Below are 116,204 nucleotides of genomic sequence, written 5' to 3'. Positions count from 1 at the left end.
TGTGCATCCAATATTTCTTCCCTTTTTCTGCCTCCTCCTGCATGCTTCCTCTCCTCCAGACCTCATTCCATTCTCCAACCAACATCTCTCTGTCCCTCCATGAGTCCAACTTTTCTTCCTCTCTCCCTGCCACCCGACGCACTCCATTCCCTCCCCCAACTTCTTCTTCCTCTCTCTCTCCCTGCCCCCCTTTTTGCCTTTCTTTCTGTTTCCCTGCCCCCCTTTCTGTCTCCCTGCCCCCCAAGCTACCAATGCCGATTTAAGCCTGCTTCCCCAACGCCACGTGCAAGTGCCGGACCCCCAAGCCTCCCCCCCCAAACATCAATTCTGACATCAGAGAGGAAGTTCTGGGCCAGCCAGGCAGCGATTAGCTGGCCCGGAACTTCCTCTCCAATGTCAGAAATGACGTCCGGGGGGTGGGGGTGTGTGAAGGCTTGTGGGCCTGGGACTTGTGCAATGGCTGCATGCGCCTGGTTAGTGATCTGTAACCTGTCACTAAAATTGTCTGTAGTACCTGAAGATTGGAGGGTTGCCAATGTTACGCCAATTTTTTAAAAGGGTTCCAGGGGAGGTCCAGGAAATTGCAGACTGGTAAGCCTGACTTCAGTACCGGGCAAAATGGTCGAAACAATTATAAAAAATAAAATTGTTAAACACTTAGACAAACATGATTTAACAAGACAGAGTCAAAATGGGTTCAGCTAAGGGAGTTCTTGCCTCACCAATTTGCTTAACTTCTTTGGTGTGAATAAACATGTGGATAAAGGTGAGCCGGTTGATGTAGTATATCTAGATTTTCAGAAAGCTTTTGACAAAGTTCCTCATGAGAGGCTCCTGAGAAAAGTAAAGAGTCATGGGATAGGTGGCAAAACTCAGTTATGGATTAGAAATTGGTTATCAGATAGAAAACAGAGGGCTGTTGTTTTTTTAAATAATTTATATTCCGCATATCCTACAATTCTATGCGGATTACAAATTAACTGTCCCGGCGGGCTCCCACTCTATCTAGTGTACCTGGGGCAATGGGGATTAAGTGACTTGCCCAGGGTCACAAGGAGCAGTGCGGGATTCAAACCCACAACCTCAGGGTGCCAAGGCTGCAGCTCTAACCACTGCTTTACACACTCCCAAGTTTAAATGGTCATTTTTTTTCAATGGAGAGTAAACAGTGAAGTTTCTTCCTCTCACAATTTGTGCATCAATATTTCATCAGTCTATTATACTTACCTATTTCACACAATATGCTCACCTATTTCACATATGTACACTATTTCATCCACCAATTCACTGTATGCTTTTTAGCATCATTACACCATCTGACATCACACTATTATTTCTAGGACCCCTGAGGAAGACATCTTTGTCGAAACACAAACCATGTTGGGCCCCCATGTTTCCAGTGGATTGGGTCCTATATGTCTAGATTTTTCTGTGGATCATCAAGGAACTCTTTTAATAAAGTCCAATTCAGGAACATCAATTCTCCACAGGGTCTTTTGTTTTGGTCATACATTTCTCTATTGTGGAGTTATTGGGTCAACTCTTTTGGTCCATATCACCTAAATAGACGGCATCAGGAGTCAATAAAGTTCTAAGTCATAATAATAATGCAGCAATGTCCCTTTTATTTCTCGGAGTCTGCAAAAGGGGAAGAGCAAGAGAAAGGTGATTTAGATATCTTCTGTGTTTGAAGCTCATTGCTACATTATGAATGTGTATGAGGGACTGAGAAATCAGTTAAGTGGCAGGATCTTGGATGTAGGGGGCTGGGTTGGAGACTGGTTCAGTGGAAGGGCTGGGGGAGTCTGGGAGCCATGTCCACAAATGGCTGGGGAGCTTGGATATCATGTCCATGAAGGGCTGGAAAGCTTAAACATAATGTCGAAAAAGGTTGGGGGAGTTTGGGAGCCGCATCCAGGAAGGGCTGGGGAGCTTGGAAGTCATGTCCGTGAAGGGCTGTGAAGCTTGACAGTCACATCAACAAAGGACTGGGGCGCTTGTAAGAAGTGTCCACAAAAAGCTGGGGAGCTTGCATATAATGTCCATGAAAGGCTGGGAAGCTTGAGAGTCACGTCAACAAAGGGCTGGGGAGCTTAGAAGTCATTTTGATGCATTCACAAGACTTGCTGGCTTGGTGTTCCCTGAAATGCTTTGAATGGACTTTCTCCACAATTAAAAATAAATAAATAAATAAATACAAACCATATGAAATACCTACTCCAGCATCACTTTAATAAAGGATGATTCTTCAATATAACTGTATTATTGGTACAGTTTTCTGTGTAATGAAGGCAAAAATCAGAAAAGAAAGCCAAGACATACTTTGCAAAATCAGCTATGTCTGTCTGAAGTAATAACTTTTGCACTGAATGAAAAGGCGCAACATGCCCAAAGTAGGGGCATCACCAAATATCCTTAGTCAGGGGTCCTCTCTTTGTGTTAACAGTTTGGCTCAGATTCCTTATTTGCCACAAGGCAACAACAACCCATGGCTCAAGTCTCGAAGTGGCAGTGAAAGGAAGGCCTATAGCCAGCCCCTCACTCCTCCAATACTGAGGAAAAAAGGAAAGAAATAACTGACAGTTCTCTGTGACCACTCGTAACCCGCCTGAGATTCCCTTCTTGGGTTGCTAATAAATCTGGAAATGAGCTGAGGTGGTACCATCCCTCCAGAGGCACAACGATTCCACAGCGACGGCACGGCAGAGTGGACAGGTCCTCTCCCTGTCAAACCACAGGCACAAGCACTCTTCACAGAACACATGCTGTGGAGACAAAACCAAGCAGTGATGTCACAGTTAATGAAGCGTTGCCTAAACATTTCAAGAAGCTCATAAACCAGTGGTTCCCAAACTAGAGAGTTGCGCGGGGACAGAAATCCCACCCATCCCCTCCCGTTCCCACCAGGATCCTCTCTGTCCCCGCCAGGATCCTTTCCGTCCCCACCCGTCCCCGCAAGGAATTACCTCCATCCCCGCCCGTCCCCATTAAAAGCAGTAATTACTTCTGACAGGATCATCAATTCCACAATTTCTTTTGTGTTTGCGCTGCTGTTTTCCTTGTGGAACCCTTTTTTTGTTTTCTGTTCAGGTAATTAACTTATAAACCCCCTCTTTTACTAAGGCTGATGTATCCATTATATTATATGGACGAACCCTGTTTCCAAAGCCTTCCATCCCTGTGGGAGTCCCGTTAGCTAGAGGGGGGTCCCCGTGGGAGTCCCATGGGCCAGAGGGGGGTCCCCATGAGTTAGGGGGGATTACCGCGGGACCCCTGCGAGATTCCCGCGATCCCCGTTCCTGTGCAGATCTCTATCCCAAACCTGTCCTGGGGACTCCCCAGCCAGCCAGATTTCCAGGATATCGACAAGCAATATTAATGAGAAGAGATTTGTATGCATGGAAATCTCTCTCATAAATAGTCATCCTTAAAACCTGGTTTGGGATTCATGGCTTGTTGCTACTTCCAGGGATCCTGCGAGGTACTTGGGACCTGGATTGGTCATTCTGGAAACAGAATACCGGACTTGGGAGACCTTTGGTCTGGGCCCAATCTGTCACTTGCTAATTTCCTACATTCCATACTAGAAGCAGAACATGGAAGGAACATTTCAGCTGTATTTTTCCTGAAAAGTAACAGAGTATAAAAAACTACATTTAATTAATAAGCCAATGATACACAGCCAACTAGCACACAACTTTTTCTTTATTTGAAAAAATCCGAGTTTATTTGTGATTTGTTATCCTGCTTATAAAATAACATCTAAGCGGAATTACAATCTTTGCGAAAAAGAGTGAGGGACAGTGGGGAAAGAAAGGGGAAGAGCTACAATAATTCATAGGATAGAGGGGTAGGTTTGAAGAAAAGGTGGAATGTCTACATTCAGTCCGTCCCATCCAAACAGCTGTCCAGGGAGACAGCTGGGGAGAGAGGAGAACTAGATGTATGTATCAGGCCTGGGAGAAGGAGCTAAGTGTACGCATTGCAGAATAGAAAAGTTTTCAGATCCTTTTATCATGTCACAATGGCCAGAACAAAGTAGTCGAAAAAGTGCACCTCCACTGCATCCATCCCAGTCCAGACACAAGAACAGATTCCCAGGGTGTGCATATTTGTCCCCAGGTTGAAATGTTAAGTGACAGGCAACGCTTTGTTATGGATACTGTCACTCCTGGGGCTTGTGGCGAAGGATTAGCGGAGGAATGGCAACTCCAAACAAAACCACTGCTCTTGCTGTGCTGAAATTCATTTGTGAAGCAGCTGCAAGGTAGTGTTTGTGCTACACACTGCTGTCGATCAGGCATGCTCAGCACTCTATTTACAATGTTAGATTTGTTGTGCGATCTCCCCCATTCTGAGGGTGCCAATGTGAGAAGACGCCTTTATTACTAAAGGCCAATCTATGTGGACTCCTAATATGAAATATAAACCATATCATTGAATACGCTCATATAATTAACCCCCTACTCTGCAGCTGAGAATGGTGTGACCAGAAACATGACCGAGCTGGAGTTGAAGGACATGAGATCTTGGAGTGTTTGCAATGTGCCAGGTATAAAAGAAAAAAGGGACAGGGACTTAGATATCACCTTTTTGTAGTTTTACAACCACACTCAAAGTGCTTTACATTTCTGTCCCGGTGGGTTCACAATCTATGTAATGTATCTGGGACAATGGGAGGATTAAGTGACTTGCCCAGGGTTTGAACCCACAACCTCAGGGGGCTGAGGATGTAGCTTTAACCACTATGCCATACTCTCCTCCAAAGAATTTGTGCTGGGGTTTCTCAACATAACACACCACCTGGGAAAGACTTTTGAAGCAGCCTTAACCCACTGAGCCAGGTCAGCTTCTACGAGTTTAACTGCTCAGTTTTCGAATAAGGGATAATCTGAAGATCTATTTTGAGAAAGGAGAGAGTTTTTGTGGCTAATAGATGCAATGTTTCAGACACTCGTCTGGCAGGATCCTTACTTATTCTTTAGCAGGGCTGGAGGTTATTTACATGAATATATTCAATTATGTTTTAGAAAGGTAAAAGAGAGTTCAGCTTTGTCAAGTTGTGTTTCACAAGCAGCGCGCCTGGTTCTAGCTGCCAACTGGAAGAACCCTGAACAGCCTGATTGGCGTTTGATGATGTATAGGCTCATGGCGCTTAGACATGGCACTCTTTCTAAATTTTACTGCATATGGGGGAGATTTACCTCTTGTGGGTTGGGCTTCTGTGCTTGGCAATTACCTTGGGATTGCGTGTATATTTATAACTAGGGTTATATTTGGCAAGTCGGGGGGGGGGGGGGTTACAGTGGTTAACTGTTGACTGTAGTTGAGCTTTTTGTACTCATCTGTATTGGAGTTGGTTCTATTGATGCTTGCTTTTATGTCTTTCTGTGTTTCCATTGGTTTTCTTTTCAATAAAAATAAAAGTTTAAAACAAACAAAAAAAAGACACTATTGTGCCTTTATAAAACAGCCTCCTAGAACCTGTGCCAGTGTGGAAATGTGTGCATGCACCCAATGTACGTGCCCATGTATTTCATAAAATAAGCACACACGTTGCAACTGTCTCCATTCCACCCAAAACTCCACCCTCTCGTGTTCCTATATGCAGCTCCTATGAATGGACTTGGGCGTTATATCAAAATTGACCCTCCGTGGGTCTTTATAAAATAACAGGAGTTAACCAGCAGAAACTTCCTCTTATTTTAAGGGGTCTTGGCCCTTTTCAACTTTTTCGCAAATCTTTAAAAACTATTTTATTTGCCAAACACTTTGGAAACTAGTCATATTAATATTTTCTGATTGTTACTTTTTTAAGTGTTTTTTTAGTTACTGTTAACCGGTATACAAAGCTAAGTTTTAGTTTAGAAACTGCACCGAGACTGAAGCTGTATGCCTATAAACCTCTCCTCTCTCCCTGTAGATGAGGGGGTCCTCAGGACAAACTGGCCATTCATTTTCCAGCCAGTCCTCGAGAGCCGGAGCCAGGTCAGGTTTTCAGGATCTCCACCATAAATATGCATGAGCTAGATTTGCATCTCAAGGAGGCAGTGCAAGCAAATCTATCTCATACATATTCATGGTGGAGATCCTGAAAACCTGACCTGGCTCCGGCTCTCGAGGATCGGAATTGCCTATCCCTGCTCTAGCTGAACGCATCAATCTGATTGCGCTGCTACTCATTAGCCATTGCCCATTGCATTGCTAGCCTTCATTTAGGCTATTCATCTTATACACGACTTCATTATTATTATTATTAAGTTTATTAAGTTTATTAGGATTTTATATACCGCCTATCAAAGTTTTCTAAGCGGTTTTACAATCAGGTACTCAAGCATTTTCCCTATCTGTCCCGGTGGGCTCACAATCTATCTAACGTACCTGGGGCTATGGAGGATTAAGTGACTTGCCCAAGGTCACAAGGAGCAGTGCGGGGTTTGAACCCATAACCCCAGGGTGCTGAGGCTGTAAATCCAACCACTGCACCACACACTCGCTCTTCAATCTTTTCCGTTACTGGCCCTTCATTAAGGAACTCTTTACCTCTTCAATTTAAGTTAGAAACCTCTCTAAAAATGTAAAGCTAATCTAAAAACCTCTCTCTTCAACAACGTTTACAATTCCTGATTTCATTCTGATCATCCCTCATTTATAGAATGAGACTCTGAATGCAGGATACAGATACGCGCTTAACTGTTCATTTTTTTTCTCGTCTACCTTCCTATTAAATGGTGCAGATTCTTATGAAAGTTATAATCTAGGTCAGGGGTGTCCAATGTCGGTCCTCGAGGGCCGCAGTCCAGTCGGATTTTCAGGATTTCCCCAATGAATATACATGAGGTCTATTTGCATGCACTGCTTTCATTGTATGCTAATAGATCTCATGCATATTCATTGGGGAAATCCTGAAAACCCGACTGGATTGCGGCCCTCGAGGACTGACATTGGACACCCCTGATCTAGGTATTCTTATCTATTCTTTTCTTTTCTCTCACATTGATATCTCCCTTGAATTGCGATATATCAAGTAAAAATAAAACTTGTAAACTTGCTACAAATATTAATTTTGACTTAAATGGCAAACATTGCTGCTCTGCATTTACCCCAAGTTGCAAATGCATGGTCGCAAATTCATTGTACCACTTTCCTTCTGTCTGAATGTCATCCTACAACATGGCTCTTACCTGGCACATCAGGGATAAGGGCTCCTTGAACTCTGCCTGGCATATGGCACAGATATCGCCTGCTTCGGCGCACTGCTGGCTGGTAGCACGGATGGCATAGCTCTGTCCGAAAGCACCAAGCACATATGCAATGCACGTGGAGAAGTAGAAAGAGAGAGGAACAAACATTACAAATGAATCGAGAAACAGGGGCTGCATAGACTGAAACAAATCACTAAGACCTTTCCCTTCTTATGGCAAAAATGACCCCCAATGTGTGTGCTTCAGCAAGATAATCTTACACTCCAGAGTCTGAAGTCGCAATAAGGATCTTCAAATACCGTATTTTCACGCATATAATGCGCGCGTTATACACAATTTTACAAACCGTGCATAACCATGCGCGTTATACGCATGAGCGCGTTGTACAAATTTTTTTTAACATAGTTCCCCCCCCCCGACGTCCGATTCATCACCCCGAAGGACCGCTCGTACCCCCAAAGCCTCCCCCCCTCCCCCTCCCGCATGGAGAAGCTTCCTACCGTTGTTTCCGGATGCCAGTGAGCCCAGCTGCTTCCTCTGCCGGCAGTCCTGCCCCTTCTCTGAGCCCTGCGTGCGCTGCTTCCTCTTCCGGCAGTCCCGCCCTTTCTGTGAGCGGTCCTTCGGAAAGGAGAGTCGGGGCAGCGAGAGGAGAGTCGGGGCGGTATACGCGTGTGCGCGCTATAGTAAAATTTTTTTACATAAATTTCTGTTCCCCGCGCACTATACCCGTGTGTGCGTTTTACACAGGTGCATGATATATGGGTGAAAATACGGTAATCCAGAATGCTGCAGCAAGACTGATAACAGGGGTGACTACGTTTGAGCATATCACTGCGTTTTCAAAAACAGATGTCTACAGAATTACAGTAAATTCAACATCTTGATGCTTATTCATCAGACAATTTGTGGAATATCTTCTTTTCATTTCAGGCAGGTGTTGCAACCACCTCAGTTTGTCAGTTTAAATCAACAGACCAGGAGGGCTGCTTTTTCTACTGTTGGCCTATTAATGTGGAATATGTTGTCTGTAAACTTATAATAATAATAATAATAATTTTATTCTTATATACCGCCATACCGAAAAAGTTCTAGGCGGTTCACAACAAGGTGAGCTAATACACTTATGATTGTTTAGTGATATTTCTCAGCTTAGAAAACATCTAAACACACAGCTGTTTCTGCTAGAGTTATGGAACTTGGAGGAAGATATCAATTTAAGTGGATGTGAGGTTTGGACAAATTCCTGGAGGAGAAGTCCATAGTCTGTTATGAAGACATGGGGGAAGCCTCTGCTTGCCCTGGATCAGTAGCATGGAATGTTGCTACACTTTGAGTTTTGGGCCACTGTGAGAATGGGCTACTGGGCTTGATGGACCATTGGGCTGACCCAGTAAGGCTAGTCTTATGTTCTTATGGATGGATTAGTTGGTATTGTGTAATGTTTTTATTGTCATCTGCCTACAATTTACATGGACTATAACACCCCCCCACCCCCCCTGGATTCTACACTTGTTTAATCAGGCCCAAATATCTGTGTCCAGCTTTATGCATGCGTCAGAGATGACTAATGAGCTTAGAAACGTCAATAACTGAGGGCTAACAACCCATCACCATTGATGTTAAATGGCAGCCCTAAAAATTTCTGTGCGCATCTTGCTAGTAACATAGTAACATAGTAGATGACGGCAGATAAAGACCCGAATGGTCCATCCAGTCTGCCCAACCTGATTCAATTTAAATTTTTTAATTTTTTCTTCTTAGCTATTTCTGGGCGAGCATCCAAAGCTTTACCCGGTACTGTGCTTGGGTTCCAACTGCCGAAATCTCTGTTAAGACTTACTCCAGCCCATCTACACCCTCCCAGCCATTGAAGCCCTCCCCTGCCCATCCTCCTCCAAACGGCCATGCACAGACGCAGACCGTACAAGTCTGCCCAGTAACTGGCTTTATGAACCTTTAATATGTTTTAATTTTAAATTTAATTCTAAACTTAACTTAGCTTTTCGCGCAGCACACACCCCTCCCGACACGTTTCAATTACCGTATTTTCTCGCATATAACGCGCGCGTTATACGTGGTTTTTACGTACCGCACATACCCTTGCACGTTATACGCGTGAGCGCGTTGTACAAAATTTTTTTTTACATAGTTCCCCCACCCGACGTCCGATTCACCCCCCCCCCCCCGCAGGACCGCTCGCACCCCCACCCCGAAGGACTGCTCGCACACACCCGCACCCCCACCCTGAAGGACAGCTCGCACCCCCACAGCCTCCCGACCCCCCCCCCCCCATCATGTAGAAGCTCCTACCGGTGTCCTGCTGCTTCCTCTTGGCGGTCCCGACACGATCGGGGCAAGAGGGAGCTCAAGCCCTCTTGCCCCAGCCAACCGCGGCACCCCCGACACGATCGGGGCAAGAGGGAGCTCAAGTCCTCTTGCCCCAGCCAACCGCGGCACCCCCGACACGATCGGGGCAAGAGGGAGCTCAAGCCCTCTTGCCCCGCCGACTCCCCAACTCCCCGACAATATCGGGCCAGGAGGGAGCCCAAGTCCTCCTGGCCCTGGCGACCCCCCCTCCCCTAGTTGTTCGGGCCAGGAGGGAGCCCAAACCCTCCTGGCCACGGCGACCCCCTACCCCCACCCCGCACTACATTACGGGCAGGAGGGATCCCAGGCCCTCCTGCCCTCGACGCAAACCCCCCTCCCCCCAATGACCGCCCCCCCAAGAACCTCCGACCGCCCCCCCAGCCGACCCGCGACCCCCCTGGCCGACCCCCACGACACCCCCACCCCCCTTCCCCGTACCTTTGTGTAGTTGGCCGGACAGACGGGAGTCAAACTCGCCTGTCCGGCAGGCAGCCAACGACGGAATGAGACCGGATTGGCCCATCCGTCCCAAAGCTCCGCCTACTGGTGGGGCCTAAGGTGCCTGGGCCAATCAGAATAGGCCCGGGAGCCTTAGGTCCCACCTGGGGGCGGGGCCTGAGGCACATGGGCCCAACCCGACCATGTGCCCAAGGCCCCGCCCCCAGGAGGGACCTAAGACTCCCGGGCCTATTCTGATGGGCCCAACCCGACCATGTACCCAAGGCCCCGCCCCCAGGAGGGACCTAAGGCTACCGGGCCTATTCTGATTGGCCCAGGCGCCCAGGGGGGTCACGGGTCGGCTGGGGGGGCGGTTGGAGGTTCTTGGGGGGCAGTCATTGGGGGGAGGGGGGTTTGCGTCGAGGGCAGGAGGGCCTGGGATCCCTCCTGCCCGTAATGTAGTGCGGGATGGGGGTCACCGTGGACAGGAGGGTTTGGGCTCCCTCCTGGCCCGAACAACTAGCGGGGGGGTGTCGCAAGGGCCAGGAGGACTTGGGCTCCCTCCTGGCCCGATATTGTCGGGGAGTTGGCGGGGCAAGAGGGCTTGGGCTCCCTTTTGCCCCGATCGTGTCGGGGGTGCCGCGGTTTGCTGGGGCAAGAGGGCTTGAGCTCCCTCTTGCCCCGATCGTGTCGGGGGTGCCGCGGTTGGCTGGGGTAAGAGGGCTTGAGCTCCCTCTTGCCCCGATCATGTCGGGGGTGCCGCGGTTGGCTGGGGCAAGAGGGCTTGAGCTCCCTCTTGCCCCGATTGTGTTGGGGAGTCGGGACCGCCAAGAGGAAGCAGCAGGACATCGGTAGGAGCTTCTACATGATGGGGGGGGGGTCGGGAGGCTGTGGGGGTGCGAGCGGTCCTTCAGGGTTGGGGTGCGGGTGCGGTTGGGAGTGCGTGCGAGTGGTCCTTCGGGGTGGGGGTGTGTGTGAGCGGTCCTTCGGGGTGGGGGTGCGAGCGGTCCTGCGGGGGGGGGGTGAATCGGACGTCGGGGGGGCATCAGGCTTTCAGGGTGGGGACAGGACTTCAAGGGGGGGAGGAGAGTCGGGGCGGGCGAAAGGAGAGTCGGGGTGGCCAGAGGAGAGTCGGGGCGGGCGAAAGGAGAGTTGGGCAGCATGCGCTGTATACGGGTGTGCGCGGTATATAAAAATTTCTGTACATAAATTTGTGTTTTTCACGTGCTATACCCGTGTGCGCGTTTTACACGGGTGCGCGTTATCTACGTGAAAATATGGTACTTCTTCAGGGTCAGGAATATGTTTTCAGTCATCGAGCTAAGCTTACTTAATGTCTGCTTTTTAATGGGAGTGACTGGCAACGGGAGAGGAGGAAATAGTGGATGCTGCGAATGGGTCATTTGGTCTTTCTCTGCCGTCATGTTTCTATGTTACAGCACCCAAAAAGTTAGGTGTGGAATCCATGCTGAACACTATTCCCTTTACAGAACCAGTGCTTAAGTTTTTTTGCATCAAATTTTTGGGTGCCATTTATTGAATTCTCTTCTAAATGTCTAAAATAAATATTAAACTGACACTATGGGCATTGTATGGACATCAAAAATCTCTTGAGCCTAAGAGGAAGTCCGCTTTTCTCACCAGAGTCCCTAGCCATTCACAGGTCCTCTTAATTTACACATTCATTTAAATCATCTATATACCACAAATTGCAATAAGCGGGTCACAGTATCAGCATAATTCAAAGATATTAAAATAATACTTAACTTAAGTAAACACTTAAAATAAATAATAATACTTAAGTAAACACTTAAGTAAATAATAATACTTAAGTAAACACTTAAAATAATACCATAACAAATACTAGAACATAAAATCAAATATCACAGCCTTTAAATCAATCCTTTAGAAGCCTGGGTAAAATAAAATGCTTTAATCTTTTCCCAAAAATCAACTGTGTCGCAAGTTGATTACACATCAACAGGTTACTTGGTTCCAAATCCAGAAACCTGAAAATGAACAAAAGAATTGCCATACTGGGACAGACTGAAGGTCCATCAAGCCCAGTATCTTGTTTCCAACAATGGCCAACCCAGGTCCCAAGTACCAGATAGAAACCCAAAGAGTAGCAACATTCCAGAGCTGAGATTGTGATGTCATAATGCCTCATTCCACCAATGCCTAAGAGCCACCTCATCAGTGATGTCACAATGGTTTGACTGTCCTATAATTGGCTCACACAAGGACATAAGAATAATCATACTATGTCAGACCAGTGCTCCATCAAGTCCAGTATCCTGTTTTTAACAGTGGCCAACCCAGGTCCCAAGTACCTAGCTAGATCCCAAGTAGTAAAAGAGATTTGATATTGCTTACCCAAGGAATAAGCAGTGGATTTCTCCCCAAGTCATCTTAATAAAGACCTATGGACTTCTCTTTTAGGAAATTATCCAAACCTTTTTTTAACCCTGCTAAGCTTTTATTTAAAATCCTTACACCACATACCAATGAAGGGACATAAATTGCATTAAATTACATTCTTTGGATCTTAGCTGTTGTGAAGGATTATAAAAATTAAAAAGGGACAAAAAAAGAAAGCAGTGCCCCCAGTCACACCAACTTAATAATATACTATATATACTCAAATATAAACCAATCCAAATATAAACCAAGGTAACTTTCTCCCAAACAGGGGAAAAAGGTTGACTTGAAAAAAACCCCGAGTTTATATTCAAAGTATAGTTAATTTTCTCTCTCCTTCCTCCCCCTTCCCTGATATCACTGCACAACAATTTTTTGGTTAAGTCTTGATTCCTGAAAAGTTTTTGGTGATTATGACAGGTACCAACTTGGTATGCTCAAATATGGTTTTGGTTTTACTGCATCACGTAAGAACTATGAGAAATAGACATTTTTATGTTTACTGACAATAAAATATATAGTCAAGTTTACGTTTCGCACAAGCGACTAAATGAAACAGAATTAAAAGTGTTTTGCTCCCGAGTTTCTTTTATATTCAGTGTCTGGTGCATCACGTTGTAGCATCCAACAATAGTCGGCAAGCATTGACGGATTCCAATTGCCCTGGTATCGTTTCTCCATCGTAGCTATGTCTTGATGAAACCTTTCACCGTGCTCGTCACTCACAGCACCGAGATTTGCGGGGAAGAAGTCCAAGTGTGAATGGAGGAAATGAATCTTGAGTGACATATTGCACTTCATTCTCTTGTATGCTTTGAGAAGTTTGTCTACCAGCTGAATGTAGTTTGGGGCTCTGTAATTGCCCAGAAAATTGTCAACAACGTCTTTCAAGGCTTTCCAGCCAATTTTTTTCCGGCCCAACTAACAGATCTTCAAATCGCTTGTCACTCATAACATGTCTGATCTGGGGGCCAACAAAAATACCCTCTTTGATCTTGGCATCAGTTATTCTTGGGAACATCTGTCTTAAATAACGAAAACCTTCCCCTTCCTTGTTCATTGCTTTCACAAAATTCTTCATGAGTCCCAGTTTAATGTGAAGAGGAGGCAAAAATATCTTTGTCGGGTCAACAAGCGATTCATGTGCTACATTTTTCTGTCCTGGAACTAACTTTTTACGGAGTGGCCAGTTCTTTCTAGAATAGTGCGACTCTCTGTCTCGGCTGTCCCATTCGCAGATGAAACAGCAGTACTTTGTATAGCCAAGCTGCAGTCCTAGTAACAGAGCAACGACTTTGAGATCTCCACAGATATTCCAGTTATACCTGGTATACTGGACATACTTTAGTAACATTTCCATATTCTCATATGTTTCTTTCATATGTGCTGCATAGCCAACAGGTACTGAAGGATAAACGTTGCCATTGTGCAACAGAACAGCTTTCAGGCTTAACATTGACGAATCAATGAAAAGACGCCACTCTTCCGGGTTGTGATCACAACCAAAGACCGAGAACAATCCTTCAATGTCACAACAGAAACAGAGACTGTCGACTTGTGCAAAAAATTTGGTTATATCATGATGCCGGTCTCGAAACACAGAAATTTTCGTACCTGGTGATAGCAAACACCATTCCTGCAGTCTCGAACCTAGCAGCTCAGCTTTTGCTTTTGACAGACCCAAATCTCTGACCAAATCGTTCAATTCGGACTGTGTTATCAGATGTGGATCGCCTGATGAGGATGGTTCAAAATCCGGGTCAATGTCACTGTTAGAACCCTGCACTGCAGTTTCTTCATCTGGTTCGTCTAAGGTCCAATCCTCTGGTGGTTTCGGAACTGGAAGACTGTCATCATGTGGCATGGGTCTCATTGCTGAAGGCAGATTAGGATATTCAATTGACTTCTTGTTTTTGGCAGAGAAACCAGACACATTAGTCAAACAGAAATAACAGTCCGTCACATGGTCTTTCTGTTCTCGCCATATCATCGGAACAGCAAATGGCATCGTCTTTCGAGTACCTCTGAGCCAGGCTCTCAGACTAACAGCACATGTCGCACAGCAAATGTGAGGCGCCCATTGCTTGTCTTGATCACCTATTTTGCAGCCAAAATACAGATGATAGGCTTTCTTTACAAGGGCAGTCATCGAACGTCTCTGAGGCGTAAGTGTATATTCCCCACAGATATAGCAGAATGTGTCGCGGCTGTTACGACACCGACGAGACATATTGCCCGACACCAAAACGTCTATAGCATCAAGCTTACTTACTGTTATATTGCTACAGCTACTATACTACTATACTTTACTATACTGATACTATATACACACACGGACTATCTATATTAACCAAATGAGCAGGATCGGTGTATGGAAGCCACCATTATAGCATGGTGAGACAGCGCAAGCTCGTTCAGACCTGCCCAGACATGCCCAGGATGTCATCTTCCATAAAACAGCTTCCAACCTGGCTAGATTTTATGCATGGACATACCCAGGCGGCACAAACCGTTGTTGATAAGACACTTATGGGAGAAAAAATTGTTTGCATCCAAATATAAGAAAAAATCACGACAAAATTGAAGATTTCTCTGAAATGGTACGTGATGGGTAATTTTTGATGTAATATTCATGATCAGCACCCAAAATTCTATAAGAAACACCCAGCAGTGTTCAGGAAGCAAAAACTTTGTTGTGCAGTGTATCCATATTCTTGCCTTCCCCAAGCTGTCCTCTCCAGCCCGCCCCATCTTATCCTGTCCTTCCTGTGTCTGCACCCAGCCCCCTCCCCTCCCAATGCCCACAACAGGTCTCTCACTGGGCCTACCCTAAACTTTAAACCTTGGTGGTTTAGTGGTAAACCAGAAAAGGAGCAATTCCTTGTCCTGTCCCGGCCAGCTCTGTGCCCCCTTCCTGAAACCATTGCAGTCCTCTCCCATGGCAACCTTGCAAGACTGCCACAGGAAACTGCAGCAGCCATTTCCGATAGTGGGTCTACATGGGGCAGAAGAAGCATAAGAGGAGTGCTTCTGCCTCAATTCACTACTGGACCACCAGGGTGTCAAAGGTAGGCATTTGTGAGGTCCAGGAGGCGGGATGGTGCACAGCCAGCTGGGACAGGATATGGGAGGGATCTTTCCTGTTCCGGCTCACCACTGGACCACCAGGGTTCAAGGCAGGTCTGGAGGAAGCCTGCAAAAGGTTTGACCAAGGTGCTAGGGAACTGGATTGGCCACCATGAGAACAGGCTGCTGGAATTCATGGACCTTTGGTCTGACACAGTTCTTAGGATGCAGAATGAATGGAACAGTTACTACACATGGTTCATCTACTGTCAGGCTCTATCCTCTGCTTGCTTGATTGCTGCTGCACATTCTGGTTAGCTGAACTTATTTTCCAATGAGGATTCGTGTCCAACTCACCTGAGAACTACAGAGGATCTTCAGAGCTTTCCTCACACCCCCAATGCGACCGCAAATATCAAAGGACTGCAATGAGAAAACAGACGTGTTTCAAACAGCATTAACGGGTTCCCATAATCTACAAGAACTGTCAAGCAATGTTACACATTGGAAGCAATAAGAGGCACAATTTTGAAAATATTTCTAATATTTGTTTAAAAGATTTTGCATCCATAGATCCAACATTATTTTTCAATGGGCTCTCAGTCTAGGAGAATTCAGTGCAATATCTGATGGTTTGATTTTCAGCTTTTATGTAAGAATTCCTGGTAACCTACATTTAAAAAAGTTGTAGAAAGATAAAAAACGGAAGCTCTTCAAACCTCCTGTGTGTGAACCTCAGTCTGAGAATCGTGACCATTGCTTTGTAAAAGAGGCAGTTCTCTTCTTGGTCTCTTTTCAGTTATGGGCCCCCAGAAAATGCACGCAATACACAAGGTTAGTCATAATGAGCCAATTTTATCTTGACTTGCGGCTTAAAAGATATCGAATCCAATATTTGTCCTGTCACGGTAAACTGAGGCCCAGGAAGGCAAAGTGAAATATCACAGAGTTGGAAAGTGTGCCAAAGTTAAAATGCATCCCAGAAATTCTCCTGACTCTGACATCAGCTTAGTCCTAAAGTTCCCCCTCACCAGTCTGGTTTTCAGGATCTCCCCAATGAATATACATGAAGTGAAGCCAGTGCATGCAAGGCTGAAATCCAGACTGGCTAAAGGGAATATCAGAACTGCCTTGGCTCGGCATGGCCCTTGCTACACAAGGTGCATATTGGTATTCAGGGGTCACAGGGCTGAAGCTGGGGGGCTCACCTTACAAAGACTGTAGAGTATGATTAGAATTCCACCCAGAAAGTAACTGCTGGAGGGGTCATTGCCTACAATGTACTTATACCACAGCTGAATTGGGACAAGGGTGCGAAACAGCTGGCTCAGCTCTTCAATTAACAGGTAAAATTTTCCCTGAAAAACACAAAATCACCATCAGAAACATCAGCCAGTACACAGATATTTATTTAAAAAGAGGTAAGATTGTAAGTGCAATCAAATTATCAGGGCTCAAATGCTTCTCTGTTTCAGATACTTTTACCGACAGAAGGGGAGAGTTCAAGTTTCAAGTTTATTAGGATTTTATATACCGCCTATCAAGGTTATCTAAGCGGTTTTTACAATCAGGTACTCAAGCATTTTCCCTCTCTGTCCCGGTGGGCTCACAATCGATCTAACGTAACTGGAGCTATGGAGGATTAAGTGACTTGCCCAGGGTCACAAGGAGCAGCGCAGGGTTTGAACCCACAACCCCAGGGTGCTGAGGCTGTAGATCCAACCACTGTGCCACACACTCCTCCTGAGCATTTGCCCATCAACAGTTCTCTGGAGTAAATTGAATAAAGACACTGGAGTGGCCTGGGGAGGGGAGGGAACGGCCTCGTGGTTAGAGCTGCGGTCTCAGCGCCTTGAGGTTGTGAGTTCAATCCCAGCCCTGCTCCTTGTGACTCTGGGCAAGTCACTTGCCACTGCCTTTTACAAAGCTGCGGAAGAGGTTTCTACCGTGTGCCGGCGAGGTAAATGCTTTGATGCTCACAGAATTCCTATGAGCATTGGAGCATTTCCCTCACCAGCCCATGGTAGAAATCTCCACCTACAGCTTTGTAGAAGGAACTCTTAATCCCTCCATTGCCGCAGGTACCATATTAAGAGAATTATACGGGGACAAATTTTCCCCAGTCCCTGCGGGATCTCCATTTCCTGTCTTGGCCCACAAGTTCTGTCCCTGTCCCATTCCTGCAAGCTCCGTCCTCATCTGCACAAGCCTCAAACACTTTAAAATCATAAAGCACAGTTACTTACCGTAACAGATGTTATCCAGGGACAGCAGGCAGATATTCTTGACTGATGGGTGACGGCACCGACGGAGCCCCGGTACGGACAATTTTAGAGTGATTGCACTCTAAGAACTTGGAAAGTTCTAGTAGGCCGCACCGCGCACGCGCGAGTGCCTTCCCGCCCGACAGAGGCGCGCGGTCCCCAGTTAGGATAAGCCAGCTAAGAAGCCAACCCGGGGAGGTGGGTGGGACGCAAGAATATCTGCCTGCTGTCCCTGGATAACACCTGTTACGGTAAGTAACTGTGCTTTATCCCAGGACAAGCAGGCAGCATATTCTTGACTGATGGGTGACCTCCAAGCTAACAAAAAGAGGGATGGAGGGAAGGTTGGCCATTAGGAAAACAAATTTTGCAAAACAGATTGGCCGAAGTGTCCATCCCGTCTGGAGAATGAATCCAGACAATAGTGAGATGTAAAAGTATGAACTGAGGACCAAGTAGCAGCCTTGCAGATTTCCTCAATAGGAGTGGAACGGAGGAAAGCTACAGATGCTGCCATCGCTAGGACTCTATGGGCCGTGACAGAACCTTCCAGTGTCAGTCCGGTCTGAGCATAACAGAATGAAATGCACGCTGCCAGCCAATTAAACAACTTACGTTTAGAAACAGGACGTCCCAATTTATTCGGATCAAAGGACAGAAAGAGTTGGGAAACTGATCTGTGGGGTTTCGTACGCTCTAGATAGTAAGCTAGAGCCCTCTTACAATCCAAAGTATGCAGAGCCTGTTCCCCAGAATGAGAGTGAGGTTTCGGAAAGAAGACAGGCAGAACAATGGATTGGTTGAGATGGAATTCAGAGACAACCTTAGGGAGAAACTTTGGATGTGTACGCAGAACCACCTTGTCATGATGAAAGACCGTAAAAGGTGGATCTGCAACTAGTGCATGTAGCTCACTGACCCTCCTGGCAGAGGTAAGAGCAATAAGGAAAAGTACTTTCCAAGTGAAAAACTTGAAAGGAGTGGTAGCCAAAGGTTCAAATGGAGGCTTCATTAAGGCGGAAAGAACAACATTGAGATCCCAGATAACAGGAGGGGCTTTAAGAGGTGGTTTCACATTGAAAAGACCCCGCATGAACCTGGACACCAGGGGATGAGCTGAGAGAAGTTTTCCATGAACCGGCTCATGAAAAGCAGCAATGGCACTGAGGTGGACTCTGATGGAAGTAGACTTAAGGCCAGAGTCAGACAAAGAAAGCAGATAATCCAACAATGTCTCCACTGCCAGGGAAGTGGGATCAAGATGATGAAGAAGACACCAGGAAGAAAATCGTGTCCACTTCTGATGGTAACATTGCAGAGTGGCTGGTTTCCTGGAGGCATCTAGAATGGAACGAACGGGCTGAGACAAAAGAGTATCATGAGAAGTCAGCCCGAGAGATACCAAGCTGTCAGGTGCAGAGACTGGAGGTTGGGATGTAGAAGGGTCTCTTGATGCTGTGTAAGCAGAGAAGGAAACAGTGGAAGAAGAAAAGGTTCCCTGGAACTGAGTTGAAGTAGAAGGGAGAACCAATGTTGCCTGGGCCACCTCGGAGCAATCAGAATCATGGTGGCTCGTTCCCTCTTGAGCTTGAACAAGGTTCTCAACATGAGAGGCAGAGGAGGGAAAGCGTACAGGAACAGATTGGACCAGTCGAGGAGAAATGCATCCGCTGCCAGACGGTGAGGAGAGTAAAGTCTGGAGCAAAAAAGGGGCAGCTGGTGATTGTGAGGAGCTGCAAAAAGGTCTATCTGAGGAGTGCCCCATTGAGCGAAGATGGACTGTAGAGTGAAAGGATCGAGTGCCCACTCGTGAGGCTGGAAAATTCTGCTGAGCTTGTCCGCTAAGGAATTCTTTTCTCCCTGAATGTAGATAGCTTTCAGGAATAGATGGTGATTTATGGCCCAAGTCCAGATCTTCTGGGCTTCCTGGCACAAGAGGCGAGAGCCTGTCCCACCCTGTTTGTTGATGTAGTACATCGCAACTTGATTGTCTGTGCACAGCAGGAGGACTGAGGAAAGAGAAGATGTTGGAAGGCCTTGAGGGCATAAAACATCGCTCTGAGTTCCAGGAAATTGATGTGATGCTTCATTTCCTGAGCTGTCCAAAGTCCTTGAGTTTGGAACTCGTTCAAATGAGCTCCCCAGGCGTAAGGGGAGGCATCGGTGGTGATGATAAGTTGATGAGGAGGTAGATGGAAGAGAAGTCCTCTGGAGAGATTTGAGGATATCAACCACCATTGTAGAGACTGACGAAGAGATGATGTCACAGATATGTGACGTGAGCAAGGATCCATCGCTTGGGACCACTGGGTAGCCAGGGTCCATTGAGGAGTGCGCAGGTGAAGACGTGCGAAGGGTGTGACATGAACTGTGGAGGCCATGTGACCCAAGAATATCATCATTTGCTTGGCAGAGATGGAATGTTGTGGAAGCACCTGCTGACATAGAGATTGAAGCGTTTGAAGACGGTTGGATGGCAGGAATGCTCTCATGAGGACTGTGTCCAAGACAGCTCCGATGAATTGAAGTCTCTGAGTGGGGATGAGATGAGATTTGGGTAGATTGATCTCGAACCCCAGAAGTTGAAGAAACAGGATGGTTTGGTTGGTGGCCAGGAGAACAGTCTGAGATGAATTGGCCTTGATTAACCAGTCGTCCAGGTAAGGAAAGACCTGAAGGTGGTGAGAGCGTAGAAAGGCAGCCACCACAATCAGACATTTGGTGAACACTCTTGGAGAGGAGGCAAGACCGAAGGGCAGCACCTTGTATTGGTAATGACAACGATTGATCATGAAGCGTAGGTACTGTCTGGAGGCCAGATTGACCGGTATATGAGTGTATGCTTCTTTGAGATCGAGGGAACATAGCCAGTCGCCTTGATTGAGAAGAGGGTAAAGAGTGGCCAGAGAAAGCATTCTGAATTTCTCTTTGACCAAGCATTTATTTAGATCGCGAAGATCTAGGATGGGTCTGAGATCTCCTGTCTTTTTGGGAACTAGAAAATAACGGGAGTAGAATCCTTGCCCCTTTTGATCTAGAGGAACTTCCTCTATGGCGTTCAGAAGGAGGAGGGATTGAACCTCTTGAAGAAGGAGGGAAGACTGAGGAGTGTTCAAAGCAGACTCTTTTGGTAGACCTTGGGCAGGAAGAGTCTGAAAGTTGAGAGAGTAGCCGTGGTGGATGATGTTGAGGACCCACTGGTCCGAGGTGATGGTTTCCCAACGGCTTATGAAATGAGTAAGGCGTCCTCCTATAGGCAGCGGAAGATGGGCAGATGGAGGGATACTGGCTATGTCCTGGAGAACCAAGTCAAAAGGGTTGTGAAGGTTTTTGTGGAGGAGGAGGCTTCACCTGTTGTTGCTGCTGTGCAGGTCTAGTGTTTTGCCTTTGTTGTTGCCTCTGACGCCTGGGTTGTTGAGCTGCCGGTTGCAAACGACGAGCCACAAATCGACGCTGGTAGGCCGATTGCTGACGAAAAGGCTTGGTAGGTGGGGTCTTCTTTTTTGTTTTGAGGAGAGTATCCCACCTAGTTTCATGAGCCGAAAACTTTTGAGTAGTGGAGTCCATGGATTCTCCAAACAGCTCATCCCCCAGGCAAGGTGCATTAGCCAGTCGATCCTGATGATTGACATCAAGTTCTGACACTCTGAGCCATGCCAGTCGGCGCATGGCCACCAACATAGCTGTGGCCCGAGAGGTCAGCTCAAAGGTGTCATAGATCGACCTGACCATGAACTTTCGAAGTTGTAAGAGCGATGAAGAAGTTTGGCGAAAGGCAGATTTTTTACGGTCAGGGAGGTACTTCTCAAAAGCAGTCAGATTTTGTATGAGATGCTTGAGATAGAATGAGAAGTGGAAAGCGTAATTCCCTGACCTGTTGGCTAACATCGCATTCTGGTACAACCTCTTGCCAAATTTGTCCATGGCTTTACCTTCTCTGCCAGGAGGGACTGAGGCGTATACACTAGCTCCCGTGGATTTCTTTAGAGTGGATTCCACTAATAGAGACTCATGTGGGAGTAGTAGTTTGTCAAACCCAGGAATCGGGATGACTTTATATAAGGAGTCTAACTTGCGGGGGGCTCCAGGTATGGTCAAAGGTGTCTCTAAATTCTTGTAAAACGTCTCTCTCAAGATGTCATGGAGAGGTAATTTGAGATATTCCCTTGGAGGTTGGTCAAAATCCAGTGCATCAAGAAAAGCTTTGGATTTCTTTGACTCAGCCTCCAAGGGAATAGAGAGAGAGTCACACATCTCTTTTAAAAAAGATGAGAAAGAGGTTACATCTGGTCTAGAGGATGGGTCTAAAGCAGAAGGATCCTCATCACCAGATGAACATTCCCCTTCAGAGAGAAGAGGGTCCTCTGAGTCACCCCACAGATCAGGATCCCGAACCTGAAAACTGCGGTCTCGAGATTCCGGTGTGGAGGGTTCCAGGTGTCGGGATTTGCGTGCCGACTTACCTGACCTCATAGACACGGTACCGGGAGACATTAAGGGCTGCATCGGTGCCAAAGTCTGAACAGCCTGGTGTTGAGCTCTCGGTTCCGGTGCGAGGACTGGCATGGAGACCGAGGAAGCAGAATATAGCGGTACCGACTAAGTGGATGCCGAAAGAAGGGGCTGTTCCACTGTCGGTACCGGTGGCTCAGACCGGACCGGGACCGGAAGGCTCGGTGCCAAAAGTGCAGGAAGGAGTTGTTGCAACTGTTCCTTAAGCTGCACCTGCAGGACAGCGGCGATCCGCTCGTCCAGCGAAGGCACCGGTACCGCCTTTTTCTTCTGCGGTACCTGCGGTGCCGCTCTACGCCCCGAGGATGAGGAACCCGAGGTCGAGGGGCTCACCTCTATTGGGGCGGAGCGCTTCCGTGGACGCCTCGAGGTCGGCAGGACTGGGCTCGCTGCTACTGAGACCGGAGGCGCTCCAACGGGGAAGGCTTCTTAGCCGGCTTACCTGAGGGATGCGACGCCGACGCGGTATCGCGCGGTGTCGACGAGGTGGGTGCCGACTGAGACGGGGCCGATGTCGGTGCCGGTGCCGCAGAGTCAGACATCTCGGCACCAAACAATAATTGCTGCTGGATCTGCCGATATTTCAGAGTTCTCTTTTTTAAAGTCGCACAGCGAGTGCAGGTAGACGCTCGATGGTCAGGACCAAGACACTGTAGACACCAGTTGTGTGGGTCAGTGAGTGAAATTGGTCGTGCACACCGCTGGCACTTCTTAAACCCGGGTTGAGGGGGCATGAAGGTAAAAACGGCTTCTGCCAAATCGAAGGCCGAGGCCTCGATGGTGGCAACAGGCCCCGCCGGGGCGAAATTGAAAGAAGTGAAAAAAAAAAACAAAGGTTTTTTTTTTTTTTTTAAAGAAAAGAAAATAAAAGAAAATGAAGGAAACAATATTTCCTTAAGGGTTTACACGAGCGGGAAGGAGATATGAAAAAAGTCTTCAACAGCCGTTGAAGAAAACGCGTCTTCTTAGCTCCGCGGAAACTAAGAAACTGGGGACCGCGCGCCTCTGTCGGGCGGGATGGCACTCGCACGTGCACGGTGCGGCCTACTAGAACTTTCCAAGCTCTTAGAGTGCAATCACTCTAAAATTGTCCGTACCGGGGCTCCGTCGGTGCCGTCACCCATCAGTCAAGAATATGCTGCCTGCTTGTCCTGGGATAAAGACTTTGAGGCTTGTGCGGGTAATAATAATAATAATTTATTCTTATATACCGCCAAACCGTCAGTTCAAGGCGGTTTTACAATAAGAAAAAACTGGACAAACAGTGAATTACAATACAAACATCAAATGCTTCTCAGAGAAATACAAATTGCAATTGGATCAAATAGTTCTCAAACATGGTTTACAGTAAGAAAAGGCTGGACAAACAATAAATAGCAATCACAAGTCTCAGATGTTTCTGAAAAAATACAAGTTGCAATTAAATCAAATATTTTTCAAACAAATAAGTTTTAAGAGTTTTTCGGAATAGATAATAAGACTGAGTTGGGACATGAATTCATTATACTAGCCTGAAATGCTAAGGATTTTCCTAAGAATCTCTTATTACGACACACTTTTACTGATGGAAACAGAAACCAGCAGGTTCTTCGTGTATTCTTGTTTGAATTATAAAACTCAAAGTGGGAAGACAGGTACATAAGAACATAAGAAGTTGCCTCCACTGGTCAGACCAGAGGTCCATCCTGCCCAGCGGTCCGCTCCCGCGGCGGCCCATCAGGTCCGCGACCTGTGAAGTGGTTACTGACCACTTCTATAACCTACCTCAAGTTCTATCTGTACCCCTCTATCCCCTTATCCTCCAGGAACCTATCCAAACCTTCCTTGAACCCCTGTACAGAGTTCTGGCTTATCACCTCCTCCGGAAGCTTGTTCCATGTGTCCACTACCCTCTGGGTAAAAAAGAACTTCCTAGCATTTGTTCTAAACCTGTCCCCTTTCAATTTCTCCGAGTGACCCCTAGTGCTTGTGGCTCCCCACAGTTTGAAGAATCTGTTCTTATTCACTTTCTCTATGCCCTTTAGGATTTTGAAGGTTTCTATCATGTCCCCTCTAAGTCTCCTCTTCTCCAGAGAGAACAGGTAGGTTGGGACCAGTCCAAATTAGAGAGTTGCACGGGGACAGAAATTCCACCCAACCCCGCCCGTATTCTCTCCGTTCCCGCCCATCCCCGTCAGGATCCTCTCCGTACCCACCCCTCCCCACAAGGAATTACCTCCATCCTCGCCCGTCCCCATAAAAAGCAGCAATTACTTCTGACAGGATCATCAATTCCACAGTTTCTTTTGCTGTTTTCCTTGTGGAATCTCTTTGGTGAAACCCTTTTTTTGTTTTCTATTCAGGTAATTAACTTATAAACCCCCTCTTTTACTAAGGCTGACGTGTCCATTATATTCTATGGACGAACCCTGCTTCCAAAGCCTTCCATCCCCGTGGGAGTCCCATGGGCCAGAGGGGGGTCCCCATGGGTTAAGGGGGATTACCGCGGAACCCCCGCGGGATTCCCGCGATCCCCGTTCCTGTGCAGATCTCTATCCCAAACCTGTCCTGGGGACCCCCCGTGGGTTAGGGGGGGATTCCCGCGATCCCCGTTCCCGTGCAGACCTCTAGTCCAAATAGAACTTTAAAACAAACAGAACCAAATTTGAACATAACTGGCCTCGAATGGCAACCAATGGAGCTTTAAATAGTATTTTTTAAGGCAGGAATGGGACAAGGACAGCGACAAAACTTGTGGGGATAAATTTGTCCCCGTCTCATTCTCTATACACAAGAGGCATTAGCGGCTAGCGTGAGCATTAAGGCCCTAACGCACCTTTGTAAAAGGAGCCCTTAGATTGTGAGTCTGCTGGGAGAGACATGGAAAATACTTAACAGTACCTGATTACTAGTCAATGAATTGGAAATCGCTTTGGGTGAATCTCATCTTGAAAAGGCAATTAATAAATCTAAAATAACTGTATATGGTCTGCTTCTTTTATACTTGCCACATTGGATCTAGCAGACCTCTTGATTTCGTACTTTTACGGTTGCCAATTTGTCTTGTGCTGAATTGCAATTTGCATTTTGCAATTCCACTCCCGCCCCCAAACCTGCTGTGACCCCATCTTTCCAAAAACCTAGTAAGGATAGTGAATAAAATCATAGAAGCATACGCTTACAAAAATAATGATGCAATAAAATTTACTTAAACTATCAAAACCCATAAAACAATGTAAAAACCACATTCCTCTCAAATCTCCTCTGATCTTCCATCTTCACTCCTCTCCTGCATCTCCTCCCATCCACCAGAAAAGAAAAAAACAGCCATCTGCCAAAGGCATGCATCCAGAATGATAATACTGCAAATGCGCTAATTTATCAAAGGATAAATACAGAGGGCCGGTAGCGAGGAAAGGAATTGTTCGCTCTCATTTTATTTTGTCTGGGGCAAGGGTAGTTGCTCTCAAGATTAAAACCCTTGACGGAACAGAAAAAAAGAAGGAACAGGAATGCTTCCAAGGAATCCTTTTCTCTGAGACTTTGCAACTTGGGAAGGAGATTAATTCTGCTTGAAGCACCCTTAGCCTGGATAATGACCCTCCTCTGTAAGGTCCATTAAAACTGATTAGCCCTAAGTACATTTCTAATATTCAGACGTGTGTGCCCTAAATAATCTGTGCGAAAACCCTTGATAGTCTGGTAGCACATTGCCATGGTAATGTTCAGTGATGCTATCCTATCCTAGACCTCTGGCCAGGAGTCGGACATGGGCCCTTTGCAGCCACCCAGGACGATTTCTAAGCAGGTGCATTTCTCCTCCTCCCGCCCCCCAACCATTTGAGCCCTGCGGGGATGAGATCATTCTGCAGGCTCTCGTGGCTCTATTCTGCCTGCCTGATAGAGAAAAAAAACTAATCGTTCAGAGCTTTGGCATTTCTTATGATCTCATGTTCCCCTTGGGACAGAGAGTGAGGTCACACTTCTTACTGCTAGAAGGTCTGTTTTTCTTCTTTTTTTTTCTTTTTTATCTCTCTCTCCTCCCATTTAATCCCTTGTGGTAGCACATCACAAAAATTGTAGCAGCAAACAATCTAAAATGCTAAATGCAAGTGATTTCCTAGATCAGCATTTCTGCCTCTCAAGCACTGTTCATTACAGAAAGAACCTGCCTCTGGTACTGTCGCCGTAGGTTTAACGCTTGCTAATAAATGGCCTGTCACTCACTTTCTAACCCCCCCCCCCCCCCCAGTCCCTCACTGCTCTTCATCCTGAAAATGTCTTATATATAAGCAAGAGCTTGACTACAGTTTCTATTAACATCTGTGAACAAAACGTTTCTGTAACAAAGAAGTAAACAGAGAAACAGGACAGACACCTGCAGCGTCTCTGCTCACTGTCATCACTGTCCCTATTTGTCACCCTCCCTCCCCAGCTCATAAATAACAGCTGCTCCCAAAACTGCTGAAAATCTCAAAGAATAGTATACGTGAAACCAACATTACATTACATTTATTGACCGCAAATCCTTCCAGATCGATGCGGTTTACATAAGCAAGAGATTGTAGAAAACAGCAAATTACAGAATTTGTGACTTAATCAATGCGGCAGAGGTACACCCGGGTGTGAGAAAGCCGCGATGGGACCTGTGATGCCAACTCCATCCTTTTTATATCTTTTTGAAGGTGCGGCATCCAAAATTGTTCTAAATGAGTTGTTGCACCTTAGAGATTAGTGAGGCCAGAAGGGATTCGGTGCTGAAGTTGGGTCTGAAGCCAAACTGGTGGGGTAGGAGGATAGAGAATCTTTCTAGGTAGGATGAAAGTTGAGTGGATATGATGGATTCTAATAACTTGGTTAGGAGGGGGATATTTGCTATTGGGCGGTAATTTGATGGTATGGAGGGGTCAAGGTCGGCCTTTTTCAATAGAGGGGCCAAAGAAATATGTCCCATGTCGGAGGAGAAGAGGCCCGATGTTAGGGCTGAGTTTATAAGTTCGGTGAGGGAGGCGATGGCCTGTGTAGAGGTGTTCTCGAATAGGTAGGAGGGGAAAGGGTCCAAGGTGCACGTGCAAGTTTTTAGTTTGAGGCAAAGTTTGGAGACTTGCAATTCGGAAACGAGTTCGAAGACGATCCAGGATCTGTCGGCTGGAATGGGGGTGGAGACAGGTAAGGTAGGGTGTCAGTAGAGACCAGGGAGTTGTAGGAGACTGTGGGTGGGAAGGAGCGTCTTAGGGTGGTAACCTTTTCATTAAAGAAGATTGCAAGGGCATCAGCTGATATGGACGGTGGGAGCAAGGGTGGGTATTTTTTTGTAGTTAGGGAGCGCCAGATGTTAAACAGTGCACTGATCTGGTTGTTGGATTTAGAGATCTTGTCTCCGAAGAAGTTCTTCCTGGCTTTTTTTAGTGTTGAATTGTAAAGCTTAATACTGTCCCTCAAGGTCTGTCTATCAGAGGGGGATTTAGATTTTTTCCATTTGCGCTCCAGAGCGCGACATTTCTGTTTCAAATCTCTGTGAAGAGGTAAGTACCAGGGGGCCTTTCGGGGGTAGGAGATGGTTTTAGTGGATATTGGGGCAAGGGAGTGGTAGGTGGACTCTGAGAGGGCGGTCCAGTTGCGCCAATGGGATTCGGAGTCTGTAGGTCTAGGGATAGAGGAGAGTTGGTTGAGGAATTTGGACCAGAATAGATTGCTCGAGATTTTTTTGCGGTAGGTTATGGAATGAGAGGTGTGGAGTGGTGATTCAAGATGTGACATGAAAATGGGAAGGCAAGTAGTCCCTAGGAAGTGGTCAGACCAAGGGACTTGTTCCCAGCGAGTGTCGTCGATTGAAGTTTTGAAGGCGGTAAGATCGGGGAAAGTGGTGAAATCTAGTGTGTGCCCTTTTTCGTGGGTTGGAGATGGGGTGGGTGAGGGAAAACCTAGTGAAGTAAGGAAGTTGTTGAATTCAGTCGTGTCCTTGTTGTTGGAGTCTTCAAGGTGGAGGTTGATGTCACCAACGATCAGAAGTCGTTGAAATTTAAGGAAGGCGTTTGTTATGGCCTCAAAGACAAGGTTGGAGGAATTGGCCCAAGGGGTAGGTGAGCGGTATAGTAACAGGATGCCCAATGGGTGGGTGCGGAGTTCATCGTTGACTGAGGCCAGCAGATATTCTAGAGAAGCGTGAGTGCCCGTCTTGAGGAGCTGGACGTCAAAGAAAGATTTATAGAGGAATGCCAGACCACCTCCTTTTCGATTGGGTCTGGGGGAGAAAAGGCCTTGGTAACCGTGGGGGAGGAGTTCGTTTTGTGTGAATAGGTCGTCTTTGGCGATCCATGATTCTGTGATGCACAGGAATCCGGGGTCAAGCTCGTCTAGGAGGTCCTTCAAGATTTGGGTCTTATTGCACGCGGATCTGGCATTGCAATAAAGTGTCGGGACTGGGGTGAGAGAGTCCGAGGCAGTGTAGGGAAGATTGGCAAGGGGCAGGGGCTTTAGTGAATCTTGGTTGACTTTTCGTACGGCGACCAATATTGGACGTAGCACTCCAGATGTGGGCGCACCATCGCCCGATACAGCCGACATCTTTCATTCTGGTTGTAATACCCTTCTTGATTATACCTAGCATTCTATTCGCTTTCTTAGCGGCCGCTGCGCACTGCGCAGTACTGTACAACCCCAGATGAAAAGAAACATATGCACTTCTTCCTGAACAGACAGCAGATGTAAATCAGTCACTAAATAAAAAATTAAAGCATTTCCCCTACCGTTGTTGTCTCTCTCCCTCCATGTACCTTGCCTTCTGGCCTGCCACCTGGTATTAGCTTCAGGCCGGTCCACGCTGTGATCAATGCAAGGTCTTCGGGCTGGCTCTCTGAGTGCTGCATTGCACAAAGCTGTGGGAAGCGTGTCCCGCGCCTCATCTGGAAGCCTTCCCTCTAACGCTGCGATGTTAGAGACAAGGCTTCCGGGTCAGGCGCAGGCCGCGGGGTAGGAGCCTTTTCCCATGGCTTTGTGCACTGCAGCACTCAGGGAGCTGGCCTGAAGACGCCGCATTGCTTGTACCGAGGACCAGCGGCTACAGAACAATCTCTTGGGCCCAATGGAGGTGCTGGCCATGTGGAATGGCAGAAAATTTCTACAGACCGGCGGTTGAAGAAGACTGATCTACAGTATCAATACAAGTATCAGACAATGTCTTCCTGTGCTTGAAAAAGTTACATAGTAACATAGTGGATGATACCAGAAAAGGTCCACTTGTCCATTCGTTCTGCCCAGTGATTCCCCCTATTTTATTCTAAGGCCACATCCCAGCAGACATACTGTACATCCACCTAGTTTATTCTGTTTAGTTGTTTTCTCATTGGACCTCTACAAGCCTGGGTAAATGCATATTCAAGTTCCCAAAATTAGACCAATACTCAAGATAACCCTATCCATGTTCATTTACCCAGCCTCTTCCCCCCATTTTTACCACTACCCTTTATGTATACTCCAGGGACTGGTCTCCACTCTGGTAGATTATTCCTACATCATCCCAAGCTGTAGAAACCAGGAAAATACACGGGACAAGGCAGATAGGCAATAGATGGGCTCTGAAATAAAATCTCTCTCCAAGTATATATATATATACAAAATCTTTAAGAACTGCTGCATCTGTTCTTTATATTATAACCAGGCAAGTAAAAACTACATTTAAAAATAAATTGGACCCAAAAGAAGATATTCCCTGAGTCTTAGTGGAGCAGAAGTGGCAACACAAGTATTTTACGGCAGTGCGATTTTGTTTCTCTTGGTAGGAGGACAGGGGTGGCAACAGTCAGATTCTCTCACCCTCTCCTGAGTTACATTTTCTTCCTTCTACTGCACAAACAGAAGAATCCATTTCCATGGAAAGTGAAGCAAGGTAAATTAACACACAGCAGCCATGTGGTGCTTCAGAGACCGTCAGCATTGCAAGTTGGCAGCGTTGGCAAGTTCCTGACTTTCCCCAGGTAACAGCTTGGTAGGTGTGGAATTCAAAAGCAGAAAAATAAATACATACCCACATTAAGAAACTGCGCCTCGGGAGCTCCTGGGGGTAGGCTAGGTCACAGTGGACCTTGCCAGGGAGGGTAAATGAGAAAAACAAAACAAGGAAAGAAAATAAAAAAAAGAGAGTTCTGCCAGAGCCCTGGGGAAGGAGCTAGGGGACCGTGCCAGAGTCGGGAGACCAATGCCAGGCACGAATATTGAAAACAAAAGCTGTGGGGGGAATTCTCTGCTTTGCATGAATGTTACCAGCCTGGAGGTCTTGGCAGAATGAGATCCAAATGTGGCCGAGGTGTAGGAAACAGAGAACTATTAGGGAGGAATTAAACAAGGTACACAAGCAGAGGTAGATACAGAAAATATTTCCTAACTTTCTGAAAGCCAATTATTAAAAACCCTTAAACTGTTTCCCTTCTGATTTATGCATTTATTGACTGTCTTGATGAAGAGAGTCGCTCTTTTATTTCTTTATCACACCACTCTTTTTTTTGCCTGTGACATGAAGAGCCCAATATTCAGCCAATAACAATCAGTATTTTGCTGCTGTTAAACCTAGAAATTCAATGCTGGACCATGTCCGGGCTCCAGCAGTGGCGCAGTAAGGTGGTGGGAGGGGCGGTCAGCCCTGGGTGCCATGTTGGTGGGGGTGCCGTCTCTTCTCATTCCTCCCCTCTACACACGAGCCCCCCTTCCTCCTAGTTGAAGTTGTTGCTTGTGGCGGTCAACACGTGCTCCTCACGATCCCGTCGGCTGTCCCACTGATGTCTCCTAGGAAGTGACGTCAGAGGGAGAGCCAATGGGGTCATGAGGAGCACATGGTTGACCGCCACCAGCAACAACTTCAACTGAAGGTACGGGGACAGGGAAGGAGGGAGCGTGTGCAGCAGGTGGGATCAGGGCAAGGGAAGGATGCCACTGCCCCAGGCGCCTCTTGCTACGCCACTCGGCTCCAGCCTTGAATTTCTGGGTCTAGGAAACTGCCTAGAACAGAGCTGTTAAATGTGAAATTCAGAACTTAACCAGCTATGAAGAAGCGCATAAAGATAAGACTGCGTTTTGTGAGATTCTATTTAGGCGATTCTCTTAACTAGCCAAGTGTCAAATCCACCCCCGCGATGCCCCAAAACAGCCAATTCCAGCTTGAGTGTTACCAGAGCATTTTCAGCCACCACTATCCGGTTAACTGCTGCTAAAAATGCCCCGTTAGCCCCTCGATAAGTAATTTAAAACTGCTCGGAGCCTCTCGTGGCTGTTTAAATCATTCTGGTTATCGGGTCCATAGAGTCTTCTAGCAATTTGCCAATTTCAATGATATCTCTTTGTAACTGTGTGCAGAGTGCAGGTGAATTTTTCCCTATATGGGAATTTCTACGTTCATATGTAGGCATTTTCTGGGCTATTTCATGTACATACGTGATAATTCTAATTTTAAAAGTATGTGGATAAATGCAAACTCCTCCTTAACCCTGTTTCCAGGAAAACTTCTGCTCACTAGTTAAAGGTATGGAAAACTTGAACTACAAAGAACGACTTAAAAAACTGGGACTATTCTCCCTTGAGAAAAGGAGACTGCGAGGGGATCTGATTGAGACTTTTAAGATAATAAAAGGAATCGACAAGATTGAGCAGGATAAAAAGTTATTTACGATGTCAAATGTGACCAAGACAAGAGGTCATGGACTGAAGCTGAGGGGGGACAAGCCCAGGACAAACGCCAAGAAGTTCTGCTTCACGCAGCGAGTGGTGGACACCTGGCACGCTCTCCCAGTAGAGGTTGCTGCAAAACCCACACTTCTTGGTTTTAAAGGCAAGTTAGATGCACATCTCTTCGAAAGATGCATAGAAGGATACGGGTGACTAACCTTTTTTTTTGTTTGTTTGTTTGTTTCACCAGGTTACACCTGGCTGGGCCTCCGCGTGAGCGGGTCACCGGACTTGATGGACCTAAGGTCTGATCCAGAGATAGCAGTTCTTATGTTCTTTTATCAAGCCGCACTAGCGGGGTTAACGCGCGCGACTTTTCATCACGCGCTAATCCCCGCGCTGGTCTAAAAACTACCGCCTGCTCAAGAGGAGGCGGTAGCGGCTAGCGCAGCCAGAGTTTAACGCGCGCTATTACGCGCGGCTTGATAAAAGGAGCCCAAAGTTACAAGCACGTGCCTTATGTGCAGTTTCATAAAGCGCCTATTTCCACAAAAAAACCACTGCTTTTATACACAGGAATGTTGCATGACTCATGGAGATCCACCTTCTAAATTACACCCCCCCTACTTCAGTAGGAAGGGAGGAGGAATTATTGAAGTGTGGCAAAGTCAACTTTTTACCACTGTGCGTGACTCACCAGTTAGTCACTTCTGTGGCATATAAATAATCCCGCTTGCAATGACTTTGTCATGGCGCCAATGCTCTCAGGCACTTCTTAAAGGGGCTAGCAGGTTATTTCCTGAGGTAGCCCCTCCCCCTACCCATGGCGCCCCAGTTCAAGACCACTCTCCCTCTTATAAGCCTTCTCCCAGGCCTAACTGGCATAATCCCTGGTGTCTAGTGGGGTTGATGCAGGAGTAATCCCCAGCTGGTCCTGTCCTATTCTGGCCCTAGGCAACTCTTAACACTAGGCTTATATGGCAACTTGAACCCTGAAGGTAAAGGGTAAGGGTTTACATTTGTTATATACAGATAATTTCTCTGTCCCTAGCGAGCTCAGAATCTAAGTTTTGCACCTGGGGCAATAGAGATTGAGTGACTTGTCCAGAGTTGCTGTTAGGTGCCATCGACTCGTGCTCGAGTCCTAGCGACTTGATGAATTACAGATCTAAAAGGAGATCGGTTTTGTGCTAGTCCAGAAAGGTCCTCCAGCGTCATCCCCATGGTTGTTTTCAACGTGTCCAGCCATCTGATTGCAGACCGTCCTCTTCGCCTGGTTCTTTTGAACTTCCCAAACACGATGCCCTCCTCCAATGATCTTTCTCTTCTGACGGTGTGACCAAAATAAAACAGTCAAAACTTCATCATTTGGGCTTCGGGTGCCATAGCCGGTTTGATCTCTTCCAAAATCAATTTGTTAGTTCGTCTGGCAGTCCATGGCATGCCTAAAATCCTTCTCCAGCACTAAAACTCAAATGAGTCAATCTTCTTTCTGTCTTGTTTAAGGAGTTACATTACATTACATTAGAGATTTCTATTCCGCCTTGCGTTCAAGGCGGATTACAAAAGATTTATGGTTGATCTGTTACAAGAAGAGATCAGTGGTCATGACTAGTAAAGGTAGAGAATAGGGCGGGTATTTTCAGAAGTTAAGAAGATAGGAGGAATGAGGTAATCGTGATGTTAAGACTTAATCAGGGATTTCTTGAAGAGTATGGTCTTTATTTCTTTTCTGAATAACCTGTAGTCCGTTGTTATCAGCAGATTTGGTTACATTGAGAATTGAACCCAGATCTCCAGGTCCTCGGCCCACTGCACTAACCAATGGGCTACTTCTCCATGGGACTACTGCTAGGTGTTGCAGGTGCAATTTCGAGCCCAGCACCATCAAGACAGAGGAGAAATTGAGGATCCCATTAAACACCAAGGATTAGACCAGGCTGGCCAAGAGGTGAGTTTCTAGACATCTGGGGAGAGCGGTGCATAGGGAGAAGTAGCCTTAAATTGGTGGGAGCCTTGAATGAGTGAGATATCAGGAGGGGATATGTGATTGGGGGTCCAATAGGGCAGTTCAGGAAATTGCATGCCAGCCCCTTTAAGAAGTGTCTGGGAGCATCAAAGTTCCCATTGCGCTTCAGATGGAAATATGGCACCAGCTCTTTTGCTGATGGCATTTTCTAGGAATAACACACCTTGTTCAATTTATATACCAATGAGAAATTTTGCATGCTTTGCATCTTATTCCTATATAACGAATTCCTATATATCCTAACATTAATGTGTATTTCGGTAACATAACATGTATTATTGCCCTTTAACACGTTAAGGGGCAAATAATGCGCATTAGGATTGTAATGCACCATAATAACTAGCCTCCTTGCTTAGACAGAGGAAATATGCTTGCTTTTCCCTCCCTCCTATGTGGCACACAGCTGATGGATGCATAGAAGAGAATAGACAGACATGGCGAAAACAGCTTGCTTGGTTAGCAAACGGGCCGAAAAACATAATAGATCATTCAGTAATCAAATACATTTCTATTCTAGCACACAAGAAGCCCTGAAACTCCAGCGTTAGATTAGAAATGCAAACAGGGATTTACAAATTCAATAATTCAATGATTATCAATTCCCAACTTGTACGCTGCTTCGTGGATTCTACATTTAGAGCAATCATTTTTAATTACAGATATGTTTTATCCTATTAAACAAGTGCATTGTAATGCTACTATTAATCAGTGGCTTATGCTGCTTTGCACAAGAGTAAAACAAATTATTACCAAGAAATGCCTCTCAGAACAAATAATCTTATATCTTATCTATTTTTTTATGCTATATTTTCCTGAAGCTGTGATAAAAGATGATTTTGCTATGAAATAGTTTCTTACTACATGAAAAATAGTGACTCACTCAGTGGAAGTGTGTTTATTTAGACCTTGAGGCAGGTCTTTTTGGAAAAGAAATTAAAAAAAATAAAATGTTGTCCATTTGGATGGTTAGCTAGGACAGAAAATGAAAATACAATCAGCATAGTTGAGACAATGGTGCAGGGATAAGGGATTTAGATTTTTTAAGAACTGGGCAATGTTCTTAGAAAGGGTGAGCCTAGTTCAAAAGAGTGGACACCACTTCGTTCAAATAGCCTTTGCGTGCTAGCGCCACATGTTCAAGAGCCATGCCGTAAGAACAAAGCATTCTGCAGGGCAATTGTGCCCTGCGAGAGCAGTTGTGGATGACATGTAAGCCTGAGACCTTGGTCCCTTTGCAGACGGACCAGGTCTGCATACCACAGTCACCTTAGCCAATCTGGTGCTACTAGAATCACCAGACCTTGGTGTGTCATGATCCTGCACAGAAGCCTGCCTATCATGGGCCACGGAGGGAAGACGTCGAGACCAACCTTTGACCATGGTTGCACCAGAGCATCCAGGCCTTTGCTTCCTGGCTCATATCTTCGACTGAAGAAATGAGCTATCTTTTTGTTGACCACCAATGCCATCAGATCAAATGTCAGGCACCCTCACTGACTACCAATACAGGTGAAGGCTTCCTGAGAGAGTAACCACTCCCTGGGATCTAGGGTCTTCTAGTTGAGAAAATCCGTTTGCACATTGGTTCACTCTTGCTACATAAGATGCTGAGAGCACCAAGAGACAGGCCTCCACCCATTGAAACAGCATTTGGGCTTCCAAGTGTAGAGAAGCACTCTTGGTGCCTCCCTGGCGACTGACATAGGCTACCGCTGTTGTGTTGTCAGAGAAAACTCATACTACTTTGTTCTGCAGTGTGTCCCAAAAGCCTGAAGCACCAGGCAGAAGGCTTGAAGTTCCAAGCAGTTGACTGATCACTTCCTCTGAAAAAGGGACAGCATCGCAGCACAATCACCCTTTGCAATGTGCCCCCCAGCCATACAGACTGGCGTCCGTCGTCAGGATCACCCCTGTGGAGATGCGAAGAGGAACTCTTCTGGTTAGAGGATGAGGGACTTATAATCGAGACTAAAACATGTCTAAAAACCTGCCCGTCAGCACTTGGTCAACCTAAAAGACAGGTTGTCTAAGTGCCAATAATCAAACCTATTTTTGGACATATTCAGGGGTTTTTTAGGCCTCTGAATGCCACTGTGTGCTCAGAGCTACAGGGGGCGTATCTGGAGGAGTGGTTAGAGTGGGATGTGGACGGGATGGGGGTCCACCTAGACTTATTTTTCCTGCAGAGAGGTTTTACGAGACTTCCTGAATGGAACTTATACATTGTGACTTGGACAATGTAAAAATAGGTATAAATGCCCAAAAGTACCAAAGAGACCAGATAACCACTGCAGAGACAAAGTAAAGACCCACATACATTCCCCCAGTGTTCACCGACCCCCTCATACCCCCGCAAAGATCGGAATTAAAATGTACATACTTGTCTCCAGAACATCAGCACCTAGTAAAGGAAAGCCTAGTAGAGCTGCACAGAGGTGGCTTAAGTAGTCTGGGGGGGTGGGCTAGTGAACCATAGAGAGGAGGACCCAGGCCCATAAGCCACTCTAACCACTACTAAAACCTATTGTACTGCCATATAGGTGCCACCATAAGGGCTATTAGGGTTGTAGACAGATGCGGTATAAGTGGGTTTTGGGGGGGGGGCTCACCATATCCTATAAGGGAGTTCTGATGAGATGTTTATGTGGCACCCTTTTTGTGAAGTTCACAGCAGTGCCCTGTAAGGTACCCCACTGCTATGTTGCCTTGTCTGAGTGGTCAGACCATCACAATGCTGGCTCCTCCCATGTCCAAATGGTCTTGTTCTGGGCATCTGGGACTTAGACAAATTTTGGTTGAAAATGTGGTATAAAGATAGACGTACTGGCAGTCTGGACAATCAATAGCCTGGACGTCCAGATAGACGATTTAAAAAAAAAAAAAAATATATATATATATATATATATATATATATATATATATATATATATTCTAGGCATATTTTTTGAGAATGGACATTTTACCACTGCCGACTTTGGGCCATACGTCCGAATCAGACTTAGACGTTTCTTTTGATTATGCCCCTCTGAAACTCCAACCACCAGGCTAGATTGCAACATGCTTCTAATGTCCAAGGCAGCTGCAGGCACAAGTGGAGAAGAGCACATTCTGGAGCAGACGCAAGTGCACCCTTGCCCAGGGAACCACATCCACAGTTGTAACCACTGATCTCAGCACCTGCAAATAATGCCAGACCATCAGAACAGTCTCACTCCAAAACTCCCGTATCTGTCACAGAAGCTTCTCTCTGCAGGCTTTCAGGAGGAACACCTTGTTCTCCCTTGTGTTGAATTTGACTCCCAGATACTCCAAGATCGCTGCAGATGGCTTTTCCGAAACCAGCCCCCCAGCTTCTGTAGCAGCTGAATCACTCTTTGAACCACTAGCTTACCTTCAGATTCAGAATGGGATCAGCCAATTGTTCAGATACATTACATTACATTACATTACGGATTTCTATTCCGCCTATACCTTGCAGTTCAAGGCAGATTACAAAAGATTTGACTGGACATTTTCCAGTGAAGATACACTTATTTTTTTTTTTTTAACAACAGAGGAGATCTAGCTGGAAAGATTCCGAGGGGATTTACAAGTTGGTTAGCAAATTGACAGTGCTGAACTGTGTGATATAAACAAATAGATTACATTTGGAGTAGGTAAGATTACAATACATTTCAGGGATCTGTTTACTTGGTAGGTGATTTGGGGAGGATTTTATAGGGGAGAATTATCTGGAGGTAGGTGAAGATATACTGGTATATCCGCTCTGCACAGGTGTGCTGCAACTACAGCCATCAGCTTGTTGAAGGTCTGTGGCGCCATGGCCAGCCCAATTGGTAAGTCTGTGAACTGGAAATGTTTGCTCCAGCACATGGAAATGCAAAAACTTCCGGTGCTGTGGAAAAATAGGAATCTGCATAAGGGCCTCCGTCAAATCCAGAGAGAAATTCCCCAGGCGCCACTGAAGCAACCACTGACTGCACCATCTCCATCCAGAAACAGGGTATCTTGAGGGCCACCATTTACCTCTTTGAGGTTTAGAATCAGCCTCCAGTCTTCTGAGCTTCTCTCTTGGGCACTATGAATTATATCGAGCATCTGCAGGAGTCCGGGTCTTTCTCTGGTACGGATTCTACGGCTTCCAGATCCAGCAACCTTTGCACTGTTGCTTGGACTTTGGCTGATTTTCTAGATTCCTAGCCAGAGAGTTCAGAAAAAGATCCGGGAGGGAACAAAAGAACCCGAGCTTGTACTCCTCCAGTATAATGTCCCACACACAGCAGTCTGTAGTGATCTCCGCCTACGCTCCTCAAGAGATCGATAATCTCCATCTGATGCGTGACTTGATATCATAACTGCTTCTTCGGAGTTCTGGCGAAGTAGGATCCTGATGATTCCCCCAATCAATAGGATCCCACTTCGCCTGGCCCCTTCAACTTTTGTCTGGAGCCTTGAAAAGATCTTTTGCCCGAAGGCCCTCCTGAAAATTGGCAATATTGTCTGAGGGTCTGAAAATTACTGTGATCTGACCACCTAGGGGCTCGAGGTCTGCTGTACGGTAAAGACTTTGGCTTGTGATCCTGCACACTGGCCATAAGATCATCCAGACCTTGGAGGAGGAATCCCTCGCCCACTGTCTGATCCATGGCATCTTGCGGGAGAAAGTGGAATAAGCAGACATTTTGATCATGACTCTGAAAGGATCATACAGAGCATCAGCTACATAATCCACTCCAGACACTAGAAACTGGTTATCTCTCCCAGCAATTGATTCTGGATCATGGCGCAATTTGAAGTGGCAAGCCAGGTGACAAAAGACACTGCTGCAGCTGCTTTTAAACCTGAGGCCGCAGCCTCTTATGAACAAAATCCAGCCTGTGGTCCTGACATCCTTTAATACCGCGCTGCCTTCACTGGGAAGGGAAGTACACTTGGTAACCTGTGCCACCATGAAATCCACTTTCAGAGGAACACAGAGCTGGTTAAATTCAGCATCCATCCAACAGAGCTTTGCCATGGCTTTGGCCACCCGAAGGGTGTGAGCATTTTTGTAATGTCTTGATGAGAGGGAAAACAGATGATCTGTGCTTTTGTGCTGCTCATAAGTGAGTACTGTGTAGAAAAGGACTGCGGAGTCTCTATATTTAATTTCTAGAGTGATTCCATGATCACCTCCAAAAGCACTGAAGGCTTAAACAGCCTGTGCACAGTCGGGTCCTCTCGAAGATCAAGACCCTCCACCAGATCCAGATCTGGCCTCTCTAGAGATGAAGCAGCATCTCCTGCCCTCTTCATCCCAGCCTGGATTTGTGGTCCCTGAAGCAGGTCTCCTGCCATTTGCAAACCCCTTTGAACCACATTAATCACATGACAGAAACTTAAACATACTTCCTTTAGAACAGATCCTTTAGGGACAGGTACTCTGCAAGCAACACGAGTTTCAAAGAGAAGTTTTCAGGTTTCCAAGTTTTATTTAAAATTTGATAAAATGCTTATAAAAATTTCTAAGCAATTTACAATTAAAAGAACCAGGGTAAAAAACCACTTAAATCATACCAAACCAAAGCAAGACAAGCACTAACAGGAAAAAAAAAAAGGAAGGAGGGGAGAACTACAAATATGATAGAAAAGTAACATTAAATAGGTAAACACATAAAGAAGGGTTGCATGGTAGCCTAAAAAAGGCTGGTTATAACTGTGGAATTAATAATTAATTTACGGATCGGATGTTTATCTCTGACTTCTGCTCTCAAATGCATCATTAAAAAGGAAACTTTTGAAGGAACTTTTGAATTTATCTAATTGTATTTCTGCTCTAATAAAGGATGGCAAATAGTTCTTGTATTGATGGTGGGGATATGTTTTCATGTTCTGAACTGGTATAAAGTTCACGAGTAAAAGATATGAACAAACTTTTCCCCTAATACAGACAATTTGAAAATTACAGCTAAAAAGCTTAATTTTGTAACTGTACCCATGCATATAAAGTATGTGCTTAGTCTTATCTATGCTGAATTTTCAAAGCAAAATTATATGTGCATTGAAAATTATGCTAGGAAAACTGCCCTGCACCTTGGACACCCTAACTCTGAGATGAAATACTTTTCCCATCACCCCTTTAATTAGAATCCTGGAAGTTCACCTTGATAAACAGCTATCTATGACCACTCAAGTGGACCAAGTTGTACGCAAAGGCTTCACCACGCTTTGGAAACTAAGATCCATAAGAAAATTCTTTGAACTTGCACCTTTCCGATTACTAGTCCAATCGCTAATGTTAAGCTTCCTGGACTACTGCAACATTTCATACCTAGCAGGCATTTCCGGAAACTGAGTATCATCCAAAACAAGGCAGTGAGACTAATCTTTAACCTGAAAAATTTTGACCAAATAACTCCATTCAACCAAAAATTACATTGGCTTCCTGTCAAGAGAAGAGTTCTCTTCAAATTTGGATGCCTTGTCTACAAACCCTACATGGCCTATTGCCTAACTACCTAACTGCTCAATTCTTGTTCTCGTTGCCAAGCCACTCCACGCGCTCACGATCATTTTTTATCTACCCTTCAGTCAAAGGCTGTACTCAGAAAAGATTCATTAACTGACTCTTATATACCAAGCCACTTCCAGAGATCCTGAACTGGGCCAAATAGTTAGAATATCAACATCATATATGCATTTTAGAAAGCTATTAAAAACCCATCTGTTCTCAAAATTCTTGTAATCCCTTCAAAGCAGCATACTGATGTGAAACTATTGTTAATTCATTGATGCCAATATTCTATCTATTGTAGCTCACTGACAATGGTCAGCCCATCTCTTTTGTACACCGCACAGAACCAAAAGGCTTTTACGGTATATAAATAAAAATTTATGTTATGTTATTAGTAAAAAGATGAATTTTCAAGAAGTACTTGAAACGTGGGCAAGATGGTTAAGATGAAGTTGTTTTGGGAGGGAATTCCAGAGAAAAAGGATGAGATAGAACATTACAGAATGAGTGGACTCAAGATGGGCAGGAGATACAAGAGGCAATATAAGTTTAAATTTATTTGCAAGTTGGGTGGGCGGTTTTATAAAGGCTCTTTTCAGTGGGCTAAGTGATACTTTACCCATTTAAATACTTTTGAAAATTACTCTATAACGGGGCAATTTTACCGAGGTGGAGGTAGGCGTTTACAAAGTCACCTTGACATATACCTGTATTAACATAGGCGCTAGGAAAACACAGCACCCACTTTTATTGTGATGATAAAGAAATAAAAATACATATATTTTGTGGAATTTAATATACCACTATTCATAGTAACATCGAAGAAGTTTATAATATACTGTATACATATATTTAACACATTATCAAAGCTCATGTATTGTAACAACATTACTGAAGCTCATGCAAACCGCTCTGGATTGACTCCCCAGTCATTAGTAGTGGTATAGAAGTTTCCAATAAACAGTATTATTGGGAGTGTGTGGCACATGGGTTAGAGTTACAGCCTCAGCACCCTGAGACTTTGAGTTCAAATCCCTCACTGCTCCTTGTGACCCTGGGCAAGTCACTTAATCCCGCCCCTTGTCCCAGGTACACTAGATAGAGTGTGAGCCCACCAGGACAGATAGGGAAATAAGATAAAGTACCTGAATGTAAATCACTTAGGATATAAGTGGTAAATGTACTGAGCGATCCCGACGCATGCGTAGACCATCTATTTGCCTGTCGATGGTCTGCGCATGCTCTCTCCGTGTAAGGAAGACACTTTCACAGGCCGGGAGGGGGGGGGGGGTCAATCTGCTAGAACACTTGACTCCTACTAGGCCTTAATCCACCCCGACTCTCCTGCTCTCTGCCGCCTTCCCTGCAGTGTGAGCTCACGGGTTTAAAGCAGGGCAGCACTGTGGCGTGTTCTGGAACACGCTGTAGTGCAGCCCCGCTTTAAACCCACGGGATCGCACTGCAGGAAAGGCAACAGAGATCCAGAGTTGGGGCAGCAGAGATCAGTCTGGGTGGCAGAGAGCAGGGGGAAGTGGATATTGTGAACCGAGTTTAGCAACGGTATTTTGGAGCCGAGCAGGGCTGGAAGATCGGGGCAGAGAGCAGGGCAAGATCGGGGCAGAGAGCAGGGCTGGAAGATCAGGGCAGAGTGCAGGCAGCAATGGAGTAGGAGAGTCGGCAGGGATGTGTGTGACTGGTCCCCAGAAGTCGCTTCTTCTGTTGATTGGCCAGTCTAGTCGGTGTTCCAGATTTGTTTAGTGAATCACGTCATTGCCTACTTTGCATTCTGTTTCCCCTCATTTGCATGCACAGATCGGAATTGGAGCGGCACAGAGGTTAGTGAATCGGGTCGGAGGAAAATTGGGTCGCAAACCGATCGGTACACGATCGGTTTGCTTAGTTAATCTACTAGCCCTTAGTATCTTTAGGAGTAATACTCAATACATTTAGCCAAATGTATTCAAAGATTTGTTTTATCAACTCCATTTCACCCCCCTTCCCCCACACTAGTTCATCCCCTGGTGTCCTTAATATAGATTTCATCCATCAAGTCTAGTATATCACACGGAAAAAAGGTAGGATAAAACTGAACCCCCATCCAAAAAGTCAAAAGCAGGGAAAACCCATCAATGTGCACTACTGCAGCTATGACAGGGCCCCATTACCATTCCCCAGACAACTCTCAGCCCTACCGCCTCCCACCATAGCTGGAAATAAAGATGGATTTTGTGTCCCCTCCTCTTCTCTCCTAACCTAGACAAGGATTAATGACCCACTCCACAGAGCTCCCAGACAAGCAGAGAAAGGCTACGCACCTCTTCTACGGCTGCAATTTATCTTGGGAAGATGGTCCCCCCTACCTTGCAGCAGATTGGGTGTGCTCTGCCCCCTGGCAAATTAATCTCCCCAAAGATAAATAAATAAACAAATGAAGTAGATACCAAGGACTTGGAAGCACGCCAGACAGGAATGAATAACTCTTCTGTAATGCTCTCTATCTGCTGAGATCCAAACAAAAAAGGCAAGTCTTGAGTTTAGAGGTATCAGGAGTCTCAGAAATGTTAACTAAGGGAAGAAGTTATCAACGTGAGCTATCATTAAGATGCTTTACTTTAGCACAGGTTAAGAGTAAAATAATACATCTTAGCAATAGCCCATGTTGATAACTTCCCCATTTAATTTTTTTTCTTTAATTAAAGAAGGATGTTATTAGTATGGGCTAGCTTTCTCATGTGTTATGCTACCGTTAACCCCAGTTATTAGTAACTAGTTATTAGCACAAGTCCCATTTTATGCAATGAGACCTAGTTACTAATAACTGGGCTTAACATTACAATAACAACTCTTAATGATAGATAGCTCATATTAACAATGTACCCCTTAAAGAAAAAAGAAATGACTGGAAATGGAAATCCCTGCTCTATGTAATAAAAGTAAGGGACAATGAAGCCATTGTGACATCACTGATGAAGTTGGCTCATTGGAAGAATGAGGCATTTTGACATCACAGTATCAGAATGAGCCAAGTATAGGACAATGAAGCCATTGTGACATCACTGATGAAGTTGGCTCATTGGTGGAATGAGGCATTATGACATCACAATATCAACTCTGGTCACAAGAGGCTGAAACTATTCACGCTAAAGGGGGGGAGTGATCAACATGGACTACTCTGAAGAAGTGCTATTTTACTGTTAATACCAGTTATTAGGAACTAGATCTCATTGTATAAAATGTGGCCTGTGCTAAAAATAGCAGGAGTTACTATGGAATAACCTGTTTTAATGGTAACATCTGTTGATTATTTCACCTCAAAAAAATCCTACCCTCCTAACACATAAAAGCAACTTCCAATTCCAACCATCCAACTGTACCAACCAAATTCAAGAACCAAAAACAATACTAACCTTTAGCACACCTCCAGCAAACATAAGGATGCATTTATCTGTCTGTTGTCTGCATGTGTGGATGCACACATGTATACATGTCTGTTCTACAGTATCTGTTGGTGTTTTGTTGTTGTGTGTGTGTGATCCACCTGGGTGTTGTGTCTGTGTATGTATGGTTGTGTATAGGCCCTCTGTGACTGGAAAAACAGAGGGGAGGAAAGATGTGGTTTCAAAGGAAAAATCTTTATTTTCTGTGTGTTAGTGTATCAGTCTTTCTAGATTAGAGAAGCTGAAACTGCTTCTCCAATAGAAATGAACTGGGGAATTTTTCAGGGGGGGGTATTTCTCTAGAAACCCTGGTTTAATTTGGCCCACTTCAGCCCCCACAACAAACCTCGTACATTTCCATAAAATCTTTGAAGAATTATTTTGCACCCGGACAAAAAAACAGAAAGTTAGAGTGATATTCTTTACCTATTATTTTCCAACATTTGAATGGATTGAAAAAAATTAAAAAACAGTATTCTATAATATATGCATGATTTGGCACACCGTCAAAAGCGCGTCAAACATTGGTGCTTCGACAATCCTGTGGTGACATTTGCATGCAGGACTTGTGCGCACCATCACTTCCGCTACTTTTAAGCCTTTCCATTAGCGCTGTGAGGGGGGTTTGGGGGGATCATTTACAAGTCCTTGCACTCCCATTGGGGGGTTGGGGGGAACCTCCCCCCCCAAGTACACTGAAAACTCCCGTTCTCCTTTCAATTTTCGCTGTTCGAGAGTTTTCAGTGTAGCGGGGGGAGTTCTCTCCCCACACACACCCTCCAAAGGGAGCGTGAGGACTTGTAAATGTAGTGGGGGATTCTCCCCCACACACCCCTCTCACAGGGATAACGGAAAGGCTTAAAAGCGGCAGTGGGCACATGTCCTACACACAAATGTCGCCACAGGATTGTTGGCACAACAAAGTCCAGCATGCTTTTGACGGGTCACCCATGATTTGACCAAACTCTGTCCATTCACTTGCCCACAGGCAAAGTACATGCCATCAAAATAGGGTGTGGACTTTTCCCACTAATCACTATTCTGTAAGACGACACTTATCTTATATACTCAAATATAAATCCTTCCAAACATAAGCTGAGACATTATTTCCTGAAAAAAGGGGAAAAATGTTAACTCAAATATAAGCCAAATATTCCTTCCCCATGATGGCTGGCATTTCTCTCCCTCTTCCCCGTCTTTCCACCTTCTGTGCTGACTAGCATTTATTTCCCTCTTCCTTGTCCCTCCCCCCCCCACGGTGACCAGCATCTCTACCTCGCCTTCCTATACCCCTCCCTCCAATGGTGACCGACACTTTTCTCTTCCCTATCATCCCCTATGGTTACTGGCACATCTCTCCTTTTTTCCCATCTACCTCCTCAAGTGACTGGTATTTGTCCTTACCAGTAAGCAGATGGTGATACAAAAATAGCTGCAAGCAGAGCTGTCCAGGGCCTTGAGTATTTGTGCATGCTCAAGGTTTTCTGGCTCTCACCCTTGGAAGTGGGCAGGCCTTTAGCATGCGCAAATGTTCAAGGCCCTGGACTGGCCCTGCTTGTAGTTCCTTCTGTCTCTGTGTCAGCCTTAGCGTTCGGGCTTACCAGTAAGACAAAATGTTGGTCACTGAGGGAGGGGGGAAGAGTATTCACTCCGCAGTTCCTTAGTATCTCTCCTCTCTCCCCACACTCACCCCAGGCACTCCGCTCATCAGATAAGTCTCTCTTAACTGTACCCTTCGCCTCTACAGTCAACTCCAGACTCCATCCTTTCTACCTTGCTGCAACGTATGCCTGGAACAAACTGCCTGACTCGATGCATCAGGTTCTGTCTCTGGCAGTGCTCAAATCCAGACTCAAGACCCACTTCTTTGAAGATGCTTTCAATTCCAAACTCCAACCCAGCTGCTAAGCACCAATATCTGTCTTATCATTCCCTCTGTAATTCCCCCACCTGAGCACTGTGGATTGATGCACCTTCTTATCCAGTTTGCCTATCTTGACTAGATTGTAAGCTCTTTTGAGCAGGGACTGTCTCTTCAATGTTTTGATGTAAAGTGCTGTGTATGTCAAGTAGAGCTATAGAAATTAGTAGTAGTTAGGCAGAATATTGTGCTGACTTGACTGTAAGCCAAGATCCCAATTTTTTTTTGGGGGGGAGGGGAAGGCATAAATCTCAGCTTATACATGAGTATATATGATATGTGTGTAAATGACTAGGATACTGCTATTATAAAGCCTCCTAGTGGTGAAGAATGGCCAATAATTAAAATCCATTCTTTTGTCTATTCAGCTGAGTGACATCTACTGTGTAGATATACAGTATTATCATAAGAATAGCCTTACTGGGTCAGATCAATGGTCCATCAAGCCCAGTAGCCCACTCTCACAGTGGACAATCCACTAGTACCTGGCTAAAACCCAATGAGAAGCAACATTCCATATAGAACCCCAAAGAGTAACAAGATTCTAGAATCCCCAAAGAGTGACAACATTCCATGCTACTGATCCAGAGTAAGCAGTGGCTTCCCCCATATCTTTCTCAATAACAGACTATGGACCTTTCCTCCAGGAACTTGGCCACACTTTCCTTAAAACCAGCTACGCTATCTGTTCTTACCACACTCTCTGGCAATGCGTTCCAGAACTTAACTATTCTCCGAGTGAAAAAAAATTTCCTCCTATTGGTTTTGAAAGTAGTTCCCTGTAACTTCATCGAAGGGATCGTGGGATACTGAGAGAAGTATCCAGGAAATAAGTATAGAAACCTGACCAGGTCGTGCATGTGCAAAACCGGAGGGTTAGGACTTCGATGGGAAGATAGGACTTCAATGGGAAACCAGGGTGGCAAGGGGGCCCCTTCTGGTGATTCAGACAGGTGACCTGTTTGGGCCGCCGCGGGAGCGGACTGCTGGGCATGATGGACCTATGGTCTGACCCGGCGGAGGCACTGCTTATGTTCTTATGTTATGTTCTTATGTCCCCTAGTGAAAAATCGATCCACTTGCACTCAGGATTTTGTAGACTCCCCTCAGCCGTCTCTTTTCCAAGCTGAGGAGCCCTAACTATTTTAGTTTTTCCTCATACGAGAGGAGTTCCATCCCCTTTACCATCTTGGTCGCTCTTCTTTGAACCTTTTCTAATGCCACTATATCTTTCTTCATTTTTCTGATTTTTTTCTAAGTCAACAGAATATTTGGGTAGCATTCAATCCAAACCACTCCAAGTCAGACACACAGAGACAACACAAATAAACACACATACACAAGCAGAGGTTGGAAAGAAATCCAGGATCCAAGCTTCACATGCTTTATCCACTTGTCTACCATACAGTCTCTTTTTTTCTCCTGTCTTAATACCCTACCTCTTTCCTTTCTCCTTTTGCAGCAAATAAATCTTCATCTTGCTTTATTGTCTTACCTGTCTTTTCTTCCTCACTTTCTTTCACCTAACCTTCCCTGATTCTTTTAGCTCTCACAGATATCCTTTCCTCTGCTTCTCTTTCTAAAATCCTTTTGTACTTTTTGAATGTAACAAATCTGCTTTACATTGGACAAATCCAGGAAATATTTTACCTTTGATTTGACAGCCAGGACAATCCTTGGCAAGGCAAGGATCAGGCATTTTAATGCCACAGTGATGTACTTCAGCACAAAGTCTGCAATGCCCACAATCCACATCAGCTGGAAGAAATCCAGGCTTTTCAGCTTTGGTTTCAGGAATATGAGGCTGGAGACGCATCAGTAGATCAGACAGGAAAGAAAGAAAAACACAGCATGTCAGAGACAATTCCTGAGAGTATAAACAAGTGAAGATTCAGCACATCACAGCAGTCTGTACAACAAGTATCTACAAAGGATATGAATAATGAAAATGATTTTCAGAACTCCAGGAACACTTAGAACTTGGACAGTATTACTTTGTCTTTTGAGGGGTCCTCATTTATAAAAGGTGATGTCAGCTGGAATATTCTGTATGGAAAATACACAGTAATAGTTCCCATCAAGCAAAATTTCAGTTTAAAGAAAACCACGAAAGTTACGTTCTCTTTCGGAGCACTGCAGGAAGCACAACCTTCTGCATCACAGACATTTTATCATTCGCGCAGACTTGAACTCAGCATTGTTTTCAGATTTTAATCCAAATGGAACAAATGTTTAACCTACTTTATGCCAAAGGCACTTTCTTATCAAACTTTCAGGAAGTCAATCAAAACTTATCTCTTTGACAAATTCCTCTGACTCCACTTCTGTCTTGATGCATTCCTAAAACACTCCCAGATAAACTCGATTCATCTTAACATGCTAATGGAAAGTTTCTGTATTATCGCTGTCTTCCTCTGTAAACCACTCTGAACTATTTGTAGTATTGCGGTATATCAAAATAAAGCTATTATTATCCATGTGTTTTTATATCAGGACTTTTAGGGACACCAGAAGAAGACAATATTGTTGAAACACGGACCGTGCTGGGTTCATAGTTCCCAACGGTTTGGATCCTAGATATATTTTATGTGGATTATGAATGTGTATATTTCTTAATAAAGCCTGCATCCCGAACATCACCATCTCCACAGAGATTTTGTTTTTGCTAGATTCGCATTTTCTGTGGGATTAAGAGTCAACCTTTTGCCTGTTATCACACACTGTAATTCACTGATTTATACTGGCTATACTGTCCCAAATTTATTGCGCAAGCCTCTGATACTAAACATGACTGCTCCCAGCTAGAAGAAATGAGAACATGCAGCTTAGTAGTTTGCCGGTCCACAAAATAATTCTTTTATTTCTGCCGGTCCACGGGTGTAAAAAGGTTGAAAAACACTGTTCTAAAGCATTATGTCGCATGTACTGGAAGGAAAAATAATCTGTCATTTTCTTCTGGGCTGCATTTTGATACTACATCACCGGCACGCCACGCACCTTGTAGGCGCCCTGCTCTCTGCCCCGAATCTAAACTCCCCCTCCTCCCTGCCGCCCCAACTCTCCTGCTCTCTGCCTCCTTCCCTGCAGTGCGAGCCAGCGTGTTTAAAGCAAGGCTGCACTACGCAGTGCAGCCCCGCTTTAAACCTGCGGGCTCGCACTTCAGGGAAAGCGGCAGAGAGCAGGAGAGTCAGGGCCAGTGAGTTTTAGCCTTTTAAAGAGGCTGCTGCTGCCGAGGATCACCCTTCAAGACAACTGATAGAAACATAACATAGAAACATAGAAATAGACGGCAGATAAGGGCCACGGCCCATCTAGTCTGCCCACCTTAATGACCCTCCCCTACCTTTCTCTGTGAAGAGAACCCATATGACGATCCCATTTTGTCTTAAAATCGGGCACGCTGCTGGCCTCATGGTAGTTGAAGAGATAGCAGGAGAGTTGGGGCCTTCCCCCCCAAATCAAAATGCAGCAAAAACGAACACGAACACATGCACAGACCATCTACAGGGAAAGCAGATGGCCTGCGCATGCGTCAGGATCCCACACTAGCAATCTGTGTTGGTGGATGGGGGTGTTCCTCCGATCGCCCCCATTAGAATATTATTGGTTGCAGAATCCATCGGACCTGCCTGGATCGGACACAGATTGGTCACGATCGGGCAGGTTAGTGAATCTAGCCCAAAGTTCAGCAAAAGAAACTAAAAGAGTGTAATCATAAAAGTGGCTAAAGAAGCATCGCAGGCACATCATAAACTAAACCTCCCCCCAAAAATACAATATAAATAGTGAGAAATAAATAACAAAACCTTGCGTGCATAAAGGTTTAAAAGTCTCTGCTGCAGAGCGTGAAATAAGAGTAGCTGCCCTGCACTAACAAACGTTGTAGTGTGGCAATAGATTACAGAAAACATACAACAAACAGATCCAACAAAGTCTGCAGTTCAGAAGGCAAGAGCAAAAAACAAGAAAAAACTGCAGATCAAAATGTACAAGATGCAGGCTTTGTGAATTTGTACCAAATATTAATGCAGTTACTGATATCACCTTACTACAAACCAAGGGACCCAACATGGTCCACGTTTCGGAGAACACACAGTGCACTTTCGGCTTGCGTTTCATTCACACAGGCTTTTGTTTTATACCATTCTCATTGCGGTTTATCTTAAACCTTAGCAACCATGGACCCCTGAAGAAGGTGTGTTCTCCGAAACACGGACCGTGTTGGGTCCCTTGGTTTGTAGTAAGGTGATATCAGTAACTGCATTAATATTCGGTATAAATAAACATAGTCTGCATCTTGTACATTTTGATCTGCAGTTTTTTCTTGTTTTTTGCAATAGACTACAGAAAACATAAAAACCATCGGCTAATATTTTATGGGAACTTAAGATAACTTAAAATAAGTTTGTGCACGTTAAAAATAAAAAGGAAGAATGAAATAAAGCCCCGGTGGCTCTTACCTAGTAGAGACAATCTGTAGCGCTCTGACCTGAGCAAACCAAAAGTAAAAACCGGCTCGAAAAAACGCCGGCAAGTTAAAAAGGGGGGACACAGGACAAGTGCCGTAGTCACAACCATAATCATAAACAAAACGTGGCATGAAAAAAGTACACTCAAGAAATCAATGGTCACATGATGAATTAAAACCCGATTAAAAATAATAAATATATAAAAGTGAAACCGGCTCTATTATACTTGAGGGCAGGATGTGGAGGTTCACTGAAATAGGTGGAATCTGTTCTTTGAAATATGTGGGTACTTGTTTCCCATCCTGTGTATATTAAACCTATACCTGATTTTATTTACTGTTTTAATTTTTTAATATTGTATTTTATACTCCCCTCTTCCCTAATGTATTAATGTCTAGTAGTGTTTTATGTGATGTATGTGGGTTTTATTATTTTTATTTGATTTGTTATTTGCTGTAAATCGCATCGAAATATGATTTTGCGATCAAATCAAAGAATTTATTAAACTTGAAACTTAAACTTGACACACATTGTGAAGATAGTATAGCTGTCCTACATTGCCATGCCCAGTGAGCCAACTCTAGTAGTCATTTGGCATTTTCTCACGGGCCAAATATAATTACACTGCGGGCCAGAGACTGACATCCCTGGTTTAAAGGAAGATTTTTTTAAAGATGCATTCTTAATGAGAGGAGTTAAAATAATTCTCCCTAATAAAGATGGAACTTGTCCAGCCCGAAAAAAATGATTTAGAATTGCTGCAAGCCATTCAGTTATCTGAAAGGGCGGATCTGCCATCAGATATGCAGAAGAGCTATTCAATACACAATACGATTCCACTGTACAATATTAAGGTTTTTTGTTTTCCCTGCCTTTTGTTTTTTCCCTGATTGTCTTACTTTCCTTTAATGATTTTGTATTTCATTCTCCTTTATCCTTTTCTTTTTGGTTTGTTAAGTTTGTCTATTAGTCTGCTTGGACGTAATATATTACTAAGTATTGTATTGTTCCCCAAATATTGTAATTTTAAAATGTTCATCGCTTAGAAATATGATTAAGCGATTAATCAAAAATTTTATTAAACTTGAAACTTGATTTAGACAACTTTCTCAATAAAGAGCTGGTCTTACTGGCTGTAATAGATAAAAATGATGACCAGCATTTATCTGCTGCAATTGGTTCAATACTGGAATAAATGCTAAAATTAATAACTATATCCAAAACTGGATGAATAGAGTTTCTAATTTTTTATCTGAAAAGTACTGAACTAAATCCTCATCTGAAGGGGTTATACACTGAGGCCCTGATTCTCCAAAAGTGCGTCCCGATTTTAGGCAGCTGTAGGCGTCCTACAGCTGTCTAATCAGCCAATCGGGATGCATGTTTTTTTAAAAAAATGCTCCCTAGGCAGGCCGCCTATATTGAAGGCGAGGCCCGCAAGACACCTAGGCCCTGATTCTGTATAGGACGCCCGGGAGAGGCGTCCTATTCAGAATCGGCCTAAACTAAACCCCGATTCTGTAAACCGGCGTCCATGTTACAGACACGGGTTAGAGAATCGGGTTAGATTAGACACGGCCCGCTACACTTATCGCGGCAAGGGATCTCTCTGCCGCGATAAGTATAGCGGGCCGCGGCCTGTCCGATCGCTGGCAGGAAGGGTGCCCAATCCCTCCTGCCCGAAGACGCACCCTCCCGACACTACCGACCGCCCCCCCGACACTACCGACCCCCCCCCCCCCCCCCCCCCGACATTACCGATCTACACCCCCCTCCCAACAATATCGATCGCGGGCAGGAGGGTGCCCAATCCCTCCTGCCCGAAGACGCACCCCCCCCCCGGGCGCTAACAACCCCCAAACCTCCACTCCACCAAACCTGTTCTTACGGCGAGATGGGTCTTGTACGTCCAGCCGGCAGGCAAGCCTGGTCGAAATGAGGCGGGCCCGCCCCTTCCCGGCCCATTCCGCCAAAGCCTAAGGCCTGATTGGCCCAGGCTCTAGAAGCCTGGACCAATCAGGCCTTAGGCATAGCGGATCCACCCATCCCCACTAAGTCTAAGGGAGACGCGTAGGGCCGCCTAGGTTCAGCCTAAGGCCCGCCTAAGGCCCTTACGAGCTTAGGCATCTTGCGGGTCTCCCTAGGCTCCCAGAGGCGCCTTCAGGCCTGCCTGGGGAGCATTTTTTTTTTAATGTGCATCCCGATTGGCTGATTAGACAGCTGTAGGACGCCTACAGCTGCCTAAAATCGGGACGGCACTTAGGAGAATCAGGGCCTGAGTATCACTAAGCTCTGAAGAAACAGATGTCAAAGAATAAAAGAGTTTAAACAATCTCCTCTGATCACTTTGATTAGCTTCAATCTGTGAGGAATAAAATGTATTTCTTCAGTGCAATTTTCTGTTGTGTTTTTGCATCATCAGAATGACAACTTCTCCAAGCACGTTTTAGTTTACGACAAGACTTTTTTAAAATCAATCAGTTCATTACTATACCGTGGTGTCAGTGTAAAGAGCCTTAGCTTACAACAATAATGCTCTATAACCTCACAATGCAGGTGTAAAGAGCCTTAGCCTATAGGGAGAGGAGGAGAGAGTGGATGCCTTTATCTGCCATCATGTTTCTATAATGAAAAACAGATATGTTAAAATTACAATAAAAACAAAATAATAAAATAAATCATGAATGAAAAGAAACTGTGACATGAAATACTCACACAATAAACTCAAGGAGACAAATCAAAACCTAAAAACAGAAAAAGGAACTTTTAAGTTCTATTTAACTACCAGAAATAAACTGAAATAAATAAATTACAAAACAAACACAATTAATTAATGCATTTCGGCTAGCCTTGCTTCTTTTTGTTCTGTCAAAGCTTTTAGGTTTTTAGGATTCTTTTCTTTTTCAAAAGATCAAACTCAAACAGTCTTTACAGTGCAAAGCTTTGCTGCTGTAACAAGACATGATGGACGAGAGATAAAGGGTAGTATCCTTATTCAGAAGGTGACTGAAAATCTCTATTAAAAGAGAGCCTGGGGAGCTTCCCAACTCTCTCTGTCTGCACAATAAGCTCATTAGATTTCATTACCATCCCATATCCTTTACAGCAAACACATACAAATGCGAATGAGAAGGCTGTGGCATCACAATATAAATGTACTATGATGTGCAGATTGTGATGTCACAGATGGAGGACTATGACATCACTGCAGGAGACCTGAATAGAAAGGAGCTTGAGATACACAAGTACTGTATACTGGACTCTGACAGAATAGCAAACAATCAGAATTATATTTTAAACTAAGAATGATTCTGTAAAAGGACAGCTCACAAGTAGAGAATGACACGGGGACAAATTTTTCCCCCTCCCCACAGGAACTCATTTTCCCGTCCTGTCCTCGCCCCATTCCTGCAAGCTCCGCCCTCATCTGCACAAGCCTCAAACCCTTTAAAATCCTAAGTAGCAACATTCTAGAGCTGAGATTGTGATGTCATAATGCCTCATTCCACCAATGCCTAAGCTCCATCCTCATCTGCACAAGCCTCAAACACTTTAAATCCTAAGTGGCAACATTCTAGAGCTCAGATTGTGATGTCATAATGCCTCATTCCACCAATGCCTAAGCTCCGCCCTCATCCGCACAAGCCTCAAACCCTTTAAAATCCTAAGTAGCAACATTCTAGAGCTCAGATTGTGATGTCATAATGCCTCATTCCACCAATGCCTAAGCTCCGCCCTCATCCGCACAAGCCTCAAACCCTTTAAAATCCTAAGTAGCAACATTCTAGAGCTCAGATTGTGATGTCATAATGCCTCATTCCACCAATGCCTAAGCTCCGCCCTCATCCGCACAAGCCTCAAACACTTTAAAATCCTAAGTGGCAACATTCTAGAGCTCAGATTGTGATGTCATAATGCCTCATTCCACCAATGCCTAAGCTCCGTCCTCGTCTGCACAAGCCTCAAACACTTTAAATCCTAAGTAGCAACATTCTAGAGTTGAGATTGTGATGTCATAATGCCTCATTCCACCAATGCCTAAGCTCCGCCCTCATCTGCATAAGCCTCAAACACTTTAAAATCCTAAGTGTTCGAGGCTTGTGCAGTTACAGGAATGGGGACAAAACGGGGAAATTGAGTTCTTGCGAGGACGGGGAAAAAATTGTCCCGTGTCATTCTCTATTCACAAGGAAGGGAAGAGGAAAAGGTGAAAGGGGCTGCTCACCTGTTGTACAGCTGTTGGGAACTGAAGGTGTAAAACAAATACAGTGTGTTCCCAGTCAGGAACAGCAAAATCCAGAAGACAACCAGCACAGACCGTTTCTCCTGATAGAGAAAAGAAAAGGAATATGAAGAATGGGAAAATCTGATGTGGCATTGAAGAGATGCCTTGCTAAGGGTTCATCAAGCCCAGCAGTACTCAGGAACTACATGGCAGATCCAAAATAAGGAGATCCATTCTCTACTGAGATTCTTAACTTTACTCTTAATGAGCCTAACCCCAAGAAAGAGGTCCAACACTTTTAAAACTCAAACTTATCTAGGAATAAATTCACCAGTTTAATTGTGCATTGACTAAGGATAAAGAACTGTTCTCTATTTACCCACTCATGATTTCACAGTCCTACTGTATGTCATATCTTCTCCTATTTAGTCTTACAACGCAACACACATGTCTTCTACTAAAACTCATCAACAGGGGTGTAATTGTAAATAATAATATAAAATAATAAACATAACAAATGAGGGACGATGGTTGATTAAAAAATCACAACTATTTTTTTTCTCTCTCAAAAATGTGCTAACACTAGAAATTTAATATACCATATTTTTCGCTTCATAAGACGCACTTTTTTCCCAAAAAGTGGGTGATCTCGGTGCATCTTATGGAGTGAAGATACAAAATTTGCTCCCCCCCCCCCCGTAGCGTTGTAAGACACCCTCCCGCTGCCGCTGAACCTTTTCAAAAATCCCCACCTCTCAACACCGCCAACACACTTTTTCTAAACACACATCCCTCCCCCCGCCTCTCAGCACCACTGCCGCACCTGTTTAAAACAAATACCCACTTGCCTGTCGCCGTCGGTACCTTTATTAAACAGCCTGGTGGTATCCCTCCCCCGCTAGATTGCTCTTGTATTCAGGTCAGGAGCGCGGTTGTAAGGAGCAAGCTTTGCGTGCTCCCGCTTGAGCCCGCCTCTGCTTTCTGAATGGCTGGCATCAGTTCTTGTAGGACTCGCGAGAACTGATGCCAGCCATTCAGAAAATGGCACGGGGCTATGCAGTAACATGGAAAGCTCACACCTGACCTCCGTGCTGCTGACCTGTGTGCCACTGAGTACAAGAGCTGTCTAGCGAGGGATGGAGAGCTTTAAAAGGTATGGGGGTTGGGGTTTTGCTTTGGCTAAGTCTTGGGTTTTGTCAGGTACATTTATCTGCTTTTTTTAGATTAGGGGGGTCAGTATTTTTGACTGTTAGGGGGGTATCCTTTGATCTCCAGGGGCCCCAAAAACACAGGCCCCTGGAATGCTGTGTTCTACTTTTTGCAGTTTCACAGGATGGATGGTGGGGGGAGGGGAATTAGGGTATTTTTCTTTATGTAACAAAGGAAAAAATTAATGATCTGATCTCTGTGATACCTTCTTTGAATTGTTCTATTTGATGTTTATTGTAAAGTTTTGGAAAGGTGGTATGATGTATACTACTGCTGTTGGAATGATCATTCATCAATAAAAATAGTTTTAAACTAAAAGGTACGGGGGGTATGATTTAAAAGGTACGTTGGGTTTAAAAAGGTACTGGGGTGTAAAAAATTGTTAGTCGGCTGGGACGAATTGCTCTTGTCCCAGCCTACCCCTAGACCATCAGAGGGGGGAGGCAGGGTATAGGGCAGGGCGGTGGGACAGGGTACAGAGCCTTGCAGGGAGAGAGGCTGACTGCATAGCCTTGTAGGGCAGAGAGGGAAGGGGGCTTGGTTCAGAGTCTGGCAGGGAGAATTTGGTTCAGAATGTTTTTTTTCTTGTTTTCCTCCTCTAAATCTAGGGTGCGTCTTATGGTCAGGTGCGTCTTATGGAGCAACAAATATGTCTGAAAGTGTGTGACATGTACTTCTTAATGTTGCCACCAAATGAGAGATGATAGGGAAGAAGCACAAAAAAGACATTTGAAATCATCATTTTCCCCCTCTTTTACGAACGCAAAGTGTGGATTATAGCAACGGCAACGGTGGTAACTGCTCCGAAGCTCATAGGAATTCTATGAGCATCAGAGCAGCTACTGCTGCTGCAGGCGCCAAAACCCGCGCTTTGCGTTCATAAAAGACGGGGTTTATTAACAAATAAGTAATAAATGTTAGCTGTTTCGCTAAACCAAGCACACAATCAGTTGAGAGTGACTATTTCAGCTGTTAACATCCTTCCAAGCATCGTCATGTAGGATTATAACGCTGTGTAATAGTTCTGGACATTTTTACGATACTTCAGAAATGACTTGTAATACTGAGCATTCACAGTGTGTCCCTCACAATCTGAGAGACTCCTTTGAAGGATGTTAACAGTTAAACAGTTTGTACTTGTACTTTTTTGATCATGTTGTACACTGTATGCCATAATAAAACAAAATAGTCCACAGAACAGCACTTGGTCACTCTTCAGTGAAGGCTCTCAACAAGGCAAGGAAATAACACTCCAAATGAAGATCAGACTTGTCCATGCACTCATTTTCTCAGTGGCCAATTACAGATGCGAAACCTGGACACTATGGAAATAAGACAGGAAGAAGATTGACTCATTTGAGCTTTGGTGCTGGAGAAGGATTTTATGCGTTCCATGGACCGCCAGTAGAACTAACAAATCGATTCTGGAAGAGATCAAACAAGCTATGTCGCTCGAAGCCCAAATGATGGAGTTACGACTGTCTTATTTTGGTCATTCCATCAGAAGAGAGAGATCACTGGAAAAGGACATCATGTTTTGGGAAAATCGAAGGAACCAGCGAAGAGGGAGACCTGCGTTCAGATAGCTGAACACGTTGAAAACAACCATGGGGACGACGCTGGAGGACCTTTCCGGACTAGCACAAAACCGGTCTCTTTTTAGATCTGTAATTCATCAAGTTGCTAGGACTCGAGCACCAGTCAATGGCAGCTAACTTACTATATGTCCTAACGTGGTAGCACACTTCGTGATCTTTCTACTGAGTTGTGCTAAGCGCTAGCACGCGCTTCCTGTATCTTAAAATGGTTTACCACGGGACGCACTCAAAGACCCTGCAGTAAGTTTGAAATCTAAACGTATAAACCGCATGGTAAAAAATATTTATATATTTTTTCCTATGGAGGCGGTGCGTTGGGAGAACAGAAAGTGGCTATTTCTGTGATCAATTAGCGCAGCTACATTACTGCTGCTAACTGATTAAGTGAGAACTTTACTGCCTACAAAACAGGTGTTGGCTAATTTCTGAAGCACTAAATTTTTTAATGGCCATAGTAATGGTAAGTAACATCATAAACAGGCCCCGATTGTCAGTTATATACATTGCATCATCTTCGTAAGTGCTCAGAAAAAAGGGTTTTAAAGAGACCCCTATTTCTCTTTTTGTAACTTCATATCATAAGCAAAATGTCAGCTATTGAAAAAAACATTTATCTAATCTAATCTAAGGCTTGGCTTTATATACTGAGACATCAGTCCAAGAAAGCTCAACTCGGTTTACAATAGTTAACTTAACAAAAAAAAAAACCACAAGAATAAGACTAAGTTTCGGAAGAGTAATTTTCAAAGTGTTTAGCAAATAAAGTGATTTTTAAAGATTCATGAAAAAATTTAAATGAGCCAGAATTCCTTAAAAGAAATGAAGATCATTCCAAAGTTGAGAGAACTTAAAAATCAGAGATTGACTAACAATCTTTGACTCCTTTAATCCCTTTCTTGGAAGGAAGAGATAATTTAAGTTGTTGATTACCTCTTGCAAAGGAGAATCTGTAAACATTCCAAGATAACGGAAGGAGAGGAGTAAAGATACCATATAGGATTTTAAAAACAACACAAGCACACTTGAATTGAACTCTAAAATAAACCGGGAGCCAATGGATTTGAAGAAAGAAACTGATCTTATGCTGGAGCTGGGCAGCCGTGCGGGTTTTGACACGTTTTGCGAAAGGCTGTTTCAGAAAACCCGACGTAGATTTTACATGTGCTGGTCTCGCTGTAAACTTGTGCTCAAAACCTGCACGGCTGCCCAGCTCCAGCATAAGATCAGTTTCTTTCTTCAAATCTTGATAAATGTTTTTTTCAATAGCTGACGTTTTGCTTATGATATGAAGTTAGAAAAAGTGTTGTGACTGCAAAAAAGAAGAGAAATAGACAGCTGGGGCCTAAAGTCTGGTCTCTTTAAAACCCTTTTTTTCTGAGCACTTACAAAGATGATACAATGCATATAACTCTTTGACAATCGGGGACTGTTTATGATGTTAGTATCAACGTTTCCTTGGTGATGATTATCCAGCAATTCACTTCCCCAGTGAGTGTTGGTTGGTAACAGTGTGGGAAAAACTCACGTAAGTGTAGGTACCACTTTATAGACAAGTCCCCTAAGTTTGTACCTGGGGTAAAGGAGCTACAGAAGGATTTGAACCGTGGCTTTGCTCTGTCTCGGCTCACTGCTCTAACCATTAGGTGACTCCTCCTTATGGAGAGCAGAGTCTGAGGGCAGAAAGTATTTGCCGATTATAAACCCCCTCCTGTCCATTTGTGGATGATTTCTTCTCCTCAGGCCTGATGACACGTTTGGACTCCCCCTTCGGATAAGCTCTTCTTATTTATTTATGTTTCTTATACAGTATACAGCTTCGATTCAAAGCCCTTTTTCACATTCAGGTACTCTTAAGTATTTCTCCCTATCTATCCCAGTGGGCTCACAATCTAACTACAGTACTTGGGGCTTCAGAGGGTGCCGACCGTAGAGAATGACACGGGGACATAATTTGTCCCTGTCCTCGTTGATAACCGCATGAAACCATCCCGTGTCATTCCTAAGTGTCTCTCTCAACCTGAGTCCTTCTACACCAGCACTCTTCAATGCAAGGCTTGAGGGGTCAGTGGCTGGGCCCGTTCATACTCTGATTCCTCCCTTTCCCCTCAAAGAATGACACAGGGATGGTTTCCTGTAGTTAACTGCAGGGACGGGGACAAATTCTGTCCCCATGTCATTCTCTACGAGGCTGGCAGAAACCCAGAGTAGCAACATTCCAGAGCTGAAATTGTGATGTCGTAATGCCTCATTCCACCAATGCCTAAGAGCCAATCTCTTCAGTGATGTCACAATGGCTTGACTGTCCTATGCTTTGCTGCTCACTTAAGAACATAAGAGGTGCCGTATTGGGACAGACTGCAGGTCCATCAAGCCCAGTATCCTGTTTCCAACAGTGGCCAACCCAAGTCCCTTTCTTTAGTGTCTCTCTCAACCCGAGTCCTTCTACACCAGCATTCTTCAATGCAAGGCTTGAGGGTCATTGGCTGGGCCCATTCATATTCCGATTCTTCCTTCTCCCCTCAAAGAATAACACGGAGATGGTTTCTTGTGGTTATGAGGCAAGGGTTCTAACCTCTAGGCCACTCCTTCACATCTTTATCTGATCCTGCTGTCCTTCTTGTACCTGTTCCTCAGCACCAGCTTTTCATTATTTTGTTTATAAACAAATATACAAATTTGGCCTCCTGGAGTGTTTTTGGTTATAGCTGAAAATCTGTTTTTCTGGGGTATAAGAATTCCCTGAGTTTTGCAGGGAATATTTTAGAGGACACTTGCTAAGATGGATTTTGCAATCAATGAAGCATATTGGTTTGTCTTGCTAAGTGACAGTGCTAGCCAGGAAGATGGGCAACAAATAAATGTAAAATTTGTGCTCTATTATGTATTTTATCTGGATGAAACTGCTCTGTATATTTTTGAATATCACAAGTTACTCTAATCACACTGGATAGAAACAAGGAATAAAGAAATGGAGGACCTGAAAAGCAATAATGGAGGTGGCAGGCGGGGGTAAATGGGAAACCTAAAAAAATACTTTACTGGCATCCTTCGTTTCCCCCCTTTTACTAAATCGCGATAGTGGTTATGAGCGCAGGGAGCCGCACTGCTCCCAACGCTCATAGAACTCAAAGGAGCATTCAGCACGGCTCCTTGCGCTCTTAACCGCTAGCGTGGTTTAGTAAAAGGTCAGGGGGTGTTGTTGAAATGAGAAATCCTAAAAGAAGATTTTGTAGGGTGAACTAAAGAAGCAGGAAACGAAAGGGGAAACCCAAGCAGAAGTTATTGCTAAACTTTCACCAAAGCAGGTATCCGATGTGTGCAAGTGGCTTCTCCCACGTGCCTCAAAATCAGCAGCAGATAACTTTATTAACAGGGCACTTGGTTTAAGAAGGCAGCAGGTATCATTTTCTTCAGAGAGGGTGGTTTCTTCTTCATGGAGAGAGTGGTAGATGCCTGGAATACCATCCCGAGAGATGTGATGGAGAGGAAAGCGGTGATGGAATTCAAAAAAGCGTGGGATACAAATAGAGGATCTCTAATTAGAACATGAAGGATGTAAAGTAAAGAACTAAGGCCGGTATTGGAAAGACCTGCACGGTCTGTGTGTCATATATGGTGGTTCGGTGGAGGATGGGCTGGGGTGGGCATCAATGTGAACCCCACTAATATGGAACAGGAGAATGTTACTGGCCAGATTTTACGGTACATGTCCTGCAAACAACGGGATGATTGGATAGACTGGAGTGAGGCTGGATGGCAACTTCAGCATTTGCAACCTAGGACAATACCAGGCTTTACAGTCTATGGCCCAGAAATAGCAAAGAAGTAACATAGTAGATGACGGCAGATAAAAACCTGAATAGTCCATCCAGTCTGCCCAACCTGATTCAATTTAAATTTTTTTATTTTTTCTTCTTAGCTATTTCTGGGCAAGAATCCAAAGCTCTACCCGGTTCTGTGCTTGGGTTCCAACTGCCGAAATCTCCGTTAAAACCTACTCCAGCTCATCTACACCCTCCCAGCCACTGAAGCCCTCCCCAGCCCATCCTCCACCAAACGGCCATATACAGACACAGACCGTGCAAGTCTGCCCAGTACTGGCCTAGTTCAATCTTTAATATTATTTTCTGATTCTAAATCTTCTGTGTTCATCCCATGCTTCTTTGAACTCAGTCACAGTTTTACTCTCCACCACCTCTCTCGGGAGCGCATTCCAGGCATCCACCACCCTCTCCGTAAAGTAGAATTTCCTAACATTGCCCCTGAATCTACCACCCCTCAACCTCAAATTATGTCCTCTGGTTTTACCATTTTCCTTTCTCTGGAAAAGATTTTGTTCTACGTTAATACCCTTCAAGTTCATCTAATCATGGATTCTGTAATGAGTATAACTTATGGGCAGACTGGGTGGACCGTTCAGGTCTTTATCTGCCGTCATTTACTATGTTAAGCATAAGTGTAAGTTAGTGTACTCTATAATCTTCGTGTGCACTTGTGAACTCCACCCCTGTACATGCCTAATAGTAAAATACACCCCATCATCTCACTAAGTTTTAAGCTGGAGGCCACCCTGGATCCAAATTAATTGAAGGAGAGCTGCCAAAATTCTTCCCATGTGTCAGACATCCATCCCTTCCAGTCCGTCTTCAAACTTTTCAAGGATACCCTCAAGGAGGTGGGTGTTTCCCAATGCATTCTCTTCTTTTATCAAAAACGTCTTATCCGTCAAGCATACGGTTCTTTCCCCCTTTCCATCGTTAGCTGAGGTAGAGTAACAGACAGTAGTGAAAATAAAAACCCAGCATGACAACGGGGGCAGATGTCAGAGGTCTTCAGGAGTCACCACTGGACCATGTGCCTTGCATTGAAGAACACTGGTATATACTTTTACAGAAGTCATTGCTCGTAAGACTCCATATACACAGACAAAGCCAATGTCAGGTGTGCCAATACAGAAGTTTTCCTGTTCTCCAGAAGCCATTCTTCAGAATTAATGAAAACCAAAAATATGACACACAACCTCCTGGAAAACCTAGCAGAAGCGCTGCATTAAAAAAAAAAGGAAAAATGTTGGCACGATCTCCAAAGAAAATACAAAAAGAAAAACACACCAGTATCTTGTTATGGGATTAGAAGACTATGCTCATTTGAAGTTCTCAATTTTATATTTCATCCTTTTGCAGTGCAATCTGTTGGGGTTTTTTTGTGGTTTATAGCAGTACCGGACCCCGGAAGAAGGTTGTTTCACGAACGAAACACGGCCTGTGTCGGGTCTATACCACCAATTATTCACTGTGTTTTTTGGGTTATTGTATATTGTAATTTGTTGTTATCTGCACCTTTCTCAAATAAGAGTTTTTATCAAGATCATCAGTTCCACAGTTTTTTTTGCCTTTTGCTCTGCTTCTGTTTTTGTGGACTTTTCTTGGTTTTCCCTGCAGTGGTAAAGGAGTACCATCTACTGCCCCATAACTGAAAGGGAATGAGGTACGAGAGTTTTCTACTGTCACTGAGGACGTAGTAGAACCTTAAATGGGGAGAGGCTTTGCCAAGTCAGTCCTGAATGGCAGACTGGCCCTGTTCTTTCCCACAGCCCTCAGGGGGAGCTGCATAAAAGAATAAGCATAACGGCAAAAGTCTGGTAACTCTGTGCTCACCTTCAGAGAAACCTGCTGCTTCAGAGTTGAATTTGCATAGGCAAATGTGGTGGTCAGGCCCAGACAAACCGCAATACCTGAGGGGACAAAAATCACAAAAACCCCTGAATACAGTAGCTGGATCTTCCTATTCAGAGAATGCACTTCTGCTGATACTGAAATTATTTACTCATACATGCAAATACCCCACTGGGTGCTATATGGTGGATAGTCAAGCAAGCAAAGCAAAAAAAAATCCAACAGGTCTGCAGTAAAAGGCGAACACCAAAAACTGCAGAGTGGAATGTACAAGGTGCAGGAATCTTTATTAAAAGTCTATACAAAATTGTAATCCATAAAAATGGCTCTCATATTCATGGAGTAGGAACCAACACTCCTTCCACAGGGGTCCGGTATGTCCGATGTATCACATAGAGAGAGTCGTAAAGAGAACGCTGTAATATACAGTAATCAAAATTTTAGAATCCGAGGCAAGAAATTCTCCTTCTGAGCTACCGCACAGGGTGAATACTGCTACTGAAAATGAAAGAGGACCTCCAAAAGAATTTTGGCATCCAAACTTAGTAAGAGAGATCCAACACTGGTCATGTTTCGATGGAACGCCTGCATCAGGGTTCTATTAAAAGCAATGGGGTCTTAGTGCGTGCTTAATGCTAATGCATCCATAGGATATAATGGATGCGTTAACCTTTAGTGCGTCTTAGTAAAAGGACCCCAATATAAACACACAGTATATTGCACATACAAACTAACCCCCCTTTTATGAAGCCACGGTAGAGGTTTCTACCGAGGCCCAGAGCGCTAAATACTCTGCCGCTTTTAGAATTCCTTTGAGCGTTAGAGCATTTAGTGCCCTGGACTGCGGTAAAAACCTCTACCGTGGCTTAATAAAAGAGAACCTAATTTAACTAATAAAATTGAAATAAACATAATACACTTAAATTAAAAAATGGCAATAAAACAGCAAAAGTGAACAAACAGCATAAAAATTAAAAACATACAGATGGAAATTGGATGCAGAAATAAACATATGATTGATGAATAACGTGAGCTTATGAATTACATAGAAAAATAATAATGGGTAACATCTTGAAGAATCACTGATACACTAGTAAACAATGGTAAATAGTGTGAACATCATGGAGGGAGAAATGGCCTTGTGGCAAGTCACTTAATCCCCCCATTGCACCAGGTACATTAGATGAATTGTGAGCCCACCAGGACAGACAGTGAAAAATGCTCGAGGACCTGAACACATTCACGTAAACCGTTCTGAGCTCCCCTGGGAGAACAGTATAGAAAATGGAATAAATAAAGAGTGTGATAAGTTTCAGCTTCTGATAACCAGAGCTGGTATTATGACATCATAATGTCTCATTCCACCAATAAGAGACAACCTCATCAGTGATGACACAATGGTTGATTGTCCTATACTTGGCTCATTTTTACTACATTTTGATTTCTAGAGCAGTGCAGCGGTTAAAGCTGTAGCCTCAGCACCCTGAGGTTGTGGGTTCAAGCCCAGCACTGCTCCTTGTGACCCTGGGCAAGTCACTTAATCCCCCCATTGCCCCAGGTACATTAGATAGATTGTGAGCTCAGCAGAACAGACGAGGAAAAATGTAGGAGTGCCTGAATGTAATAACCATTTAGGACATCCTCCACTGATAAGCAGTACGTAAATAACTAATGAATTTGGATTTTGGAATCGTGTCAAAAATAAATTTACCCTCAATTTTCGCAATACAATCTGGATAAAATCCTCTGTTCTTTCAATTTTAGTAGGCAATGCCAACAAGTAAACACAAAGCTGATGAAGACAAGTTTCAACCCTGGCCGACATTTCCGCTGTCTATCTTTCACGTAGACAAGATCCTAAAACTGTCATTGATGCGTAATTGATAGGCGATAGGCAGCTGCCAATAGTGCCAGTTACACAATCTGGTGGTGCATAAATATAAAGCCTCATGCTACATAATTAATTAAAAACTAATTCTTATTTCATGATGAATAACTTTTAGACTGTATCTTAAATAGAAAACTATCTTAGATAGATTTTTTCCTCAAAAAAGCATTTTATTAAAAAAATTAGATTAAAATCAAACAAATCCGATTCTAATCAAAAAAAATCTGATTTTTTAAATAAAAATCATCAATTTTTATCCACCCTGGTTTGTATGTGCAATATATATTTATATTGGCTTTAATAGACCCCTGGTGGATGTGTCCCACTGAAGCATGGCCCATGTCAGGGCTCTCATTAATGTTTAACATAAGAACATAAGCAGTGCCTCCGCTGGGTCAGACCTGAGGTCCATTATGCCCAGCAGTCCGCTCACGCGGTGGCCCAACAGGTCCAGGATCTGTATAGTAATCCTCTATCTATAACCTTCTATTCCCTATTCTATTCTATTTCCTTCAGGAAATCATCTAATCCCTTCTTGAACCCCAAAACCGTACTCTGTCCTATCACACCCTCTGGAAGCGCATTCTAGGTGTCCACCACCTTCTGGGTAAAGAAGAACTTCCTAGCATTGGTTCTGAATCTGTCCCCTCTCAATTTTTCCAAATGCCCTCTCGTTTTTGGAGATCCACTGTGTTTTCTTTACTTGGCCTGGTTCCCTGTGTTTTGGATTCCCTCTCATCTGTTATCATATGGTTCAGCCATCAATGTAAAGGTAATCATTGAATAATTTTGTAATTAAAATGAAAGCATAAACAGAAATTGTAGACCCATGCATTGGTGCTCACTGCTGCCCAAAAGAAGACCTGTATCCAAGCCTCTGTGCAGGAATGCTGAAACAGTATTTACCAGCCCTCGAGTGAGGGCATAGCAAACAGTACTCTTACAGTGACCCCTAGTGACAGGTCTAAGTACAGCAAATGTCAACTGTCTCTTCCCCCTCTAATCCTCACCAATAAGATCACCACAGTGCTTTTCCTATATGGGAGAAAAGGCATGGGATAAAATAAAGATATTATTTCATGCCACACCCGAGATCCCCTAAGGCAGGGGTGTCCAACCTTTTGGCTACCCTGGGCCGCACTGGCCGAAAAAAATGTTTCTGGGGCCGCACAAACGCTGCAACAAGACAGAGGAGGGAGCCAGCAAGACGGTAAACACCCAGGGACAGCAGAGGAAAACACTGTATCACCCTCGACCGGGGCTGCACAAAATACTTCATGGGGCCGCATACGGCCCTTGGGCCGCAAGTTGGACACCCCTGCCCTAAGGAGAAAAAAAAAAGACAGAGAGGGTGTCAGGAAAACCTTGAACAAATGATGCCCATCAGCTTCTTACCCAGCTTATGCTGGAAGCATACTTTTGCCAAAAGGATCAGAATGAATGGCAATCCCTTCTGCAGCCAGGAGATGACTGCCCTGAGCTCTGACAGAGCTGGGGCTGGGGTCCCTGGCTCTTCACTGCTTTCTTCAGTATGACTGTGATGCTCAGAAGCCACATGCAGCAGACTTGAGCGATGATGATTGTGGTGAAAGTGCTGGGGCTGCTGCTGGGGCTGCTGCCGGTGGTTATGGTGATGGTGGTAAGTCCCCCCTTCAGAGCGGTGGGCCCCATCCTCCCTCGGAGCTGACATCTGAATGAACACCTCCCCACCACTAGCTGAAGATCCCAAGACCAAACTTGACTGGAAAGGTATAATGGTGATGGCGCCCGGCTGCAGCCCTGCCAGGCTGGAAAAGATCTGCTGCGGGGAGGGTACGTCAGATTTCAACACATCAAATACAGTTCCTTCATCCACGCTGGTCTCGGAGCTGAGCGTCTGACTTCTGCTTCTAAAGCCAAGAAAAACAAATCCCGAGTAGTTAAACAGGAAAACCAGATTACAACATATGCTTTATTTTCAGCTGCATTACAGACTTGTAAAACGATAAGCAACGTGACTTTGCAGGTTAGTATCATTTAGGGGGGAAGTGAGCAACCTGGGCTACTGTTTAGATGGGTTACATTACATTACATTAGAGATTTCTATTCCGCCATTGCCTTGAGGTTCAAGGCGGATTACAAAAGAATTACAAAAAACGTATTACAAGAAGATATCTGGTAATTTCTAGAGGAAATAAAAAGTAGATGAGGTTGCTTTGGGGAATCGGGAAGGTATTGGGAAGAAAGAAGGAGCTAACGGTATTAAGTCGTTTGCAGGATTTATAGAAATGCTAGGTGGTAGTAGTAGTAGTAATTTTACCACAAACTGTGCTATTTTAGCCCTGGTTCCATTTTATGTAATGAGACCCTTTGCTAAAATAGCACACCTTGTGGTAAAACAACCCATTTTAATGGTAGCCCATGTTTAGAACTTTCCCCTTTATTGTCAATTATCTCAACGTTCTTGAATGGAGATGCCAAGGGTGGTCTACCCCAAAGAACGAGACTGGATGACCCAATTAGTGGGACTAAGTGATATTTCCAGGTGGCATGCTCAGGGTACAAATGTGGCAATATCCAAGTGCTATATGGTTCTGGCATCAAAAAGATTCCTACAATCCAGGACCTACAGAGTAAAGACAAACAACGAAAAATCAGACCCATGGTCCAACCCCTGCGGCGTACCCCAAGGATCACCTTTATCTCCCACACTCTTCAACCTCTACATTGCATCCCTCGGCATCACCTTTCTCCTTCCTTTTGATCAACCAGCGCCCTTCATGACAGACACACTACACAGAACACTAGAAACAGTAGCAACATGGATGAAAAAGCACAAACTGAAACTGAATCCAGACAAAACAAAATTCAACCTCCTCAAAAATAACAAAACCCCAACCATAACAAATCTAGTAATAAACTCTATCACATACCCCATTCAACCACTCTAAAACTTCTGGAAATGCTGATAGACAGAGGCAGTACCATGCAGCCACAAATCAACAATACAGAAATCATTTGCTGTCATGAGAAACCTAAGGCAAGTTACAAAATTATTCGACAGAAAACAATTCCAGCTCATGGTCCAATCCCTAGTCCTAGGTCTTCTAGACCAGTGTTCTTCAACCACCGGTCCATGGACCAGTGCCAGTCCACAGAAATTTTCTGCCGGTCCACAGGGCCAGCACGTGCATCAGGCCCAAAACAGTGTTCTTCAACCGCCGGTTCACGGTGCGATCGATGCGGCGTTATCTTCGAGCCGGCTCCCTCTTCCTAACTGATTCAGTGCACAAAGCCACGGGCAGCGGCTCCTACGGGCATCCTGCGCCTGAACCGGAAGCCTTCTCTCTGACGTTGCAATGTCAGAGGGAAGGCTTCCAGATGAGGCACGGGACGTGCAAGGTGCAATTAATAATATTATGGGGGCGGAGTCTGGGGTGGAGATTGGGTAGAGATGGGTGGGGTCTGGCCCACGACTTAGCCCAGTGTTCTTCAACCGCCGGTCCATGGACCGATGCCGGTCCACAGAATAATTCTTTTATTTCTGCCGGTCCATAGGTGTAAAAAGGTTGAAAAACACTGGTCTAGACTACTGCAACATCCTCTATCTCCCCTGACCCGCAACCATGATAAAACAACTATAAGACAGTACAAAACACAGCTGTGAGCCTTATCTATTCGCTGAGGAAACACGACCACATCACAGCGGCTTACCTCGATTCACACTGGCTCCCAATACAAGCAAGAATACTATTCAAATTCTACTGTCTACTATTTAAAACCATTAATGGCAAAAGCCCAGTCTACTTCAACAACTGCCAAACCCACTCGCCATTCACGCACCCTCCAATCAGAGACATCAAATTAAAAAAACTGCACGATGGCTTTCTAGCCACACAAGCAGCAAAACTAGACTACCAACTCTCCAATCACGACCCCAGACTACAAAACTCTCAGAAAAGAAATAAAAACTCTGCTATTCAAGAAATCCTTAAAGACAAACTAACTCCGCAAGAATCATCTCAAACCCCTGTATCAACCTGTTCCACTCTGTAATACCACTGGAAATGTCCAGATAACTCCTTATGTAACCCGCCTTGAACTGAAAGGTAATGGCGGAATAGAAATCACTAATGTAATGTAATAACAAGATAAGAACAGAAGAATTGTCGCTTCTGGGTCAGACCAGTGGTGCAGTCTGCTCACACGGCGGCCCTCAGGTCAAAGACCAGCCTAGAAGTATTCCAAAAATGCATCGTTTTTAAATAAAAGTAACATACTACAGGTTATTAAATCCCATGGCATGAACCAGTATTTTACCGTAGTTTAGTAAAGAGACATGTTAGAGAATGCCAACAGGTTAAGGCTTTTGTCCAGTTTTATTAATTGAAAAACTAATATTTGTTTTCCTGCTCCCATGAACTTTAGCATACAAGTGCACCACTTTGTCTTAACCTTTCATTGGCATACAGAACCAATGAGATCTGTGGTGCCCTTACCCAATCCACAAGAGACGTACGTACTCAGACAGCGTGCCAGACTTTAAGAAGAAATGGGATGCCCATGTGGGATCCCTACGAGAGTCAAGATAAGGAAATTGGGTCATTAGGGCATAGACAGGGGGTGGGTAAGCAGAGTGGGCAGACTTGAGGGGCTGTAGCCCTTTTCTGCCGTCATCTTCTATGTTTCTACTCATTCACCAAAGAACAGATTGAGCTTTCACAGAGGTTATTTGGTTTCTATGCTTGCTGTCTCAAGGCATCAGTGCAAGATGGTTGGAATAATAAACAAACAGACACACATTGTTGTTCTCTTTCAGGTACACACACTTTTGTTGTTATCCTGCTGCCCCGCTGCCCCCCCCCCCCCTCCCTCCAGCTCTGCAGAACATGAAAGGGCATCCCACATGCAACAGGCCTTTCACACATTTTCCCTTCACCGTTCACACCCCTTCCTAACACCCTGGCTCTCAAAGACATTTATTAGTTCCAGTTAGAACGTAAGAGTTGCCATACTGGGACATATCAAAGGTCCATCAAGCCCAGCATCCCATTTCCAACAGTGGCCATCCCATGTCACATACCTGGCAAGATCCCAAGGAGTAAAAAAGATTTTATGCTGCTTATCCTAGGAATAAGCAGTGCATCCCCCAAGCCATCTCAATAATGGCTTCTGAACTTTTGTTTTAGGAAATTATCCAAACCTATTTTAAACCCTGCTAAGATAATTACTTTCACCACATTCTCTGACAACAAATTCCAGAGTTTAATTAGTTTCTCTGACTATACCCATTTTCCCTGTTTTAATATATGTCTCAATGTAACTGTATAACTTGTTTTCATGTCATATTATTATGTTAACCGCTTAGAAATTAGATTAAGTGGTCAAAAAAATATTTTAATAAACTTGAAACTTGAAACTATAGTCAACCCACTGCCTCTTTAGAACTCAGTTCAGCCATCTCACTGGAACAGCATAGAGATCTCTCCTGGCTCAATGACCAGTGCCTTCCATTACCTGTATCCTATCCATAGTTTCATTGACTTTGGACCCTTCCTGCCTGGACTGGTGCATAGGGAGAGGGATAGCCAGTAGGAAAAAGGAGATACTGATGCCCCTGTATAAGACTCTGGTGAGACCTCATTCAGAATATTATATACAATTCTGGAGACTGCACTTTCAAAAAGATATAAACAGTATGGAGTTGGTCCAGAGGAAGGCTACTAAAATGGTTGATGGTCTACGTCAGTGTCCCTCAACCTTTCTCAAGCTGCTGCACACTAAAGGTCGTGGCCCTGGCTCGAGGCACCTGGAAGGGCGTGGATATCGCAATCCGCGTGTGTGTGAAGGCCCTCCAGGCGGGCCCTGAGACGCTAGGGAGGGGTGCCAGAAGGGAAGACAGCCAGAGAGAAGGATAGGTGCCAGCGGACTGCCTACAGGACGTGCCTCTCACCACGAGAGGCACGTCCTGTAAGCAGTCCGCTGGCACCGGCACCTCTCCTCCTCCCCAGTGTACCGCGGCACACCTGACATCTCAGGAGACAGACAGTTTGAGATACACTGGACTACATCATAAGGTGTTTGGGAACAGCCAAAGAGGAAAGGTGGGAGAAGGAAGAAATGATAGAGACGTTTAAATACCTACATAGTATAAATATACGAGGCGAGTCTCTTTCAAATAAAGCCAACTTTTACAGGGTAAATCATGAAAAATAACTTTAAATTTATGAGGGATGAAATAACGGCAACTGATCACTTAACAACCCTATGGAATCCAAAGGCAGGGCACACCTCTTAAGAAGTTTACCTTTCAGGGGGGAGGCTGTCTGTGTTGCTACTGTGGCGTCTTTGCATTTTCTTCAAAACCTAAAAAATAAAAATTTGTAAAACAGGATTTAATTAGCAAGAATTAAATATCAAAGAACCCGGGAACTCAACTAGTATTACAGTACAGGAGGGTGAGGGAAGCAGAGCCCAGAAAAACCTTTCCCCTTATTTCTATAATCTCATGCATCCATTTTCATGCTTAGGGCATAAAATTGCACAACACTTATGACTTCATATCAATTAGTACCGAATTTAGAAATTAAGACCAATTAAATAATTGGGTTAGCTGACTAATTGACACTAGTTTGAAGTAACAATATAACAGCACTTAGGAGTCCTTTTACTAAGGCGTGCTAGCTGTTTTAGCGCGTGCGAACGCATCCATTATATCCTTTGGACACGTTGTCACGCGTAAGCATTTAGCAAATGCAAAAACAGCTACTGCACCTTAGTACAAGGACTACTTAGTATTCCTTTTTTTAATATATTTTTTATTATTTATTTATCATTTTTCAATAATATATCAAGTATCCACTTGTACAGAAAGATAAAGTTAGACAGGAAATAAATTTACAAATCCGATTATAATCTAATAACCCAAATTATCATAACTTTAACTCAAGTCCTCAAAATGGGTCCAAAATGTAGAATCAGCGAAAATAACAAAGAAGTAAAAATTAAAAATTAAGAACTATATTGGCTGAGACAGGAAGTCAATCAGTCGAGCCGCTGACAAGAAGGTTGTCAGCTGGCTAGGATCAAAGAAAACATATTTTTGCTTTTGATACACGATCACACATTTACATGGGTGACGAAGAAAATAAGTCGCCCCAAGAGCTATAACACCTGGCTTTAACAAGAGAAATTCGCGTCGACGTTTTTGTGTGTCTCGTGACAGGTCTGGATACATTTGTATTTTATACCCTAGAAAGTTTTTTTGTTTATTTTTAAAGAAAAGTCTTAATGGCCAGTTTTTATCCGGTGCTAAGGCAACTGTAAGAAGAAGTGTTGCCGGCTTTGCTAGTTCGACTATTTAGCATTCTATAACCATTGTGCGTTATTTCTTTAGCGTGCAATGGCTAGGGGTGGGGGTGAACAAGGGAGGGGCATGGATAACTCAGGGCTGTGCTTAGCACTGAAATGCTAAGGAGGGCGACGAAAATGATAGGAGGCTTGCGCCAGAAGACGTATGAGGAGAGACTGGAAGCCCTGAATATGTATACCCTAGAGGAAAGGAGAGACAGGGGAGATATGATTCAGACGTTCAAATACTTAAAGGGTATTAATGTAGAACAAAATCTTTTCCAGAGAAAGGAAAATGGTAAAACCAGAGGACATAATTTGAGGTTGAGGGGTGGTAGATTCAGGGGCAATGTTAGGAAATTCTACTTTACGGAGAGGGTGGTGGATGCCTGGAATGCGCTCCCGAGAGAGGTGGTGGAGAGTAAAACTGTGACTGAGTTCAAAGAAGTGTGGGATGAACACAGAAGATTTAGAATCAGAAAATAATATTAAAGATTGAACTAGGCCAGTTACTGGGCAGACTTGCACGGTCTGTGTCTGTGTATGGCCGTTTGGTGGAGGATGGGCAGGGGAGGGCTTCAATGGCTGGGAGGGTGTAGATGGGCTGGAGTAAGTCTTAACAGAGATTTCGGCAGTTGGAACCCAAGCACAGTACCGGGTAAAGCTTTGGATTTTCGCCCAGAAATAGCTAAGAAGAAAAAAAAAAAAAATTTAAATTGAATCAGGTTGGGCAGACTGGATGGACCATTCGGGTCTTTATCTGCCGTCATCTACTATGTTACTATGTTACTATGCTGAGTTCCACGCCTGACAGCAGTTAGGGATGCCCATTTACAACACTCCTGAGCTAGCCAATTTGTGGCTGCATGGTACACCTAAAATTCAGAGCCTAACTGCAGACTTAACGATAGTAACAGAGGCCTACATGCGCAATTGGCACTATAGAATTTGCACTTATAGCAAACACTTCAGATGTCTAACTTTAGGCAACTTTTTGAGAATTACCTCCTTTGAGTGTTAAATCAATGATGTAAGTATTAAAATTAGCCATGAAACTACTTAAATTCAAAAAGCTAAAAGGTTAAATGATAAATATCACAGCCCTGAAGCGCCTGAGTGGTCTTCAGCATTATATGACTTATTGGGAAATGCAGTACAAGGTGTTACTTCGTCTTTATGTATCTCCTAAGAGAGCACATGCCATGAAACTCAGACTAGAATCGATGCTGTATGCCCCAGGTGTGGCTTCTTAGAAGCAACCTGGGTCACATGTTTTGGCCTTGTCCATCTATAGTAGTAGTTTGGGAAAAGATGATTGGTTTTGTACAATCTATCTGGAAAGTCACTATTCGCTTGAACCCTCTGTTTTTGTTTGGTATCTTCACTTCTTCTTTTCCTAGGACGAAGAGGCGTGGTGCCATTCTCCACTGGTCCCTGCTGACCACACTTAAGCGTATCTTGAGGACTTGGCTGGATTCTGTTGTGCCAACCATTCATCAGTAGGGAAGACAGATGCTCACTATCCTTCCTGGGAGCGCAGAGATATCACAGATAAAGACTCTATGCTTGGACTCTGGTTTCAATCCATATAGGAACCCTTTAGGAACACTTTGACCTCGGTGGCAAGGAACCTAATCCAGAATTGTTGATGGACATTTCATTCTTCAACTCTACTGTTATCCTTTGGTGCCACTGGGGATCCTGCGTGTGGGGGTAGAGTTGGGTGGAATGTTTTGTCTGAGATACTTTAATGAGCTGTTTTTGCATGACTCTTTCTATTGTTGTGTTGCTCAATAAAATCTTATTTTCCTTAATGATAAATATTCTCTTCATCCTTTCTTCCCCTCCCTGAAATCTTCCTCCTCAATTCCCAAAGCCGCTGGCAGCAAGTACTGCTCAAATTTCAACTCTTAACCATCTGTCATGTAGCACTGTGCTAGCCAACTGAAGCCACCTAGGCCCTTCAGCCTATATGCTCCATTCCTACCACATAATGTTTGCTCCTCAATAGTGGCCCAGGAGTTTACCTCAAAATGGGTAGCCACAACCCATACCAGAAGGGGAAACCAGAAAGTCTGCCACTGAGTGACATTGTTTTTTTACCAGCCCTAACAGAGTTTGTCAAGTTATCCAGTTCCAGGAGGGAGATTTTAGGCTAGTGCTGGATATTAGACATTCACACTTTTCATAGACCCTTAATGTTACTGCTGCCAATTAGAATTCCTTTTGCTTTCCTACAGAAAAGCAGATTACTTCAGTTGAAATCTCAGGGATGCCATCAAGTATTTTTAAAGTTGCTCTGCCTTTGGTTGGTGTCTGTAGTCACCAGCTGACCCCATTCTTGCCTACTTTCCTATCAGGAAAAATTGTCCCCGTGCAATGAAATATTCAAATCAAAAAGTAAAGGCAAAATACATTTAACGGCTTTAATAGAAGTAACTGTGAGCAACTGAACATATCACTTTTCCACATAGTCCCCATGCAAGATGATGCATCTGTTTAACTAGCTTCTGTATTCCTGCAGAAAAGCCGTTTTGTGGCTGCTCCAGAAGCCAGGTGAGCACCACTTCCTTTACTTCATCATGCTTTGTCTTTTGCTCTCCGGGTTGCAGTGATGCACCAATTGCTCGTCACAGGTGACAATTCTCTCCAGATTACCATCTCAGGAACTAGGTCACAACGCTACTGCTTGTGCAGATGAGTAAGCTATTTGGGAACCCATCGTGCACAGACTTTCCTGTATCCCAAATCATCATGCATTATGGCAAACACACATCCATAGCTGTTATCAAAATCTGCAGCCAATTGAGACACTGTTATCTGTCTTTACTAATCAAAGCATCTACCCTGTCAATGTGCTCTTTGTGCACAATGTTGATGGGTGACGAGAATGACCTTCATCGGTTACACCTGTTCTTCCTGCACTCTCTAAAGTTAAAAGGGGATAGATTCCGTACAAACTAAGGAAGTTCTTTTTCTCCCAGAGCGTAGTGGAAAACTGGAACATACTTCCGGAGGCTATCATAGGGGAAAACACCCTCCAGGGATTCAAGACAAAGTTAGACGAGTTCCTGCTGAACTGGAGCATATGCAGGTAGGGCTGGTCTCGGTTGGGGCCACCGCGGGAGCGGACTGTGGGGACAATGGACCACTGGTCTGACCCAGCAGCGGCAATTCTTCTGTTCTTTAAACCTTTTTACCCACTCATAAACCTTCGATTGATTCATGGTGCAATGTCCATACTGAATCAATATAAGACGGTTTCACTCCCTCTGCCTAAAGAAAGCATACTACTGCATGTTGTCCTTCAATGGGGCAATCTTGCAATGGAGCGACCATATTTCTGACCTCATGGCTGCCACACAATTAAAGGCCGAGCACTGCACTGTGTCCAACAGGCAATATACGAGAACATATGTTGCATTTCGCTAGCTCTGTTCTGGTCATCGCGTAATTTAACAATAGCCTTTAATTTTTGTATTTGCATCGTACATTGGCATTGTTTGAGCTAGTCAGTTTTTGATGTTCAATGATAATGGCAAAGAAGTCTTACCTAAACTGTACTCAAGATTATTTGCATGCTGTGCATTATTATGCTGTTATAAGATAAAAGAGGTTGAAACATGGCAAGTATCCAGAGATCTAAAATTAAATTCCTGAAACTTGTTGCAGGGCTGTAGAAAGAAGCCAATTCTGTAGTTTACAGAAGCTGGGAGCATAAATGTATTTATTGGGATTTCTCAACTGCCTTAGGGCCCCTTTTACAAAGCCGTGGTAGCAATTCTGTTGCAGCAAATGCACCGAAGCCGATAGTAATTGAATGGGCTTCAATGCATTTGCTATGTGAAATCACAACTGCAGTTTTGCAAAAGAAGCACTTTATGAAGAGATTTACATAGAGCAGTATACCAAAATTAAAAACGTGGTAAAAGGCTAAAAGAAGAGAACATGAAGAGAAAGAAAAAGCATGCGAGCTGAGTTTTTGCTTTCCTCTTCACAAGGATAACTAACAAAAACACAAACCCAAGAATAAGTAAAGAAAAAAAATCAAAAGTATAGGAAACATATTTATAAACAAAATCATAAATGGTTTCCCTTGATTTGCACTCAAGTTTTCACATTTTTTTTTCAAACCTGCATCCAATACATAATATACATTATATATATATATATATATATATATACACACACACACATATGTATAAAGGTTAAATTGTACTGCATTATAATATTTTCAATACTAGTCTTTAAGCCCGCTCTCTGTCTCTCTCTCCTTGGCCACTGTCTGTGCGTCTTTCTGTCTCTTTCTCTCTCTCGTTGGCCTCTGTCTCTTTCTGTCTCTCTCTCTCCTTGGCCACTGTCTGTATGTCTTTCTGTCTCTCTCTCTCCTTGGCCGCTGTCTGTGGGTCTTTCTGTCTCTTTCTCTCTCGTTGGCCAGTCTCTCTCTCTCTCCTTGGCCGCTGTCTGTGTGTCTGTCTGTCTTTCTGTCTCTTTCTCTCCTTGGCCACTGCCTGTGTGTCTTTCTGTCTCTCTCTCCTTGGCCGCTGTCTGTGTGTCTTTCTGTCTTTCTCTCTCTCTCTCTCAATAGCCGCTGTCTGTCTGTATTTCTGTGTCTCTCTCTCTCTCCTTGGTCGCTGTCTGTGTGTCTTTCTGTCTCTTTCTCTCTTTCTCATTGGCTGCTGTCTGTCTATATTTCTGTCTCTCTCTCTCTCCTTGGCCGCTGTCTGTGTGTCTTTCTGTCTCTCTCTCTCTCCTTGGCCGCTGTCTGTGCGTCTGTCTCTTTCTCTCTCGTTGGCTACTGTCTGTCTTTCTGTCTCTCTCTCTCCTTGGCCGCTGTCTGTGTGTCTTTCTGTCTCTCTCTCTCTCGTTGGCCATTGTCTGTGTGCCTGTCTTTCTATCTCTTTCCCTCCCTCCCGTTCCCTGCCTGTGCCCGGCTCCCCTTCCTTTGGCCGCCCCCCCCCACCCCTTCTCTGCAGCAGCGCCACCAGTCTCTAGCGCCATGGCAGTGGATTCAGAGGTATTGGGTGTTGGTTCGCTGCAGGTCATTCCCACGCACTAAGGCCTTATTTTAACACCAGGGTTAAATGGCCAATTTTTTTTTTTTCCCCATTAATGACCAAGTGCTAATTTTCATTAGTGTATAAACTCTTGCCGTCACCCATTATGTAGGCGGTAAGGGCTCACATGTTAACCAGCAATGTAGTTAGATGAAATGATTCACGCAGTCCAAGCCCAGGTGAGGGCTGTGTGCACACAAGCAAAGTTCCTGTACGACTCCTGAGTGCACCCCGCAGTAAGCCCCTTTTTTTGTTGCTGCGGTAAGCATGCACTAACTCAGGGGTAGGGAATTCCGGTCCTCGAGAGCCGTATTCCAGTCGGGTTTTCAGGATTTCCCCAATGACTATGCATGAGATCTAAGTGCATGCACTGCTTTCAATGCATAGTCATTGGGAAAATCCTGAAAACCCGACTGGAATACGGCTCTCGAGGACCGGAGTTCCCTACCCCTGCATTAGCTGCTCCACTGCCTTCATGTTTCTCTGTTTCTATATAGGACTACAGCAGGGATCTTAAAGTCCCGGGTTTTCAGGATTTCCCCAATGAATATGCATTGAAAGCAGTGCATGCACATAGATCTCATGAAATCCTGAAAACCCGACTGGATTGCGGCCCTCAAGGAGGGACTTTGAGATCCCTGGACTACAGCGAATGAACATGCTCCAATGCTATAAATTGCAAAGCTAGGCCAACTGCAGACTCCGTCCCCGGCAGCGTTCAAATGCCAGCTAAAGGCCCCCTTTTTGGAAACTGCTTTCAACTCTTAACAAACCCCCCCCCCTCACTGCTGTCAGATACCTAAATTAGAGTGTAAGCTCTTCGGAGCAGGGACCGTCTGTTGTAGGTGAAAATGTACGTCTTTCCGCGCTATAGAAACCTACTCGTGCAGTCTATTGCATGGCAATTTGCGGTGCGCGCCCGAGTGTAGCTGGTCGGGATTGGCAGCCGCGTACCTTCCCCGCCGCTGCAGCCCCTCAAACCCTTCGCCTCCCGGGCGCCGTCCGTTGACGTCATCTCGTCGGAACGCGGCGCACGTAGGCCCGCGTCTTCTCGCGCTACCTTCCCGCCGCCAATCGGGAGGCAGGAGAGGCGCGAGAGCCGCGCTCGCGCCGGGGGTAGCGTCCCGGCGCCCGACTCCTTTCCCGCCCAGCTCGCGTGCGGCTGGCGGGCTTTTCCTCAGCGAGGGGGCGGAGGGCATGGGGCGGGGGCGGCCGCTCGCTATGAGCTTCTCGGCTGCACCCCCTCCTGTCGTTCTGCCCTTCGTCTCCGGGGACGGGACGTCGCTTTGAAGCGGCCTCTGGCGGGGCCCGGGCGGGGGATGCGGAGCCTGGCGCCCATGATATGGCGCAGGATTCTGAGGAAACGCTGGGTCCTGGGGCTTCTCTTCGGACTGTCCCTCATCTACTTTCTGGGCAACACCTTCAAACAGGTAAAGGGAATTAGAAGAAGAAGACTTTTATTTTCTGTACCACCAAACCCAGGAACTCGTAGGCGGTTCACAACCATTAGTAGAAATACAAGCGATGCAAATCATTGAATTCAACAAGTTCAATGCCTACTTGTATCCCCCCCGACCCTATCACGAAACCAACCCTAAACCTCTTCTTCCCTCTATTCAACACCCTTACTCTGCAATTCCCTTGCATCTACTGTGTAAGCGTCCCCTAAATGGCAACTTCTTGGCAATGTCCAGCTATCTTGTACTGTTGCTAGTCTTTAAGCCCGTTACATTAACGGGTGCTAGAATAGATGTGTCTGTCTGTGTTTCTTTATCTCTCTCTTCTTGGCCGCTGTCTGTGTCCTTCTGTCTCCCCCAGCACACACCTTCCCCCAAAGCAGCCCCCTTTCCCTCTCCCTAACTGTCTCTCCATGGCCCCTTCTGTCTTCCCCCCCAGAGCAAAGCTGTTTGCCCCAAGCACACCCCTCCCCTCAAAGCAGCCCCCTTTCCCTCTCCCTGTCTCTCCATGGCCCTTTCTGTCTTCCCCCCCAGAGCAAAGCTGTTTGCCCCAAGCACACCCCTCCCCTCAAAGCAGCCCCCTTTCCCTCTCCCTATCTCTCCATGGCCCCTTCTGTCTTCCCCCCCCCAGAGCAAAGCTGTTTGCCCCAAGCACACCCCTCCCCTCAAAGCAGCCCCCTTTCCCTCTCCCTGTCTCTCCATGGCCCCTTCTGTCTTTCCCCCCCAGAGCAAAGCTGACTGTCCCAAGCACACTTCCCCCCCCCCAAAGCAGCCCCCTTTCCCTCTCCCTGTCTCTCCATGGCCCCTTCTGTCTTCCCCCCCAGAGCAAAGCTGTTTGCCCCAAGCACACCCCTCCCCTCAAAGCAGCCCCCTTTCCCTCTCCCTATCTCTCCATGGCCCCTTCTGTCTTTCCCCCCCAGAGCAAAGCTGACTGTCCCAAGCACACTTCCCCCCCCCAAAGCAGCCCCCTTTCCCTCTCCCTGTCTCTCCATGGCCCCTTCTGTCTTCCCCCCCAGAGCAAAGCTGTTTGCCCCAAGCACACCCCTCCCCTCAAAGCAGCCCCCTTTCCCTCTCCCTGTCTCTCCATGGCCCTCTTCTGTCTTCCTCCCCCAGAGCAAAGCTGTTTGCCCCAAGCACACCCCTCCTTTCAAAGCAACCTCCTTTCCCTCTCCATGGCCCCTTCTGTCTTCCCCCCCACAGAGCAAAGCTGACTGTCCCAAGCACACTTCCCCCCCCAAAGCAGCCCCCTTTCCCTCTCCCTATCTCTCCATGGTTCCTTCTGTCTTCCCCCCACAGCAAAGCTGTGTGTCCCCAGCACATTCCCCCCCCCCAAAAAAAAAGCAGCCCCCTTTCCCTCTCCCTGTCTCTCCATGGCCCCTTCTGTCTTCCCCCTCCCACCCCTCCCGAGCACAGCTATCTGTCCACCCCTCCCCCCCAAAGCAGCCCCCTTTCCCCCTGCCCCCCCCCTGTATTGACCCCATTCTTACCCTCCCTCCATCCCGGCGTCTTCTGGCCTGCTCCTCTTCAAAGCAGCCTACGATCGTGGCTGGCTTTAGCGAACCTCGCAGGCCGCTCTCCAACTCGGTGGCATGTTCCCTCTGACGCGATCCCGTGCTATGATAGCAGGCTGCTTTGGAAGAGGAGGAGCAGCGACGGCGGCGGTTGGTGAGTTGAAGCTCCATTGTGTTCGCAGACGCGGGCAGGGAGAGAGCTTGCCTGCGCTTCAGGCTGCTGAGTGAGGGCGGGAGGAGGGGGAGTGGCCAGAGTGATCCCTGCAGCCGGGTTCTAAAATGGAACACGGCCAGGGATCACACACCACAGCGGCAGGGATCACGCTTTTTTAAAAGCGCAAGCACCGCTTAACCTTTTATTATATAGGATTTGTATCTTCCTGGAAATGTCCAGCTATCTTACACTGTAATCCTCTTAGAACTGCAAGGTACAGGCGGAATAGAAGTCACTAATGTAATATAATGTAAAAATCCATACATGCCATGCAAGGAGGGTACAACAATCTTAAAAGATTATAATAATGTTTAAGAGCTCGGCCTGTTAAATAATAGAGTTTTAATCTGCTTTCTAAAGTCAAGATAAGAAGAGGCATCAAGCACAATTTGGGCGAGCCATGAACTTAGTTTAACTGCCTGGAAAGAAAAGGTTCTTTCAAAGAACCTTTTGCAAGGACATAATTTTAATGAAACAAATTCAAAGCTCAGCGAGCCTGAAGAATGCAGAGGGGGGTAAAAAAAAACCAACTGCCTGAGTAAATGCATGTAAACCATTCTGAGCTCCCCTGGGAGAAAGGTATGGAAAATGGAATAAATAAAAATATTGACGTGGCTGTCGTAAAGAACGCCTCTGCAAAGCATAACAAGGCTAAAGAACCGATTCACTAAACTTGCCGACTGGATCGTTCTTGGACGATTTTTGCCCAGCGACCGATCAGGACGCAAGCCCTATAGCGATCGAAACGCATGCGCAGTGTATTCTTGTTGGTTATTGATGCAATTTACACATGCGCTTCGCACTATGTTGTTCTTGGGCAGAGTTTATTCCTGTACGCCATTGGCGGGAGTCGAATGCGCCGCTCGCAAAGCACAAGAGAGCTCAAAAGAAAGGGGAAGGGGTGGCTGCAGTTTACTTTTGCTGGAACTACGAGTTGGACATTTAAAAAAAAAGAATGATTTGTAGCCAGACGATGGACATTTATCGAACAGAACCTGCTTTAAACCTGTGGCTTAAAACCACGGGCTCACAATGCGTGTTTTACAGAATATATAAAACAGGAATGAATTCTTATTTATTTTTATTTATTTAGTCAATTTTCTAGCCCAACCTCCCAGAAGAACCCAGAACCGGTTACAATTTTACATACATAGTGAAAGGATAGCAACAAATTTACACATAGTAAATATACAGAACAACCGATAAGGCAATATGATATGGGGTTGTAACCTCGATTCTGGGCAGGAGAGTCGGCAAGCGTAGTAAGCAACTGGTCCTCTGCAATCGCTTTTTTTTTGGATCAGCAAACCCAATCGGTGTTTCTTCTTCTGCTTAGTGAATCAATCACTTCCTACTTTTGCACGCCATTTCCCCTCATTTGCATGGGTGGATCAGATCGGATAGAAGATTGATCGGGAAGCTGTTTAGTGAATCGGATAGGGTTCGGGGAACGATTGCAAAAATAGTAAAACTGTTTTTTCGATCATCAGTACACGATCGGTAAGTTTAGTGGATCTAGCCCAGGGGTCTCAAAGTCCCTCCTTGAGGGCCGCAATCCAATCGGGTTTTCAAGATTTCCCCAATGAATATGCATGAGATCTATGTGCATGCACTGCTTTCAATGCATATTCATTGTGGAAATCCTAAAAACCTGACTGGATTGCGGCTCTCAAGGAGGGACTTTGAGATCCCTGATCTAGCCCTAAGTGTCTTTTTGCAAGAAGTGATCAACTCAGTTATGGGGAGACTCATATACAACATTTTGTAAGAATCCACCAGGGTTTTTCCCCACAACAGTTGTGCACCATAGGTTTTACCCCTCATGTCATTAATGTGCACCCTGCAAATATATATCATTTTTACTATCATTATTTTGCAAAACGTTCTAATGTGAAAGGAGACTTCAAGAAATATATATTGTATATATCACTAAAACAACCTTATTTTTCAGTGAGAGCTCTAAAAAAGTGTTTCCCAACTCTGTCCTGGAAAACCACTAGCCAGTTGGGTTTTTGGGATAGCCCTAATGAATATGCATGAGAGAGATTTGCATATAATGGAGGTGGAAGGCATGCAGATCTGCTCCATGCATATTCATTAGGGCCATCCTGAAAACCTGACTAGCTGGTGGTCCTCCAGGTCAGGATTGGGAACCACTGTTCTAAAAGATGAGAGAGAAAAATAAAATGCTTATCTTTGAGAAAATTTGAAGGAGCCGTTAATCCTTCTGTGACAGGGGTAGGGCCTACACAGTTACCCCGTTTCGTGTCCTTATTCAGGGGCAAACTCGGGCGCACAACCCACTTTCACCATTCATCCCGATCTCTCTCTGCTCATGGCATAAATGGGTAATCAGTGTTTCAGTAATGCCAGGAATTAGAAAAGATACAGAGAGAGGCGATGAAGATGACAAAAAGGAGTGCAACAATTTCTCCGCCAGGAAAGGATCAGGGGAGATGCGATAAATGGCACAAAACAATTCAAAGTTGTCAGAATGAGACCTGAAAAACTGCATGCACGCCTGCTTAGGGCGTCCAAATGGCAGATGACATTTAACGTGGACAAATGTAAAGTGAGGAGGCACATTGGGAAAATTATTCCAAATCATAGTTACCTGGTACTAGGGCTTCCGTTTCAATTGAGAGAGTTCAATTTAAATGTGCCTGTATAGTCTTTAAAATTTTACATGGACTATTTGCTCCTTTGATGACTTATCTCTAAACACCATGAGATCTTCGGGCACAAGAACAACTAGAAATTGTATAGTATAAAGTAGAAATTGTATTGTATGGTATAAGCTTTCTTTTCCATCGAGAGTAATCAAGTTAGGGTTACCAGACGTCTGGATTTCCCTGAAGATTTCCTCCCTTTGAGGACATGTCCAGGGGTCCGGACGGCTTTTCAAAACCCAGCACTTTATCACAGTTTTGAAAAGCTTGGAACAAATCACTGTCGGACAGGAGCGTATGCTCAGATGCAATGATGTCACACGCAGCACATAGGTCTAGTGGCACTAGTAAGGCATCGCTGCCTTTGTCAAGTATTGATTAGTTGTCAATTATGTCTAGGAGTACTGACTTTGTGCTTATGGCCTGCACGGAAGCCAGATTGAGAAGGGGAAAGGGCAGCTCATTTTTCTATGAAAGGTTGCAAACGGTGGAGCATTATTCGTTCTAGGAGGTTGGAGACCGGCCGGTAATTGCTTAGGTTGTTAGGGTCGAGGGTGAGCTTCTTGAGGATGGGTTTAATGATTGCCAATTTCCAGCTGAGTGGCATCTCAGTGGAAAGGGAGGAGTTTATGATGGGGAAGATGAATTCAGCCATGGCGTCTTCAGTAGGAGGCTAGATGGGCAAGGGTCAAGGATGGTGCTGGAAGGTCTGAGTTCTTTCAACGTTTCAAGGACGTCTGTGTGTGTATGGCCTTGTGTAGTTGGAATAGTGTGTCCAAACCTGGGGAGTCAGGTTTAGGTTTAGAGGGGAGTTGTTGGTGGCAGTGTCGAGATTGTTGTGGATGTTTTGCACTTTGGACTGGAAGAAGTCAGAGAGCCTCACTGTCAAGGTCAGTTGGGTTACTGTGGTTATTCCCTTGGGTGTTGGAGAAAAATTGGTTTGTCAGGGCAAACAGGTGTCTGGACATGTTAGGGACTTTTTGTGGGATGTTTGAGTAATGGGAGAATGAGAGGGCACTCTCTAAAGTTAAAAGGGGATCGATTCCGTACAAACGCAAGGAAGTTCTTCACCCAGAGAGTGGTGAAAAACTGGAACGCTCTTCTGGGGGCTGTTATAGGGAAAAACATCCTCCAGGGATTCAAGACAAAGTTAGACAAGTTCTTGCTGAACCGGAATGTACGCAGGTAGGGCTGGTCTCAGTTAGGGCACTGGTCTTTTCTAGGGGCCGCCGCAGGAGCGTACTGCTGGGCACGATGGACCACTGGTGTGACCCAGCAGCAGCAATTCTTATGTTCTTATGTTGCCTCCAGGATAGCAAATTTATAGGTGGCTGATAAGCTTTTCCAGTGTGTCTTTGCTTCCTCGTTTGGGTGTTTGACTCATTTCCTCTCTGCTTTCTTGAAAATTCTGTTCAGGGATCGGAGGTCACTGGTGAACCAGGGGGCTGGAGGCTTGTCAGTGATTATGCGCTTAGTTTTTTTCTGGGCAAGGGTGTCATAGAGGGACTGGATCCCGGCGTGCCAGGTAGAGGCTGCTAGGTCGATAGGGTGGAGATGGTGGACGCAGGTTTTGCTGAGGTTTTGGATGCCCACAGCCATATCTGTTGGGTTGACTCAGTTTGAGATTCTATACTAGGTGGTTGGGATGGGGCCTCTCGGTGGGGCTGGAATGGCTTTGTTTGGGAGTTGGAATTTGATGAGATGGTGGTCTGACCATGAAACTGGGTTGGCGGTACAGCTCACTTGTTGGAGCTCTGTAATCATGTCTATATATATGAAGACTAAGTCCAGCGTGTTGCCTACTGAGTGTGTGGGGGTGGTTACGGCTTGGTGGAATCGCAAGGCTGTTAAAGAGGAGAGGAAGTCGGCACTCATTAAAGAGCTGTTGGGGTAGTTTGGGAAGTTGAAATCTCCTAAGATGGTTACATGTTTGTGGCAGATGAATAGTCTAGTGATGAATTTAAGGAGGGTTTCTAGGACTTCTGCTGGGGAGTGGGGGGGCCTTTATAGTAGGATGAGGGCTTCTAGCATGGGGAGGATGATGGAGTCAGTTAGTTTAGGCATGGTGGTGGTTTTGATGATGGCAGCCACTTCGTCTCCCTGGAGGGCACAGTTCACTTAGCGTTACTTTGTTGTTGTCTAGGATCTAGGTTTCCATGATCATAAGGGCATCCCAGGTGTTGTGGACAAGATCAAGGAGGATGGTCTTGTTAGCTGATCTAGCGTCTGTGGCATTGTCCTGTAGCATGGTATAGTTTCCTGTCTTGGTCCACATGAAGGGCTAAAGGCCCGTCGGTAGGAAAGGCCTGCCTACTCGGCAGTCCTTAAAAGGGCTGAAGAGAGGGCTGGAGGATCCTGGATGAAAATTGGGCGGGGCTTCCTGCTGAAAAAGCAAACAGGAAGCAGGTTACGATGCAGTGAGGGGAAACAGCTTGGCCTTCCTTCCCCTTCACTGTGCTAGACTTGTGGAGCGTAGGGTGGTCCTCTAACATAGTAACATAGTAGATGACGGCAGATAAAGACCCAAATGGTCCATCCAGTCTGCCCAACCTGATTCAATTTAAATTTTTTTTCCTTAGCTATTTCTGGGCAAGAATCCAAAGCTCTACCCGGTACTGTGCTTGGGTTCCTACTGCCGAAATCTCTGTTAAAACCTACTCCAGTCCATCTACACCCTTCCAGCCATTGAAGCCCTCCCCAGCCCATACTCCACCAAATGGCCATATACAGACACAGACTGTGCAAGTCTGCCCAGTAATGGCCTTAGTTCAATTTTTAATATTATTTTCTGATTCTAGATCCTCTGTGTTCATCCCACGCTTCTTTGAACTCAATTCCTGATTCATCCCTGTGACCACTTTTATGAATAGGGACCACATCCGCTCTCCTCCAATCCCCAGGATCGCTCCCGTCTCCAGAGATTTGTTGAACAAGTCTTTAATAGGACTCGCCAGAACCTCTCTGAGCTCCCTTAGTATCCTGGGATGGATCCCGTCTGGTCCCATCGCTTTGTCCACCTTCAGTTTTTCAAGTTGCTCATAAACACTCTCCTCCGTGTACAGCACAGAATCTACTCTATTTTCTTGTGTAACTTTGCCAGACAATCTCGGTCCTTCTCCAGGATTTTCTTCTGTGAGCACAGAACGGAAGTATTTGTTTAGCACATTTGCTTTTTCCTCATCACTCTCCACATATCGGTTCCCAGCATCTTTTAGTTTAGCAATTCCATTGTTCATCTTCCTCCTTTCACTAATATATCTGAAAAAAATTTTTTCACCTTTTTTTACATTTTTAGCCATTTGTTCTTCCGCCTGTGCTTTCGCCAGACGTATCTCTCTCTTGGCTTCTTTCATTTTCACTCTGTAGTTCTTTCTGCACTCCTCTTCTTGGTTTTTTTTTATATTTCACGAACACCAACTCTTTCACCTTTATTTTCTCCGCCACTAGTTTGGAGAACCATATTGGCTTCCTTTTTCTCTTTTTTTTATTGATTTTCTTCATATAAAGGTCCATAGCCATTTTTATCTCTCCTTTCAGCTTAGACCACTATCTTTCCTTAAGAGGACTGAAGAGAGGGCTGGAGAACCCTGGACAAAAAAGTGGGCGGGGCTTCCCACTGAAAAAGCAAGCAGGTTCCATCCATTGTTAATGATTCATTACTCTCCTCCTGATGAATCATGTTCCTTATATGTCTGAAACTCAGTTTCCAAAATCCTTTTCTATGGTGAACTTAGTGAAGGGACACATTGGTGAGAAGAACAAAAGCTATGCAATGGAACATGTAAAGTATCTATTCTGTCTTGTTTTTCTGTATGATTGTATCTAGAAATGAACTAGTTATTTATTCTGCCTTTTATTTTCCTTGTAGGAAGAGAGGACTGTGAGAGATCGAACACTTCTTCAAGCCCAGGATCACGTGCAGCCTATCATGTGGAGAGTGCGGTTTAACCTAGGAAACAGCAGTCGGCCCAGTAACCAGTGCCGGAACTCTGTGCAGGGCAAACGCCTGATCACTGATGATCTTGGTAAGGCTGTCAACTGATGTCTCTACTAGTCTTTAAAAGAAAACAAATAATTACATGTCATCCTATCACAGTCCTGATCTTAGGAGAAAGGGGGAAGAACTGTTAATATAGTGGGTTAGGTTCTTAACTTTCTACTTCTAAAAATCGGGAGCAGCCACAGCTTGCCAGGGTACTAAGGGATATGCTCTATTGCCGGAAGATGTGGAGAAATTAGTTAGCTTAGCAAGGTTTAAAAAAGGTTTGGATCATTTCCTAAAAGAGAAGTCCATAGGACATTATTGAGATGGCTTGAGAAAATCCACAGCTTATTCCTATAATAAACAGCATAGAATCTGTTTTGCTACTTGGGATCTAGCTAGGTACTTGGGACCTGGGTTGGCCACTGTTGGAAATAGGATACTGGATTTGATGGACCTTCGGTCTGTCCCAATATGGCAATTCTTATGTTCTTCTAAAATGACCCTTCAGTGGGAAATTCTCCTTTAACAAAATATACTATGGGCTATATGGATGTATTTATCCACAGGGTATGGCAACCATTGTGTCCTTTAATCTGTGACTAGTGGTCTGTAGGTTCAGATGGATATCAGTAGTAGTGGCATAGCCCATTCCCAGTATGGCAGTTCCTTATGTTCTTCTAAAATGACCCTTCAGGGGGAAATCCTCCTTTAACAAGGTTTCAAGGTTTATTAAAAATTTGATTGCTCGCTTATTAATATTTAGGAGATATACAGTACAATTAAATTGAGAGGATCAAAATTAAAATAATTAATGAGAACCAAAACACAGACAAGACCCACAGACAAACGGGAAAACAAGAGGGTAGAGGGTGAAATACAATAATTTTAGAAAAGAAGACAGTTAAGGATAACACAAAGGGGTAGGGGAAAGTTAGTTGAGAGCTTTATCCCAGGACAAGCAGGCAGCTATTCTTGACTGATGGGTGACGGCACCGACGGAGCCCCGGTACGGACAATTTTAGAGTGATTGCACTCTAAGAACTTTTTAGAAAGTTCTAGCTCGGCCGCACCGCACACGCGCGAGTGCCTTCCCGCCCGACAGAGGCGCGCGGTCCCTCAGTTTCTTAGTTTCCGCGGAGCTAAGAAGACGCGTTTTCAACGGCTGTTGAAATTTTTTCCTAACTTGCCTTCCCGCTCGCGTAAACGTTTGGCTTAATTTGCCTTTTTTCTTTCTTTTATTTTGTAAAAAAAAAATAAAAAATCTTTCATTTTTTTCTTCAATTTTCGGTTTTCCCCGGCGGGGCCTTCTGCCACCATCGAAGCCTCGGCCTTCGATTTGGCGGAAGCCGTTTTTCCTTTCATGCCCCCTCAACCGGGTTTTAAAAAGTGCCAGCGGTGTGCTAGGCCTATATCTCTCACGGACCCACACAACTGGTGTTTACAGTGTTTGGGTCCTGAGCATCAGGCCTCTTCTTGCACCCGCTGTGCTACTTTGAAAAAACGAACTTTAAAAAAATCGCTTAATTCAACAGCGATTGTTGTTCGGTGCCGAGATGTCCGACCCCGTTCCTTCGACTCCGGCTTCGGCACCGATTCAGTCGGCACCCTCGTCTTCGACGCCGCGTGATTCCACACCGGCATCCCAACAGTCAGGTAAGCCGGCTAAGAAGCCTTCCCCGCTGGAACGTCTTCCGGCCTCGAGTGCAGTGAGCCCAATCCTGCCGCCGGTTCGACGCCAGCGGAAGCGCTCCGCCCCTATAGAGGTGAGTCCCTCGACATCGGGCTCCTCATCTCCGGGGCGTCGAGCGGCACCGCAGGTACCGCAGAAGAAAAAAGCGGTACCGGTGCCATCCCTCGATGACCGCATTACGGCCATCCTTCAGGTGCAGCTGAAGGAGCAATTAGAACGACTCCTTCCTGCTATCATGACACCGAACCTTCCGGTGCCAGTTCGCACCGAGCCATCGGTACCGGTTGTTGAACAACCTGTATCGGTACCGATTGTGGAACCCGTATTATCCACTTCCACTGTTTCGGTACCGCTTCACCTAACCTCATCGGTATCGATGCCAGTCCTTGCACCGGAGCCGAGAGCTCACCATCAATCGGTGCAGACTTCGGCACCGGTGCGTCCGATAACTTCTCCGGACACGGTATCGATGAGGTCGGGTAAGTCGATGCGCAAAACCCGACACATGCAAACGTCGACACCTGAGTCTCGGGACCATTCTTCCCATGTAAGGGACCCTGATCTGTGGGGAGACTCAGAGGAACCCTTTCTTTCTGAAGGAGAATGTTCCTCAGAGGAGGAGGATTCGGCTGTCCCTGACCCATCCTCCAAACAGGCCACTTCCTCTTTCTCTAGTTTTTTGAAAGAGATGTGTGAGTCCTTGTCCATTCCTTTGGAGGCTGAATCCAAAAAGTCTAAAGCTTTTTTGGATGCCCTTGATTTTGATCAGCCTCCAAAGGAATTTTTGAAACTTCCCCTTCATGACATCCTGAGGGAAACTTTCTATAAGAATTTAGAGACTCCTTTAACTGTCCCAGGGGCCCCACGTAAACTGGATTCTCTATATAAGGTAATTCCCATTCCTGGGTTCGACAAACCTCAACTACCACATGAATCCTTATTTGTCGAATCCACCCTTAAAAAGACTTCAGGAGCCAGTGTATATGCATCTGTCCCTCCTGGCAGAGAAGGAAGGGCCATGGATAAATTTGGTAAGAGGCTCTACCAAAATGCTATGTTAGCTAATAGGGCTAGTAATTATGCTTTTCATTTTTCTTTTTATTTAAAGCATCTCCTTACCACCATGGCTTCTTTCGAGAAATATCTTCCTTCACGAAAGCATTCCGCTTTTCACACATGCTTGTCGTCTCTTCTCCAATTGCGTAAGTTTATGGTGAGATCCATATATGACACTTTTGAACTTACATCCAGAGCGACAGCAATGTCAGTAGCTATGCGTCGTTTGGCCTGGCTTCGGGTATCCGAGCTTGATGTTAACCATCAAGATCGGTTAGCCAATGCCCCATGTCTAGGGGATGAGCTCTTTGGGGATTCCATGGACTCAACCACACAAAAGCTCTCTGCTCATGAGACGCGCTGGGATACCCTGCTCAAGAATAAAAAGAAGCCTCCTCCGCCAAGACCATACAGGCAGCAATCGGCCTATCAACGCCGTTTCACAGCCCGTCCATTGCCTACCACTGCTCAACAACCTAGGCGTCAGAGGCAACAGCAACGTCAGCCTCCCAGACAACAGCAACAGCAACAAGCTGTAAAACAACCTCCTCAGCAAAAGTCACAGCCCTTTTGACTTCATTCTCCGCAGTATAGCCAGTATCCCTATTCCTGCTCTCCTGCCTCAACCAATAGGAGGTCGACTTTCTCTGTTCCTCAGCCGGTGGGAAGTAATCACTTCGGACCAATGGGTCCTCAACATCATCCGCCACGGCTACTCTCTCAACTTTCAGACTCTCCCACCTCAAAGCCTGCCAAAAGAGTCTGCTTTGAACAGTCCTCAATCAGCCCTCCTTATTCAGGAGGTCCAATCCCTCCTCCTTCTGAACGCTATAGAGGAAGTTCCTCTAGATCAAAAGGGGCAGGGATTCTACTCCCGCTACTTTCTACTTCCCAAAAAGACAGGAGATCTCAGACCCATCCTGGATCTTCGCGATCTCAACATTCATCTAGTAAAAGAAAAATTCAAGATGCTTTCTTTAGCCATCCTTTATCCCCTTCTAAATCAAAACGACTGGCTATGCTCCCTCGATCTCAAAGAGGCTTACACTCACATACCGATCAATGTAACCTCAAGACCATATCTCCGATTCATGATCAATCATTGTCATTACCAGTACAAGGTGCTGCCCTTCGGTCTTGCCTCATCTCCAAGGGTATTCACCAAATGTCTCATTGTGGTGGCGGCTTTTCTACGCTCTCACCACCTGCATGTATTTCCTTACCTGGACGATTGGTTGATCAAAGACACTTCTGCCCAAGCGGTCCTTCTGGCCACCAACCAAACCATCCAGTTTCTACAACTTCTGGGATTCGAGATCAATCTACCCAAATCCCATATCATTCCCACTCAGAGACTTCAATTCATTGGAGCGATCCTAGATACACTCCTCATGAGAGCTTTCCTGCCATCCAATCGTCTTCAGACCCTTCAGTCTCTATGTCACCAGGTACTTCCTCTGCCGTCCATCTCAGCAAGGCAAATGATGGTGCTCTTGGGACACATGGCATCCACAGTTCATGTCACACCTCATGCCCGTCTTCACCTGCGCACTCCTCAATGGACCCTTGCGACCCAGTGGTCCCAAGCGTCGGACCCTTGCTCACGACACATATCTGTGACATCATCTCTTCATCAGTCTCTTGAATGGTGGTTGGTATCCTCAAATCTATCCAGAGGTCTTCTGTTCCATCAGCCTCCTCATCAACTAGTCATCACCACCGACGCCTCTCTGTATGCATGGGGAGCTCACTTGAACGAGTTCCAGACTCAAGGTCTTTGGTCAGCCCAGGAGAGGAAACATCAAATCAATTTCCTGGAACTCAGAGCGATGTTTTACGCCCTCAAGGCCTTCCAACACCTTCTCTTTCCTCAGGTCCTTCTGTTGTGCACAGACAATCAGGTTGCGATGTACTACATCAACAAACAGGGTGGGACAGGCTCTCGCCTTTTATGCCAGGAAGCCCAGAAGATCTGGACTTGGGCCATAGATCATCATCTCTTCCTGAAAGCTATATACATTCAAGGGAAACAGAATTCCTTAGCAGACAAACTCAGCAGAATTCTCCAACCTCACGAGTGGACACTCGATCCCGTAACTCTGCACTCTATCTTCAATCAATGGGGCACTCCTCAGATAGACCTCTTTGCAGCTCCTCACAATCATCAGCTGCCCCTATTCTGCTCCAGACTTTACTCTCCACACCGTCTAACAGCAGATGCTTTTCTCCTCGACTGGTCGAATCTGTTCCTGTACGCCTTCCCTCCTCTGCCTCTCATGTTGAGAACCTTGTTCAAGCTCAAGAGGGAACGAGCCACCATGATTCTGATTGCTCCGAGGTGGCCCAGGCAACATTGGTTCTCCCTTCTACTTCAACTCAGTTCCAGGGAACCTTTTCTTCTTCCTCTGTTTCCTTCTCTGCTTACGCAACAGCAGGGAACCCTTCTGCATCCCAACCTCCAGTCTCTACACCTGATGGCTTGGTATCTCTCGGGCTGAACTCGACTGATACTCTTTTATCTCAGCCCGTTCGTTCCATTCTGAATGCCTCCAGGAAACCAGCCACTCTACAATGTTACCATCAAAAGTGGACGAGGTTTTCTTCCTGGTGTCTTCTTCATCATCTTGATCCCACTTCCCTAGCGGTGGAGACGTTGTTGGATTATCTTCTTTCTTTGTCTGATTCTGGCCTGAAGTCCTCTTCCATCAGGGTCCACCTCAGTGCCATTGCAGCTTTTCATGAGCCAGTCCATGGAAAACTTCTTTCAGCTCATCCCCTGGTATCCAGGTTCATGCGTGGGCTTTTCAATGTGAAACCACCTCTTAAAGCCCCTCCGGTTATCTGGGATCTCAATGTGGTTCTTTCAGCTTTAATGAAGCCTCCATTTGAACCTTTAGCTACTTCTCCTTTCAAATTTCTCACTTGGAAGGTACTTTTCCTTATTGCTCTTACCTCTGCCAGGAGAGTCAGTGAGCTTCATGCACTGGTTGCAGATCCACCTTTTACGGTCTTTCATCATGACAAGGTGGTTCTGCGTACACATCCAAAGTTTCTCCCCAAGGTTGTCTCGGAATTTCATCTCAACCAATCCATTGTTCTACCGGTTTTCTTTCCAAAACCTCATTCTCATTCTGGGGAACAAGCTCTGCATACTTTGGATTGTAAAAGGGCTCTTGCTTACTATCTGCAGCGTACGAAACCCCACAGATCAGTTCCCCAACTTTTTCTGTCCTTTGATCCGAACAAATTGGGACGTCCTGTTTCTAAACGCACGTTGTCTAATTGGCTAGCAGCGTGCATTTCTTTCTGTTATGCTCAGACCGGACTGACACTGGAAGGTTCTGTCACGGCCCATCGAGTCAGAGCAATGGCAGCATCTGTAGCTTTCCTCCGTTCCACTCCTATTGAGGAAATCTGCAAAGCTGCTACTTGGTCCTCAGTTCACACTTTTACATCTCATTATTGTCTGGATGCATTCTCCAGAAGGGATGGTCACTTCGGCCAATCTGTATTACAAAATTTGTTTTCTTAATGGCCAACCTTCCCTCCATCCCTCTTTTTGTTAGCTTAGAGGTCACCCATCAGTCAAGAATAGCTGCCTGCTTGTCCTGGGATAAAGCACAGTTACTTACCGTAACAGGTGTTATCCAGGGACAGCAGGCAGATATTCTTGCGTCCCACCCACCTCCCCGGGTTGGCTTCTTAGCTGGCTTATACTAACTGAGGGACCGCGCGCCTCTGTCGGGCGGGAAGGCACTCGCGCGTGCGCGGTGCGGCCGAGCTAGAACTTTCTAAAAAGTTCTTAGAGTGCAATCACTCTAAAATTGTCCGTACCGGGGCTCCGTCGGTGCCGTCACCCATCAGTCAAGAATATCTGCCTGCTGTCCCTGGATAACACCTGTTACGGTAAGTAACTGTGCTATCTTTTCATAGATTGTAAAACAGACCTGAATTATGGAGTAAAAGCTTCTCTGTAAAGGAAGCTTTTTAATGCTTTGGCCTTCTAGTTGGAACGCACCAAACCACACAGATCTGCTCCTCAACTTTTTGTCTCCTTCGATCCAAACAAGTTGGGACATCCAATCTCTAAGCGTACCATCTACAACTGGATGGCTGCTTGTATCTCTTTCTGCTATGCCCAAGCTGGACTACAACTACAGAGTCGAGTCACAGCCCACAAAGTCAGAGCCATGGCAGCTTCAATAGCTTTCCTCAGATCTACACCTATTGAGGAAATTTGCAAAGCTGCTACCTGGTTCTCGGTTCATACTTTCACCTCTCACTATTGTCTGGATGTTTTCTCCAGACAGGATGGCTATTTTGGCCACAGAGAATTACAAAATTTATTCTCCTAAATTGCCAACGCTCCCACCATCCCATTCTGGTTAGCTTGGAGGTAACCCATGTGTGAGAATATGCTGCCTGCTTGTCCTGGGATAAAGCATAGTTACTTACCATAACAGTGTTATCCAGGGACAGCAGGCACAACCCACCCACCTCCCCTGGTTGGCTTCTCTGCTAGCTATCTCTTAGAAAACTCGCCCTGTGCTGGGTGGGAAGGCACTCGCACATGCGCGGTGCAGCTGACTCGAAACTTCTACGTTTCTACAAGCAAGTCTTCTTGCGAGGCTGTCCGCATCCAGGCTCTGTGGATGATGTCGCCCATATGTTGAGAATAGCTGCCTGCTGTCCCTGGATAACAACTGTTATCCCAGGACAAGCAGGCATGATATTCTCACATGTGGGTGACGTCATCTACGGAGCCCCGGCGCGGACAGCTTTTCAAGCAAACTTGATTGAAGTTTCAAGTTTGCACACTGCACCACGCATGTGCATGCCTTCTCGCCCACTAGAGGGCGCATCCCACCTCGTGGTCCTCAGTTCAAATTTTTCCGCGGAGCAAGAAAGCCCTGTGGATCTGAGCTCCAGTGTTTTTGCCTTCTAGCTGCCGCGTTTAGTTTGTTTTCCCTTCGAATTAGTTCGCGGTGCTGTTTTTCTTTTCGGTTCCTTTTAAAAAAAAAAAAAAAAGTCTTTCGTTTTTCCTCGGGCTCCGGGGGCTCCCGGAATCCGTGGCCGCGGGACGTCGGTACGTTCCCGGCCTTCTTCTTTTTCTTCGTGGATGTCCCGTCCTGTTACAGGATTCAAAAAGTGCAGCCGGTGTGAGAGGTTGCTTTCCATCACTGACCCTCACCGGTGGTGCATTGTCTGTCTTGGGCCCGAACATCCGACAGACTCGTGTGATCGCTGTGCTACCTTCCAAAACAGGGCCCTCCGTCGCCGTAAGGCAAGAATGGCCGAATTGTTCGCCGTCGACGCGCCGCCTAAGGCCTCGACGTCGGCCTCGGCTTCGGCCCCGGCCTTGACCTCGGCCTCGGCGTCCTCGGGGGCCTCGGCCTCGCCTCGGCCCTCTTCCTCGAAGGCGTCGTCAGTGAAGCAAGCTTCGGGTAAGTCCTCTGTTCCATCCCCTTCAGCAAAGAAGCCATCCTCGAGTCAGGCCAAGGCGGGTGGGTCGACCCCGGCCCCGCATCGGACCTCGACTCCGCACACCCCGAGGGAATACTCGAGACCGAGGTCGCCCTCCAGGGAGTGTGCCCCGGACTCGGAACTCCCCACCTTCGTGGGGATTCCGGCCTTCCAGGATCTCCTCCGAGCTCTGATCTCATCGGAGCTGTCGGGAGCCCTGGAAGTGTTGCAGCGTGCTGCGGTTCCGGCGGCCTCGACCTCGGCCTGGGCGCCTTCGGTCTCGGAGGCCCCGGCCTTGGCTCCCTCGGGAGCCCCGGCCTCGGCGACCTCGGTCTCGGGTACTGTGGCCCCGTTCACCTCGGTCTCGGCCCCGCCCCGGACCTCGACCTCGGGGGAACCCCCTGAGCGGAGTGTAAGGCCCAAAGAAAAGTTGCGCAGAGTGCGCCGTCTTTCCTCCTCTTCCTCCGGGTCTTCCAGACACGCCTCGCCCTCGACGCGACCTCGGACGGGGCGTCGATCGAGGAAGTCTAAGCGGCCCCGAGGCTCGCCTCGGCGCGACCGTTCCTCGTCGTTCGGGGGCGAGGCGCTGCAGGTGTCGGAGTTGCGCCTCGATAACCCGAGGCTCCTCCGCTCACCCCATGGGAAGTCTTCCCGGGCCGCCTCGCCGAGGAAACGGGAGAGTGTCCCACGAACCCCTGGGTCCTCACCCAAGGGTTCTGCGAGGAGGATAACTTCTCCTTCCCCCTCGAGGGCCCTCGAGAGGGGATCCTGGGATTCGGGATCGGTTAGGGATCCTCATTATTCCCATGAGGCCTCCCCCCTCTCCTCGGTGGGGCGGTCGAGAACCCCCTCTCCCCAGGCTAGGCCGTCCTCATTTTCATCCTTCGTTCAGGACATGGCCCAAGCCCTGGGGATTGACCTGTTGGTAGGCTCTCGGTATTCCAAAGAATTTTTGGAGGAACAGGACCTCCCCACTCTTCCTAGGGAGGTACCTAGACTCCCTCTCAACAGTGTCCTTCTGCAAACCTGGCTGAAGAACTTGTCAAACCCTCTTACAGTCACGTCTGTGCCTTCAAAAATGGAATCGAAGTATAGGACGATTCCCCCTAAAGGGTTCGATAAGGCGCAGCTCTCACACCAGTCTCTTCTGGTGGAGTCTGCTCTTAAAAAATCACAGCCCTCACGGGTTTCTGCGGCGGTTCCACCAGGCAGGGAGGGGCGGACCCTGGACAAGTTTGGCCGTCGCCTCTATTCAAATTCCCTGATGGCCACCAGGGTTCTAAATTACGCCTTCACCTTTTCCTCCTATTTGCGTGGTATGGTGAAGGACCTTCCTCAATATCGAAACTCGTTACCGGACTCCCAAAGAGCAGGATTCGATAAGTTTATGTCCAACCTGTCTCAATTGCGGTTGTACCTATTCCATGCAGTGTACGACGCCTTTGAGCTGGTTTCGAGGGTGTCGGCCCTCGCGGTGGCCATGCGCCGCTTGGCCTGGCTTCGCACCCTCGACATGGACCCAAACCTGCAGGAACGCCTGGCAGACTTGCCTTGTGTGGGGTCCGAGCTATTCGACGAGTCATTGGATGCGGCGACCAAGCGCTTGTCGGAACAGGAGCGCTCTCTAGCATCCCTGGTCCGCCCCAAACCTAGGCCCCCGCCGCAGAAACCCTTTCGGCCTCCGCCGCGCCGATACCCTCAGAAGTCGACCCCGGCTTTCTCGAGACCGCCTCCGAGACGTCCGTCTCAGCGAGGCAGAGGGGGACAAACCCAAGCCCCGGCGCAGGGCCCTTCTAAGCCAGCGCCTTCCTTTTGACGGGCTGAGCGGACGGGGCGGGTTCCCCTCCGCACTTTCACAGGAACCCCTTCCTATCGGGGGCCGTCTTCGGTCCTTCCGGGAGGCATGGACCGGGATTACCTCAGACGCTTGGGTGCTCCGGATCGTCTCCGAGGGCTACTCGCTCAACTTTGTGTCCTCGCCGCCGGACAGTCCCCCAAGTTTAGTCCCCTGCAACCGTTCGCAGCTACCGACCCTTATAACCGAAGCCAAAGCCCTCTTGAAGCTTCGGGCGGTCGAGCCGGTCCCCAAGGACCAGTGGGGTACGGGGTTTTACTCCCGCTACTTTTTGGTCCCAAAAAAGACCGGGGACCTGCGCCCCATACTGGACCTCAGGAAGCTCAACAAATTCCTGGCCCGGGAGAAGTTTCGAATGCTATCTCTCCCGGTTCTGTATCCCCTCTTGGAGGAAGGGGACTGGATGTGCTCCCTCGACCTGAAGGAAGCATACACCCATGTTCCGGTGCACCCCGCCTGTCGAAGATTCTTACGATTCCAGGTGGGGGACCTCCACCTCCAGTACAGGGTACTGCCCTTCGGCCTGGCCGCGTCCCCACGAGTATTCACGAAGTGCATGGTGGTGGTTGCAGCAGCCCTCAGGTCACGTGGACTCCACGTGTTCCCTTACCTGGACGATTGGCTCATCAAAGCCCCGACCAGGGAGGGGGTTATCTCAGCGACCCGACAGTCTATTGCCTTCCTGCAAACTCTCGGGTTCGAGATAAACTTTCCAAAGTCTCAGTTGAGGCCGTCGCAGTCTCTTCAATTCATAGGTGCGGTGCTGGACACGGTGCGCCTACGCTCCTACCTGCCGACCCAGCGGTTGGAAGCCTTGGTACGGATGAGCCACCAGGTCTCTCAACTGTCAAGGGTGTCGGCCAAGCGCATGATGATGCTGCTGGGCCATATGGCCTCGACGGTACATGTCACGCCGTTTGCGAGGCTACATCTGAGGATCCCTCAGTGGACCCTAGCGTCCCAGTGGCGTCAGGAGTGCGACCCGGTGTCTCGCCTCATTTCGGTGACTCCGCCCTTGCGGAAATCGCTGCGTTGGTGGACAGACTCTTCAAATCTGTCCATGGGGCTATTGTTCCGCACTCCGCCTTTTCGCAAGGTCCTGACCACGGACTCCTCGGAGTACGCGTGGGGAGCCCACCTCGACGGTCTTCGCACGCAGGGCCTGTGGTCGGCAGAAGACCGTCAGTGTCATATCAACGTGCTAGAGCTGCGGGCCATCTTCCTAGCACTTCGAGCCTTCGTTCACATATTGCAGGACCAGGTGGTCCTCGTCCGCACGGACAATCAGGTGGCAATGTATTATGTGAACAAGCAGGGAGGAACGGGGTCATGGCCCCTCTGCTCCGAAGCTCTTCGCCTCTGGGAGTGGGCGGCCTCCCGGAACATCTTCCTCCGGGCGGTCTACATCCAAGGAGAACGGAATTGCCTGGCGGACAAACTCAGTCGACTTCTGCAACCGCACGAGTGGACTCTACACTCAGCAGTTCTACGCGAGGTTTTCGCTCGCTGGGGAACGCCACAGGTGGATCTGTTTGCCTCTCCGGAGACACACAAACTACCACTATATTGTTCTCGGATGTACTCGCAGGACCGTCTGGAAGCGGATGCCTTCCTACTCGACTGGGAAGGGAGGTTCCTGTATGCATTCCCTCCGTTCCCTCTGATCATGCGAACGTTGGTACACCTAAAATCGTCCACGGCCACGATGATTCTCATAGCACCTCGGTGGCCGCGTCAGCACTGGTTCTCCCTGCTGCTCCAGCTCAGTGCCAGGGAGCCTCTTCCCCTGCCTGTCTCTCCTTCTCTGCTGTCTCAGAGTCAAGGATCCATGTTACATCCCAATCTGCAGTCATTGCACCTGACAGCCTGGTTTCTTGTTCCCTGACTCCTCCGGACCTGTCTCAATCGGTGAAGGAGGTGTTGGAAGCCTCCCGCAAGATCTCGACGAGGCTTTGCTATGCGCAGAAATGGACCAGGTTTTCCACCTGGTGTTCGTCTTTTCACCTGGATCCGGTATCAGTTCCGGTATCCTCGGTTTTAGAATATTTATTTCATTTGTCGCGCTCCGGCTTGAAAACCACTTCGGTGCGGGTTCATCTCAGTGCGATTTCTGCTTTCCACCAACCTCTGGAGGGACGCCCTCTGTCACTCCATCCCTTGGTGACACGCTTCATGAAAGGGTTACTCAGGGTTTGCCCCCCTCTTAAGCCTCCGTCTGTCGTGTGGAACTTGAATGTAGTTCTGGCTCAACTGATGAAACCCCCTTTTGAGCCACTCAACAAGTCCCTCTTGAAATTTCTGACTTGGAAGGCGGTGTTTCTGATTGCCCTCACCTCCGCCAGGCGGATTGGGGAGTTGCAAGCCTTGGTTGCGGACCCTCCTTTCACTGTCTTTCATCACGACAAGGTGGTTCTCCGCACCCATCCTAAGTTTTTACCTAAAGTTGTTTCTGACTTCCACCTCAATCAGTCCATTGTCCTTCCTGTGTTCTTCCCGAAGCCCCACTCCCATCCTGGCGAGACGGCGCTTCACACGCTTGACTGTAAGAGGGCGTTGGCATATTATCTTCAACGCACCGGGTCTCATCGGAAGGTCCCTCAATTGTTTTTGTCCTTCGATCCCAATCGATTAGGGCATCCAGTTTCCAAGCGCACTCTGTCTAACTGGTTGGCCGCTTGCATTTCCTTTTGCTACGCTCAGGCTGGCCTTCCTCCCCCGGGTCGAGTCACGGGGCACAAGGTCCGAGCAATGGCAGCTTCGATAGCCTTTCTCCGATCCACTCCGATGGAGGAAATATGTAAGGCTGCCACTTGGTCTTCGGTTCATACATTCACCTCTCATTACTGTCTGGACACTCTATCCAGGAGTGACGGCCGGTTTGGCCAGTCAGTTTTACAAAATCTGTTTTCCTAAATTGCCATCCTCCCACCTGCCCTGTTTTGGTTAGCTTGGAGGTCACCCACATGTGAGAATATCATGCCTGCTTGTCCTGGGATAAAGCACAGTTACTTACCGTAACAGGTGTTATCCAGGGACAGCAGGCATATATTCTCACAACCCGCCCGCCTCCCCGGGGATGGCTTCCTTGCTAGTTATGGAACTGAGGACCACGAGGTGGGATGCGCCCTCTAGTGGGCGAGAAGGCATGCACATGCGTGGTGCAGTGTGCAAACTTGAAACTTCAATCAAGTTTGCTTGAAAAGCTGTCCGCGCCGGGGCTCCGTAGATGACGTCACCCACATGTGAGAATATATGCCTGCTGTCCCTGGATAACACCTGTTACGGTAAGTAACTGTGCTTTACGGTAAATAACTGTGCTTTATCGATAAAAGCTGGAAGTCCGTATTTGAGCACTTTGAAAGTGAGAAGTGCGATTTTGAAAGTGATACGATGTGGAATGGGAAGCCAGTGTGCATTTTTTAATAACAGAGTGACATGGTGATATTTTTTTGTGTTGCTAATAATTTTAATAGCGATGTTTTGAATTAGTTGTAGCCGTCTGATTTCCTTTTGCGTAATTCCTTTATAGAGAGAGTTTCAATAATCAATCGTAGAGATAACTAGCGAATGAATTAGAATATTTAGCAACGAGGCTCAAGGAAGCTAGAAAGAGATCTGATCAGTCAAATTTTATATGAATGTATTTATCCACCGGGCTTGAACCATCGTGTCCTTTATTCTGATGGATATCAGTAGTAGTGGCATAGCCCATTCACACGTAAAGTAAGTGAGCTGTTGTCATTCAGTGACTAATGGACAGATGTGCTTGAATATTCAGTTGCAGAGAGGAGATCGGGGTCAAGCCATGTCATTTCTGGTACTTGGAGTTCTTCATTGATTTCAGAAGTTTACAAAGGACAACTATAGGGCACATTTACTCCCATAGAAAACTATAGGCAAGATAACTATTTCCTGCAGTTGAGGTATGCTGCTATTTTCATCTTAGCTATCAGTTTGTAGAGCCTTTAATGAAAGAGGAAGGGCTGAGTGCCCAGTACCCTTCTATGTTTCAGCCAATCTAAAAAATGTTGATGTGACCCATTCAGTCTGTAGGGTTAAACTTCAAAGGTACTAAGGGGAGGGAGTCAGATATCAGCCGTTGGGATTATATGCCTAGACATGAAGGTTTGTCTGTTTTTGGAATTGAAATCGTTCTATAATTACTGTCCTCCCACCTCCACCCCAAATCATGAATAAGTCATTGTGTGGATAGAGGATGTTGGTGCTGAGGAGAATTTTAAAAGAATGTGTTCAGAATAGGGTGAGCAAAGTGGGAGAAGGGGATGCCAGTAATGCTTTGTGCAAACACCAGAAAGGAGCATCTGTGGCTGTCGACTCCAACCCTAGCCCAGGAAAAATGCTTAGTAAATAGGGACCATAACTTTGTATTCACTTCAAATGGTGATTATGTGTATCTGGTTATAGTATGCTATTTATATCAGAGTGTAAACAGTTGAGTGAAGGGAAAATGTTCTCTCTGCCAAAATAAACTCCAAATATTTACCTGGAAAAAGTCATTTTTCCTCTCTGATTTTCGCCCAATGTGGTGGTTCTTGAAATAAACTAGCATAAAGATGAAATACAGTGGTCTTTTGATTTCCTTGAAGGTTCTTGTAGGTTCTTGTGTGAGTATATTATGATTTGGTTTCTTTCCTATTTATTTGATTATGGAGTTATTTTTTGTTTTTCTTTAGTCTGTAAAGCTGCCTTACCTTACTTGCTCAAATCGGGTGGAATAACAAGTGTAGAAAAATAAAATTATAAAATACCAGTGTGTGAATATTTTATCGATTCACAGTTGGTTGTAGTTCCTGTTAGATTTTTAAAAATCTTATTAAATAATTGGATCAGGATCAGGCACCTAGAGATGTGAGGCACTTGTTTAGGCTAGTAATTTCCTAACCTATTCTGAGGGAACCCCAGCCAGTCAGGTTTTCAGGATATCCACAATGAATATTCTTAAGAGAGATCTCCATGCAGTGAAGGCAGTGTCTTAAAATCCCTCTCATTAATATTCATTGTGGATGTCCTAAAAATCTGACTGGCTGGGGAGCCCCCGACAGGTTTGAAAACCATTAGATTTTCCCCATTTTCTTGAAATGCCACAAGATGTAAAGTCTGTACCAGCATGTTTACAATTGAAATTGATGAAAAAAGGTGATACACTTCTCCCTCCGTATTCACGGTTTCAGCATTCGTGGTTTCGATTATTCACGGTCTTTAGCTTGCTGGCTCCTTCCCCCAAATTACATCAGCTTGAATAGAGAAGTCGCTGATTCCAAGCGTTTACAGAGAAAATCACCAATTCCCAGCACTTTCTTCACCGTGTTTTGCCTCTCCTTCAGGAACAGGCCAGGTCTCCCACTATGTTATTCACAGTTTCACCATATTCACAATGGTTTTTAATAGAAAACAGCAAATAACATATGAAAAAAGTTTTTTGCGGTTTTTCTGTATTCGTGGTTCTGTTAATCCCCTATCACAGCGAATACGGAGTGAGAAGTGTACTGCATATATTTTAAAGGCAAAGGATGTTACTTTTCTGAATCTCAAAACACAGATTTTACTTGATGTTTATAGTGCTATACTTTTTAATTGATTTCCTTAGATACTGTTTACTTTAAGGTTTCATGTAAATGTTTAAATGTCAGAGGCATAGTTCATGCTTCTAGCCTAGAGCAATTGGTGGCCTTTGGTCTGCAGTGTAGGCAATTTCAAATATTATCTTGTCATTTTGCTATATTAGGTGGATATGTTGCTATTACCTTGACTTACCGATAGCTTTCTACAATATATGTAATTGTTTGGTTAGTGTTGCTGTCTGTTTTCAAATAATCTTATTACCGTATTTTTCGCTGTATAAAATGCATCTACCTGTAGAGGAGGAAAATCCAAGAAAAAAAATCTGGAATAATGTACCCTGTCCCACTGCCCAGCCCTGTACCCTGTCTTCCCCCCCAGCTCTGTACCCTGTCTTTCCCCCACCCCCCAACCAGTGGTAGGCCAGGACAGGGCAAGTCTAGTGGTGGGTAGATCTAGTGCAGTGGTCTGAAAATCGTGGTACTATTTTGAGGCCCTCGGTATGTTTAGCATAATCACAAAAGTAAAATAAAACAGTTTCTTAATCCTATGTCTCTTTAGCTATAAATTACAATAATATTATTATTAAGACTTAGCCAAAAGGAAAGATTTATAAACTATAAAGTTTTAGCTCATGCAGAATTGTCATTTCTTTAATAAGACATAAACTATTTTTACTGAGGCCCTACAAGTACCTACAAATCCAAAATGTGGCCCTTCAAAGGGTTTGAGCTTGAGACCACTGGTCTAGTGGTAGGTAGGAAGGCCCTTCCACCCCCCCCCCCCCCCGATACCTTTTTTAAAATTCTAGTCCAGCGCTGTATTGGCAGGAGTTTTTTGTTCTCCTGCCCCTCCTTCGCTGGACAGCTGCCTCCTCTTCTCTTGCAGCAGAGCAACCCACAAGGCAGGCACAAGCTTTTTGCGCTTCTACCTGGCCCCGCGCCCCTCCCTCAATGGCTGCCATCAGTTCTCGCGGGACTCGTGAGAACTGATGGCAGCCATTCAGGAAGCAGCGTGGGACCAGGCAGGAGCGCGAAAAGCTTGCACCTGCCTTGTGTGCCGTTTTGCTGCAAAAGATGAGGAGGCAGCCGTCCAGTGAGGGAGGGGCAGGAGCATGGAAAGCTCCAGCTGATACAGCGCTGGCTCAGAATTTTAAAAAGGTACCAGGGTAAGGGGGGGGGGGTAATATTCGCTCCATAAGACGCACCTATATTTCCATCCACTTTTTTGGGGTAAAAAGTGCATCTTATGGAGCGAAAACTACGGTAATTGTAGCAGTTAGTCCACAAAGGAGATATTTTATTTTTCTCTTACATCTGATAGTAATTTTCCTCTTCTGAAAAGTTGCTGCTTAATTTTTCTGAAATGTAAAATAAAAAAAATGTCAAGTCTTTGAGTAGAGAATGACACGGGGACAAATTTGTTCTCGCAAGTTTTGTCACTGCCCCTGTAAGCTCTGTCTTAACTGCACAAGCCTCGAACACTTATGATTTTAAAGTGTTTGAGGCTTGTGTAAATGAGGATGGAACTTGCAGGGACAGGAACAGAACTCATGGGGATGGGGAAATGAAGTTCCTGCGGTGACAGGGAAAAATTTGTCCCCATGCCATTCTCTACTAATAAACAAGCACATTTCTCTATTTTATTCACATTATTTCAGATTCTGTGCAAGAGATGGTTCTTTCTATTTGTATCTTTTTTACCCCCATTTCTCTGTGAGTATTTTCTTGTACCAAAAAAGGACAGTAGAGCAGTGTTCTTCAACCTTTTTACACCCGTGGACCGGCAGAAAAAAAAGAATTATTTTGTGGACCGGCAAACTACTAGGACTAAAATTTAAAAACCCCGTTATCCCAGGACAAGCAGGCAGCATATTCCCACACATGGGTGACGTCACCAACGGAGCCCTGCAGCGGACAGCCTCGAAAGCAAACTTGCTTGAAGATCTCGAGCTTTCGAGTGCTGCATCGCGCATGCGCACGTGCCTTCCCGCCCGAACTAGGGGGCGCATCTCCTGTGAGGATCCTCAGTTCAACGTTTTCCGCGGAGCTGAGAAGACTTGTCGACTCGGTCTCCGTAGTGTTGTGCCTTCTCTTCACCGCGGCTGAGTAGTGTTATTTCCTTTCGGTCGCTGTGTTTTCTATTTCATCTCGTTTTCTATTTCAAAAAAAAAAAATTTTCTTGTTGTATTTCTTTGCCGTCTGGTTGGGAGATTGAGGCCTAGGCCTCTCTCCCTCGTTCTCGACACGGACTTTGTCCTATCTATGTCCCGGCCTGTCACCAGGTTCAAAAGGTGTTATCAGTGCGGCAGAACTATCTCCATTACTGACCCCCATAGTCGGTGTATGCTTTGCTTGGGGACGACTCATCGCCCAGAAGATTGCCTTCGCTGCCTCACTCTTCAGCCTCGTGCCTTTAAGCGCCGCTGCGACAGGTTCTTCGAGCTTTTTCCTCGAATGGAGCCGGACAAAGCTGTGGCCTCGGCCGAGGCATCTACTAAACCCTCGGGGACAATCCTCGAGTGCCAAACCCTCGACATCGCCTCCTCTGCAGGCCTCGGCCTCGAAGACCTCTGGGTCCTCGGCCTCGAAGGCCTCGGCGGCGTCCTCGAAGCCTGGACTGGGGGGTAAGTCTCCTGCTTCCTTTTCAGGTACCATTCCTAAGAAGCCGACGGAGTCTTCTTCCACGCAGCCTGGGGCTCCAGGTTCGACTCCATCTTCTCGAACATCCTCTAAGCGTGCTTCCAAGGCCAGGGAATACTCTCATTCGAGGTCGCCCTCATTGGAACGCACGCGACCACCTGGGACTCCGAGCCCCTTGGTCTCTGTCCCCATGTTTGAGGATATGCTTAAGTCGATTTTGACTACGCAAATTTCCTCAATAGTGGCTTAGTTGATCCCGGCCTCAACCCTGTTTTCGCAAGTCCAGCCTGAGCAGCAGCATGCGTCTCTTCGGCAGTCTCCTCGCCACAGGTCTCGGTCTCGGGTCTCCTCTTCGGACTCTTCTCCTGAACGAGCTTCTAAGATGTCTTTACCTCGATTGAAGCATCGGTCCAAGTCCTCGAAGATCCCTCTCTCGAAGAGCTCGAGGCCTTCAGATCTTCCTTCGAAGCATGTACGTCGCTCTCAGAGTACTGTTGCCTCTTCTGTTTCATCGAGGCATTCGAGGTCGAGGACTCCACCTTCGAGACTTTTGTCTAGAAATTTGTCTCCTCTTTCTAAACCTCGTACTCCGTGCACTTCTCCGTCTCGGAGTCTTAAGCGGAAGCATTCCACCACTCCGCCTTTGACTGGCAGTGGAGCATCCTCCATCACTTTATGTCTCGAATCGGAGCCAGTCTCTCAATACTCATGCGAGGCTTCCCCATCATTTTCAGTGGCGCCTGGTTCTCGTTCTGCCTCCCCTCAGGAAGCCTCTACGTCGAAGTCTTCTTCTTTTGCGAAGTTTGTTTTCGACATGGGCCAGGCTCTTAACATCGACTTGCATTCTGATTCCAAGTACACACCAGAATATTTGGCGGATATGGAGCTCTCCCATCCTCCTAAGGAGACTTTGCGTCTGCCCATGACACCGGTGCTGAAGCAGACTTTCCTGCGGAATATGGAAACTCCTTATTCTGTGACGGCGATCCCGTCGAAACTGGAGTCTCGGTATCGCACTGTTCCCTGCAAAGGTTTCGAGAAATCACAACTTTCTCATCAGTCTTTAGTGGTGGAATCGTCCCTAAAGAAGGCTCATCCTTCTAAGGTGTCCCCTTCTAACAGTCCCCCCGGGGCGTGAAGGTCGCACTATGGACAAGTTTGGGCACAGACTATATCAAAATTCGATGATGACTAACCGAATTTTGAATTACAACTATGTCTTTACTTCTTATTTTAATTACTTTTTGAAGCAGTTGTCATCCTTTTGCCCAAACTGGCCCAGAGAACGCCTTTCTGAATACAAACAAATTATCCAATCTCTCTCTCAATTGCGTCTCTTCATGTTGCAGGCATCTTATGATGCATTTGAGCTTTCTTCTAGGGCAGAGGTGTCCAATGTCGGTCCTCGAGGGCCGCAGTCCAGTCGGGTTTTCAGGATTTCCCCAATGAATATACATGAGGTCTATTTGCATGCACTGCTTTCATTGTATGCTAATAGATCTCATGCATATTCACTGGAGAAATCCTGAAAACCCGACTGGACTGCGGCCCTCGAGGACCGACATTGGACACCCCTGTTCTAGGGTCTCGGCGTTTGCAATGGCCATGCGACGTCTCGCCTGGCTCAGAATAGTGGACATAGATCCCAACTTACAGGATCGTTTAGCGAACCTGCCGTGCAAAGGTTCGGAACTTTTGATGACTTGATCGAGGCTTCTACAAAACGGCTCTCTGAGCATGAACGCTCCTTTGCCTCTCTTCTTCGCCTTAAGCCGAAACCCTCTGCGACTAGAGCTTACAAGCCTCCTGCTCGTCGCTATCCTATGAAGTCTACGCCAGCTTTCTCTAGGCCTCCGCCTAGACGGCCCCAGCAACAACGCCCTCAGAAGTCCCAGGCGCCTGCTCCAACCAAACCCGCTCCGTCTTTTTGACGGTCCAGTGGTGAGCATTCCAACCTCCTTGCATCCAAACTCCTCTCTACCCATCGGAGGTCGCCTTTCCCTTTTTACATCTGTCTGGGAAACCATTACATTGGACCTCTGGGTTCTCACAGTCATCCGCGAGGGATACTCTCTGCGCCTTCTTCAGGTGCCTCCAGATCACCCTCCAAGAGAGTGTCTTTCCAGTTTCTCGCAACTCCCCCCTTCTTCTTCAGGAGGCTCAGGCACTTCTTCACCTTTGAGTGGTGGAGGAGATTCCTCCTTCCGAACACAATCTGGGGTTTTGCTCCAGATACTTCCTGGTTCCAAAGAAGACGGAGGATTTGCGACCCATTCTGGACCTCCGAGCTCTCAACAAATTTCTAGTCAAAGAGAAATTTTGCATGCTCTCTCTTCCAGTCTTGTACTCCCTCATGGATCAGGGAGATTGGATGTGCTCACTGGACCTCAAAGAGGCTTATACTCATATTCCTGTCCATCCGAATTTTCGCAAATTTCTCCGGTTCAAGGTGGGGAACCTACATCTTCAATACAGGGTTCTTCCGTTTGGCTTGGCGACCTCTCCCAGAGTCTTCACCAAGTGTCTAGTCGTGGTGGCTGCAGCCCTCCCTGCTCGGGGTCTCCAGGTTTTTCCTTACCTCAACGATTGGCTTATCAAAGCCCCTTCTCTTCCAGGGGTTACTCAAGCGACCCTTCAGACTATTTCTTTTCTTCAAAGTCTGGGGTTCCATATCAACTTTCCAAAATCTCAGTTGGTTCCAACTCAATCGATCCAATTTATTGGCGCCGTGTTGGACTCTGTTCACATGAGAGCTTTCCTCCCCCTCAATCGTCAAGAAACTCTCTTACGCCTTTGTCATCACGTAGCTTCCCTGTCGACTCTCACGGCTCGCCAAATGATGGTCCTCCTCGGGCATATGGCATCTACGGTTCATGTGACTCCCTTTGCAAGACTCCACCTTCGCATTCCTTAATGGACCCTGGCATCTCAGTAGCAACAGGCCTTCTCGTCACATAGCAGTGACTCCTTTATTGAAGAAGTCTCTCCGCTGGTGGATGCTCTCTTCCAATCTTTCCAGAGGTTTGCAGTTTCACCATCTTCCTCATCAGAAAGTGCTCACAACAGATTTGTCCAAATACGCCTGGGGAGCCCACGTAGATGGTCTCCGTACACAAGGGTTGTGGACGACCGCAGATCGTCGATGTCACATCAATCTGTTGGAACTCAGAGCGATCTTTCTTGCTCTCAAAGCTTTTCTTCACCTCCTTCACAACCAAGTAGTCCTGGTTCGAACGGACAATCAAGTAGCCTTGTATTATGTCCACAAACAAGGCGAAACGGGATCTCACTCCCTTTGTCAGGAAGCTCTGAGGTTGTGGCATTGGGCGATTTCTCACAACATCCTCCTTTGCGCTGTCTATATTCAGGGTCAACAGAATTGTCTTGCAGACAAATTGAGTCGTCTGCTTCAACCTTACAAATGGACGCTCAACTCCCCCACACTTCGTCAAGTATTTCTTCGCTGGGGAACTCCTCGGGTGGACCTCTTTGCGTCACCCAACAACTTCAAACTACCTCTGTTTTGTTCCTGCATTTTCTTGCCTCTTCGTCTCGAGGCGGATGCTTTTCTTCTGGACTGGAGGGGTCAGTTTCTTTATGCCTTCCCTCCATTCCCTCTAATTCTTAAAACTCTTGTCAAACTAAAGTCGGACCATGCCACGATGATTCTCATAGCGCCTCGGTGGCCCCGACAACCTTGGTTCTCTCTTCTTCTTCAACTCAGCATCAGGGAACCTCTTCTGCTACCGGTTTTTCCTTCTCTGCTCACTCAGAGTCAGGTGTCTTTACTTCATCCCAACCTGCAGGCTTTTCACTTGACGGCATGGTTCCTTTCTGCGTAACAGATCCTTCTCAGTTCTCTCAGTCTGTTCAAGATGTTTTTCTGGCTTCCAGGAAGCCGTCCACTCGTCAATGTTATGGCCAGAAGTGGACTAGATTTTCGACTTGGTGTTCCGGTTGTTGTCTTCAGCCGAAATCTTCCTCTTTGGCTTCAGTTCTGGATTATTTGCTTCATTTATCTCAGTCAGGCCTTCAATCCACATCTATTAGAGTTCATCTTAGTGGATTGCTGCTTTTCATCAACCTCTGGATGGAAAACCGCTCTCGGCACATCCTTTGGTTGCTCGTTTTATGAAGGGCCTTTTTAATCTACATCCACCTATCAAACCGCCTCCTGTTGTATGGGATCTTAATGTTGTTCTGGCTAAACTGATGAAACCTCCATTTGAACCTATTGACTTGGCTCATTTTAAATATCTCACTTGGAAAGCGGTATTCTTGATTGCCCTCACTTCTGCCCGTCGAGTCAGTGAGTTGCAAGCGTTGGTCTCGGACCCACCTTTCACAGTTTTTCACCATGATAAGGTGGTTCTCCGTACACAACCAAAATTCTTACCTAAAGTAGTATCAGATTTTCATATCAATCAATCTATTGTTCTCCCGGTATTTTTTCCTAAGCCGCATTCTCATCCCGGTGAGGCGTCACTGCATACTTTGGACTGTAAACGTGTGTTGGCGTTTTACCTTCAACGTACTCAACCTCACAGAACATCTCCTCAACTTTTCATCTCTTTTGATCCGAATAGGTTGGGACGTCCTGTCTCTAAGCGTACCATCTCCAACTGGATGGCTGCTTGCATTTCTTTCTGCTATGCTCAGGCTGGTCTTCCTCTGCAGGGTCAAGTGACGGGCCACAAAGTTAGAGCTATGGCAGCATCGGTCGCTTTCCTCAGATCAACACCTATTGAGGAAATTTGCAAGGCTGCCACTTGGTTCTCGGTTCATACTTTCACCTCTCATTACTGTCTGGATACTTTATCCAGGAGGGATGGCCATTTTGGCCAATCTATTTTGCAAAATCTTTTTTCGTAAATTGCCAACTTCTCTCCTCCCTTTTTATTTAGCTTGGAGGTCACCCATGTGTGGGAATATGCTGCCTGCTTGTCCTGGGATAAAGCACAGTTACTTACCGTAACAGTTGTTATCCAGGGACAGCAGGCAGATATTCCCACAACCCGCCCACCTCCCCTGGTTGGCTTCTTAGGTTGGTATCTGAACTGAGGATCCTCACAGGAGATGCGCCCCCTAGTTCGGGCGGGAAGGCACGCGCGCATGCGCGATGCAGCACTCGAAAGCTCGAGATCTTCAAGCAAGTTTGCTTTCGAGGCTGTCCGCTGCGGGGCTCCGTTGGTGATGTCACCCATGTGTGGGAATATCTGCCTGCTGTCCCTGGATAACAACTGTTACGGTAAGTAACTGTGCTTTTCCGCCCCATCTCCACGAGCTCGGTCCCCACAAATCATCTGATCCCATCCACACAAGCCTCAGTTATGATTTTATATTGAATGTATTTTATTAAAGTATAAAAAGAAACAATATTCTGTACAATTGTCATTTTATAAATACAAATAATTCAGAGCAAGGATCAACAAAACCCCTGTCTCCCCTCCCCTTCACATATATCCCCTCTACTATCAAGAAAACTGAACAAGCCAAATTATTACAGAATGCTACACAGAAATATCATGTTAACAGAATACTGCAGTCACACATGACAGGAATAGTTTTAGGGGAGTGCAACTAGGGCAACTGCCCCCTGGTCAGAGAGCGCCCTAAGCCAGCTGGAAGCTAAAGAAGCACTTCCTGGGTTTTGCAGTCCCCAGTTATGTCTAACACCAGCTCTAGCAAGATATATATTTCAAATCTGATATATTCTAATCACAAAATAGAAATAAAATTATTTTTCTCTACCTTTTGTCGGCTCTGGTTTCTGCTTTCAATCTTCTTTTCACTCTCTTCCTTCCAGCGTCTGCCCTCTCTGTCTCTTCAATCCAGCATCTGCCCCTTCCATCCACTGTCTGTCCTCTCCCCCTTCCATATGGTATCTGTCTTCTTTCTATGCCCCTCTCCCCTTTCCATCCAGCTTGTACCCCTCTCTCCTTTTTACATGATTCATTCCAGCTTCATTGCTCTCTTCATTTTTATCTCTCCTACACCAGATCTATCATCGTTGTCCCTCTCTGCTTATTTTTCTGCTGACCCCTTCCTATCATCAATCTCTCTACTTTCTCATGCCTGTGTCTCCCCTTCCCCTCCTCTAATCTCTCTGCCAGCTGTTTCCTTCCTTTTTTCATTCTCCCTTCCCTCCTCCTCCTGTCCAGCAGTAACTCTCTTCCCTTCCTCCCCTCCCAGCAGCATCTCTCCTTCTCCCTCTCCAGTAGCAGCTGTCCCTTTTTTCCCTTGCCCAGCAGCTTCCCAGACTCCTTTCCCTCCTTCCCTCCCAGCAGCATCTCTCCTTCTCCCTCTCCAGTAGCAGCTGTCTCTTTTTTTCCTTGCCCAGCAGCTTCCCAGATTCGTTTCCCTCCTCCCCTCCCAGAAGTATCTCTCCTTCTCCTTCTCCCTATCTAGTAGCAGCTGTCCCTTTTTTTTCTTTGCCCAGCAGCTTCCCAGATTCGTTTCCCTCCTCCCCTCCCAGAAGCATTTCTCCTTCTCCTTCTCCCTCTCCAGTAGCAGATGTCTCTTTTTTTCCTTGCCCAGCAGCTTCCCAGATTTGTTTACCTCCTCCCCTCCCAGAAGCATCTCTCCTTCTCCCTCTCCAGTAGCAGCTGTCCCTTTTTTCCCCTGCCCAGCAGCTTCCCAGCCTCTGATAGTGGGTTTCTCCCCTCCCAGCAGCTCTCCTTACTTCCCAGTGCAGCGATTCAAGAAGGCAGCCTCGGGTCCTTTGTTGGGTCGCGCTGCCTCTGAGGAAAGAGGAAGTTGCATCATCAGAGGCAGCCGCGACTCAGCAAAAGCCCCGAGGCTGCCTTCGTGAATCGCTGCGCTGGGAAGTAAAGGAGAGCTGCAGAGAGGGGAGAAAGCCACTGTCGGAGGCTCCCCAAGATCTCTCCGACCCAGCGCAGACTTGAGATGTTGATCTTACCGGCCCTGTGCGGACCAGCAAAAATTTCCTGCGGGCTGGCGGTTGAAAAACTGTGCAGTAGAGGATTATTTATGGTTCTTTAACTGAGATGCAATAAAATCTAGTTGTAAAACACACAGCAGATGTGTATTTGTTCTGATGAAACAAATATCTGGTCATGGTAATAATTCTCATGTAATATTTTGAACTAAAGACCTAAGATGCGATTCATTTTATAAATGTGTATTTTCTTTTTATTTCAGGCTATATCTGTGAGCGGAAGGAGCTACTTGCCAATGGCTGCTGTAACACCAATGCAGCAAGTTCCAAGCTATATAGCTGTGAGAGCTGCCTGCCCAATGGCTGCTGCAGCATATATGAATATTGTGTCTCCTGCTGCCTGCAGCCAAACAAGGTGTGGGCATGGCTCATAGAAGGGAACTGTACAGGTTACTGCAGATCTGCATTGCAAGGAAAATTCCAAAAATCTAAGTAGAAAATGCACACTTCCACAAAAGTACTGGAGCAGTTGGGAGTGCTCTACTAGGACTTTTCAGCTGCACTGAAAGTTTTTGAGAATTTTTTGACCCTGCTATGATCTTTTCCTAGTAGATGGATTGTAACATTCTGAAAGTATTTACTTAGATTATACTTTAGCAAAATGTTGCATTTACCCTTGGTGTCAAATATTTTTTTATTGATTTTTCAAGAGAGAACAAATAACAGTATAACTGACCCTGCTAAATTCTGCAGTATTTATTAATATTATGGTATGAGTACATAAAGCAGTGATTAATTATATGCTTTTATTGCAATAAAATGGAGGAAATGGAAGTGAGAAGCATCTTGGGAAGTAGAAGCCAGTTAGTTTGACCTCTGGTAAGTAAATTAATGGGACCTCTTGTAATACAGAATAGTGAGGTTTCTAGAATCCAGTGGACTGCAGAACCCAAGGCAATATGGTTTCATCAGAGGCAGGTCTTGCTAGGCAAATCTTATTACTTTCTTTGACTAAGTGACCAGAACGTTGGGTAGAGGGAGAGCGTTAGATGTGGTGTACTTTGATTTTTAGCAAAACCTTTCCCAATTTTGCATGGACAACTTATAACTAGAGTGCCTTCAGTATAGGCCTTAAAGTAACTGACTGGGTTAGGAACTGGTTGAATAGAAAGCAAGAAAGGGTAGTAATAAATGAAGTGTAGTCTGGGGAAAGAACCGTCACCAGTAGTTATGGTGCAAGGTTCAGTTCTTTTAACGCAGTGGAAGGGCTTTCCTCTTTGTGTATTATACCAAAACCTGCTGTAAGGTAGACATACCTCTTGGTTATCCCAGGACAAGCAGGCAGCATATTCTCAACATGTGGGTGACGTCATCCATGGACAGCCTCGCAAACAGACTTGCTTAAAGAACTTTCAAAAAGTTTGCGAGTGCTGCACCACATATGTGCGAGTGCCTTCCCGCTGAACATAGGTCGTGCATCTCCTCTGAGGTACCTCAGTTCTCATTTTTCCATGGAGCCAAGAAGCACCTGTTTATCCCAGGACAAGCAGGCAGGTATTCTCACTAGTGGGTGATGTCATCAGACAGAGCCCCGGTACGGACGTCTCACAAGCACGTGTTGCTTGTAGAAACTTAAAGTTTCTAGATGCCCGCACCGCGCATGCGCCGGTGCCCTCCTACCCGGAGATCCGGGCGTGTCTCCTCAGTTCTTTCTTTTCCGCGGAGCTGAGAAGTTCAACTTCATCATGCGCTAGCTGAATTCAGTTAAATTTGCCTTCCTTGTCCGCGTTTTCGCTTTCTTTTAATTACAGTTAACAGTTCTTTTCTTTTCGTAAAAAAAAAAAAAAAAAAAGAAGATTATTTCCTCCGGCGGGTCGAACGGGCCGGCCACGTGGCTCAGGCCCACTGGCTTCGACCTCGCGGCGGAGATTTTCCGGCCTATGTCCCGGCCAATCACCGGGTTTAAAAAGTGCAGCAAGTGCCAACGCGCGATTTCACTCACGGACCCTCACTGGCGCTGTTTGCAGTGTTTGGGCCCTGACCACATTCCGAAATCGTGCAGGCCTTGCTCTACCCTTACGGCACGCTCATTCAAGCGGCGTTGCCAATTGTGGGAATCGATGTTCAAGATGGACGCAGCTAAGGATCCCTCAGCCTCCACTTCATCCGATACCTCCCCGGTTCGGGCAAAACCGGCATCGACCCCTCCTGCATCGAGCGTGGTGAAACCGGCATCGCTCGCCCCGACACCATCCACGAGCTCGACGTCGGTGCCTGCCCCGGTCTCCTCGGTTCAGGTACCTCTTCCTTCCACAGTGCCACCAATGGTCATCAAAGTGCCGAAAGCTACTAAGCAGAAGCACTCGGCCTCGAAGGAGCGCGATGTCCGTGCAGGAGGACCCCCTTTCGGTGCGGATCCCTCCTTATCGGCTTCGCTACGGTCCGTGCTGGAAGCTCAATTCGTTGAGCTCATGCAGACCATCGGACCCGGGCTCATCGCTGCCATACAGGGTGACCTCCCGGTACCGATCCAAAGGGGCGGTCCGCCCCCTCCCCCTCCCCCACACCGTTCGACCTCGACAACCGACGAGGACGAACGGGGGAGGGCGGCGATGCCCACGCGGCAAGCCTCGCTTACCGATATGCCGCCATTAGAACCCATTACGCCTCCGCGCCAACATGGGACCAGACCTCCGATCGATACTCGAAGCCCTGGGCATAGTCAGGAAGAGTTCTTCCGTACTCCTTACCAGACTTGGGTAGCATCGCAAGAACCCGCATCGCAAACCCAGTTACGATCCACCGCTTCCAGCCCTATCCACTTGGGGGCCTCGGGAGACCATGCGATGCACAGACGATCCCGATCCCCGTCCCGCCACCGAGACGGGCACCGATCGAGACACTCATCCTGGCACTCCTCACGCCATTCGGAGGTGTCACCGCAGAAAAAACTGCAACGTAGGGGATACTCCTCATCAGAGGTGTCCCCGCCGAGGGGCCCGGAGTACGAGGAGACACCGGTGCCCGATTCTCCTTGTCACTCCCCGATGTCCACGGACCTGGAGGCCTCATCATCCTCCAGCCCGTCCCACAGACCGACGCTGGCGGAACAATTGTCCTTCTCATCATTCCTCCGACAAATGGCGGATGATCTGGATGTGACCCTTGACACGGGCTCCAGATACTCCAAAGAGTATCTGGACACCATGCATTTATCTAACCCTCCAACGGAGTCGCTTCGGCTCCCCTTGCATAAATTACTGGACCAGACCTTCATGCAGTGCTTCGAAACGCCGTATTCCATACCGGCGATCCCCAGCAAACTCGATGCTCGATACCGCATCGTGCACCATAAAGGGTTCGAGGGCCCTCAACCAATCCCTACTGGTCGAGTCCTCCCTTAAACGCTCTCAACCCCTCCCAGGTCTACGCCTCTGTACCGCCGGGCCGAGAGGGGAGAACGATGGACAAATTTGGTAGAAAATTCTACCAAAACTCCATGATGGCGTCACGGGTGCTAAACTACAACTTCTTTTTCTCTTCCTATCTGGAGTTCTTCTTGCCGGTGCTCCGCAAGTTCACTCCGTTCATAGACAACCAAGCTCGATTCGAGTTCGAGGAAGTGGTAGCCTCCCTCTCCCAATTACGCCTCCAGCTGATGCAATCCTCCTTCGATGCATTCGAACTCTCGGCACGCGCCGCCGCAAGCGCGGTAGCCATGCGTCGCCTGGCATGGCTCCGTACTATCGATATGGATCCCAACCTACAGGACAGACTCGCCAACGTACCATGCGCTGGAGCTGACCTGTTCGATGAGTCTATCGAAACTGTTACCAAGAAGCTGTCGGATCATGAAAAATCCTTTCAATCCATCCTACGGCCCAAACCCAAACCTCAACAGTCCCGACCTTCCAGGCCACCCCTGATTTACCAGCGGCGTTACAT

The 116,204-nt window shown here is 46.0% G+C and overlaps 2 protein-coding genes across 5 annotated transcripts; one reads left to right on the top strand and one right to left on the bottom strand.

Moving 5' to 3' along the window:
* Positions 1 to 2,206: 2,206 nt before the first annotated feature.
* On the bottom strand, positions 2,207 to 78,316 carry LOC117365346 (RING finger and transmembrane domain-containing protein 2-like). 4 transcript variants are annotated; one of them, XM_033955684.1, is made up of 10 exons: positions 78,194 to 78,316; positions 71,140 to 71,198; positions 66,249 to 66,742; positions 54,484 to 54,584; positions 52,974 to 53,002; positions 47,440 to 47,593; positions 16,706 to 16,855; positions 15,855 to 15,920; positions 7,185 to 7,286; positions 2,207 to 2,765 (listed from the first exon to the last, which is right to left on the bottom strand). In XM_033955684.1, exons 2-10 carry the CDS (start codon positions 71,184 to 71,186, stop codon positions 2,631 to 2,633), a joined length of 1,278 nt encoding a protein of 425 aa, XP_033811575.1. In that variant the 5' UTR covers positions 71,187 to 71,198; positions 78,194 to 78,316; the 3' UTR covers positions 2,207 to 2,630. The 4 variants fall into 4 exon arrangements, with proteins under 4 accessions (XP_033811575.1, XP_033811574.1, XP_033811573.1 ...); XM_033955683.1 differs by having other exon boundaries at positions 78,122 to 78,244; XM_033955682.1 differs by having other exon boundaries at positions 78,039 to 78,221.
* A 23-nt stretch (positions 78,317 to 78,339) lies between these two features.
* Positions 78,340 to 113,730, top strand: LOC117365347 (UPF0454 protein C12orf49-like). The gene is made up of 3 exons (XM_033955686.1): positions 78,340 to 78,669; positions 86,959 to 87,115; positions 112,523 to 113,730. Exons 1-3 carry the CDS (start codon positions 78,559 to 78,561, stop codon positions 112,753 to 112,755), a joined length of 501 nt encoding a protein of 166 aa, XP_033811577.1. The 5' UTR covers positions 78,340 to 78,558; the 3' UTR covers positions 112,756 to 113,730.
* The last annotated feature ends 2,474 nt before the right edge of the window (positions 113,731 to 116,204 follow it).

Source organism: Geotrypetes seraphini, chromosome 8, assembly GCF_902459505.1.
Source record: "Geotrypetes seraphini chromosome 8, aGeoSer1.1, whole genome shotgun sequence".
Classification (NCBI taxonomy): domain Eukaryota; kingdom Metazoa; phylum Chordata; class Amphibia; order Gymnophiona; family Dermophiidae; genus Geotrypetes; species Geotrypetes seraphini.
This window is presented reverse-complemented; position numbering and strand designations above follow the sequence as displayed.

Bases quoted from the DNA above. Each gene is read 5' to 3' on its own strand.
- LOC117365346 (XM_033955685.1), bottom strand. From the start codon at position 71,186: ATGCAAAGACGCCACAGTAGCAACACAGACAGCCTCCCCCCTGAAAG. The intron at 54,585-62,947 runs GTGAGCACAGAG...TTTCTCTATCAG, and splicing joins AGCAGCAGGTTTCTCTGAAG to GAGAAACGGTCTGTGCTGGT. The intron at 2,766-7,184 runs GTAAGAGCCATG...TTGTCTCCACAG, and splicing joins CCTTATCCCTGATGTGCCAG to CATGTGTTCTGTGAAGAGTG.
- LOC117365347 (XM_033955686.1), top strand. From the start codon at position 78,559: ATGCGGAGCCTGGCGCCCATGATATGGCGCAGGATTCTGAGGAAACGC. The intron at 78,670-86,958 runs GTAAAGGGAATT...TTTTCCTTGTAG, and splicing joins TGGGCAACACCTTCAAACAG to GAAGAGAGGACTGTGAGAGA. The intron at 87,116-112,522 runs GTAAGGCTGTCA...TTTTTATTTCAG, and splicing joins CCTGATCACTGATGATCTTG to GCTATATCTGTGAGCGGAAG.